The sequence below is a fragment of the Ursus americanus genome, chromosome 22, assembly GCF_024610735.1.
Source record: "Ursus americanus isolate L20-20 chromosome 22, mUrsAme1.1.p, whole genome shotgun sequence".
Lineage (NCBI taxonomy): Eukaryota > Metazoa > Chordata > Mammalia > Carnivora > Ursidae > Ursus > Ursus americanus.
The window spans coordinates 48,213,775-48,340,347 of record NC_142148.1 but is presented as its reverse complement, the minus strand read 5'-3'; the positions used below and the strand labels follow the sequence as shown (position 1 = coordinate 48,340,347).

Here is a 126,573-nt window from a genome sequence, read left to right as displayed (position 1 = left end):
CCTGCAGTGGCAGCACACGTTCGTGCCCGTCTTGTCGCGCCAGATGCTAGACTTCGTCATGGCACCGACGTCCTTCCTCATGGGCTGCCACCTCCACTACTTTGAAGAAGTCAGCAAGGTTAGGCCTTGGCCATTTGCTGTAGAATGTCAGATCCTTGTGACCCCTGTGGGGACTGGCGGAGAGGGGCTTCCAAAGGGCCCTGCAGGGAGGGCCACGTGCCCTGGCCACAGGGAGAGGGTGGGCACTCCTGTCCCTGGGGCTCGTGCTCTGGGCTCCACGCACGCGGGGTGCTGTTGCGCGTCTGCACCATCCTCCTGCAGTCCTCCGGGTGTTTTCGAGGCTGGGGGGTTCTGGGCGCCGGGACCCCGTGTCACGTGCCAGTTCCCTTAAATTCCCGGGGCTCCAGCGAGGAGAGTGTGGGTGTCGGCACTGATGGAGCCTGCTAACCGGCCTGGCCGTGGCTGCTTTCTAGTTTTGTGGCCTTGAGTGAGGTGCCAGCCCTTACTGAGCCTCAGCCTCCTTGGCTCTAAAGTGGGCATGTCCTCCTGGGCCGGGCTCTGTGTGGGGACCACCCCGCACCCGCCAGCACAGGGGAAGGGCTTGGCAGACCCCAGCAGCCAGTGTCCCGGTCCAGATCTTGTGTTTCTCTGGTTAAGCTTCTGTTGTTCAGTAATGCTGTGGACCATCCTACTGGAAGACGCCCCGTCTATGGATTTCCCTCCTCCTCCTCCTTCCTCTCTCCCCGCTTTTGTTTTTGAGGCAATCCGCTGGCTCCCAAGAAAGCCAGCTGGCCTCCCCAAGCTCCCAACCTCCCTGTACGCTCCGGCCTCCAGCCCCTCCGTCTCTCCGAGACCCCCGAATCCACCAACCTCCCCATCTTTCACGAAGCCCCCCAGGCCTTCTCATGTCCCCCAAACCTCCCCGTTTACCCGAGCCCTCAGCCTCCCCTCGTCCCCTGGCCTGCCGGAGCCCGCCGACCTCCCCACAAGTCCGTCCTCCACCCATCCCCGTTCTCCCAGAACCCGCCCCCTCGTCCCCCTTCCCTGGCCTCTCGTGTCCCCACGCCGGCCTCCCCACATCCCCGTCCTCCCGGAGACCGCCAGTCCGCCCCACATCTCCCGACCGGCCCGCGCCCCGGTCCTCCCCACAGCGCCGTCCTCCCCGGGCCCCTCCCTCGTCCTCCCCACTTCTCCGGCCTCCCCACATCCTCGGCCTCCCGAGCCCCGCGCGGGAGGGGCCCGTCTCCGCCTCATCCGCCCTGCGGACCGGCTCGTTGGCCCCGCTCGGCCCTGCCAACCCCCAGCTCCAGGAGCCGGCCCGCCCGCCCGCGTCCCGGCCCCCTCCCCAGGCCCGCACTCACTCGGACCGCGCGGGGCGCCGGGAGGCGAGGGCAGACCACTGCGAGGCGGCGCCGCGAACCGACGGGCGGCCCTCCCTCCCACGCCTCACGCCCCAGGCGCACAGCCGTCCCGGCCCGGCGGCGGCAGCGGTGGCAGCGGGCTTGCACCCTCGGGGCCGTGCTGCGTCCGTCGGCGCGGGCCGCGCGTGCGCGGCGACCGGCTGAGCCGGGCTTCACCGCCAAGGCGCGCGCCGGGCCGAGTCCCCGCCCCGATCTTTGCCCCACCGCTGGGAGGACCGGGCATGCGCCCCGCGGCCCGCGCATGCCCTGCACGCCACGGGGCTCCGCTCCCGAGACCGCGCCAGACAGTCGCGCCGGGAATTCAGGACGGCAAGGGACTGAGCGCGCATGTGGTGGCCGAGTCCGGGGAAGCCTCGGCGGGGGCCGGGAGGGGCGGCCCGCCGAGCTGAGGTCCCGGGGCTCCCACCGGCGGCACTCTGGGCCGGCGGGGCTGGACCGACCTCGGGGAAGCCCTCCCACCCGCTGCCCTGCCCCCCGCAGCCCGGACGCGGCCCCTTTGCAGGGCCGCCCTAGCCCGCCGCCCTGCAGCCCAGCCCCAGGGCCGGAACCCGCGCAGTCCAGCCCCGCAGTGGGCCGGGGCCTGGCCCGAGTCCTCGCGCGTGTCTTCGCCAGGCTTCCTGCCCACCCCGAGGAGTTAGGTGTCCCGGGCCCCTCTGCACACACGAGAGTGAGGCTCAGGGGTGTGTTCCGTGGCATCACAGCTAATGCTGGGCTGTACTTAGATTGGATCCTGGAAGACGGCCTGAAAGAGGCTGTGGGAGGTGGCTGGAGGTAGACAGATGTGGGGCCTGCGTGCTGGTCTCAGGGGTGGAGACAGAAGAGGAGGACCCGGGGGATCTGGGAGTCACCAGCCGAGGGCAGCTGAGCAGACCCAGGACGCCGAGTGGAAGGGGCAAAAATGCACTCGTCCAGGGGCTTCTTCAGGCATCCTTAGGAGCCTGGCGTTTGTTCTTTAGGCCGCAGGGAGCCTGGGGAGGGTTTCAAGCAGGAAGTAATATCTGATTTGTGTTCTTAAAAAAAAAAAAAATGACAACCTTGCGGTAGGAAATGAAACCAGAGGCAGGGCAACTTTCATCTTTATGGTGTCACTTTGATCCTCACCACAAGCCAGGAGGCAGGTTAGGGCCACACTCCTTTTCAAAGGTGAACTCCTGAAGCCCAAAAAGGTAACCCACCGTTCTGTCCTCAGAAGCTATCATTTGACTCTAGTTGTAACAGAAGCAGGTAAAATAAAACAATTTTGCGTAGCAAGAGTTTTACTATATATGTTTTTGTTGTTCTTTAATGAAATGTGTTATGGTTATTTGTAGAATTTTTTTAACTCCATCCAAGTTTGCAAGGAAGTGTGTCTCTGAATGTGAGCCCCAGGGCCTTGGTCCCCAGAGTTTGCTCCACCTGGAACTCTCCTCCCTCTGGAGCGTGTCACTCCCTCATGTCTTTGAGGCTTATGTGTCACCTCATCAGATGCCAACTGACCACTCTGTGTATAATAGGAACCCCCACCCCCCACCCCCTGACTCTGCTCTGTTGTTCTGCAAAGCAGCTGTTGTCCTCCACAGCCCTACACTGTGTGCTTGTTTATTTCTTGGTTGTGTGTCCCTCTCCCAGAACGTTAGATTCATTCAAGCAGGGACTTTGTTCACTTCTGGGTCCCTGGCACATAATGAGATATTGTGGAGTAACTGAGTACAGCTTTGGGTGATGGGAAGTAAGAAACTGTTATTTAAAGTGTAAGAAGGGAGTGGGAGTCAGGGAAGGGAGTGGAGGGACAAAGGGGATTATAGTGAGGGGATCTTTGCAGGGCGGTGGGGGCGCTTTGGTAGACTAAAAATGGCCACCAACTTGTTGACACTGCTCCCCACAGGAGATTGAATCCAGTCATTCACCCCTTGAATGCGGATGGCTCTTGTAACTTGCTTTGACCAGGAAAATGTGTCACAGGGGATGTGGTGTGACTTTTGAGCCGAAGCTGCAGGAGATGGTCTGGCTTTCTTGTCACCTGATTCTAAACAAGTCCAAGCAGGTCTGGTGAGGAGGCTGCGTAGAAGAGTGCAGATCCTCCCTGGCTGACAAGCTGCCACCTGCCAGACACGTGGGTGAGGCTGTGCTTGACCACCCAGCCCTAGCCAAGTAGTCAGCCAGCTGTGGCCACCAGAGACCCAGGCAGACCAGCACAACTGTGGAGATGCACTCAGCCCCAACCAGCCAACCAGAGAATCACGAGCAAATCAAATACTTGTGGTTTTAAGCCCTAGATGTTAGCGTGGTGACACAGCCATGGATAACTGACACATTTGATGACCTCAACCTTATCATGATGCATTCAAAACTGATGTTCTGGAGGCCGGCTTTGATTATTCCTCTGCCTAATAAAAGCAGAAAATCAGGAAAGGGCAAGACAAAAAGTGATGCAAACAGATACAAAGAGGACGAAAGGTAGACGGAGGAGATGAGCAGCAGGTTGTGCAGCCGAGACCCTCCTCATCCCCTGAGCATACTTTGTGGTGCCCAAGAGCTCAGGTTCAGGAGTCCATGGACAGTGAAGCTGACCCAGGCTCAAGTTCAACTGTTCCCCAGGGTCAGACACTGAGCAGGTGGCATAACGTCCTTGCTCATCTGTTAATAGAGGTTACAGAGAAGCTCCATAACCTTAGGTTGTTGTGGGGAGAAAATGAACTGTTCCTGTCAAACACTCGGCAGAGTGCTTGGCACAATATACCCTCCATAAGTATCATGGGGTAGCAATAGCATTCCTGTACAGGTTACTGTTCATCTTGATCATGGAGGGGCGATCATTCAAAGGACCGCCCAGAGTGCAGTGTTAGTAAAAGCTGATTTTCCTCAGCTCTGTGGGTCAGATGCTGTGTCCACAGTCTCCAAACCTCATAGCAGCCCTGCAGCACGGGCATGTTAACATCATCTTCATTCTATTGTTGTGAAAACCGTGACAAAGGAAAAATGCAAGCGATGGAACAGGTGGCAGGGCTGGAGCTCAAAGCTGCAGTCTGTCCCACTGCAAAGCATGCACTCCTCCCTCTCCGTGTGCAGCCTCTGCTATGCTCAGACCCCACATAAAAAAACAAAACACACAAGACCATGCGGCTTCTCCCCTTCCTGCACTGCGCCACACAGGCTGAGCGCTGACCTTTTGTGGGAAGCATTCGGAAGGGCTTCCTGTGTATTGGCAAAGCAGCTGCATCCTGGGAGCACTTCCTCCTTGAAAAGCACCCTCCCACCTCCCTAGTCTGATGAGGGCTTGTCCCTAGGAGGGACTTGCTCATAGTGGAAACAGAAGCACACTTTAAGACTGGGGGTGGGTGCACAGTAAAGAGGGTGGGCGGTAAGAAGCTGGTGTCACCAAGGACACACCGAAGCCCACATTATTGCCCACATCAAGGCGCTGACCAGCCTGCAGATCCACACAGAGACACTGGAATGAGAAAAAGTGGGATCCAGGAAACTGGTGCCCGGGGCACTCGAAGATCCAGTAAGATGGGCCACTGGGAGGTATGGGTGTGCCACCTGCCCTCCGGGGATGCTGGCCCTCAGGTGGTCAGAACCAGGAGACTGGTCAGGGAAGAGGGACACCCTGCAGAAGAACAGAGAGAGGAGTCCGACCAATCTGGTTCAACCCCCAGCTCCCCCATGTGACAGCCCAGTGGCCCTAAGGGGACTGCTCTACCTCTCTGAGTCTAAACTTCCTCATCAGTGAAATGGGGAGGGGGGAGGCTGCAAGAGCAGAAGGGAAGGGGCCAGGGGGCACCCCTAGGGAAGATGCTCAAAGGGGAAGCATAACAAAGGAGGGACAATTTGAGGGACCAGAAGCCAGATTCCCTCCTTCAACTCTGGCCAGCGTAAAAGCAAGATGGGCCACAACCACCATGTGCTCCTTGCCCAGGAGGGAACATTCTGGACTTTCAGAACTAGGCTGCTGATGGACGTTTTACAATATGTTTGAAATTTCACTTCCCACAGGAACTTAATGTAGGGATGTTGGAATGTGGGACTATTAACTCCTCTGGGTGGGGGGAAGGGTCATGCCCCCCAGTAGTGCCTGCAGTGGATGCAGCTCTTTTGAGGGGACATGTGAACGATTTGCCCCAGGTGTGGTTTCATCCTCAGCTGGAGCTAGGGGTGCCCCAGCCACTCCTGCTCACCTGCTCACACAGCTCTCCCCACTCCTTGCCCCGCCATGGCGTTCCAGGTCCCTGGGATACAGGGCACACTAGCTGGACCTCTTCCAGGCCCTGTCCAGAGGCTCAGCCCTAGGGGCTAAGCCGCCTATAGCAGTGACCCCAGGACCTCACCCGTGGGGCTCTCCAGGGATACTGCTCTCAGGTCTGGGCCACACACCCACTTCCCATTACTCACAACCCGCCCCCCCCCCCCCAACACACAGAGGGGAAACCCTTTCCCTGTACAGCACTCAGCAGGTCCCGGACGGGGACAAACTCCCATCTTCCTAACCGGAAATGCCCGTTTGGCCTGGAAAACTTGTAGCTAGGGCTCAAGTTAGCCTCCATCCAGAGCACCCACATACCTGCACCAGCCTCTAGAGAAGAAAAGATGTACATTTTCTGGGAAATTCTGCCCCAAACCATTGGTTCTCTCATTTCATTGTCACAACTCATCAGATAAGTGCTATTAAATGCATTTTCCAGATGGGTAAACTGAGGCCAGAAGGTGATGACTACCCAGCTCAAGTCTACCCAGCAAGTAAATGGCAGAGAAAGGATTCATACCCAGCTCGTGTGGCTCCAAAGTTGTGCTCTCAGTTACTGAGCTCCTCAGCCTCCCAAGGCAGGGCGGGGGAGGGGAGGACCAGTTCTGAGTCCAGAGGAGGCTCCCTCACCTTCTCTCCAGGGTGAACAGGCAGTGCATCCTGGTTTAGCAAAGACAATGCAGTTGCAGGGGCTCCCCTGGACCTGTTTCTATCGTGGGCTGGACAAAAGTCATTATCAGTATTAAATCCCCACGAAAGCAGTGTTCTCTCTGCAGATTTTGTGTCGTGCTCAGCACAGAAGGCTGCCCGCTTTCCGGTGTCTGCAAGGTGAGCAGACTGCCCTTGGAGATTTCCCACTTCTCCCATCTTCTCAGCTTTGTTTTTTCTCTCCCAGCTTCCACTTTCCTCTCCCCATTCTATCTCTTTCTCTCTCAAATAAACAAATAAAAGCTTAAAAAAAAAAAAAGGACTAGACTCACTCACTCATCGAACTTCGGGTCAGGCTGGCTAAGGCCCATCTCTCGAGGCTGCTTCCCCACCTGAAGCTCTAGGGTCCAGTCTCACAGTTTCCCGCTTGTGATGGCAAAGTGGCCCCATCCCGTGCCCTGTCTGCTGATAGAAGTGTAAAACCACTTGGGAAAATAATTTGGCAGTTTTTTAAAAAGTTATGTGTTTCCCATTCGATCTAGGTATTCCATTCCCAGAGAAATGAAAGCGTATGTCCATACAAAGATGTGAACATGAATGCTCATAGCAGCTTAATGTAGAAAAGCAAACTGGACAAAACTGAAATTTTCATCAACCGGTGAATGGATAAACAAATTTTAGTATATCCATATAATGGAATATTCCTCAACAATGGAAAGTAACAAACTATTGGTGCACACAACAAAGGTGAATCTGAAAAGTATTAGGGTGAGTAAAACAAACCATACTGGACATACTGTCCATCCTGTTTCCGTGTATATAAAATTCCAGGGGATGCAACATTAACCTAAAGTGACAGAAAGCAAGGGAAACAAGGGCAAAAATGAACTATTGGGACTTCATCAAGATGAAAAGCTTTTGCACAGCAAAGGAAACAGTCGACAAAACCAAGAGACAACCGACGGAGTGGGAGAAGAGATTTGCAAATGTCTTAATCAGATAAAGGGCTAATATCCAAAATCTATAAAGAACTTATCAAATTCAACACCCAAAGAATAAATAATCCAAGCAAGAAACGGGCAGAAGACGCGGATAGACATTCTCCAAAGAAAACATACAAATGGACAACAGACACATGAAAAAATGTTCCATATCACTTGGGAAATACAAATCAAAATCATAATGAGATACCACCTCATTAACAAGTCAGGAAATGACAGATGTTGGCAAGGATGAGGAGAAAGGGGAACCCTCTTGCCCTGTTGGCGGGAATGGAAACTGGTACCTAATTCTGGAGAAGAATTTGGAGGTTCCTCAAAAAGTTAAAAACAGAACTTCCCTATGACCCAGCAATTGCACTACTAGGTATTTATCCCAAAGATACAAATATAGTGACCCGAAGGGGCACCTGCATCCCAATGTTTATAGCAGCAATGTCCACACCAGCAAACTATGGAAAGAGCCCAGATGTCCATTGACAGATGAATGGATAAAGATGTGGTATATATGGAATGGAATATATATACGTGGTATGAATAATGGCATACTACTCAGCCATCAAAACAATGAAATCTTGCCATTTGCAATGATGTAGATGGAACTGGAGGGATTACGCTAAGCAAAATAAATTAATCAGAGAAAGACAATTATCATATGATCTCATGCATACGTGGAATTAAAGAAACAAAACAGAGGATCATGGGGGAAGAGAGGAAAAATACAACAAGATGAGAGAGAGGGAGACAGGCCATAAGAGGCTCTTAATCATAGGAAACAAACTGAGGGTTGCTGGAGGGGAGGTGGTGGGGGATGGGGTAACCGGGTGCTGGGCATTAAGGAGGGCACGTGATGTAATGAGCACTGTGTATTATATGAGACTGATGAATCACTGGCCTCTACCTCTGAAACAAATAATACATTATATGTTAATTAATTGGATTTAAATAAAAAAATAAACAGCACCCTTGCATAAAAATAAACCAACAAACACAGACAGACAGAAAGTAGACCAGTGATTACCTGGTGACGGGATGGTTGGGGGAGGGAAGGATTGTAAGGGCATCAGGGAATTTTTTGAGAATGATGACTATGTTCATTATCATGGGTATATACACGTGTCAAAACTCATCAAATTGGGTTTGTTTAAAAAAGTCTTCCCCTATGGACTCTGGGAAACAAACTGAGGGTTTCAGAGGGGAGGGGGTGGGGGATTGGGCTAGGCCGGTGCTGGGTATTAAGGAGGGCACGTATTGCATGGAGCACTGGGTGTTATACGCAAACAATGAATCATGGAACACTACATCAAAAACTAATGATGTACTGTATGGGGAATAACAAAACATAATAAAAACATTTAAAAAAAATTCCCATTATCCTGGCAAGAGAGAACCCATCCCTGATCCAGCAGATGCCAGCCAGGGAACAGTGGCTACCATGGATCGGACGCAGAGCCTGGGGCCTAGAGGGAACTGCTGCTTCAGAAGAACTGCATAAGGAGATGCACGAAGACTGGAAATCCTGGCTCCTAGGTCAGCATAGATGCTCATGGAACCAGGCTCAGGTGTGCCCTTTAAGGTACCCCTCCCATCTTCTCCCAACACACAAAACAAGCAGGAAAGGGAATCCAGAGATCATTGACAAGAATCCCAGAAAGATTCCAAACTTGGTAAACGGCCAACGGGGAGACTGAGGCTGGAAAGTCCTGCCTGCCCTGAGTCCATCTGCAAATTATCTTCCTCTGCCTTTGTCCCCTTCACATGCAGGATTTGATCTCCTTCCGTGTTTTTCCCCACTAGGTGCTGATGCAGTTCCAGAGATTGAACTACAATACGACAAGTTCCAAAACCAAACACAAAACTAAAAAAGCATCTCAATGGAAGAAGCAGGACACAGTCTTCCTGGCCTTAGAGCGGAGAAAGGCAACCCCAGTCCTGGGGCAGGAAGGAGTTCTGGGGCGTACAAGTCTTAAAGACTCCCACTTTCAGTGGTTGTTGCTATTCCTGGGAAAGTCCCTGCAACCTCTAAATCTCAGGAGTTCTGAGGGGCTGTCTCTGCTGTTTGCCCAAATTCATTGACTGAAATGGACCCGTGCTCTGAGTAAGGGGGATTTTGGGGTGCCCTCCAGTGGCTAGGGAGAAGGGTTGCCAATTCTCCTTCCTCCCACATACAGTAGCTGATGACTCTGGAAGATTTCCTAGGTCAGGAACGAATACGAGAGTCTGTGCAAGTTTTCCATTACTGCAGGAAGTAAAAGACCCAAACCACACACATGGGCTCTAAAACAAAACAAGGGCTTTAATCTCCTAACATGCAAATCTATCACGGTACTATTTAAAACAACTAAATGGTGCCCCCTACATAAGGAAATAGATGGGGGGAAGGGGTGTGGAGAAAATGGGCGCAAGGATGCAGCTGCTGAGGAATCCCTGCAGGGCCACTGGACACTTGCACAGCCCTGAGGTTGACTGCGGCCAGTTCTTCTCCTTCTTGAGTGCTGCTGACCAGCTAGGACCGGGGCTCCAGCTGGCAGGACAGGGTGTAGCTAAGGACAGAGGGACACCTGTGAGTTGCCCAGGAGCTTCCATTCAAGAGTCCCTGCCAGTGTTTGCCCACAGCTGGAGTCTGGCGCCCCGGCAACAAGGCCTGAGGCTGCCCAGGGAAGGAGGATCCCAGGAGTGGCCAGCAGAAAGAGTCCACCCCGAACCTCACCGACCCAGCTCCTGATGGGCCTCACCTCTCAGCCTCGCTGAGCGGCTCCATAGCCTGGAACCAGGCCCAAAAAGGATCCTCGGGCTCTAGGGTGTAATTCTCGGCAGCCACCTGGAGCAGCATGATGTCCGTCATGACTTGGTATTCCTGAGCAGACAGAGAAGCACAGGATGCATAGGGAGCCTGGGGTGGGGGGGGAGCTGCAGGGTCTGGTGACGGTTGAGGAGCGGGACCGGGGACCTATCCCAGGTCCTGGCACACATGGCCACCCTCCTGCCTAGAGATTCATCTGGTCTCCACCTGTTCTCAGAGGTGAATATCAGTAGCCCCTCCTCCGGGAAGTTCTCCTGGATGCCATGCTCTGTCCCCATCTCCTAACGGGATGAGACTTGCACTGCTTTCTTCTCAAGGGATCCCAGGAAATGTGAGGTGGAGGGGATGGAGCCAAGCAATGTTCTTCCCAGGGACATCTCTGAGGCCCACTCCCTACCCTTCCCTGCGGGAAGCGCCACATATGCTCACCTTATTTCTTTTCTGGTGGTTGATCTCATTCCCCTGGAAAGCAGACAAAGTCCATCAGAATGAGGCCCCTGGTTCTTAGGAGCACTTGATTCCCATCCCTTCTCATGCTGCACCATGGCCAGGACCCATGAGGGGGCCGTGCATACACAGATAGTGGGCCTGGGATCTAGGCCAGGCTCTGGGGTCCAGAGAAAGGAGGACATGGGGCAGATGGACTGGCTACAGGTCGGGACCCTGCAGCACCACCCTCTCGGAAGACAGTAGGGGAGGCCGAAGCCTCAGGCAGGAAGGGGCTGCTGCGGCTACTGAGGTGCTTGCTGACGTGGAGGGTCCTGACTTCATTCTCCCCCCACGGGCAAACTCACCGGGGGAGGCTGAGGTCCACTCAGACAGACCTCACGCAGCTTTGCCTTCAGGAAGCTCTGCTGCTTCACCAGTCTTCGGCACCGGGAGCCGTGGCCTAACTGCAGCCTCACCTCGCTCATCCCTGAGATGGGCAACAGCCCCCAGGCTCACAGGGTAGCCGTGAGGCTGTCATGACGGGAGGTTTGCCGAGTCCTGAGAGCTCAGGGCTCAGTACAGGGGCGCTCTGCTCCCAAACCTCCGGATTCTGGTCCCTCCCCCACAATCCTCAGGCTCACCCACCTCCAGATAGTCCTCCATGGCGGTATCCAACATCACCAGCTCGGTGAGGAAAGTGCCAAGGAAAGGCACGACACCCTGTGTCATGAGGGGGAGGGTTGGGATGAGTCCCTGCTCGCTGGTGTCCACAGGGACCCTCCACTGAAAACGCTCCAGCCTCCTAGCCCACCCCATGGGCTCACGTGGAGCAGCCTAGGACCCTTAGCAGCCTCCCCCCACGGGTTCCCTTTCCCCTCCCCCTCCCAGAACATCAGACTCCTCATCACCTTCAGGGCCTGCTTTTCAAAAATGCCAGGGAATGGAGCACTAGGCCGGTCCCTCTCCACCAGCAAAACCCATTCTCTATGGACCTTTCTGGACCCTCCTCCTGGTTCTTTTGAAATAAGAATTGTAGAAGCTGTGGCCCCAGGAGCCGCAGCTGGAGTGGGAAGGATGCCCCCCCTTCCTGATCTTTCCTTTTTGGGAGGCTTCCAGCCCTCAGGGAGGAGCCCTCCTCCTCCTCTGACTTTGGAGGCCCTGGGCCTCAGGCACATTCACCTTCTTCTGCATCCTCTTCTGGGCTCCCCGGAGGGCCATCACCAGGGTGGCAAATCTATTGGACGGTCGTTCCTGCAGGACCAAGGACAAGTTCCTTGAGACCATCATACCCTCAGGCCACTTGCCCCCACCATCTTGGACGTCAGAACCTAGACATCTGACCTAACTCATACTGATCCTGAGGCCCCATTATCCAGAAGCAGGCCGTGAGTGATTCCAGAACAATCTCACTCCAACATTCACTCCATGTGTGAACTTGACATTGCAGCCTGGCCTCCCCGAGCCTGTTTTCTCATCGGGAAACGTGACAACTCCACCTATCTCCCATGGTCTCCTGAGGACTCAGGGTCCTATTACTCTCATCATTGTTGTGGCCCTCAACCCAGCCCAACCCCATCACTGAGCACAGGTCTGTCCTCTGGGCTCTCCAGGTTTGTAGAGGCCCCCACCTGGACCAGCTGTCGACAGAGAGTGAGAGGGTGTGTAGGCTAGGGAGTCTGCTTGGACACCACCTGCTTGCCCCCTCGCCACCAACGGCATCCTCACCTAGGCTGTCGCCACATTCATGCCAAAGGCTTCCCCTCCCCAAGGAATGCTTCAGACCATTCCCGACTACATCCACTCAGGACCCTGTTCCCTCCCACCCCTCCTCTCTTTCCAGACCTGCACCTTCCATTCTACCTTGATGAGCAGGTTCCTGCCCTGTGCGGTGTCCTTGCTGCACAGCTTTTGAAAGATCCTCAATGGCTTCCTGAAGAGAGGCAAGGGAGGCAGGATCAATGGACGAATAATGTGGCAGGGTTGAGTGCGAGTGCCTTTTCTTTGAGAACCCCAGAGTGTCAACCTGCCTGGTTGAGGGTTTCTTCTGGGATCCTCTGAGCACTAAGGTCTTTGTAGGACATGGGAGGGAGCTCTCATGTGGCTCGTCCTGGGCCTCCCTTCCCATATTCATTGAGAAACGCTGTTTGGGTCAATTTGGGGTTCAAATGGGCAGAGAGCTTAGTGGCTGTCAAGGAAACACGTGAAGAGATTTAATGCAGCTCAGCCCCGTGTGGGACATTTGGCAAAACTGATTTCTAAAGTGGGAGGCATGGTGGCCTCCTCACCAGGGAGGCTGAGAGACCCACCCACCAGCCCAGGTCCTGTGGTCGGGGTTTGCCGCCTCCCAGAAGGTCCAAGCTGCCTGACGGTGAAGAGGACAAGCCTCTGGGAGCTCCCTCGTCCATCCTGGTCCCTCCATGGAGAGAGGCCTACTCACCTGGAAACCTTCCCCCACGTGTTCTCGAGGCGGTGAATGGAGACACTCTGCAGAGCCGAGAGGATGGCATGTAAGGAGGAGTAGTTCCTCAGGGTTTGACAGGCCTGGGGAGAGAAGAGAATGGGCTGTCACTTGGGGAGCCGGCACCTGATTGGCTCTCAAGCTTCAGTCCCCCTCAGGGGAAAGTGCTCCTGCTGGAGGAAGCCGCTGTCCAGGGACCTGCCGAAGGGCACACGTGAGGCCCAGAGGAGGAGGAGGATTTTACCTCACCCCAAGGAAGGAGCCAGGCAGAAACGGAGCATCCCAGCATGGGGCCATGCAAGGCGAGGTCAGCATGCCCCTGGACCAAAGAGCCTAGGGACTGCACAGTCCCTAGGGCAAAGACCAGGGCCTTCCACCCTGAGACCTGATCAAGGGAAGAGCAGTGCCCGAGACTCAGGAGAGCACCTCGGCTGGGCTTCCCGTTGCATACCTTGGCCACCTTGATCCAGTGCTCCACCACCATGGCCCTGTCCCGGGCTGTCATGCTTGGGTTGCCAAGGCAGGTGGTGATGACACACTTGGCCACACCGTTGAACTGGGCGACAGTGGCCCGGACTGTGGGTGCCAGGTGCTCATTGCCAGGCTTGTTGCGCTTGGACCAGACGGAGCCCAGGCACTGATGGGGCAGCAGCTTCTTGAACAGCTCCTAGAGAACAGGCGGACCTTGGTTCACCCAGCCATTTCCCATGCAAGACTCATGTCCTACGTGGGGGTCACAGGTCAGAGCTGGACCTCAGGGAGCTGAGAATCTGGCCTGAGCCTGGTTGGAGACCGTGGATTTCATTCCATTGTTTTCCCTGAGGGAACCCAGTACACAATGACCCAGGAGCAAACAGAGCAAGGGAAGGAAGGAGGGCATTGGCACCCTGATCATGCTCAGGAACTCCCAGCTCCAGGTGGCACTGCAAGGTGGTCCAACCCAAGGGGGCTTCTTCCCCTCCCCTCCAACTGGTCATCCCCCTGGTCCTTCCCCCCCTTTCAGATGCACATTCTCACACGGGAGCTGCAACCACACATTCTTCCGTCTGCCCTGTCCTCATGGACACATCAGATGCCTAATCAATGCTGAGGGTACTCATCCTCCAAGGCACATGAGTGGGTGACCCATGGACTTGACTGAACACAGGGAGCTGCCCTCCTCCACCCACGGGACCAGGGCCTGCCCATTGGTCTCTCCATTCTGGCTCATTTCTTCTCCCTAGTACCTCCGTATCAGTGCTTATCATGGTCTCTCGCTACAGTCCGCAGCTGGATAGGGAAAGCTTGGGGCTAAGCGCCTTGATGGGTTGACAGGGTTGGGAAGTGGTGGAGCTGAGATTTGGTCCCAGACCATAGGAGTCCACATCAGGGAAAGGCAGGTGTGGGGCAGGTGAGAGCAGAAGGAAGGCCTGCCCCTGGCCCACCCTGAGAGCCCAGCTGCTCACCGCATCCATATACGTGAGCTGCTCTGCCACCAGCCTGGGAGGGAAGTCCAGGAGGTCGGGCTTCTCCTCACCCAGCTGGTTCTTTGGGGTGACACAGCGGTGGCAGGAAGCCTCTGGGGCCGCGGTGGGCTCTGTGGCTGTTGCCTGAGTGAAACTTTCCAGCAAAAAGGGTGGTCCAGCTGACTGCTGCTCAGCACCCGGCACACATGCAGAAGATGGGAGCACGGGTTGCAGTTCTGGAACAGCTGACGGAGGGGAGGCTGGCTCTGACACCGCAGGTGACAGTTGACACAGAGCTGGGGTCGCCTCTAGCTCTATAGGAGGCCCTGTTCCTGGCTCTGCCGCTGGAAGGAGCCCTGGAGCTGGCACTGGGGCAGGAGACAGAGAAAGGTTCATCCACATCACTGACTTTCCGTATGCCTTTGCAAAACCAGGACAGACCCCATGGCCTTGAAAGGAATACCCAGCCCATGAACCCCATCCCAGTTAGCCTTCCCAGCTTGCCATCCCCCTTACCCTCCACCTCTGCCTCAGTGAGCGCCAGAAGTTCCCGCTGCATCAGGAGAAGGGGGACATGGTTTGTCAGGTCCCAGGCATGCCACTTCAGAACCATGGCCCCATGCACATAGGCCACCTTGATCTCGACACGGTCACGGCCCAGGGACTGATAGATAGCCTGCAAATTCTGGTCAGGCTAGGTACCCAAGAAGGGAGACAGGGTGCTGGGGAGAGTCATATGTGGAGCAGAGTCAGAGGCCTGGCCTTGCATTGCACATGCTACTCCCACAGCACCGTTCTTTCTGTATGGGTCCCAGAGGATGGCCCCAGCCCACTTCCAACCCCTCTCTAGCTGCCCTCGTAGTGGAAGGCCTGGTCCTCCAGAAAACCTGAATGAGTCTGGTTTTTCCACTTCTCCTCTCCTCTACCTGGCCATGGGCCTGGTCTACTCTATCCTCCATGCACACCAGTATCAAGGCTCAGGTTGGAGGCAGATTTGTGAGTGGTCGGCTCAGCACACCCTCGGTTCTTGGCCCTGGTTGGGGTGGTCAGCAGGGAGGGGCAGGCAGAGCAAGTTGGGACCGTCAAAGGGATGGGTGTTTCAGGCACCCACTGAGCCCAGACTGTGCTCTGCCGCCCAGAGGGCCCGGGACCCCCTCCACAGCCTTCTTTGACTCATTTGCTTCTTCACATGAAGCCCCCCAGATGAAGCCCACCCACTGGAAATCAAGAGATCGGTGAGATCCCTGGTTTGGCAAATCCCTCCCCAGCCACCACCCCTGTAGTCCCCCACCCTGCTCTGTGGAGGCAGCCAGCCCTGCTTCTGGACCCAAACCCCTGTCCCAGTTTTACTTGATCATTTCATCTGTCCTGTGATCCAGCTCTAGGTGGATCCTTTCAAAGCTAGAGGAGGCTACGAAGATGTCACATCTAACAACCATTGGACATGCATGCTTAGGGTGTGCAGAGTGCCTATCTGACCCTCTGAATAGAACTGAGACCCAGACACTGTATCTCCTCTCTCCATTCACATTCCTAGTGCTTAATATACATTCTTGAACGACTACTTCCCAGCCCGCACTTTCCAAATCCTGAGTGGCCCGTGGGCTGGTCTGCCTGCTCCCAGTGTGCCCCTGAGCTGCTCACACAAAGGACAACTACCAGAACCATCTAGATGGAATCTCAGAAGTCCTTTGCACATGGGGAAACTGCCTGCTTTGCATTTCCTTTCGTCAACCCAGAAGGGCCACCGGCCTGTGAGGGTTGCACTTGAGAGCTTCTTGACCGGAGAGAGAGAACTATTAAGCAAGAAGATGCCCAGCACGTCCAGGAGCCCTTTCTACAGAGCCAAGCACCAGAGTAGCCCGTGCCATGTTTCCTCCCATGATTTCCTACAGTAACTGTATGAGGTTCATCCTCTTAACCACCCCAGTTTTCAGAAGAGGAAAGGGAAGGTCAGAGAGGGTAGTGCCATTCCCGAGATGTACACCCAGTAGATGGGAGGCTCACCCTGTGCTGTGCATGGGGTGGGCACTCACCTATTGAACTGCTGGCCCAGGACCTGTGTGGCTGAAGTGAACATCTCGTACATGCAGAAGATCGTTGAGGTGTTTGAGATGCTCCCATCTGGGAAGGATGGCACCGGGGACTGTACGAAATGCTCCATTGTGCCTTCTCGGAGCCTCAGCATCGTCTGGGCCTCATCCAGGGACAGGGATGATTCCTTTTCCCACCAGGTAGAGAAGGGGGGTGTGGGGGGCAATGGAGTCAGCTTCAACACCACGAACCACCAGGATGATCAGGGTCTGGTGCTCAGACCAGAGAGTCCCATCCCTTCAGGAAGTTGTGCAAGAAAAGGGACTTGAGGGCCCACCCAGAAAAAGGCTCTAGGCTTGAAAGTACAATTGCCTTTAGGGGTGAAATGAGAAAGCATTGGTCACTTCAACACATCTTGTTAGCTGAGCCACCACAGCCTTTCTCTCTCTGAATAGGCTTTATTAAGAACTGTATGCCTTTGAGTCATCAGTCAACATCCCTACTGCAGACAGGAGAAAGCACAGGCTTAGCATCTCCAACGCTGCTCGAGATCATAGACGTTGGGCCTGAGAACTGTCCAGAGCATGGAATGCATGGCATTTCCCTAGGCTGCTGCGGCCTGGTCTGTTCCTCAGGTGGGGAGAAAGGTTCAGGGGAAATCCACCTTCCTCGGCAGGCCCCAGGGGAGCTGGTTGTTTCTAGTGTGGGTTCTGGCCTTGCCGTGATCATCTGTGGGTCCTGAGATTGGACATCAATCTGGACCTGTTCTCACCCCAGACCAGCATTGGATGTTGTTGTGGGCCGAGGCACCTGCTGCTTGTCAAGGGAGATGGAGTAGCTGAGCCTTTGGAGCAAGCAGCTCCTCAAAGATGGCCTGGATTGAACTCTGAAAAGACAGAGTCCACTACCTGGGCCAGGAGGCATCAGAGGCCTTGCACCCAATCCGTGCTTGAAAGGCTGATTCACGGCGGCAGACAACCTCCCATACGGAGGTCCAAAAAGACATATGAGGACACAGCTTGTGACCCGGGGGACATACAATGAGTCGATGTGTTCTGAGAGGTGATACGTTACAGAGGAACATATAGAATGGCTTCATCCCACCGTTCCTTTTATGTTCAATCACCCTGTGTGGGGTGAGGATTCATAAGGCCTTGGACACGTTCTCCAAGGACAGTGGAGCTGGGTTCTACACAGGATGGCTGGGGTGAGTCAAGAAAATACTCAAAACAGTAGCAAAATGCAAAGACACTCATGGCTGCGGGAAAAGTCACACAAAACAGAATGAAACAGAATAACCCACGCCCCAAACTGCAAAAAACACGAACACTATTCTCTACCATTCCCACCTATGGGAAGAGTGTCTTCCTACCTTCTCCCACAGCTGGTGGTGGAGGTGTGGATACTGGGATGACTTTGTGGTTGGGCCTGCGGGGCACTCATGTGGAAACACCATGGGAGGGCCCCAGGTTTGTCCCCACATTTGTGTGGGGGCCCTGGGCGTGTGGAACCCTCTTCCCATTCTCACCTCAGAGCGGCACTGATCCTGGGTGGCCTGGTGCACCTGCCACTTGTCTAGGGCGTTGTAGTTGAAGTCCCAGACCAGCTCTTCGATGACCTCCTGGGTGCAGCTCTGAAAATGCAGTGCCCCATAGACATGGGGTCAAGAGACATTAGTGTCCTCCCGGGACATTGCCACAAGGGGCCACCCGCATTAGAAATCCTGTTCTCCAGTTGAGGCAAAGAGGGGCAGCTGAAAAGACATCGAGCAAGGAGGTAGCCGGATGAAACTCTAGAGCTCGTGATTAACATCGAGGTAGTTGAGCTTGGTCCCCAGTGCTCAGCTTCTCATCCTGCCTGCTATGACCTGGGGCGTGAACATGAAAGATGGGCCAGGCTTCCAACACCTGGCAGCTTCCTTCTGCCCAGGAAGGGTGTGTCCCACATCCTCTGTCCCCTTCTCTACACATAGACAACCAGCCCCCCACCCCAACACACACACAGGGACACACATAATGAGGGGCAAGAGGTGTGGGCCTGCTGAGGTGACATCACAGTTGTTGCCTGCTCTCCAGTGGGCTGCCCTGAGCTGCCTCGTGTTACCTGTTGGTGTCTCCTGCCACATGTCCAGAGGGCTCGGAAAAGCGGGCTGAGCCGACGTCTACAATTATTTGCAAGTCTCTCTCTCTGGGCTTGCCTGGGCCCAGAGACCCTGAAGGGAGGAAGGCAGCAAGAGAACATCTTGCTCTCTCGAATGTCTCCACCCAAGTGAGCTGGAGAGCAGGTTGTCTTTTGAATCTGGGTGCCCGGTTACCAGAGTTCTAAGTTCAGTTGGGGCCTATCACAGAGGAAGTGAGGTCACTCTTTCAAGATTCTAATCCCTGGGACCATGTGTTCAGTCAGACCTATCCAGAGCCCCTTCTTGGCAGTTGACTCCTTAGCTTTCTCCCCCATGTCATCTCCTTAACTGGACACAATGAGCCAAAAAGGCCATAGCCACCACTCTCTGGAAATGGAACTAGGGTCCGAAGCTTCAGGAGGCAGAGCTGAATTCAGACCTTACGTTCTGTGTTTCTTTGCGCACTTGTGTGTCCTATGTCATTGCGTCTCTCACGTAGTCCCCACTTTCCCAGCCTGCAGTGTGGGGATCAGGCTAGAATCTACTTCCTTGGGACATCCTCTGGTGTCTGTGGATAAGAGTATTTATTACATGTGTGGGGTGGTCCGCTGTGTATCTGAGGCACAATTTTCAAGATGGAAGAATTACAAGAAGGGGTGGGACTTGGCATGGAGGGCTGCTCAGAAGAGGCCTGGGTTCCAGCCCTGTAATACTGCAACTGTCACTTTCCCTCTTGGCCTCATTTTAAGGTGGGCACCATGATGGCCTGGAAAAGCAAGAAGATGCAGGCATTGTCATCCTCTATAGTAAAACCATGCAATTGTTTCCCGTTATATGAAGAACGAGACCCCGTTACCTCGTTTGGGTCTATGAGGGGAGCGGCTTTCACCATGGCTCCCAGGGATCCTGACCTGTGGTATAGGCATCAGACTGTAACTGCTAAGTGGTCAGTGACTGGCTTTTGACCCACAGGACATATTCAACGTGATGAAGTACCATGCCTAGAGCTTCTCTACATGTCATGCAAAGAGTTTCTCACTCCCTAGTTACTTTCCATCATGTTCCACTACTCACTCCTTCCCTTTCCCTTCTTCTTCTCTCTCTGAAGCAGAACCAAGCACCGATGTTTTGAGCTGCCATCTACAGAGGCTCACAGGATAGAGAACGGAGGCAGTGCCAAGGCCAAAAGACACACAGGAACTCAGGTTCTGAGTCCAGATGGCATCCCGAGTCACGTGAGCCAACTCATGACAAAATCCTCTTCCAGTATGGCCCTGGTCACAGCCGCAGCCACTGACACACCTTGAGCCTGGGGAACCATGCTAATTTGGGCCCGCATTCTTCACCCACAAATACTGTTAGAAATTAAAGCGATGCACCTGCACGTGCAGGGTATCAGGGCAATGCAGTCCCGGGGCAACTCTAGATAAGTAACAGTCTCCCAGGCCTCAGCATCTGTCCCTGCCTTCCTCCCTCCCCTCTGCTCTCCTCCTAGTGTCCCTGCAGCCACCCTGGCTGCCTTTTTCACTCCTCTGGCCAAACTGGCTTCTGTTATTGAGTGTCTGCAGCACAAGTCACTTCTTCCTGAAACGCTGCTCCCTGACGTGTGCAGGTCTAGCTCCCTTTGGTCAATCTGTTCTCAGCAACCTCAGCCTCAGTGAGGCCTTTCATATCTTTCCATGCAGTGACTCCCCAGCCTTCCTCCGTAGCACACTTCATTCCTAGTACAGAGCGCTTGCTCTTTTCTTTTACGTGCGTTCTCTTTGGAGCTTTGGTCCATGTGTAGACTGGGAGCTCCTAAAGCAAAGGAGCCCTAGGTAATTTCAGCTCTGCGCACGGGCCCAGCAAGATACCTGGCATAGGGCAGTGCTCAGTGTGTAGTTACTGAATGAATAATTGAGAAGATCTTGGAGCCCACCTCCCCTCTTAAGCACCTAGACTGCAGAATGCTACTAAAACTTTCAAGCTGTTTCTGGGCAGGGGCGACAACCATAATGGCCTCTGCCTGACTCTTCCTGCTCCAGTTCCTCCAGCAGAACTCACCAGGTACCATGGACAAGGAAGCGCCCTGCATCCAGCTCTCCAGCTCTGGTGGCACAGCCCCACGCAGGCACACCAGCAAAAAAAGCCATGCCTTTTCTCGGGGGTCCTCAACGCAGTGCCTTTGCAGAGTCACAGAGCAAAGGAGCAGGATCTCTTGGCTCCCTGGGCAGAGTAAAGGACCTCAGAACCCTCCCTTTCCTCCTTTTCTGTCCACTCCCATGGTGTCCTCTTTACGATTCCAGCACCCGCAGCTCAGCCAGAAGAGTGCTTCTGCACCCACCCCTGTGTGTCTAAACGAGGAACTAAAGGTCTAATGCAGACTAGACGTGTCCCTGGGCCCCAGACACAGTGAACGCTCCTCAACATGACTAACCCACAGAAAAATGCAACCAAGAGCATCATGAGACATCACATCACATTGGCGGGAAGAGCGACCCTCCAAAAGTCGAGAGATAACAAATGCTGGTGAGGATGTGGAGCAAAGGGAATCCTTGGGCACCACTCGTGGGAATGCACATTGGTACTGTCACTATGCAGAACACTGTGGACGTCCCTCCAAAAATTAAAAAGAGAACTACCTGCACCTCCATGTTCAAGAAGCATTATTTTCAATAGCCAGGACACGGAAAACATCAGTGCCCTTTAGTGCTGAGTAGGGAAAGAAGTGGTACCTAGAGAATAGCATAGGAATCAGCCAGAAGAAAAGGACATCCCGCTAAGTGTGCTAACAGTACCGGACTTTGAAAGCGTGATGCCAAGTGAAATAAGGGAGACAGGGCAAAGACTTTCTGTAGAGAAGCATAGAGAGAGAGAGAGATTGATCCTGTCTAGAGAGAGAGACAGAGAGCTATTTTTCCCTTCTCTGTGGAATCTGAGACAAAGAAGAGAAAAGGGGGAAGACTAACTCAGAAAAAGAGATCAGATTGAAGTAACCAGAAGCAGAGGGCGGAGGGGGTGCGGGAATTGAGTGAATGGTGAAAAGGTACAAATTCCAGTTTCAGATCAATAAGGAATAGGGATTTACAGTACACCCCAGGACTACAGTTCATTACTGCTCTATGGTGTATTTGAGAGGTGTGAGAAGAGCAAGTTCTGAGAGTTCTCATCACAAAGAAAAACCTCTCTTTCTTTTCTTTTCTCTTCTCTTCTCTTCTCTTCTCTTTTTTCTTTTCTTTTCTTTTCTTTCTCTTCACTTTAACCACAGTCAGAGGGTCAAAGGTAACACGCTGTACATATTCACGGGGAGAAAGGAGTACATAGGGACCTTCATTCAGTCGTTCAACAAACACTGGATTTAGCATGAGGTAATCCCCGTTCTTGGCTGGGTTCTGCCCAGAACTCCTGTGTCCCACACACCTCTGGTGCTGATTTGCTGATGCCCTGGGTGAGGCACTTCCTTGCCTCGGTTTCCCCCTTACGGTGACCACACTGGCTGCCGACACTGTTAACAAGGATGCTGCGGGAAGGAGGAGGTGCCAGCCTCGGAGTGTGGGTTCCCGGGGGAGGGGGTGCAGGCCTTTCCCCTGTAATTTATTTCCAGCTCAGGTGCTTGTGAACTCCTCCCAATCCTCCTGCTGAAGTGTGTGCAATGTCTGTGGGTTGTCACACGCATTAATTATCTGCTGAAGGTTATAAAGTACCCCTCGCTTTGACAAGATCACCCTAAAGAAAAGGGCTTTATCAACGTCGCCATTAAATGCAATCGCAGAGAGTGGAGAAGATGGAAAGGAAAATCGCTCAAGCCAAAGAATAAATGACATTTCAGAAAACGCAGAACAAGTGGATATGAAGATCAATTGGAACTTAAAGTGACGACATGTCCAATGACATAGTCGCAGATTCTGGATTGCTTCGGGCAAGAAAGGGGGACGGTACACACGGAGCCAGACAAGAGGCCCTGAGGCAGGGTGCAAAAGGTTTGATCCTGGGCAGTGTCTTAACCCTTCTGTGCCTCCGTTTTCTCATTCATGAAATGGGACAATATTCACACTGAACCGGAAAGTGATAATAAGAGAATACAACTTCATACGCCTGGCATCTACCAGGTGCTCACAAATCACAGCTGTCATCACGGAGAGTCAACGGCGGAGGAAGCGAGAGGTGGGCACGGAATTCGCAGGTGCTCAGAACGCATTTCATTTCGTTGGACTAAAATGAAGCTTTGTTTTAAATGTCCCTGTCTCATTGTTTCCAGACTGTATGTCATCTCACCATGCAGCACATAGACCGTGCAATGCTGGTAAATATAACAGGCTCCCGCGGGGGGGGGGTGCTGATTTGTGGCGTGTGCCAGTCTCCATGGGGTGCATATTCCCACCGTGGCTGATTTCAAGCTCCCAGCCTGCCCTTACTGAACAGTCAGGAAGAGATGTCAGCGGCTCGTCACGTCATTTCCGTGGATTTCTGCTGTAAAGATACAACAGACGAGAGCGTAGATGATGGCAGTATGTAGTAAAGCCATCAGGAAATGATGAGTTTGGGATATTTATTACCTTTGTTCTTTTAAAGATTTTATTTATTCATTTGAGAGAGAGAGCAGGGGGAGGGGCAGAGGGAGAGGGAGAAGCAGACTCCCCTCTGAGTAGGGAGACCAATGCATGGATCCATCCCAGGACCCTCCTGGCTTGTGGTGAGGATCAAAGTGACGCCATAAAGATGAAAGTAGCCCTGCCCCTTCCTATCCATTTTTTTTTTTTTAAGAACACAAATCAGATATTACTTCCTGCTTGAAACCCTCCCCAGGCTGCCTGCGGCCTAAAGAACAAACGCCAGGTTCCTAAGGATGCCTGAAGAAGCCCCTGGACGAGTGCATTTTTGCCCCTTCCACTTGGTGTCCTGGGTCTGCTCAGCTGCCCTAGGCCTGGTGACTCCCAGATCCCGGGGGTCCTCCTCTTCTTTCTGCAGCCCAGGGACCAGCACGCAGGCCCCACATCTGTCTACCTCCAGCCACCTCCCACAGCCTCTTTCAGGCCGTCTTTCAGGATTCAATCTAAGTACAGCCCAGCATTAGCTGTGATGCCACGGAACACATCCCTGATGTGAGCCTCACTCTCCTGTGTGCAGAGGGTCCCGGGACACCTAACTCCTCGGGGTGGGCAGGAAGCCTGGCGAAGACACGCGCGAGGACTCGGGCCAGGCCCCGGCCCACTGGGGGGCGCGACCCTGTGGGTTCCGGCCCTGGGGCTGGGCTGTAGGGCGGCGGGCTAGGGAGGCCCTGCAAAGGGGCCGCGTCTGGGCTGTGGGGGGCAGGGCAGCGGGTGGGAGGGCTTCCCCGAGGTCGGTCCAGCCCCGCCGGCCCAGAGTGCCGCCAGTGGGACCTCCGGGACCTCAGCTCAGCGGGCCGCGCCTCCCGGCCTCCGCCGAGGCTTCCCCAGACCCGGCCACCACAGGCTCGCTCAGTCCATTGCCGTCCTGAATGCCCCGCGCGACTGTCCGGCGCGGTCTCGGGACCGGAGCCCCGTGTTGTGCAGGGCATGCGCGGGCCACCGGGCGCATGCCCGGTCCTCCGGAGGGGGGGGGTGGGGGCGGCGGAAGCTCGGCGCGGGGACGCGGCCGGGCGCGCGCCGGGGCGGTGAAGCGCTCCTCAGCCGGTCGCCGCGCATGCGCGGCCCTCGCCTACGCAGCACGGCCAGAGGGCGCAAGCCCGCCGCTGCTGCTGCTGCTACTGCCGCCGCCGCCGCCGCCGCCGCCGGGACCGCCGCCGCCGCCGCCGCCGGGAGCGCTGTGCGCCCGCGGCGTGAGGCGTTGGAGGGAGCGCCGCCCGTCGGTTCGCGGCGCCGCCTCGCAGTGGTCTGCCCTCGCCTCCCGGCGCCCCGCGCGGTACATGTGAGTGCGGGGAGGGGGCGGGGGCCGGGAAGCGGGCGGGTGGGCCGGCTCCTGGTGCTGGGGGTTGGCAGGGCCGCGGCCCGCGGGCGGAGGGCCGAGCGGGGCTAACCAGCCGGTCCGCGCCGCGGATGAGGCGGAGACGGACCCCTCCCGCGCGCCGCTTGGGAGGCCGAGGATGTGGGGAGGCCGGAGAAGTGGGGAGGACGAGGGAGGGGCCCGGGGAGGGCGGCACTCTGGGGAGGATCGGGGCGCGGGCGGGTCGGGAGATGTGGGACGGACTGGGGGTTTCCGGGAGGACGGGGATGTGGGGAGGCCGCCGGGGGGACAGGAGAGGCCAGGGAAGGGGGACGAGGGGGCGTGTTCTGGGAGAACGGCTATGGGTGGAGGACGGACTTGTGGGGAGGTCGGCGTGCTCCGGCAGGCCAGGGGACGAGGGGAGGCCGGGGGCTCGGGTAAACGGGGAGGTTTGGGGGACATGAGAAGGCCTGGGGGGGTTCGTGAAAGATGGGGAAGTTGGTGGATTCGGGGGTCTCGGAGAGACGGAGGGGCTCGAGGCCGGAGCGCACAGGGAGGCCGGGGGCTTGGGGAGGCCAGCCGGCCTCCTTGGGAGCTGGCCAATTGCCTCAAAGACAAAAGGGGGGAGAGAGAAAGGAGGAGGAAGAGGGAAATCCTTGGGGACCTGGAGGGGGGAGAAGAGCCCTGACCCGATATGGGGACTCACTGGCCCTGCGGCAGGGAAGGGCGAGCCTCGAACCCGGATCCGGGCCAGCTCTTTCCCCGCAGCTGGCGCTCAACTTGCTGTGGCCCTGTGGTTTTTGGGGCGAAAGCCCTGGAGAACTCGTTGATTCATTGTGCCTCCAAGTTTACCTCTTCCCAACCCAGCCCCTAGCTCTGCTTCTGGCTTAGGTGGAAGAAGGACTTGTTTCTTTCTCTCTCCTTTCCTTTCTTTTCTCAGGAGGAGGAGGAGGAGGGGTGTGTGTGTGTGTGTTACTTGGTTTTATTTAATTGCAGGATTTAGCTTAATGCAGTAAGGGTAAAAAAATTTTTTTAGTCATTTCAACAGTGTCTCATTCTTGCATGGTTAGCCTGCAGCTGGGTTTTTGGCAGTGAGACTAAGATAATAGTAATGTAGTAATTATGGGAACTGGTTGAAATACATTCAAGCTGAAGGCGGTGTAAGGATTTGGGGATCTGTACATAAGACGACCAACGCTGGGATTCTTAGGTAGAATGTCAACATTTTCGTGGTTGGAAAAATAGGCCATTACTATTTGAAATGAAATACCAGAGCCTCACTCTTAATATTTTATTTGTAAAACTCATAATGGAAGCAGTCTTCTCTTGGAAATGTGTGAACTCTGGTCAGTTGTCTCATCTCTTGAAAACCTGAAAGGTGGATGAAGTGATGGAAAGATACATTGCAAATTAGCATTCACCTTATTTTTGTTGAGATCCAATGTAGGTGATTTTTTCATGCCATTGTGCTTTGGAGATAATTTTTAACATCCTGCAATATTTAAACACATGAAACTTCTGAAGAAAGTTTGCGTTCCGGTGTCTTTATGAGTACATTGTTTTCTCTTTGTGGCTGTCCTTGGAGGTGAAACACTGAATGAGCCTACCACTCGTGTCTTGAATACATTTGTGTGCTAAATGTTGTCGAAGCAGCAAGATCCCATGTTACACATTCTTTAAGTAATATCTTTCCGGTGATTATCATATACTCTGATTTAATAATGAAAACTGGGGAAAGATTGTTTAAAACCCATTGCTGTCTTTTAAAGGGTCCCACAATCAACCTAAGACTTGAGTATATACACTGAATAAAAGGACCTACGCATTGTTCAGAGGTTATGATGCATCAAGAAGCAAGTCCTTGGATAAATAAAGACATTGAATCCAGAACTTAGTGTTTAAGGTTTGGGGCCAAGAGTCCTGGGGCAGAGCCCTACAGGAGAGAGGACTTCAGCCTCTTTTCAGGCCGGCGGTCCGCTGAAGGTGAGTCGTGATTAGGAGTGAAGCTCCATGAGTGCGATGGGGTGGAAGTGTCCGGTGAAACCAGAAGTTAGGAGCCACAGTGCAGATCATTAGAACATTTCTCACTAACATCGTTTCTCTAGCACTCCATGCCCATTGTTGGAAATTAGAGAACTTGACATCCCAATTCTTAAAATTGGGTTCTTCAGCAAGTCACATAACTTTTCTCGCTGGGAAGTTTGAGAAATTGTCTAAATAACAATTGTATTGTTAAAGCTATCCCCTTAAAAAAATGCTGATTAGTTCCCGCAGGAAAAATTATAGTGTCTTCTGTGTACTGTATATGTTCTATCGTGTAGTAAAGAGTCATTTTGAACATGACTCTTCTTTTTTGGATGTTAGTTTTGAGTTGCTACTTCTCTATCTCTAAAGATTTTATGGAAACCTTTTTTCCTGTATTTTTAAGTGTCTTAATTTTGAGAAAATACTTGTCTCAAGGGTAACACAGGAAAGATGAGAGTCAAAGTCTTAATATGTAAGTCTTTAACTTTTGAAAGTAAACATTTTCAGTTTAGACAGTTTTCGGCTAAAATCTTGTTTTAAATTTCAATATAATTAAAAATTCTATCGTTTGTGAAATGAGGGGTTTTTTTTGGCTTGTAAACCAGTAAAGTTTAGTTTCTGTAGTAGTTTATTTTGTCTTAAAGCTCGAGCTTAAGAACTTATTTCGTTACTGTATGTCCTTACTAAAATCCCTTAAATAATTAGCAAAATATTGCTGTGGGGGTCTTTGGGAATTTTTACTGATGCTTATAGAAATTATTTAAAATGCAAATTCTAAAAACTTGGGCAAAGTAAATGACCTTATTTGAGTGAATAGTAGTAAATTCCAGGAAGTTTGTGAGTGCAGTAAGCATTCAAATCTGAAGTCGCATCTCTGTCCTTAGAAGGATCCTCGGTGGAAGAGGATGAGCGCGGTTCCAGCTCCTGTTTGGGTGTACCTGTGTTTCAGTGCCTCAGCCAGCTGCCTTAAGTAGTTGTTTTTTTATGTCTCTTCTGAAAACCATGTTTCGTAGTGGATTATTTAAACCGTTGATGGCTTTTTCTCTCTGCTAATATTTGTGCAAGGTTTTTTTTTTTTTTCTCTCTTCCATTTCATGACTACCAAAAGGCAACCTAGTGTAGGAGAAATGAAATTGCTGTCTACCACTTTGTGGCATTAATTTCTAGGAATGGTGCCAAATCTTACCATTCAGAACTACATAAATGTGTTTCTGATTATAAAGTACCAGAAGAACCCCCTCTCTTCCTGTCTTAACAGTTGTATTGTTTTTTTTTGCTAGGCTCTATCATGGAAATAAAATTCAGATAGGCATATGTAATTCAAGTTTCAGGATAGGTGAGATTTTTAGCAAATGCCGTTAATTATGGTCTTATTTGCATAAATACTAATGAAATGGTTTTTAGAGGAAAATATGAAATAGATGTTTTTGGCTGGGTGGCACTATTGCCACTTTTTAGCAGTTGAAAGCCTCCGAGAAGGGAACAAGTAGCATCATCACAGAGTTTACTTATTTGTCAGGACATGAAGGTCTTTCCTTGCAAGCTTTGTATTGAATGAAACAAATTCTGCCTAGATCTTATTGATATACATTGGCATTTACTGTAAACTCATTTTTCAGAACAAGAAAAATGACCAAAGTCATACATGTGAATGTTATCCACTGATAGGGGAGGAGATGTAATGTTACTGCTACGTGTGGGGTATTGTGTATTGTTGGTAGGTGTCACTACCTTTTTACCGATGAATTAAATCTGGGAGATGACACGTGCCAGACCTGAAGTGATTGCTTTCATGCTTTTTCTGCTTTATTCCTCCTGAGAACCATTGATTGTGGTATTGCTATCCTCATTTTTGCAGAGGAGACACTGGAAGTTTGGAGTTCGAGGAGCTTGCCGTGGGCTTCTTGGCCCACAAGGGGTAGGTCCTTGTTGGCTGGGCCTGCTGAACTCTCTGTGCAGCTTCTAGGACCAGACAGGACTAGAGCAGCAGTAGTCTCACAGATCTGAACCCAGCCTTCCGAAGGGGGAGTGAGTAGCATGCAGGTGTAAGTACCGTGTCTGGGAGAGTTGAAATAATTATATTTTCTGTTTGAATCTGACGCTTTCATATCATGAAGCTGTGATCTGGCCAACATGGTGTAGGTAAACATTTTAATGAACATACCAAAATTGTTTAATTATTTTAAGTTAATTTAAAATCAGTTAAATACAAATATATAATGCATAGTGCAGTGATTGACGCTTCTTATTTGTTCAAGGTTGTGCTTTACACTACCTCTACATTGTTACAGAGTTTTTTCATTGGTGACTTTTTTTTGGGGGGGAGGGTGTCAGTGTTTATGAATATAGTTTTGTGGGAAGCAAGGTGTAATGTGAGGGAAAAGTAAATTGTAAATTTCTCATGCAGGTTTCATCCCCTTGTAGTAAATCCTAGAATTTATAATCTCTAACACATTGCTGCTCTATAAATGTTTCTGAAGTGAATGTGCTCATTCTCGCCGATTTAGAATTTTCCATAGTGCTTTTAAGACTTGACGTACTCTGTCCTCCTTTATTTAGGGCCAGTGGACCAAAACCAAGGCTCAGAAGAACCTAAAAAGTTGTATCTATGGGCTGTCTGTGCCTAGGATCTCCTTTCTGCCTCCATTTTCTATCTTAAAAGTCCTGCCATCTGGTGCTTTGGATTGTGCTGTGAATGGTAGGTGTTTGTTGGGTCTACTTGTGACCAAAGCACCATGTGTTTGTCTTTGATGGACTGAAGAAAGAGCTGAAGTGGTTTTATACATTCCATATTTGTAGTGCATTGTGTGTCTTTTTATAGAATTTAAGCAATACGAGGGCAGAAACTTTGTTTTACACACTATGGCATCCCCAGTGTCTGACACAATATTTATTGAATGAAAGAACCCAGGCTCATTCGTTGTTGGAGAACTGTTCCTGCATCAGTCAGCAGTCCACTGTTTTTTGTTTGCCTTGGTAAAGAACCTTACTTACAAACCAGGTAGGACTTGATACCAGGGAGAACTTGGATTGTCTGTTTCTATCTTTGTCTGCTTTATTTTAGATTACAAATATCATGAAACTTGAGCTGCGGGAAAAAGGCATTTCTCTGTCCCTTTATAGTTTTCAAATGTTTTTTTCTAGAAATTAATTTTGTAGGAATTGGTCATGTGTTCGTTAGGACTCATTCTATATTCTGAAGACCTAGGAAGTTGGGATTTATAAAAGATCCTTGATGACTGGTCTAGAAGCTCTAATGTATCTTCTACTAATCAGTTGGATTCATCATGTACTTTACAAGGGTTTTACATTATGCCCTGAAACCATTTTTAAAAATGCATCTTCCCAGGGGCGCCTGGGTGGCTCAGTTGTGAAGCATCTGCCTTCGGCTCAGGGCATGATCCCAAGGTCCTGGGATCGAGCCCCACATCGGGCTCCCTGCTCCGCTGGCAGCCTGCTTCTTCCTCTCCCACTTCCCCTGCTTGTGTTACCTCTCTCGCTGGCTGTCTCTCTCTGTCAAATAAATAAATAAAATCTTAAAAAAAAATCCATCTTCCTAGCACTGTAATGCCAGTTCCATGACACACCGGCCTTCCGATGATCTGCTTAGAGAGTCTTTTACGTTGTTGTTCAGAGTAAACGTTTTGAGCATCAGGTCCCTTACCTTCACTCAGGCAAGAAAAGTTAGTATTTGCGTAGAAAAAAGAGTTTGTTCTTCCTCAGCAAGTTCCCCTTGGTCTTGCTTATTGCGAAGGGAAACACGTGCGTGCGCACACCACAGTAAACCAGTAAACTGGTTGTTTGCAGTGGTTCTCAAAGTACAACTGCATCACCATCACTTGGCCGGGTTAGAAATGCCTGTGCTCGTGCCCCACCTCTGACCTCCTGAATCAGACTCGGGGGGTGGGGCCCGCAGTCTGTTTGAACATGCTGTCCAGGAGCTTTTGTTGCATGCTAATGTCTGTCAACCACTACTTGAGAGTGTTTTAAGAGAAATGCAAGTCGTAGCAGGCAAAAAATCAGTCGTAAATGGCAGAGGCATGTGTTTGGCTTCTGACCACTTAGATTTGCTAGTGAGATTGCCTTCACTTCAGGACTCTTTTTCAGTATGTTTTTCAGGTTTTCTAGAGTCTTGGGAAGACCTCACAACTAATTTTGTTTAGGGATTTTGAATGTTTTATGCTGAGGTCATTAAATTCTTTTGAATCTTGGTTTGGATTTTAAATAAATGATTTTGCATTGAAATAGCAATTTGTATGGCCCCTGGACTTGTGGTTTTTGGCAGATAGCAGGAAAGTGTGTATATGTGGGTGCTCAAGGCACGTGTTCCCTGGTGGTTTTGTTTTGGTGTTGAGAGATTGGCTTGCTTATACTAGAGTCAGGATGATTTCCAAGTCTTGGGGTGACTACTAAAACGGTATTGTGCGAATTGATTCTATGCCTAGCATTAAAGTCATATCTAAATTTAATATGTATTGTTTTGCCTTTGTCCTTTATTTTTTCCCTAAGATCAGAGCTAGATAAAAGTTAGTGTTCAAAGATGGAATTGGTGATATGCTTACTTTCTGCTATGTCTTATGCAGAGTTGGACGCACCTGAAGGCAAATAGAATATTGTGAGCTCAGGGACAGGGACTCTGTATTATCCTGTACGGATCTGTGGGTCCTTCACAGCTTCCTCCTCCTCCTATAGTGGGTTGGCCCTCAGTCATTGGTTTAATGATTGAAGAAGAGTCTGTGCTCCTGCTGAGGGGGCCTTGTGACCTTGAAGTACATGAAGTTGTTACTAAGGTAGAGAAGAGAATTAGGGACAGACGGGTGGACTTAGGTTACCATCATGTGGACGCGAAGTACAAAGGATGTTTCCACGTCCTCTTCTGGCCCCCGTCAGACTGAGTCAGTGGTGCAGCCCTGTGATGGAGAAAATAAAAGGAATGAGCTGGTGGGAAAAAGTGATCTGAAACAGTTTCTTTCTCCTTACATTGGTCAAGTGAAGTTAAAGTTCTAGTTTATAGTCAGTTATAGACTGTGACCCCACTAAATGTACATCAGAGCGCCTGGCCTGGAGCACCTCTCAGTGAGGGAGTCTCCTGTTGCTCCCCGCTGTGCTGGGAGGCTCCAGCCGCCCCCCAGTCTTCTCTCTAATGACTGCTTCAGCCCTGCTCTGGTCTTGTGTCAGTCGCCCCGCCCCGCCCCTTCTGGTGGTTTCTGCTGTGTTGCTGCCTTGTGGTTTTAAATAGCCTTTTCCTGGTTACAGTGAGGTTGCACATCTTTTTATACATTTACTGGCCATTCGGATTCACTGTTTTTCGAAGTGCCCATATTTTTCTATTAGGTTATTTTTAAATTGATTTGTAGACTATATATATTCAGAACACACATTCTTTGTTGGTTATGTATTTTGCTGCTGTCTCTTCCCACTTTGTCATATGCAGTTTCACTGACTCAGTGGTTTTTGTGTGTTTTTTTTTTTTTATGAATAGAAGTTCTTAAGTTTAATTAGTGCCATTTGTCAGTCTTTTCCTTTGTAAGCTTTTTGTGTCTTTCCCTGCCCTGAGGTCATGAACTAGTTCCTCATTTATTCTCTAAATGCTTTTATACTTGTGCTTTTAACCTTTAACTTTGTAATTCTCTCAGAATTGGTTTTGGTGCATAATCTGAAGAAGGAATCCAGCTTCATTAACCTGTGGACAGGCTAGTTGTCCGAACACCGTTCATTGAAAAGAGCATCTTTCCCCCAGCGCTCTGCAGTGCCCCTTTTCTTGGAAATGAAAGGTCCGTGTGTATGTGCATCTGTTTTGGACTTTCTTGAATTCCACTGGTACTGCCCAGTTTAAGTTGCTTCAATTATTTTAGTTTTATAACAGGTCTTATTGTGGAACTCTTCCCACTTGGTTCCTTTTTAAGCATACCTTGGCCCTCCTTGACCCTTTGCAGATCTGTATCTGTTTTAGAATCCCTTGCTGACTTGCAAGGAATTTCTTCCTGCTGTTGCTTGGAATGACGTCGAACGTGATCAGTGTGTGGAGAGTCGTTTCTTGGTTTGAGTTATTACAAATAAAGCCTTTGAATAATTTTGCTCAAGTCTTCATGTGACCATCGGCTTTTGTTTTTCCTGGAAATGGTTGGGTCTAGCACTGTAATGGCTGGATCCTGTGGTAGGCCTATGTTGGCTTTTTGAGAAAGTGTCAAACTCTGTCCTGGAATGGCTGAACCATTTCACATTCCTCCCAGCTTTGTGTGAGAGTTCCAGTCACGCTGGATCGTTGGGGCAACATTTGGTATGGTTAGTCTTTTAGCTTTTCAGCCATTCCGATAGGTGTGTAATGGTTTTTCTTTGTGGTTTTGCCACCTGTGTATCTTTTGGTGTTCAAATCTTTTGCCTATTAAATTTTTTTTCTTATTGGTGGGTTCTTTATATATTCTGGATACAAGTCTTTGTCAGATGTGTGCTGTGCTTTTCTCTCATGCTATGGTTTGTTTTTGCATTCTCTCTCTCTCTTTTAAAGATTTTATTTATTTATTCGAGGTAGGGAGAGAGAGCGGGATGGGGGGAGGGGCCGAGGGAGAGGGAGCAGCGGACTCCCCGCTGAGCAGGGAGCCTGCTGCCTTTGGGACTCAATCCCAGCACCCTGAGATCATGACCTGAGCCCAAGGCAGACACTTAACTGACTGAGTCTCCCAGGTACCCCTGGACTGTGGTTTTTCAGTGTCGTAGTTAAGAAGTTGTTGCCTAATCCTAGGTCACAAAGGTTTTCTCCTTTATTTCCCTCCATCCCCCTCTAGAAAAGTTTCAGGTTTACATTTAGGTCTGTGATTCATTTTTATTTATGGTGTAGGATATTATTTGTAGGATTCTTAACTTAGTTCTGATTATTTGTAGGACTCTATTGAGGCATAGAATGAAGATATAGCTCCTTCTGAGAGCTTTTTTTTTTTTTTTTTTTCTTTTTTGCTTCAACCAGTTTAAAGCAGGTTTAAGGCTTGAGGTATTTTGGACCGCCCAGTGCTGTGATTTTACTGGAGAGGTGACTCATCTCTGGTTTCTTTTATCTTGAGCTCTGTAGCCTTTAGGGCCCTGCTTCTGGAGGTAGTGTTTTTGGTTAAACACCCTAAGGGACCCAGCTTTTGATTCTTACTCCTCTTTCCCTGAATGGTTGTAAAAATGAAAGTTGAAAATTTTCAGAATTGGCAAATGACTGCAGGGCAGAGGTGGTTTCTGTGCTTGTTCATCTCTTTGGGTTCCTGATTTCACTTTAATTTTGGCCTGTTCTTTCCTTATTGTCTTGTCAGTTTCTGGTTGATTTTAAGATTTTAAAGTATTCTGTCCATCTTTTTTAGTCTTTTTCAGGGGAATGATTGGGCCAGATAACATAGCCTGTAGTTAAGGATACAGGGAAAAGTGTGTTTTATTTCACTGCAGTGTTTGGAGTCTAGACTTGGATCTGTGTCTCCTGTAGTCGTTGCTAGCTGTGTGTGGCTCTTTAAATTAAAATTAAATAAAATGAAAAGTTCTGTTTGACAGTCACACTAGCCCCAGTTTGGGTGCTCAGTATGCAGGTGTGGCTAGTGGCTACCACCTCGGACAGTGCAGAGATGGGACATTTTCATCGTCATGGAGCGTTCTCTTACACAGTGCTGGCCGGACTCTTGACTTTTTCCAAAGTCCGCCTAGAGCAGGAACAGCTAGACAGAGGATTGAGCCTCTTTGACAGGCGTATCATGGAGCCTGTCTCTAAGGTGGTGTGGGTTCTCAGACCGGTATAGGTGGGATCATGGGAGGCTGTGGTGCACTGAGTAGAAAACCACTAAGTACTGATATTTAATTTACAAATACCTGCCTAGTGCTTCCTTAGGGTGTCTGTTTCTTTCTTTTTTCTTTAATTTACAAAAAGTAGCAGTAATTTAAAAATTATCAAAATTAAATAGCGAGTCAAAAATTAAATTTTACCCTTAGCTAAAGTCTCAGGTATTAGTAATCAAAGATGTCTAGGTATCATAGTTTGTGTAGAGACGCAGGTCTTTTTAGTAGAAAGAGCATCTTAACTAGGAAACAGGAGGTTGAGGTACAAATACTGGTGCGTTGCCTTTAGTCACGTGACTTCTGATACTGTCTATATAAACTCTAGTATCTGTGATCTTTGAAGCTCTGCGTGCAGTTACTATGTGGGATGGTGTACACATGTAAAGTGCCAGGACAGTTGACCCCTGAACAGTGCGGGCCGCTGGACCCTTCCCCATAGTTGAGAATCGGCAGTTAGCACATATTTTGTATGTGTATCATATACTGTATTATAAAAAGGTAAGTTAGAGAAAAGAGGATGTTGAGAAAATTATGAGAAACTACATTTACTATGCGGCATGTATCAAAAAAAATCTGTGTATACGTGGACCCAGTTGTTGAGGCGTCAACAGTATTAAATACCTGTCTTGTGCCTGGTGTAGTGTCAGCCCCCGGGGGCACAGACAGGAGGGGAGTGAGGCAGTCAGCGTGCAGTGTGATGCCTACAGTGATAGTGCCAGAGCAGAGTGCTCTGAGGACCTGGAGGGCATGTCCCCGTCACGGTCACGCTCAGAGGTCAGCAAACTTTCTCTGTTAAAGGTCAGATAGTAAACATTTCAGGCTTTGTAGGCCACATAGGGCCTGTCACATAGCTGCCTTTTTTTTTTTTAAAACAACCTTTAAAAGGGTAAAAACCTTGATTAGCCCAGAACCATACAGAAACTGGCTGTGGACCAGATGCCGTGACCTCTTCAGGTCTGGCTGTCTGCAGGGATCTGTAGAAAGAGAGTGGAAGGTGGGAAGCAGGCAGGGCCTCGTGGAGGACATGCCCGCTCTAACGGTGCAGAGGCGGGAGAGGCTGGGGTCTGTGAGACTGGATGTTTTTACTCGTGTTTAGGAGTACAGAAAGGGTTGGGTCGAGAAGGAGGTAGGGTTGATACTATTGACAAGATCAGAGCAGCGTGTGGTTGATTCTGACGGGAGCAGATTCCTATGACAAGCGGGTGGTTAACTAGTACAAGGGTCGGTCAAGGAGGTGTTGCAGTCATGCGCTTCAGAAGGGAGAGGAGCCAAGCCTTTGTCATTAAGGGAATGGCTGCCCGGTGTCTGTCGCCCAGCTAGTAAAGTGATGGGCAAAGTTCAGATGGTCCAATCTAACAGCCTGTGTCCTTTTAATTCTACAATTACGTTGTACACACAAGTGAAGAAGGCCTTAATTAAGGGCGTGACTGAGGAACTGGAGAGAGGGTGATTTGAAGCCTGTTTCTCAGCCAGTCTCCAGGCTCTGACCTGGGAAATGAAGAGCCAGGGCTGAGAGAGGGGGTGTCCAGAGCAATTCCAGGATGGCTCCCAGATTTCTCCCTTGGTGAAAAGTCCATGAAGATCTTTTTGTTTTTAAGTGCTTACTGATCAGACTGTTTGTTGCTTAAGGAGGAAATGCTGTCTCCTAGGTCCATGAACCCCAGAAGCGGTACGCAGAATTGTGTGTATGCACATGAGCTGTTTTCCTGGGGTAGGATGCTTGGGCTTTCATCCCATTATCAAAAGTGAGCCCAGCCCAAGGCGGGGGCACTCCTTGTTATTGGACTGTGGATGTCTGACACTCTGCCCGGGTGTGAGGCTGTAAGGGAAAGCTAAGCATCCAAATCACAGGACTGTTACTTTAAGTGTCATACATCCCAGACCGCTACATAAAACACAGGCACATGAAGCTGTCACCTGAGCCCAACTGTACCAACCGAGGTCTACCAGCCAGCAGTGCAGATGTCTCCCCTGGCCTCCGAGAGACAAAACAAGGCCCGGTTTTTGTACATAGAAGGCCAGCCAGGAGAGTTTGGGACTCTCGTTGGCATGGATGTTTCAACATGCTGTTGTACATGAGATGAAGCTAAAGTTTATAAACTATTAGGAATATCTTAACAGTCCCATGGCTCTGAGAGATGGACCAGTGTCACTTTTAGTTGGCTGTGTTCGTTCCAAAAAGGAGTGTAGTTTTTCTGTCCGCTCAGAAGTGCGTTGATAGTTAATAGTTGTAAGACAGTACCTAACTCGTCCTGTTACAGTTAGCTCTTCCGTGAACAGATGCAGGAGGAACTGGGCAGCTGGTGGTTTATGTTCGCACCAGGCAGATGAATGTGGTGTCCTGGAGTCTAAACTGGATTGGTTCGTGTTTGACATTAGCGTTATATGTAATTTAGGAATTACAGACTCTAGATTATAGCAGTCCGTGCAGAGATTTGCTGTTTTTGGTGATATATGGCTGCCCTATAGAAGTTGAGGCTTAGAGGGGAGCGTTTGGAAATGGGTTTATGTCTGAGAAAGTTTCCCTTTTCCTGTTGACAGGACTGTGACCTCCATTAAGGGCCAAGTGTCATGAATGGCAAAGATCTAAGAAATGATGGAATTCAGTGGTGGTGTAGACGTTAGAAGTGAAAACCCCTAGGCTGTTTAAAATATCACCCTTAAGATTTCAGGCTGGGGATAATTGTGATTCCAGTGTAGGTAAAAAGTTTGGCGTCTCCTTGGCTGTGTCATGGCAAAAAAAAGCTTTGCTTTCTGCTTTGGGAAAAATACATTAGTTGTGTCCTAAGGAATTGACTTGATAAAAGAGGTAGCAGGAGTAACTTAGTTTAAATGCAAGTTGTCTACATATGAATTAATTTTTGTCGGGTGACGGTTGATGATTTGGTTGGTGAAGAGTTGATGTTTGATTTTCGTCTTTGAGTCTGCCCTTTCAACTATTTCATTGGAAATTCTAAACTTTTCCACTGGGTGTTTGCCTCCTTTATTTTTATTGTTTTAGGTAGTCTAGGGTTTTAGAGGTTGATCTAAATTTAGGGATCAACTGGTCCGGGGCTCCCACTGTAGAGATGAAGAAATAACAGGGTAAGGCTCCTTGGGTAAATGGCTCCTTGATACTGACAGAGGAGAACTCTCAAGATTCTCTCAGCTGTCTTGACCTTTAGCTCACGGGTGATCTTTTTAGTAGATGAGAAGGGTATGAAGACAGCTTCTAAAACTCAGGTTTCCTATTAACTGTCAGGAGATTGAAAAAAATGGATGTAATTGAAAAATGGGTGAGAAATGGACACCGTTGAATCCGTTGTTCACACTGTATCCAAGTAACTTGTGGTTTGCATTCAGTCATTTATTTCTACATTGTCTTGGATATTTGAGGAATGACAAAACAAATCTCACACGTGTATATAGTCTAAGTTTTAGAAGACTAATAATGCCAGTTGTTCTCACTTCTCTACCAGATTTAGAGCATTGTCCTGAGTCACTCTTGACTCTTGAGCATCTTGTCCTGATGGGGATTCATTAAAAAGAAGACAGTCCTGGGGTGCCTAGCTGGCCCAGTGGGTGGAGCATGTGGTTCTTAATCTTGGGGTTGTGAGTTTGAGCCCCACGTTGTGTGTAGAGATTATATAAGTGAGTAAGTAAGTAAGTAACTTAAAAAAAAAAAAAAGACGGTCACTGCCTCAGGAAGCTTTTGGGTACGTCAGTGGTCCTGAAAGTAGTGTATGTAAGAATCACCAAGGAGAGTATATGAGAGATGCAGGCAGGGGGGCCTGGTGCCTTAGTCAGTTAAGCGTCCTACTCTTGTTTTGGGCTTAGGTCATGATCTCAGGGTCATAAGATCCAGCCCTGTGTCAGGGTCTGTGCTCAGTGTGGAGTCTCCTTTCCTGCCCCACCGCCTCGTGATCTGGCTTTTTCTTTCTCAAAAAAAAAATTTTTTTTAATGCAAATGCCTGGTGTTATCCCACAGAGATGTTGGATGATCATTGCTGATGTGGACGCCTGTCACCTGCATTTTATTTATTTTTTATTTTATTTTAGTTTATTTGTTTTTTAAAGATTTTATTTATTTATTCGACAGAGACAGAGACAGCCAGCGAGAGAGGGAACACAAGCAGGGGGAGTGGGAGAGGAAGTAGCAGACTCCCAGCAGAGGAGCCTGATGTGGGGCTTGATCCCATAATGCTGGGATCACGCCCTGAGCAGAAGGCAGACGCTTAACCGCTGTGCCACCCAGGCGCCCCTGTCACCTGCATTTTAAACTAGCATCTCCTCGTGCTGAAAGAACACTGCTGTAGTGTTGCTGTAAGGACGTTGTAAATCATCAGGACCTAGAGTTTGGGAGGCCCCCAAGACTACCTGCAGGTTCCGTGGTTCACTAGAAGGACTTAGAGAACTGCGAGAAGCCATTATCCTCATGGTTATGGTTTATTACAGGGCAAGGATGCGGACAGAAGTCAGTGAAGGAAAGGCACACCGGGCGAAGTCCAGGGAAGACCAAGCATGAGCTTCTAGTTGTCCTCTCGCAGTGCAGGTGTGCTGACTTCTCCCAGCACCGATGCTGCCAACCAGGGAAGCTCACCTGAGCCTTGGTGTCCAGGATATGTATTGGGGGTTGTCCCATAGGCACTGCCTACATGGCTGAGTTTAGTCTCCAGTCCCTCTGGAGATCAAACTGGTGTCGTGTGTGGCGCAAGGCTCCACCAGAAATCAAATTGTTAGCATGGACTGTCTGGTGTGGCCGAAGGCCCCCAGCTAAACAAAGACCGCCTTATCAGGCAGGGGATTCCAAAGGCTCAGAGGTGACTTCCCAGGAGCTGGGCAATGGCCAAATCTTCCCTGGGGCAAGCTTAATCCTTTCCTGCATACAGCCTAGAAAGTAAATTGTTATTCCTGTCATTACTAGGGAGTTCAAGAAATTACTGCTTTTGGGGCGCCTGGGTAGCGCAGTCCTTAAGCGTCTGCCTCCGGCTCAGGGTGTGATCCCGGCGTTCCGGGATCGAGTCCCACATCGGGCTCCTCCGCTGGGAGCCTGCTTCTTCCTCTCCCACTCGCCTGCTGTGTTCTCTCTGTCACATAAATAAATAAAATCTTCCAAAAAAAAAGAAAAGAAATTACTGCTCGTAGGTAGAAGATACATTGCAACCACATGTAGTGTAATTTGCCACAAAACTAAAATACCAGAATTTCTGCACCCAAGTGAAGATGTCTCCAGAAGTGTGTCATACTTGACACCTGTCGTAATGTTTTCATCAAGAATTTGAGTAAAGAACAGGAGTTAATGCTGGGAGACCGTTCATTTTTAGAATCAGGATTTGAAAATACTTCGACAGGTTGTAATGAAGTGCTAAAATCAACAAGGTAAAATTTATAAGGAATAAAGGTAAAATGACAGACTTAAGTTAAAAAGAAAAAAACAGCTGAGAAGTTAAAGATATGTGGTATGTGCCTTAGCTGTACCTGTGGTCAGAAGATCTGGGGAAGATGACTGAAACGGATCGGCAGGCTTCTTTGTGAAGGGGCAGATGGTAGATATTTTAGGTTTTGCAGACTAAGAGGCAAAATGAAGGATATTATGTAAGTACTTACATAACAGGAGAGAACACTAATATCTATAAAATTTTTATTGACAGAATTTCAAATAATAGTTGAGTATGTATATATATTTTAATACAGGTCTAATAAGAATGGAATTTTTTTTCGGGGGAGGGTTGGATAACATGTTTTGTAATTGGAGCTCACAGGTAGTGTTCCGTATCATCACAACCAATGACAAATGTTCAGTCTCGGGGCTGATCTGCACGGAAGGTTACAGATGTCATCTCTGACAGTGTCTGCATACTCGTAGGTGCTCTTGCACACTGATACCAGTTCGGGAGCATATCATTTCAGTTTAGTGTATTCATCGTTTGGCAGACATCGATAGAATTCCACTAGATTCTTTTTGATGTTTGCCTTTCCGCACGTCATTACAGCGCAGATTCCTCTCTCCGATGGATGGTCTGATGGAAGTGCCTCAGTTGCTCGGTGAAGTGGGTTTGAGATACGTGAATTTTCATTGTACTTGCATTGAGGTTTGAGAAATGCCGCTGGAACTGTAGTTTGAGCTCAAAACACATCTGCTACACGTTTGTGTGGGGACATAAATCCACTTCTCTCTTTAACTTTTAATTTTTTTCATTTTTAATTAGCCGCTATGCCCAGCGTGGGGCGTGAACTCCACCCTGAGGTCAGGAGTTGCACGCTCCTCCGAGTGAGTCAGCAGGCGCTGCTCTAACTTGTGGCGGCGGGGGAGCCGTGTGGCCGCGTCGGACGTTGCTTGTGAGTAAGATGCTTGCAGCCACTGAAATGCCTTCACTGCCCGAAGTCCCTCATATGAGCGCTGCTGTGCCTTGTCAATTTAGGCTGAGCTCATGAAGAAATGTTAACATGTAGGAGCAAAAGCTAATTTCCGAAGCAATTCAGTGTTTGGTAATAGTGATGAGTAAAGGGGGGGGGTCTTTTTCAAGTAGATTTCAGTCTTGGCTCTGCGGTTGAAAAGTCACAACAGAGCCTTGCACAAACCATTGAACTGCAGTGTGGTAGGACAAGTCAGGCTATTTCATGAGGTTGCCGTTGGTACTACTGGCTCAGTAACACATGATGGGTTCGAATACTTTCCAGAAAGCTCCTGCTCATGAATGATAGACTGAATAACCATAGTTTAAATGCTTTAAGCAACTTATATTTTCATCATTGTAAATTTTCCAGCTAACCCTTTTTCTGCTCTGCAGATATTTTTACTGTCATCAGTTATAATGTGTCTTAGCAGATTCTACTCCAGGTTGTATTAAATCAGGGTTTTCTTAATATCTTTAAAAGTGTTCTCACCAGCAGTTCCACACTGACTGCCCTCAGAGGCCCCTTCTTCAGTCCCATTGACCCCTTGAACAAACAGCCTAGCAGTGTGGGGAACACCTGTTGGCTCAGTCCTTCGCCTCGTTCCTTCACTGACTCTCTGTTGTCATCCATGTAAGATGAGGGACCATTTAGGGTTTGGAGCAGAGAAGCGATGCCGTCTGATCTAGGCTTGGAATCGGTCTGCCGTGGTGAGCGTGTATGCTAGGGTGGCAGGGCTGGGAGCGGGGAGGCCTGTTCCGGAGTGCTGTAGTCATTTCGGTGAGGGATGGTGGCTCCGGTCACGATGGTGTTGGTGAGCATGATGGCGAGGGGACAGCGTCTGGGCCTCTTTTGTGGGAAGAACCAACATTACTTGCTGACAAGACCGGATGGGGAATGTGGGAGGAAGACAGGCGGCAGGGATGACGTCCGTTGTTTCTCGCCTCAGCAGCTGGAAGGCGGACGTTGTCGTGAACGGAGAAGGCTGTGTGTAGGAAGGTTTGTGGAGGGGGCGGGCCAGTCAGCACCTGGGCTTGGAGGTGTCGGACGTTTCACTGAGTTCTCTTCGGTGATGCTCCACTTCCCCAAGGAGCCTACAAGCAGGCCCGGCAGAGAGTACACCTGCCAGGGTTTGGTCAGGAAAACCCGGGCCATTCTCGACAATTAGTCGTACGGGGAATTAGAATCCATCCCTACCTCTGGGAGGGCTGGCAGAGTTGAAGAGAATGATGTTTCTCTTCATTTTGCCCACGTTGCCTCTTATTAGCGTTCACTGCCCGCCGCCCTGAGCTGTAGCAGGAAGGGGTTTTGGGAGAAGTAGCTCTGCCGTCTCGGTGATGCGCAGGAGCAGGCCGCGGTGGGGCTGCGGTGCAGAGTGAACAGCGGTCAGTCCAGCGCAAGGCCAGGCAGTCGGGCTGAGCCGGAGGGACAAGTTTTAGCTTTGTTAGCATAGAAGCAGCATTTGAATGAGCTTGCCTGGGAGGTAAGCATAGCTGAGAGGAGAAAGGACAGAGCCCTGGGCGACTCTGGAAGGAGGGAGCCATCGGTGGGGTAAGAAGAAAATCACGAGAACATGAGTGGGAGATCAGCTCTTGTCAGTTGTCGAAAGGACGAGCCCTGGGCTCTAATGATTGGATTGAGCAGTGCAGAGGTCGTTGGTAGTCTTAGAGGGAGAAGTTCGTGGAGTGGTGGGGGCCAGAGCCAGTGGGTTTAAGAGAGAAAAGGAAAAGAAGAATTTGCGATATCGAGTATGTTGTGTGTATGCTTGTTTGTGGAATTATTTGTACAGTAGTTGTTTTAAAGTCCCTCTGGGCTGATTGTCATATTTGTTCCCTTCTTGATATTGGCTTGTGTTGATTTTCTCCTCCCACGGGAATTGACGCTTTTCTGGTTCTTCCTATGCTGAATAAGTTTGGGGTGTGCCCTCCCCATTTAGGATATCATGCAAGGAGACTTTCCATTGTATTGAAATCTGCTGATTTTGGTCGTGGTTTAAATCCAGTCTTGCTTCCTAATCCCCCTGCTCCAGTTTACTTTTCAGAGTGGTCAGAGAGCTTCTGCAGTTACTCTTTCCAGCCTTCCTAGTTGCTCTTTCTAGGAGAGGCAGGAGGGAATGTGCTTCGTCTTCCTTACCTAGATCTGGGACCCTTCGCTTTGCAAACTGCTTCCATTTGTCCAGGTAGTGATCTCCAGTTCCACCGAGGCCAGTGATGCCCGCACGACTGTGTCTCTTGATCACTTACCACTCCCAGGTCTTGCAGGAGATTTCCTGCTAAGTACTGCACGCATTTGGTTCATGGGTCCTTCCTTTGGTGCCTCTCTCAGGTAGACAGAATGACCCTTAGGTATACCTTAGTAGCCCATTCGTTCATATGTGTACAATTGAAGTGTTGTCTTGTCTTGAATATGTTAACTGTGCCTATTAATTAATTTGAGTAGAATAGTGTTTCTTTCGTATTTTTAATGAGCCTTTGCGCAGTGGAATTTTCTATGGATATTATTTACAGTGTAGAACAGAATGGTGGTTAAGAGGATGGGTGTTGGATAGGTCTTGCTTTGAACCTCAGATTCGATTCTTATTCCTTGCATGTTGACCAGGTTCCTTAAGCTCTAAATCTGTTTTCTTATCTGTTAAGTGGAGATTATCATAACTCTTTGACAAATGTGACAGAACATAGTTCTTAGTACATGGCTAGTTAGAGAAGAATCAGCCTGAGGTTCAGCAAATACAGTTCCCAGTGATGTAGTTATTTCTGTTGTGGGGATTTAAAAGCTAATCTTATTCCCTGATGAGTTTGACCAGCGTATCTAAGAAGTGCAAGCAGTTGGTATTCACCGTGTACTCTGCATGTAGAACGGGCGATTTATTGTTGTTGTTGTTGTTCCTAATACCGGTTTTTCAGCAATTAGTAATATTGCCTCTTCATTTCCCTAATGTATTCACATCATCAGTAGCTTACTACCGGTTGGACCGCAGACCCTGTTCCATGCGCTGGCACACAGATGAATGGGATGCAGTGACCTATGACCTATGAGCTGCTCCACTGTCTAGTATTAGAATGTGTTTGACTAGAAAATTATTTTGAAGCGTAAAGAAGCTTTTGTTTGCCCAGATAACTTTCATAATCATGTTTGCGTTCTTTATACATTTTTGGTTTTTCAGAAAGTTTCTTCTGACCTGTGTTCTTCAGAGTACAGGTTACTACGGCTTGCCTGAGTGCAGAAACCTTTGGTACACTGAGCTTAGAGGAAGGGACACCTGTGTGAAGTGGTTATATATTTTGGACATTAGAGACCTTCACAGATAATTTAAATGGTTAGAATGTTGTGCATTGAGAAACAGTGGTTTTGGGCTTTATTTGGCAGTTAGCATCAAGCGGACCATTTCCTGCCAGGGGCTCAGCCTGCATGGTTAATTCAAGCCAGAGATCTTCTAATATGGCAGTGTGTCATGTTGACTGTTACTCAGCTTCAGAAAGAATCTTTCTGTCATGTTTGCTTTGGAAAGCCCAAATCATGTCCATTGTTTTAACAGTAATAAGATCTGGGTAACTTGGGAAGCCAGAATAGCATTGTGATTCTAAGGTAAGCTGGTGTTTGAATGCCTGATCTCTCTCTCCCTTGTCTGCTGTGTGACCTTGGAAAATGTCTTAAGTTTTTTTGGACTTTGTTTTCTCACATGCAAAATGGAACAAGAGTAGTAATCAGTTAGGGCTGTGAGGATTCCAGAGCTGGTGCTTGTAAAGCACTTGGGAGAGATTGCTATGACACCACACCCTCCGCAGATGGCAGGTTGTCACTGTTGTCCGGGTGAGTGAGAGGTGGGTGTCAGGGACTGTCCAGGTTGGACTGTGCACTGAAACGAGACCATTAGAAGCAAAGTGATCGTGTGGAGTATGTTACCTGTTCAGGAAGCATAGATTCAGAGTGTGTTGTGACTGGTGGGAAATTCTCATTTGCATGTTAGGGGGAAGAGAGTTCAGAGTAGCCTGAGGACCCCGTGTACGTATAAATGTCCCCACTTACGCCAGAAACGTAGAGATTGTCCATCTTACAAATACCTTCAAGGAGCTGGCAATTTATTTCATTGTATAATGAGCCAAGTTTAATTTTTCTTTGGAGCAAAAGAATTTAAGCATTTTAATTATAGGATTGGGGAAATACCTAGTTTTCTGCCCTAGTTGAACTAGTTCAAATTGTTATGCTTGTATTTTAGTAGTTCCATGCTGGACGTGGCCCTAAGCTGCCCGCAGTTCCAATGGCAGACATCCAGCAGGTCCAGTGTTGATAAATGCGGTGTTGCTATCTGCTTGAATTCTCCTTAAAATAGAAACTAAAGTGAGGAGCAATTATAAGGCCCTCAAAGCCAGTGTATACGCTCATTTATTCATCATTAGTTCATTCACGCATCAAGTGCATGTGTTCTGATCGTGTGTTTTAGGTGTTCGGTCCAGTGCGCGCTGTTGGTTATAGAGTGGCGAACAGAAACCAGACGTGGGGAGTAACTGGGCTGTCTTGTGTTTGCGGTTAGTAAGGAGAATAAAGCCAGTTCCAGCGGACTCGCAAGATTTCCCTGAATGACATTTTCAGGTTTATACTCCTAACAGACAAGAGGCAATAAACAAACAAACAACGACAGTAGAAAAAGAGGGCTTTTAAAGAGCAAATGGTACTCACCTGCTGCAGGCACTGGGGCTTTTTGACCTTCACTTTGGTTTTATTTAATAGTGCTTTAAATATTTGTCTGGGATGGCGGTGCTGAGGCTGCGGAACTTAGGCTGTCGTTGTCCCCAGAATCTTGCTGCTTGGGTGGAGGAAGACACTGACAGGCCAGATTTAACATCCGCTCTAGTTTGTTGCACGGGAAGCTCCACCACCGGAGAGTCCTGCGTCTCTCTCGTCTATTGCCTTGTGTCCTGGGGCCGTGCATGGCATTTGTCAGCGACTCCACAGATACTGGTGTCATGTGAAGGCGTGCTGAGGGGGACAGGAGAGAGGTGTCTCACCTGGGGGAAGGGCACGGCTCCCACCGCACATGTGTCCAGGTCATCCCGGGGAAGAAGGTCCAGGTGGAGGAGGTGTCGAGGAGGGCACAGGTTGTTCTGTACACCGAAAATGGCTTAATGTTGCTGCTTTGTAGGATTCACGGGAGATAGCATGACAGTCAGACTGGGCTTGATCATTCAGGGACCGACAGGTCATATCAAGGAGTTGGGATTTCCTCTTCTTCAAAAGGAGTAATTCTAAAGTACTAGAAACCAGGTGTCCTGATACCCAAGCCGGCACTCTTTTCATATTACACAATGCGTACAATGTCAAGCAAGTGTCATCAGGTCTTGGGTTCCATATCCATTAGTGATAGCCGGAGTATTAAAGTTCTGTAAGCCCCTGGTGAACTTTTCATCTTTTGGGGAGAGTGAGGATATAGGAGAAATATTTGTTTTCTCAGGTGTGAAAAAAAGTTGAAACTCTTTAAATTTAAAGGCAAGCAAGGTCCATATGTCTTTGAATTCTAGTTCTCCGGAGGATAGCAGGTATATGTAGTAGATAGTACCCTAATAAATGCAAAAAAATACAAAAACCCTTTACTTTTGTGTATACTCTTGTAGCAGGCGTTGTACTGGACTCTGCAGGGTGATAACTGGATGAGAAATGATCCTCTCCAAAAGGTCTTTGCAGCCGAGGGAGGGAGACAGAGAAGTCAGTCAGTGATGATGGTACAGTGGGTAAGTCCTGTGATAGAGGTGCGCCCAGGGCATTATGATGGGTACTTATCTTTCTTCAGTCCCCCACTTTTTTTTCTTTTTTAAAGATTTTATTTATTTATTCGACAGAGATAGAGACAGCCAGCGAGAGAGGGAACACAAGCAGGGGGAGTGGGAGAGGAAGAAGCAGGCTCCCAGCGGAGGAGCCTGATGTGGGGCTCGATCCCATAACGCCGGGATCACGCCCTGAGCTGAAGGCAGACACTTAACCACTGTGCCACCCAGGTGCCCCATCAGTCCCCCACATTCTTAACCCTTTTTATACCTATTGTAATTTACCCCCTACCCCAGACCTATTTTCCCCATACCATCCAGTAGCCTCTTAGTAATTTTTCTTCATGGTCATACAGACTCATCTCTTCTTCACATTTGATTTCTGGGAGACAGTTTCCTGGAGATCTCTGTTCTGTTCTTTTCCGAGCTGCTTGCTCCTTCGGTCTTTTATTGTGTTGTCCCTGGATGTTCCTTTGTTCTCATCGTTTGGCTTTTGTCCACAGTTGGATTTTATGTTTGTGGCAACTCTTGTCTTTGTCTTTCTTCACTGACTTCTTCCTTTTGGTGGCGTTAATTACTTTAAAAAGATAGTACAGTGTTTTTGGACAAGTTGAAGACAGCCTTCAGCATTCCCTCCTCTTGAGCAACACTGCTCCGGCTTGGACTTGTTTCCCTCTCTCCTGGTGCACAGCCACCATTCTGGAATCTCCCTTCATCGTCGTCCTGGGGATTCCCTTATCCCTTCTAATGGAAGCTCACGCCTTGCTCATTTTTTGTTGATGCTCGTGTTTTGGTGGAAGACTTTCTCCAGGGGCTTTCTGACATAGGATGCTTAGGAGGCAAACCTTTTGGGACCATGCATGATTGAAACTTGATTGATGGTTTCGCTGGGTACAGAGTTCTGTATTGGAATTCATTTTTGTTCATAAATTCAAAGATTGCTCCATTGCCTTCTTGTTTTCATGTTACTGTTTTAGAATTCAGAAGCTATTCTCATTTTCCTTCGTATGTAACTTTTCCCCCCTCCCATCTTTAGAAGCTTGTAGGAGTTTTACAATTTGTCCAAGTCTTTTGAAATATCGTGATGGTGTACCTTGTGTGGTCGGTTTTCATCCACTGTGCTGCATATTCAGCGGGTCCCTTCATTCTGGTACCTGGGAGTTTTCAGTTCTGGGAATACTCTTTGGCATTACTGTGCTGAGGTTTTCGCCCTTGCTTTTCCTTATTTTGTTTTTCTGGAAGTCTTATTATCCAGAACTTGGCTGTCCTGGGCAAAGGTTGTAATTATCTTAATACCTTTTTCTTCTTCTTCTTCTTCCTTCCTTTGCTCCTCCTTTTCTGCCTTTTTTTTGGGGGGGGTCTTTTTATTCTCTATTCAGGGAGATGACTTCAGTTTGACTTAACCTTTTCTTTAGTTTATTATTTCTGATTTCAGAAAGGTTCTTTAGATTTCCAAGGGCTCTTTTTCTATTTTTCTAGAAGAACATCCTGTTTTTCTTTCTTGATTGCAGTGTTGTCTTACCTCTATATTATTGATAGTTTGTATAGTCTCTGTTTCTTTTAGGTTGTTTCCTTCCTTCTCCTGTCTGACGTGGTGGGGCCCTTTGACTTTTACATCAGGGTATTCTGGGTGGGCCATGTGTTGGGGGTCCCCAGGGTTAGTATCTTTAGATCTGTCTTTTGGAGCTGATCAGATTCCCCAGAAATATTCTCCAGTCTCTTTCCGGCACAATTCTGACTTCAGAATCTGGAAGCCAGCGGTGTGCGTGTGTGGTCTGTTGTAGGAGAGCTGGAGAATTCACTGTTCACTGTATATACGGTCATTAAGTCCAGCTCTGTTCAGTGCAGCTGGGCAGGGTGACTTCAGTCCATAGACGCCTCTACTTTTCCGGGGAATGCCCCCTCCCATCTTCTTTCAGAGTGAGGGGGCATCACGTTGTGCCTGGCTTGAGGTTGAGGTTCGGGTTTCAGCTTCCATGGCCTTCCCCGGCTCCTCTGTATTTGGGGCTATGCCTTTTTTACCCCCGTTCTGTCTACACTGCTGCTGCCACTTCTGGTCTTCTAGGACACTGCTGTGCAAGTGGAAGTGGTTCCCGTGTGTTCCACTGCTGAATTAGGACCTGGCTTTCTTGGGCCTGCTGCCTCATTTACTCTACTTCAGTCTGTTATAGTTTCTGTCTCCTCCAGGTTTCTTCTTTTTACTTTTTTGTTTGGGTCTCAATCTTCCATGTTAGAAGATTTCCTCAGTACTTCAAAAATCTTGGCTTTTTTCTCCTTTCAGTTCTCCCTGTGCTGTTTCAAACATTTTTTAAAAAGATTTTATTTATTTACTTATTTGAGGGAGTGAGTGTTTGCACAGGAGAGAGAGCAGAGAGCACAAACGGGGAGGGGCAGAGGGAGAGGGAGTAGCAGACTCCCTGTTGAGCAGGGAGCCTGACCTGGGGCTCCATCCCTGGACCCTGGGATCATGACCTGAGCTGAAGGCAGATGCTTAACAGACTGAGCCACCCAGGCGCCCCTGTTTAGAACATTTTTAAAAAATATCTCTTTAGTATAGTTTTGATGGAAGGCAGTGGAACAGATGTCTATACTCTGTCATTGTATCATGCACTTATTAGCCAACCACACCCTGTTAATTTATGATTTTTGATATGTTTGAATAGTTTCCAGTTGCTTGACATGTATTTCTTTTCTTTTTTTTTTTTTTTTAAGATTTTATTTATTTATTTGACAGAGAGAGATACCAGTGAGAGAGGAGACACAGGCAGGGGGAGTGGGAGAGGAAGAAGCAGGCTCCCAGCGTAGGAGCCTGATGTGGGGCTCGATCCCAGGACTCTGGGATCACGCCCTGAGCCGAAGGCACACGCTTAACGACTGAGCCACCCAGGCACTCCTTCCTGTGTGTTTCTTAAGTAGAAATAGGTTTGAAGACAGGGACATGGTGCCCTCTTCTCACCCCTCATCCCAGGCGTTGCCCAGTAGGCTTGTGTGGGAGGTGATGGAACTGGCTGAGGGGTGAGTTCAGTAGAGCTTCAAGAAGTGAAAGGAAGGGGGTTTTAATGCGCATGTTGTCTCTCCTTGTCAGGTTCTCTGAGGACTATGGAAAGAGGAAAGAGAAACCGGGAGCATTTCCTTTAAACCCACGTTTGATTTCTTCACAGAGGTATCGTGGCCTTCAGAACTGTGAGTATAATTCTCTTGCTACATTTGTGTTTTGGTTTTTCCTTTTGTTTTGATTTTTCTTTCATCTGTCTTAAGGTTTCTTTGACATATACTAGAAACAAATAAAAGCTAGTTGATTTTGCAGAGTAGGTGAGGGAAGAAGTATCAGTTGTTTAGTGCCTTTTATGTGTGGAGAGAGGCAGGCAGGATGACAGTCCTGTCCCTGATAGTTGTGACAGTAGCAGCATGTGCCCTAGAAGAGTGGCCCAACAGGGTCAGCACTGGGCCATCCAGCTCCTAGGTGAGTCTCTGGCAGTAATCCCCTGAATGAGGCTACCCTTCGCCCCTGTTTCACATTTGCATAACTGAAACAGAGGTTAAAGGTTACTAAGTTAGTAAAAAGCAAAGCTGGGATTCAGACTCAGTCTGGCTTTGGAGCCTGTGCTTTTTACTCGTGTTTTATTCTTATGGGCTCTGGATTCAGATGTTGGCTTGGCTGCTTACTTACTAACTCTTCTCTAACTACCAAAACCTAGCTTTCTCTCCATGCGAACTCTTCATTGACTACTTTTTTTTTTTTTTTAAGATCTTATTTATTTATTTGACAGAGATAGAGACAGCCAGGGAGAGAGGGAACACAAGCAGGGGGACTGGGAGAGGAAGAAGCAGGCTCATAGCGGAGGAGCCTGACGTGGGGCTCGATCCCATAACGCCGGGATCACGCCCTGAGCCGAAGGCAGACGCTTAACCGCTGTGCCACCCAGGCGCCCCTCTTCACTGACTACTTAAACCTAGCTCTTTCCTCTGACAAAGGGTGCTGGTGATGGGACCGCTCTCCCATAGTTGTGGTGAAGATGCCATAAGAAATGTGAAATGTGCTCAGCATTCACAAATGTTAGCAATGGCTATTCGGTGGCAGTTCCCCCACTTTAATGAGAGGAAAACTAAGCTCCAGAGATTGGGTTATTTGTGATTTGTTAATTTGTAACCTTGGCACTTGTGCTGCACTCCACAGTTGGGAGGTTATAGAATTGAGATTCTATTCCAGTTTGTCTTATTTCCAAAGACTGCTCTTTCTGGTAGGCCTAGTGGTAAATCGAGGACAGATCGTTGATAGAAGATTCATCAATCTGTCTTGTGGTATTAGCATTGGTAAGATTTTAGCAATACATTGCTTTGGTGTAAAAGCCCCATAAACTTAGACTTCATGGATTCAGAATTCAGAATCATTATAATTACGTTGAATTTGACTTTGGCAAGTGTGTTTGTCTTAGATGTCCAAGGGGCAGGACCCTGGATTGTTTTTCCATTTCCTTCTGGGGGTCAGTTCACTTTCCTCCTTTGTTCTCCTTTCTCCCCCAAACCCACTTTTGTTTCTGCCAGGATTAGGTATTAGGGAAGGGAAGGGAAATTGTGTCACGAAGTTTCAGTTTCCAAGTAAGGCCTGGAAGTCTTGCTCCTTTTTTCTGATTCCTTCTACCCTTTCTTGGCTATGAGAGGCACCTGTTCTGTGTGCTGTGCCAGGTGTGACTCTGCTGTCTTTTGGAGAAGGCCATGCCCAGCTGTTTACATCCCTTGTCTCCTCCCCACCCTCCCTGCACATTTCAATGTTTCTTCCTGTAACAGTGGGCTATATTTATTGGGTACAAGTCTGTTTCTGCATCTTTAAGAGCAAAGATTTTGTTATTTCGTTTCTGCATGTTTTCTGCTTGACCCATGGGTAGTTTTCACTAAATGCTGGATGAAGTAGTGTTTAATGCTTGCCACAAAATAAGTTCTCTTTTCTTAGTGGATCCAAACAAGAGGGAGAATATCAAGTATAACTTTTCATCAGCATTAGCTATTAAAAATCGTTCGTCATGGTAGAGCCCAAGACAGTTTCATATTTAGCAGAAGTTACACAAAATTTTTCTTCTTAATGGGATGTGCAGTGGAACGAAGGCCTGACAGGGAACTGAGAGCCCGTTCTTGGCTCACTGGAACTTTGAACACCGAGATATAATCTGCTGCTTCTAGTTTGGCCCTCCCCTCCCCTCCCCCCCGTTTGAAAATATGTAAACCCAGGAAAAATACCTTATAACCAGTGTTTCTATAATTGTTTCCCCCAATTCTGGACAACTGGTGAGGCCACACGAGTAAGCCTGGCTTTGTACAGCATCGACTTAATGGTGTTCCTCTGAGATCCGGGGCCCTTGATGTACCTGAGTGCCCTGGTCCACTTGAGCCCCTGCAGGATGGATCAGGTTCTTGGTTCTTGATTTGTTTTGGGGTGTTGCATTCTTAAGGCAGAACTTGGGATGGAGGTGTTTTACAATCAGAATTCTAGGAAAGCAAAGCAAAGTTTTGGAGGAGTTGAATTGCTGAAATATGTATGGAGATTATTTTCAGGGTTAATGGGGTGTGGGGAGGCAGTAGACAGAAAAGAAGGTTGCCCGGAGACCCATCTGAAACCCCCCATTTGGTGAATAAAGATAGGTTATTTAGCGTCAGGGCAGCTGAGAACAATCGACATAGATTGAACTGTGAGGTTCTGGGGCTGTTTGTCCAAACAAAGAGTCGCTAGGGTAAGGCGGTGCTGGCTGTCGGCTCCGGAGGCCAGCTGTCCCTCCCTCAGTGTTGAGCCCTGAGATTCGGCTGAGGTTTGAAAGGCTAGTGTGTTGGGAATAGACACTGGTGGTGGGGGTTGGAGGGTGGGGGAGAGTAGAGGACAACCAGGAGATTGTCGGCACGCTGTTCAGGGAACCAGGTGAGCGGCAGCGGAGGCTGGGATTGGAGCAGGAAAACTGGAGGTGGTGAGAAGCAGTTGGGCCTTGGATGTATTTCAAAGGTAGAACCAGTAGGATTTGCTGACAGATTGGATAAGGCATGTGAGGACAAAGGGGAGGAGTTGAGTTGACTAGAAGGCTCTTGGCCTGGGCAACTAGATGGGGGGAAGGCTGTGGGTGGAACTTGGTTTAGAGGGGCAGATGGGGAGCTCACTGTAGGCGTTTTAAGTTTGTGATTCTGTTAGGGATCCAAGTAGAGATGTCATGTAGGCAGTTGTAAATAGGCATTTGGTGGTTGGAAGAGAAGTCTGAGCTGGAAGTGGCCATGAAAACGCAGTGACGGTCTGTGGTCACCGAGGGAGTGAGCACAGAGAAGACAAGCAAGCCTGAGCCTCGGATCACTCTGCCATCGAGTGCTCAAGGACGAACATGAGCAGTGTTTGGCACAGAGCAGGTGTGAAGAAGACCACAAGCACTGGCACCATGGGAAGAAGGGAAGAAGTGTCCAGGAGGAGGATGTGATCAACTCTCTGAAGTGTCAGGAAAGGTCATGATGAGGACTGAGGTTTGGCCTTCGGGTTTGGCGACTTGGAGGACACTCTGGCAAGTGCTCGGCGCAGTGTGGGGGCGTGGTCAGAATGAAAGCCCGCCTGGACGGTGGTGTGAAGGGGGAGAGGGTAGTGAGACAGATTGCATCTGGGTGACTTAGGTCCAGGGTGTACGGTCATCCTCACACTTACTCACCATCTGGGTGCTGAGCAACGCAGCCGGGTCCCTGAGGTCCGTGGTGGTGTCTTCATGTCACGGGCGGGGAAAGGTCAGGTTCAGAGCTTACAGTAGCTTTCTCAAGAGTACGGAGCCGGCAGGCTGACGCCAGGTCTCAGGCCATGCACGCTGTCCTCAGCTGCCCTGCGTCCTGAGGGCGGAGAGACACTGTTGAAGGGGAAAGGGGGTAGCGTGGTTGTAAAATTGTAGGAAAACACTTATGTCCTGCTGGAAGTGCTTCTGTTAGAGATTCTGTTTCTTTTTCTTACTTAGAAATTTCACTTCTATCAGAGGGTGGTACGTGCATGTGTTCAAAAGTAAAACAGTGTTGAATGGTTCATGCAGAACCCAGCGGGCTCCTGTCCTGCCTTCACCATCCGCCTCCCAGAGCTGCCTGGAATCCTGCTTATCTGTTTCTTGTAGCATTTCTGTCCACGGTTCCCAGCAATATCTATGTAGAGGCAGGGCCATCGATGCGTCACTTTTAGAAAAAGTTACATTTTGAACTCCCATCTTTCCCCACATAGTTGTAGCACAATTTTTGTTTAGAACCATAATTTGGCGAATTGTTTTGACTTTGTTAATGTTGCTCACTATTGAGCTGGTGAATGTAGCATGATTATATTCCCTTTTAGTTCAACTTTTTGTTTTCCTGTTTTCTTGAGCTTAACAGTTGCCACTTTTTTTTTTTCTGTTTGCTTGATATTCTTAAGAGTTCTCACTCTCCCTGACAGTAAGGCCTCTTAATAAAATTTGCCATCTGCTCATGTGTATTCCTTCTGTCTTCACCCCCAGGGACATCTGTTTTCTTGCATGCTGGACAGGTTACTCTCCCATGGTAGCAGGGTTGAGGTGCGTAGGGCAGATCCTGCAGGAGCAGGCGAGACCAGGTAGAGAATCCTGATGGGGAAGACAGTGATGGGGAGCTCAGAGGGAGGGGGACGGTGTCCTCCTGAGAGAGCAGGTCCGGGCATGGTGAGTGGGGCTCGCGGTAGTTGGGGAAAGGCATTCCAGGTGGAGAAGGTGAGAAAAAGCAGAGCGGGACGAGATCGGTTACTTTTTGTTAACCTACAAAGCCTGTATTGTGGCGCCTCGCTAGGTGGTACATGTTAACTTAGTTACTGACTCTTCCTTTAAGACCTTTAAATAGATTTCCATGGAAAATGTGAAATTCAGATCGTTAAACATCTGTCATAAATTTTTTATTTTTTGAAAGATTTTATTTTTTAAGTAATCTGTACACCCAATGTGGGGCTCAAACTTACAACCCCGAGGTCAAGAGTCGTACACTCTACTGACTGAGCCAGCCAGGGTCCCCCGTCATAAATTTTAATATTTTCTTAAAACCTGAGCATAGAATATATCATGACACTTAAATCCAAGAGATCATCTTAAACTGTTGATTCCATGTATTTGTTCATGGAAAAATCTTTATGGATATCCCGTCACTGAGGCGGCCTAGCCAGTCATCGTGCAGTGGTGCGAGTTGTAGATTGGTGGTTGAGTCTCTTCCTATAGCAGCACACACCGCATTCTAGCTCTCTCAACAGATGGGCCTCGGTTGGGCTCCCAGGGCCTGATCGCTTCCCTGGGAATTAATCTCCGTGGGCCTCTGCCACTCCTCTGGGATCGTGGCCATCCGGTCTGACAGCTTAAGTTGCTAATTGACTTGTGGGGAAGACAGATTAAAAATACATTTATATGTGAGCGTGTGAATTTATTTTATAATTGTATTTATGTAAATAATCTGGACATCTATACGTTTACAGTAAAAGGTGTTAAATGCTTTCCAGAAGAGTGATGAAGTTTTATGAGTGCCCAGCATGAGGGAACAGCTCGTGGTGCCTGGCACACAGTAGCCCCTCAGTGAGAATGAATGCTGAGCTCCAGTCTGTCCCCCGCTTGCCCTGATGCCAGCGATGTTGTGAGACACTGCCTCCTCTGCACGGGCCTCGCCCTCAGCTCGGCTCTGAAGGGCTCCAGCCTCAGCACTGCCGGCTGGTGCCTCTTCATGCCACCCCCCCCCCCCCGTTATGCTTTTGTTTCTCCTTTTCTGCTTGGAACATTCATTCTTTTTAAAGGGGAAACTTTGAGGGTTCTGCCCTAGGGCATGGCTGTGTGTGTGTGTGTGTGTCTGCCTGTCTCCCTCTCTCTCATTTGGACCACAGGGCTGGGCTTTGGCATCTTTGTGCATCAGCTCTGCACACACAGGCTTAGCTGGTAACTCATTCAACTTTCTTTATTTGCTTGTCTCACTTCCTTGGTTGTCAGTTCTCGTGGGCCAGGTTCTAACGTTACTGCTTTTTGAATCCATGTGATCTGACATGTTATCAGCACTCAGTGATTGTTGAGTGAAAATAATCCCGAATTGTTGAAATCTGGGGCATTTTTCTAAAGGAGGTGCTGTTTCATGCCGGTGGAGACGGTGGGGAGAGTCTTCCATACTGTAGGAATTCTGGGGGCAAAGGCACTGGGAAATGAACTTGTGTGTGGAGTGTTTAGGCAAACATGGGCTTTCCTGCTGATTATAGTTGGAGGCTGCGTTAAGGTTCGTGGAGAGAGGTGAGTAGGGAAGGCTTGCTCCTCCGCCCACTGTCTCTAAGGGGTGAGGGCGGGGCTCTTGTAAGCCTTTACCCTGCCCCTAAAGATCTGTGCTCCCCAGGTGTGGTTCCAGCCTTTTTGTCTTATCCCTGTCCACCCACTTGACACTGTTCTCTCTTTTCCTGGGAGGCTCACCCACCATTTGGCTTTGCACACCTTGTCTACCTCTGTCCCCCGCTGCCTGGTCACCAGTGCCTTTCCCCTGTACCTGGGGACACCCTGGAAACCACCAAGCCATTCTAGCTTAGATTCCTAGTGCGTGCTCCTTTCCTTGTCAATCCGAATTGTTGGTAAGCGTCAGTGGAATGTGCTTGCGCCCCCAGCATGTGGTAGGTGTGCAGAAGAGGGGAGTTCGTGTTAAGTAGGCCTTTCTGGTGCTGCAAAGAGGCGGGCTGGGCTAGGGGACTGAACACATGGTGCAGGGTGGAGCACCGGAGTAGGGCAGTGCTTGGACAGAGACGGGAGCACAGCCTGGCCAGCGTGTTCTCCGTGAAGGGCTCACCTTTGCTTCTGAGGTCTTAACCGAGAGAGTACAGTGAGCCCCCTTTCAGCCCTAGTTTGGATATTATTAACATCAACTTCCTCATGCACAGAAATAATATGGTGGGTATTATAATTTGTCTCTCAGATTGTTTCACTTTCCTCATTGTGTTTGGAGAAGAAGCCGCTGGTTTCCCTGTGTTCTTTTCATGTGCAGTTTTAGAGCTTTTCGTTTCACGTAGGACCTTTCGTTTCACGTAGCGCGCGCCAGGAAATGTGTGCACCAGCTGATGCTTTATCGCAGGCTTCCGTCCATCTGTCATGGCCCCCGCCCCCAGTCTCCTGGTTGAGCAGTAATTATATGAACCCGTAGAGTGTGTCGTCCCCCCGATCACCCTCCTCCCGGCACCACTGTCCCCATCTGTCCCGGCGCCCGCTCCTGCTCGCCCTTCTCACCAGCCGGCACACTCTGGGGTCTACTTGTTTGCGCTGTTTGCTGTCCTGCAGTGAAATGCACCGCCCCCCACCAGGCAAGGAACTGCTCATTCCAGATTAATGCTGCACCCCCAGGGCCTCACACTACTAGACTCCTGTAGTGAGCCGATGAGTAGATTGATGGATTTAGTCACCTTGTCTGCTTGCAGAGACAGAGGTTCACATCACTAGAGGCAGATGAGAAGGGTCATGGAGGTTTTTGTGAAAATTAAAAAAACTTCTTTGTAGTGCCTGAATGGTTAGTGACACTGAGTTTTTAAAGCAGGTTTCACAAATCTTTCCTTTCAAATTCATCTGTAATTGTTCAAACTATTAGGAATTTATTGTAAATCTAACAGTTTTCTGTATTTCATAACTTTATCTGTTTTCAGTTAAAGAGAAAAATCCATTTTGAAACAATTATCACTGAGTGGTTTTGTTTTGCCTTTGAGTAATATTTGTATAAATGGTAGTGTGATTGTAGCTCCCAGAGCGGAGGTTTATATGCCCGTCTACATTATCTTCTTTACCTTCTTCAGATGATACATGTCGGCATTTCTATACCTTTCTCCTGAAAAGTTGTAGAAAATGAGTCCTATTCTAAATGTTGTATAGGAGTTTGATGTTGAAAACCAAGCAGTGGTGGTAAGTTTTTCCTTTGAGCGTGAAGACCAGCGTGCCGTTGGCTTCTTTCCTGTGCTCTGATGCTCCGGTGTGTGTGTGTGTCCGTGTCGCCCTCTGCGCACAGTCTGCGGCGGAGTCTTTGGTCAGGGGGCGGTGCCTTGCCAGTGACAGCAGCTTCCGCAGCTGACAGGCTTCGGGTTCCCTTCTGTTTCACCTGGGGCCCTGTCACATCTGTGCATCGATTTGGGCGAACTGGCCTGTGAACAATAGTGTGACTTCTGGTCAACCTGTCCAGGTAGCGAGGTCTGTGAGCTCCCTCAGTTGTGTGCGGTACGTCTCAGTTTGGAGGGCTTCGTGCTGTTCCAACGCTGTTGTAAGGGGCAGCGCTTGGCTTATGTGTGGCAGTGGTTCACCTTGTTCGTTTATCTCGTGGCCTTAATATAAATTCACTTATTGGTTCTGGTGGTTTACTGGAGCAAGTAGAAAATCCAAAGAAATCTATGCTCGTGTAATCTGAAAATAACCTTTTCTGTCCAATCTTTATGTCTTTTATTTCTCTGTCTTGCCCTCTCGCCTTGACCGGCACCTTCATTACAGTGTTCTTGTCATGTGCTGGCCTCAGGGAGCAAGTTCTCAGTGTCGAGTAGGGTTTAGTCCTCGTTTTGTCTTTGTTTTGGTAGAGGTCCTCCGCTGAATGTAAAAATTTTCCTTTTAACTCCTGGTTTTCTGAGAGGTGTTGTGTTTTTGTTTTTGTTTTTAAATCGTGAGAGGGTGTTGCATTTTGTCAAGTGCTTTTTCGGTGTGTATTGAATTGCTTGTAGAAATTTTCTGTTTTATAAAATAATGGGTGAATTACGTTTCGATTGTTGAATCAGCCTTGCATTTCTGAGGTAAATCCCACTTGATCATGTTGTATTATCCTTTTATATATTGTTAGATCGATAGGCAATATTTTGTTTAGGAAATCTGTATCTATTTGCGTGGGGGTATCAATCTGTCATTTTTTTTCTTGTGACCTTTTTGTGGTGCTCTCATTTCAAGTACCGCCATTCTCATAGAACAAGCTGGGAGGTGTCCCCTTACGTTTCCGTTTGCATGACCAGTGTATGTAAAGTTAGGGACACTAATCTCTCGTGGCAGTACTGGGAGTCTTAGTCCCATTTGGTGGCGAGGTACTAGTCACAAAGGGCTGTAAAGCAGCAACAGGAATGTGTTATGTCTTGTGTAGTTGTATTCCAGGGATGGGGATGCACACACGCATGTATGCGTGTGCTCATGTAGAAAGCCGTGGAGCTCTGCGCTCGGGATTTGTGCATCTCACACGTTAGGCTCCAGTCCAGACTAGCAGAATTGGACCGTGTGTGCAGCCCCCACGCAGCGATGCAGCTCTGGAGGTCTGGCATTGTGCTCAGTTTGGAAAGGGAAGATCAGACGCATCAACACGGTATCTTAAGCCAGGTTCCTAAAGCCCAGGGAAAAGAGTATATATAAAATCTGAGATACGAGATTTTAAATGCTTAAAAATACCCTAATATTACACGTGTAATAAAGTGGTACAGCATTAAAGGAATTTGTTAGAAAAAAATGCAGACAAAAACTTATAACAGAAAAGGAAACCATTTCCTAGAACCAGGGAGCAAGGAGAAGAATTGAGGCTTGAATGTTGAGGAAGGGGGCCGAGAGCCGCTGGGCAGGGATTCAGGGGATGAAGGGCGGCTCCTGCAGAGTCGGACTGGAGCGGGTGCCAGAGAGGCCCAGTGCTTCCTTCTGTGTGGCTCTGCTGCTGGGAACATCTGATGAGCTTCCGTCAGTGGCTGATGCTGCAGGTGGAAACATTTCAGACCGGAGCTGTGTTTACACCCCCATCGCTTATACTGTAATGTCTCTGTGCGGTGCTGTGAGAGGTGTCAGGATGTTGACGGAAGAAAGAGCTCTGCAGCAGTCACTTCCACAGGGAGGGTTCCCCTGATTTTCGGACACCTTGCTTTTCAGACTGTAGGTGGTTTCAGTGACCTGCAGATTTTATTTGGATTGCAGCTTGAGACTTTTTCACACAGTCTTGTTTAATGTTATGTAATGAGTTTAGGGGACGTGAATATAAACTTTCCTTATATTTATGTTGGCCAGAAAAATGTTGTATTGAAAGATATACGTAGTCTGTCTTATATTAAAAGCAAACAAACAAAAACCAAGGAAAAAACTTAGGACCTTGTTAAGCAGGATGAGGCCGTATGTTGTATTTCCCCCAAGGTCTGTTTTGTTAACCATTTCAAATTTTTTTAAGAGAAACAAAATACTTCCAGAATATCATATACTAACTTTACTTTTCTACTGTGAAAATCTTACCTATTGTAAAGTTGACAGAATCATTGAGAAGATAATATCAGACTGTCGGGTATTCTGTTTGTTTTAACTTTTATGTAAGATCATGATGGAATGGTGTACTGCTGGTATATTTTCAGTTTAGAAAAATGCATATTGTCTTTTTATAGGGCAAGGTTTAGCGGAAAATTCTTGGAACACTTGTGCTTCATTTGGTCATTGGGTTTAATTACAGATTTCAAACATACCAGATAGTATTATAGTGGGAATGATAGTCTGTTGTTTTCTTTTTTTGACAAGGATTCATAAAGCTTTGAAGTGTGGCAGGAAAGATGCTTTTTAGGGCTATGATGGGACTTTTGAAGTATTAATTAAATGGGGGGGGCCTTTTAGGCTTTCCATTTTGAAAACAATCTTAGCATTTCCCTTTCATCGGCCTAGAGAATTCAGGTTATCCCTCCTAAGCACTGCTGCCGCGGATTGGTTGCTGACATCGTCTCTAATATATCTTGGTAATAAGCACTCTACCTTCATTATCTCCTCTAGGATGGTGGGTGTTACTGCTTGTGCTCTGCAGACAAGGAGCCTCTAATAATTTAAGAGTCACTTGTTGGGAGCGGGGGAGGCAGGTATAGTCTTTAACATTAGTAACACGCACTGCTTCTCAGTCGGGATCTTGCTCAGAAGTCACGGCCTATGGAACCGTCACTGAGACTTGTCTCTTCGGTAGAATTCACAGCCTTCTTCAGTTATAGGCTCAGGGACTAGATTGGGCTCATTCTTTTAAAGGTTTATTTGTGTGATTTAGGTGAAGTTTTAGGTGTCCTATAATCTCTAGGGTGTCTTGCCCATAGAAAGTAAATGGATGACTCAAGGCAGAGATGCTTTAATAGTCTTGATAATCCAAGGGATGTGCCTGCCTAACCACTGAAAGTCGTCAAAGCCATAATAGTTGAAATGCTATTGTAGTACATTATTTTCCCCATCGTAGGTTGTTAACAGCGTTACTATGGAAATTGCATTCTTTTTTTTTTTTAAGATTTTATTTATTTATTTGACAGAGATAGAGACAGCCAGCGAGAGAGGGAACACAAGCAGGGGGAGCGGGAGAGGAAGAAGCAGGCTCATAGCAGAGGAGCCTGATGTGGGGCTCGATCCCATAATGCCGGGATCACGCCCTGAGCCGAAGGCAGACGCTTAACGCTGTGCCACGCAGGCGCCCCTGGAAATTGCATTCTTGCACTCAAAATTGGGGATTAAGTGAAGTTAGCCACACTTTCTTTCTCTTTGGCTCCCAGAATCCTGTGAGGAGTCTTTTACCTGATCTTAGCAGGAGATGGAAACGTTCTTTTATAAGGAGACTGGTCCAAGAGAAAAGGCAGACTAACGTTCTGGGGTCTCTAGCCAAGCAGCTGATTCTCTGCTCAGCGCAGAGATCATCAGGTCGCCCGCATGTACAGGGCTCCTCGACAACCAGGTGTTTAAAGACAGCGTCTGCAGCACAGCAAGAAGAAACAAGTGGGACAACACCAAACTAAAAATTTCCGTGCAGCAAAGGAAACCATCAACCAAAGGGCAAGAAAAGGGCAGCCTGAAGAATGGGAGAAAATATTTGTAAATCATATATCTAATAAAGGACTAATATTTAAAATATATAAGCAACTCATACAACTCGATACCAAAAAAAAAAGTGTTGAAAAAAATGGGCAGAGGATCTGAGTAGACATTTCTCCAAAGAGGACATCCGGATGGCCAACAGATACGTGAAAATATGCCCAGCATCATTCATCGTCAGGGAAATGCGAATCAAAATGACCGTGAGGTATCACCTCACACCTGTCAGAATGGCTGTGATCACGAAGACGAGAATAACAAGTGTTGCTGAGGATGTGGAGAGAAAGGAGCCCTCATGCACTGCTGGTGGGAATACAAACTGGTGCAGCCACTGTGGAGACAGTATGGAAGTTCCTCAAGAAATTAAAAGTAGAATTAACCATATGATCCAGCTGTTTCACTATGAGGTATTTATCCAAAGAAAGTGAAAATACTAATTTGAACAGATATATGTGTACTACAGGATTATTTCCAATAGCCAAGACATGGAAGCAACCCAAGTGTCCATTAATGAGTGAATAGGTGGAGAAGATTGTGTGTGCGTTCGTACACACACATATAAATACATACCGTGTAGTATTATTCCGCCATTAAAATGAAATCTTGCCATTTGCAAGAACATGGGATGGATTGTGAGGACATTATGCTACATGAAATAAGACTAATCTTTCAGAGAAAGACAAATACCTTGTGATCTCAGTAACGAGTGGAACCAAAAAAACCAAAACAAACGAACAAATAAAACTAGATACAGAGAAAAGAACGGTGGTTGCTCAAGGGGGGCTTGGAGGGGTGGGCGAAATGGGTGAGGGGGTCAAGAGGTACAGAATTCCAGTTATCAATAAGTTGTGGGGCTATAACGTACAGCATGCTCCCTGTAGTTGATAATATTGTAGTGTATACCTGAAAGATGCCGAGAGAGTAAATCTTAAAAACTCTCATCACAAGAAAAAAGTTCTTTTTTTGGGTGACTTTTTATGGTGACAAGTGGTAACTAGACTTGTTATGGTGATCATTTCATATTGTATACAAATGTCAAATCATTACATGTACACCTAATACTAATTTGTTGTATGCCAATTATATTTCGATAAAAAAAATAAAGACAGCCTTTGCTTTCAAAATGTGAAGCCAAAACAGAGAGAGAAAACAGTTTTGAGTAACAAAGAGGAAACCACAAGCAGAAAGAAGCTAAAAGAAGATAAAAAATTTAAATGTCAGTAGAACTGCATCCATGAAAGACCAACAGAATCCTTTTTTTTTTTCTTTTTAGGATTTATTTATTTATTTTTGGGGGGTTGGCAAAGGGAGAGGTGGAGAGAGTCCCAAGCAGACTCTGCTGCTGGGCGCAGAGCCTGACGCAGGGCTCGCTCCGACAGCCCTGAGATCACGACCTGAGCCAAAACCAAGAGTCAGATGCTTTAACCAGCTGCGTCACCCAGGCACCCCTAGAATTCTTTCAAAAAGTGCATTCAAAGAAGAGGAAAATTGAAAGCACCAAAGTAGACATAAACTCAGTAAGAGCAGTGGGAAATAATGTGGAAGATATCTCTCAGAACATGTGTAGGAAAGAAAAATGAGGGAGAAAAGAAAGCAAGTAGGATGAGTTGAGAAGGTCCAACATCCAAATAATAAGAGTTGTAGAAAGAGACAAAAGGATTAAATCATCAAAGATCTGATACAAGGACATTTTCTGGAAGCAAAGGGTAAGGGTTTCCAGATTGCAGGTTCCTGGATACTGAAGCCCCGTGGCTACCCCTTGGGCCTCTCCTCCTCCGCCCTTCCCGTGGCAAGACAGCCTCCTTGCGGCCTTGCGGCACCTGTGCAGCTGTGACGTTCTAACTGTGGAAGGGGTGAGGTCTCTTCCTTTACAACTCTTCCTACTCTTGCCATTTTTTAGTAATATTTATTACAGTTGTAATTAGTCACATGTGTGTATCTCCCTTGACTAGGCTGAGAGCTCTGCAGGGTAGGGTCATATATATATATCCACACATCTGTTCCAGTGCCTAGCCTAGTACTTGGTAAAGTAAGTATTTTCAACTTAACTAATCTAAGGGTGGTGTGGCACATTCATTTGCCCCTGGGGGACAGGCATGGCTGGATGACTACATGAAGCATTGTGGCCATGGAAAAGCGGGCAGTAGCAATAGCATATCCAGCTGACCCTTGGCCCAGGACAGGGGTGTGTGGTAACAACATGATGGGCGAATACCTGTTGCCACTCCACTGTGTGTTGCCACGCAGGAGTGAGACCCGCCAGTGACAGTGTTTTCAAGAGAGGATGGGAATCCAGCAGCAGCAGGGCTTGGCAAGCAAGAGCCCAGTCTTGAGGTAGACTGCCTGGCTGTGAGGCTCATGTAGGAGGCATGTGGCCTTGGGCGGGTCACTTCTCTCTGTTCCCACATGTGGAAGGTGGGGAAAAAGAAGGTCTTTTGCTTTGTTTTGTTTTTAAGATTTTATTTATTTTGTCAGAGAGAGAGAGAACCCAAGCAGGGGGAGGGACAGGCAGAGGGAGAAGCAGGCTCCTTGCCGATGTGGGACTTGATCCCAGAACCCTGGATCATGACCTGAGCCGAAGGCAGACACTTAACTTACTGAGCCACCCAGGCGCCCCCCAAAATAAGGTTATTATGAGGATTAAATTATTTCATTTTTAAGTTTTTAGAACAGTCCTGGCATGGTAATGTTGCATCAACAATTACCTACAGAAACCTCTGGAAGCCCTGAGTCTAGATGCAAACCTTCCTGTCTCAGGAGCAGCTTTTACCATGATGAGGTCCAGGTCAGTGTTTGTATAGTAGGGAAATTGCTCTTTTATTAGGCACAGCAGTTTAACTCCACATTGGGAGTCTTTGTCATTATGCTGTTTTGCTTTTGCAAAATGCTCGCCAAAGAAAGAACCTATGGAAATATTTTCCCAAAGGTAAATTTACGTCTCTTTCTTAGGAGTACAAAGACTCTGTTATAGCTGTGAAATTATAGGGTTTTTTTGAAAGACTTCAAAGTGCCCCAGTCAGAATATCAGATGCCTCCCCCTTCACCCCCCAGCCTGAGAGCAGATGGGGTCCACCAAGCCTTATTCCGTTTCCCAGAGTTAGCTTCCAGAAGTCCAGCTCCCTGCTCCCCACTCCTTGACTCCAAGCAGGAAGCATCTCTATTCGCATGAGTTCAGGCATGTGGGGCTGTATTGTTCCCAGTAACAAATACCAAACCGAAGTAACTCTTCTGTTTCTTGCTCATCCTCATTCCTCTGACAGTTTCTGCCCCTCTTGTGTTCTATATCTCCATGGAATGGTATCACTTTTCCACTCAGTTACCTGAGCAAGAAAAATGGTTGCTGACTTTCCTTTAATTGTATGTGGGCAATCTAGTCACTCCCTGTCCTCTTGATTTTTTTATAGCTCTCAAATCTTTCCACTTCTTGGGCCATAGTTAGTGCTGTCAGGATTATAACAGAAGCTTTCAGATTGGTCTGTATGGGCTTAATTGCTGCCCAGGTGCAAATCCTAAGACCGTTCAGGCTCCCCACCTGCCTCTGGAGCTGGGCCTTGTCTAGCTTCTCTGCTGTTTGAATTAAAGCCGTGTTGACCTTTGCATTGACTCCCTGGATCACTAACATACACCTGCAGCCATGTCTTTTGTTGGGTGTAACTTTAGACGTACCCATTCTCAAGATCCCGGCTTGGAACTCATATTCTAGGAACTCGACCATGCCCCATGTCTGGGCGGTACCTGTTTTCCCGGCATCACCCCTAACACCATGTTCTTCATGTACTTGTCTGTGCTGGTCTTTCTTATAAGGGCCATAGGGGCAGGGGCTATTTCCTGTGTCCTGCTCTGTCCTGATGACCAGTCTGTCTCTTTCCTAGTATCAGTCTGTCCTGATACCCTGATGCCCAGGAAAGCACCTTATAGTCTACTATAATACGTTTTGGTTGGGGCGAGGGGATGAATGAGTAGGTGGGAAGTAAATAAATACAGTAAAGAAAATTAGAACGTTTCTTTGTTTTGATACAGGTACCTAATGTTGTGGCTCCCAGACAAAACTTGCATAGGGATCTCATGGTAGTTTTGTTGAAGTACAGATTCTTTTTTTTTTTTTTTTTTAAGATTTTATTTATTGGAGAGAGTAAGCGCACAAGCGAGAGCACAAGTAGAGGGGAGAGGCAGAAGCAGCCCGCCGAGCAGGGCACCTGACTCCAGGCTCGATCCCAGGACCCCGGGACCATGACCTGAGCCAAAGGCAGATGTTTCACCAACTGAGCCCCCCCCGAGGCGTCTCTAAAGCACAGACTCTTCTTAAGTAGGTTTGTGGTAGGGCTCTTACAGCCTCTTGATGATAGGATGCCTGTGCTGCTAGTCCGTGGACCGTCCTCGGATTGGCGGGTGTCTAGTGCGGAAGGGAAAGACAGACTGTGAGCCAGCACAGGGAGTCGCAGGGTGTGGGGCAAGTCGTGCAGCCGCTCACTGTCTGCGCCCCCAGATGAGGCTACTCCTGGGAGCTGCCGTGTGGGGTGGGGTTGCAGATCAGACCCTCAGACCGAGCACATCAGTTCCTGCTGCCTGGTGGACAAGTGTTCATGACCAAATGAATCATTGGCATTGGCTTCCTCGTTGTGTATGTAGCACATTCTAGATCACATTGTCTTTGTATATGTTTTTATATTCAATCCGTGTGATAGTCCTGTGAAGTCACTGCTGTCCTGCTGTCAGCACACTGGTGTTCACAACTAGGTTAAATGTCCTGTTGGCATGTTAACCGCATGTTCGTGGAGCTGGATTTGAAGCCAGCCCAGACCTCTGTCTCAGCACCGTGATACCGTAGCCCCTCCTAACTTAATTTTTCACACTAAGTTCTGGAGTTAGTTTTAAGAGACTGAAATGTTAAGATGATGATCCAAGCCCATTAAAAACATTAATTTTTTCTTTGTGAACCACTGGACAGGACTATTTTAATGAACGAATGAATTCAAATACCCAAATGTTCAAGGGGAGTTCCATGGAGAATTTGGAACTTTTTCTCTGCACGACTTCTGGCAAATTCTAGTTGTCCTGCCTCTCTGTTCTTCTTGAGCTCATCAGGCTCTGTTTGGGTTACCGTCCCTGTGCTGCTGTCCAGAAACTGCCCCCTGGCAGAGAGCCAGGTCTCACTCCATCTGTCCCCTCCTTCAGAGGTCATGGTGAGGTGCTGCGTGTGTCGGGGTAAAAGCAGCTGCTTCCCATGTTCTGTGCAGTTTTCTAGCTGCTTATTGAGGAGGGTGGTCCATCCAGACCCTGCTCCTCCCTCATTTTTATGTCTTCGTTTTTCTCTCCTGTGTTGGGAGGGTTAATGTGTACTTGTTAGGATTTGTATCGGGATTACATTAAGTGAGTAATGTATATAAAAAACTGCTTAGGTGGCTAGCACATTGGCAATATTAAGTAAAAGGCTTTTTGTTTTTTATCTTGTAATACTAGACTCAATTTTGCCTTTTTTTTTTTTTTTAAGTAAACACTACCCCCGATGTGGGCCTTGAACTCACAACCCTGAGTTCGAGTCTCATGCTCTACAGATTGAGCCAGCCAGGCGCCCCAGGTTTTTTCTTATTTAGTAGAGGCTGAGTATATACTGTGTTCGAGTACAGTGAGATTTTAGTCATGTATTCAGTGAACATCTGCAAAACCTGACCTGACCTGTTTCCAGTTGGTATATCTGTTGTGTGGCTTTCATGTGCCATGCACAGGGCCAGCAGAAGTCCCTGCCTCCTCTGCAGGTGGGTCCCCATGTCTGCATTCTCCCTTTTCAGCAAAATGCCATGAGTTCCTTGCGTGTCCTGCCTGCACCTCCTTTCTTTATAAGCTCTGTGGAACTCCCTCTCAGCAGGCATTTCCTCCCCCCATCACTGCACTGGGGTGCAGAGAGAGGTTCTTCCTTTGACCAGGTCGTGCGTTTGGCACCTCCTTCCTTGACTTGGTCTCTCAGCCTCTCGGTTTACCTCCTAGCCCACTGGGTGCAGCTTCTTCGTTTCCTCTGGTAACAAGGAGCTTTCCCTGTCTGTCTCTAAACATCACAGAGGGCTAGGCGCTGTTGTCACACCTCTTTCAAGTTGGAAAGTGCTTTCAGGGGAACAGACATGACGCTTCAGCATCTGTAACCCTCCCAGGGCTCAGGGATCCAGTACAGGGCGCATTGCCTAGCAGGGCTCATCACAGGGGATCCAGGAGCCAAGCTTGAACCATTACTAAGAACAGGAGGTAGCAAGGAAGTGGGGGAAGCATGAGAGCCCTGTTAGGGAAGACTGCTCTGGAGTACGGCTGTGGAACATGGCGAGGAGAACGTGGGTGCTTGAAGCCGGTGTAGGCCAAGTGCTCACGCCTGTAGAGAAGAGGTTCCGGAGGAGCACCCTGCCCCCGGCTACAAGCGTGATTTTTCTGCTCTTCGAAGGCCTCGTATTGAGATAGTTTCTTTGTAAGGAAAGTGTTTGGATGCAGTATGCACAATGATAGATACAAGCTCAGAAATGTTGCAGTGCTGGAGGAATTAGTTAATGTACGTTTTCTGCATGGATTTTGAACGCCTGCATTAACTCTGTTTTATTTTACATTTTTAAACATATAATTCAATTATAAAGTAATATTATAGAAAAATACTTTAGCTGTGTTTCTTTTCTCTGGGAGATTTGCAATTAGTAACAAAGATGTGCTCGAGAATGTGTATCATTGATTGATGTGCTCAGTAGAAGTAATTAGGAACCAGGCATGGACCTCCTCAGCCTGGCTTTAAGGGGACAGCCCTTACTGCTGTGATTTCCAGGAAACCTGGGGGTCCTGTCGTGTGACACAGACACACCAATCCAGGCTTCCACCGGCCGTCCACCCATTCCATCTGGCCATACTTCCTCTATTTCTTTTCATCACGTTAGCTACCATTGATTGAGTGATAAGGAAAAAGATGTCTTCCTGCCTTCTTCTTCCCATTGCCAGTCAGTCGCGGGGAAGCTGCAGTAGGAAGCCCCGTTCCAGGATGTGCCAGATTTCTCTGGCCTTTCCTGCCATAGGTGTGACAAGATGTGCCGCACCCATCAGGGTACACTCTTTTATTCCTAGTGTGGGGACTACAGTAGTTGTGTGTGTGCACACGCATGTGTGCATACTGATGAAAGTGGGCTGCTTCCCCCAGGTCGAGGGTTTCAGGGGCAGAGAACATTGTTAGGTGGGGGTGAAAGGGCTCCCTAGTGTTTAGATGTATGGTGTACCTTAACTGAAAGGACTTCAGAGCCCCAGTGTCACACTGTCACCACCTGGCCATGGAGGAGACTTATGTCCTTGGAACATGCAGCGTCTTTCATCTTAGACTTTTATGTCGCTGTAACCAGGCAAGCACCACCCACCTCTAGCAGTTGAGGTGGAAATGAAATTAAACGAGATGACCTATGTCTTCCTTGCATGTAGAGTCACCCAGGAAGTAGTAATTTTGTTTGTAATGAGTGTTGGCAGTGGCAGACATTTGCCTCCGTTGATTGGACTGTTGGTCTTAGAGCTGGGGTCCAAGTTTGAGGTTTTTTTTTTTTTTTTTTTTTTTAAAGATTTTTTTATTTTTATTTATTCGACAGAGATAGAGACAGCCAGCGAGAGAGGGAACACAAGCAGGGGGAGTGGGAGAGAAAGAAGCAGGCTCATAGCGGAAGAGCCTGATGTGGGGCTCGATCCCGTAGCGCCGGGATCACGCCCTGAGCCAAAGGCAGACGCTCAACCGCTGTGCCACCCAGGCGCCCCCCAAGTTTGAGTTTTAGGGGATCCATGAACTTTTCAATCATATACAAAATTTTGTGTGTTTTAATGTATATGCATTTTCTCTTGAAAATGTTCATATTTTTCAACAGATTCTCAAAGATCTCTGTCATATGTATGTCAGTACGTGTGTAAAGAACTCCTTTCATAGAAGATGGTAAATGAATGGTAATTTGGTATTTGCAAGCATCATTCATTTTACCTGTTTTGCACAATAACATGTTCATGTACAATTAGAAGAGAGGCCTAGGCAGAAACGTAAAAATCAAGAACAGTTGCCGTTTATGAAATGTGCCCACGTGAATCGTTTCTTTGTTAGGTTGATAATTGTGGCTCAGGCAGTTGATTTTAGCCAGTGCATTTGGCATGGCATGTTGCTTTTGGTCATTTGTCTTCTGGGAAAAATTTTTGTTCTCATTTTGTAAATAAATGTGTGTGTGTGTGTGTGTGTGTGTGTGTGTGTGTACTGTAAAATGCATACATCTTGTGTATCCTGGTATAGGTTTAACTACTACCTTCCATATCAGTGTTTACAACGTCACCAGCCCCAGCAGCCTCCCTCATGGTTCCTTTCAATCAATATCCCTGGGAAGGTGACCAACATTTTGATTTCTGTCACCATGACTCTGTTTTGCCTATTTATCATAATGTCCGTGAAATTCATCCAAGTTGTTGCATGTAGCACTTCCTCATTTTTCATTGCTATATAGTATTCCATTTAAGAATATACCACAGTTTGTTTTATTATTGATGGATGGTTGGGTTGTTTCCAGTTTTGAGCTATGTGAATGGCGCAGCTATGAATACTGCATGCGTCGTCGTCGTCTTTTTTTTTTTTTTTTAAAGATTTTATTTATTTTTGACAGAGACAGCGAGAGAGGGAACACAAGCAGGGGGAGTGGGAGAGGAAGAAGCAGGCTCTTAGCGAAGGAGCCCGATGTGGGGCTCGAACGCAGAACGCTGGGATCATGCCCTGAGCCGAAGGCAGATGCTTAACCGCTGCGCTACCCAGGCGCCCCCTGCATGCGTCTTCTGGTGGCCCTGCGCCTGGGTGTCTCTTCGGCATGTACCTAAGAGTGAAGTGGCTGCTTGTAGTGTGTGTCCCGGTGCTCTCCAGCTGTAGCAGAGATCGTTTCCGACATGCCTGTATCAGATTATAGCCCAGCTACCAGCATAGAAAAGCTCTATTTTCTCCACATCTTTGCCACGCTTATTAGCATTGTTGGTGTTTAAGATTTTGGAGCCATAGAAAAACTATACTTAAAAAAAATAAATTTTAAAAATGGAGATAAATTTCACATAACAGAATTTCACATGTGACGTGAAATTCTCCATGTGGTTTTAAGTATACACACAGGGTTGTGCGACCATCGCCGCTGTCCGGCTCCGTCACCCCAAAAAGAGACCCAATACCCATAGCCAGGCACTCCTCATCTCCCTCCCTCCAGCCTCTGGCAAGCACGTACCTGCTTTCTGTCCCCTTGGATTTGCCTCTTCTGGGATTGTCATATAAATGGATCCTACAACATACGGCCTTTTGTCTGGCTTCTTTGACTTATCCCAATGACGTCAAGGTTTATCCATGGTGTAGTGGTACCAGGACTTTGTCCTTGTTATGGCTGAATGCTCTTCTGCTCTGTTGTATGGATAGGCCAGTTTGTTTCAGCATTCATATCACTAAATGTTATTGTTCTGTTAGAATAGAGAAGATGGAAATTATTAAGCAGCACCTTTACATTTGTGTCTTGATCTGACCTCTGGCTGATTGGCTGCAGTTTATCGAAGTTTGCTTGGAGCACATGGATGGCGTCTGGGAGGCAGCCTCAGTTCCCTGCGGGTGCTCCTAGAAACAGTGCAGTGTGCGTGACATGTTCCTCTATTGGGTGACTTCGGCTAGTGGCCTCTTGGAGGCCCTTCTTCTTTAGTTAGGCCACTTCTGGGCCATTTTCCTCATCATGGTTTCTCCAGACCACCTTTTTATCCATTTCGGTTCCTTTTGTTACTGTAGCGTTAATTGGATCTTAGCTCAGCACAGTGGCTTTGTTACAATATTTAAATATCTAGCTACCTAACACAGAAGAAGATGCTAACACAACAGTCACGAGAAACTGGGGGAACCTTCATTATGGCTGGTTTTCTAGTTCGCTTAAGGCCTGAGAGAAAAAGTCTCTTGGATCAGGTTGGTCCGTCTTGGATAACAAAGTGGACTTTTTTTCCCCCTCGTATCCGTCAGTTATTTCCCCTTTTCTAAATTATTGACCCAGTATACCTGTTGTACAGTTCCGCCTTGGCTATCCAGTGAATGGTCGAGAATGACTATAACATCTAAGCCTGTGAGCCGATGAACTTTTGCTGGTGAGGTGAGCCCTTAGAGCTTGGGCTGGTGTCGTGTTCCGTGGGCCGTAGCTACCGGTAACATGGTCCCGTGCTCTCGGCTGGGAGCTCCTAGCCAGCATAGAGACCCTCCTACAGACCGGGGAACTACAGGTTTTCAGACCCTCCGACCGTTACTAAATACAAGGAACTGCAGAGTTCATTTGATCAGGTATGCTGGGGGCGATCACCTGATTCCACAAAGAATAGTTGGGTGGTTATGTTTTGAGAGGATATACATCTATTGCATGTGATACCTGGCTTTTAACAGTCAGTCTGTAATTAAATTGGTCTCGGTGGGGCATACAGATACCCTGAGAGAATTTAAATAGAGCCATACTAGTGTCGGTGTAGTTCTCTGAGGAAGGCTGCTGGCCCAGACTGTTGATCCTCGGGGTCACGTGTTCTCCCGATTCCTCAGAGTCCCTGAGCTCCGTTGGGGCTCAGGGAAATACCAGTATTGTTGGTTAGTTAGTGGCGCCTGGAGCCTAGTTTAGGTGTCTTGGGGTTAATAATATTCTGGTATCGGAGGTGAAAGGAAATGTGATTCTTAGATTTGGGGTGAAGTACAGTACCATTTGTGTTCCTAGCTTCAGTTCTAAGGTCCTTGTTAGAAAGTTGTAGGGGTAGAGAATCAAATAGACAGTTGGACAGATTGTCCGCTAATGTGCTTGTTTTGGAAAGACAGGGAAAGGGAAAGATAGTAGGAGGGCAGAGAGGACTGGAACGGTCACTGAACTGGTTAGTAGACTGAGCCAACATAAGATAAAGATGTCTAGTATCTGTGAGTTTTGGTAGGGTCAGTTGGGTTATCTGATTGAAGTCCTTCTGGCTTCATTAAATCGAACTGGACAACTGTTTCATGATACCGGAAATAGTAGAAACATAAGACCTGCTTGTTGTGTGTAGGGCCTCCGGGATTCTCCTTTTACCTTCACAGGTGTTAGTACAGGCTTCAGGCTTTAAATGGGAGGACATATGCCTGTTAGAGCCATCAGTGCAGCCACCCGAGCTCACAGAGGTGGCTTCCGTAACATAGCAATCAGAAGTTTAGAAATCCAGGGGCACCTGGGTGGCTCAGATGGTTGAATGTCCAGCCCTTGGTTTCCGCTAAGTTCATGGTCTCATGGGTCATGGGATTGAGCCCGGCAATGAGTCCTGCATCCCTCCTCTTGTTGGGCTCTGCACTCAGCAGGGAGTCTGTGTGAGATCCTCTCTCTCCCTCTGCCCTCTCCCCACCCTGCTCACATGTTTCCCTCCCTCCCCTTCCCTCCCTCTCTCAAATAAATAAATACATCTTTAAAAAAATTTAGGAAATCCAGCACAGGGTATGCCTTAATTATTTTTAATATTCTAAATTGACAAAGCAGTTGTATAGTTTTGGTTTTTGTCAAGTACAAAAAATGAGAAGGGTTTAGCAATGTTAGAAATGTCCAATGTAGAAAGTTACTATAATATTCAGAAAGGAAAAGATCAGTTTTCCATCTGGATCCCAAGATAGAATCTCTTTCATATTTGTTTTAGGTGTGCTAATTGGATCCATGGAAAAGATTATTTCTGATTGTTTCTAGGTTTTCCTCCTTTTATAGATGACAGTGTTGGCCAGTGGCCACCTCTCTGTTTCTGAGTTTAAATATATACAAGTGGGGGCACCTGGGTGGCTCAGTTGGTCTGCCTTCGGCTCAGGTCATGGTCTCCGGGTTTTGGGATAGAGCCTCACATCAGGGTCTGCTTCTGTCTCTCCCCTGTGCCCCTACCCCCTCCTCCTCCCCCTGCTGTGCTCTCTCTCTCTTTCTGTCAAATAAATAAAATTTTTATTTTTTTTAATGATTTGTTTATTTTATTATGTTAGTCACCATACAGTACATCCCCGGTTTCCGATGTAAGGCTCGATGATTCATTAGTTGCGTATAACACCCAGTGCACCATGTAATACGTGCCCTCCTTACTACCCATCACCGGTCTATTCCATTCCCCCACCCCCCTCCCCTCTGAGGCCCTCAGTTTGTTTCTCATATCCATAGTCTCTCATGTTTCATTCCCCCTTCTGATTACCCCCCCCTTCCTTTATCCCTTTCTTCCCCTACTGATCATCCTAGTTCTTATGTTCCATAGATGAGAGAAATCATATGATAGTTGTCTTTCTCTGCTTGACTTATTTCACTTAGCATTATCTCCTCCAGTGCCGTCCATGTTGCAGCAAATGTTGAGAATTCGTTCTTTCTGATAGCTGAGTAATATTCCATTGTATATATGGACCACAACTTCTTAATCCAGTCATCGGTTGAAGGGCATCTCGGCTCCTTCCACGATTTAGCTATTGTGGACATTGCTGCTATGAACATTGGGGTGCATATGGCCCTTCTCTTCACTACGTCTGTATCTTTGGTGTAAACACCCAGTAGTGCAATGGCTGGATCATAGGGTAGCTCAATTTTTAACTTTTTAAGGGACCTCCACACTGTTTTCCAGAGTGGCTGTACCAACTTGCATTCCCACCAACAATGTAGGAGGGATCCCCTTTCTCCACATCCTCTCCAACAATTGTTGTCTCTTGCCTTGTCAATTTTTGCCATTCTAACTGGCGTAAGGTGGTATCTCAGTGTGGTTTTGATTTGAATTTCCCTGATGGCTAATGATTTTGAACATTTTTTCATGTGTCTGTTAGCCATTTGTATGTCTTCATTGGAAAAGTGTCTGTTCATATCTTCTGCCCATTTTTTGATTTGTTTATTTGTTTCTCGTGTATTGAGTTTGAGAAGTTCTTTGTAGATCTTGGATACCAGTCCTTTATCTGTAGTGTCACTTGTAAATATATTCTCCCATTCTGTGGGCTGCCTCTTAGTTTTTTTGACTGTTTCCTTGGCTGTGCAGAAGCTTTTTATCTTGATGAAGTCCCATAAGTTCATTTTATCTTTTGTTTCTCTTGCCTTTGGGGATGTGTCATGAAAAAGGTTGCTTTGGCCGATGTCGTAGAGGTTGCTGCCTGTGCTCCCCTCTAGAATTTTGATGGATTCCTGTCTCACATCGAGGTCTTTCATCCATTTGGAGTTTATTTTTGTGTATGGTGTGAGAGAGTGGTCAAGTTTCATTCTTTTGCATGTAGCTGTCCAATTTTCCCAGCACCATTTATTGAAGAGACTGTCTTTTTCCCACCGGATGTTTTTTCTTGCTTTATCAAAGATTAGTTGCCCAAAGAGCCGAGGGTCCATTTCTGGGTTCTCTGTTCTGTTCCATTGGTCTATGTGTCTGTTTTTGTGCCAGTACCATGCTGTCTTTGTGATCACAGCTTTGTAGTACAGCTCGAAATCCGGCATTGTGATGCCCCCAGCTTTGTTTTTCCTTTTCAACAGTTCCTTGGAGATTTGGGGCCTTTTCTGTTTCTATACAAATTTAAGGACTATTTGTTCCAGTTCTTTGAAAAATGTCCTCGGTATTTTGATCGGGATAGCAGTGAAAGTGTAGATTGTTCTGGGTAGCATGGACATTTTAACTATGTTAATTCTTCTGATCCATGAGCATGGAATATTTTTCCATCTTTTTCTGTCTTCCTCAATGTCTTTCAAGAGTAATTTATAGTTTCTAGAATATAGGCCCTTTACGTCTCTGGTTAAGTTAATTTGAAGGTAACGTATGGTTTTTGGTGCTATTGTAAATGGGATGGATTCCCTCATTTCTCTTTCTTCGGTCTCGTTATTCGTGTATAGAAATGCAACTGATTTCTGAGCATTGATTTTGTATCCCGCCACATTACTGAATTGCTCTATAACTTCTAATAGTTTGGGAGTGGCTTCTTTTGGGTTTTCCATATAGAGTATCATGTCATCTGCGAAGAGAGACATTTTGACTTCTTCTTTGCCGATTTGGATACCTTTGATCCCTTTTTGTCGTCTGATTGCTGTTGCAAGGACTTCTAGTACTATGTTGAATAATAGTGGCGAGAGTGGGCATCTTTGTCGTGTTCCTGATCTTAAGGGAAAGGCTTCCAGCTTTTCCCCATTGAGAATGATATTTGCTGTAGGCTTTTCATAGATGGCTTTTATGAGATTGAGAAGTGTACCCTCTATTCCTACACTCGGAAGGGTTTTAATCAGGAAAGGATGCTGTATTTTGTCAAATGCTTTTTCGGCATCAATTGAGAGGATCATATGGTTCCTGAGTCTTTTCTTGTTGATATGATGTATCACGCTGATTGATTTGCGAATATTGAACCACGCTTGCATCCCAGGTATGAATCCCACTTGATCATGATGGAGAATCCTTTTAATGTACTGTTGGATTCTATTAGTAAGTATCTTGTTGAGGATTTTGGCGTCCATATTCATTAGGGAAATCGGTCTGTCATTCTCCGTTTTGAGGGGGTCTTTGCCTGGTTTGGGGATCAAGGTAATATTGGCCTCATAGAATGAGTTTGGTAGCTTTCCTTCTGTTTCTATTTTTTGAAATAGCTTTAGGAGAATAGGTATTATTTCTTCTTTGAATGGTTGGTAGAATTCCCCAGGAAAACCATCCGGGCCTGGAGTTTTGTTATTTGGAAGGTTGTTTATCACTGACTCAATTTCTTCATAATTAATTGGCCTGTTTAAGAAATCAATTTCTTCCTGTTTCAATCTTGGTAGTTAATAGGTTTCCAGGAAGGATTCCATCTCTTCCAGATTACTTAGTTTATTGGCATATAGCTGTTGATAAAAATTTCTAATAATCCTTCCAATTTCAATGGTGTTGGTCGTGACCTCTCCTTTTTTCATTCGTAATTTTAATAATTTGGGTTCTTTCTCTTTTCTTTTGGATAAGTCTTGCCAGTGGTCTGTCAATTTTATTGATTCTCTCAAAGAACCAGCTTCTAGTCCTGTTGATCTGCTCTCCTGTACTTCTGGTTTCTGATTGATTGATTTCTGCTCTAATTTTGGTCAACTGCTTCCTCGTGAGTGGATTAGGCCTGTCCCTCTGTTGCTGTTCCAGCTTCTTGAGGTGAGAATATAAAAGCTGCATTTTAGATTTTTCTATTCTTTTGAGTGAGGCTTGGATGGCTGTGTATTTGCCCCTTAGGACTGCCTTTGCAGTATCCCATAGGTTTTGGACCGTTGTGTTTTCATTCTCGTTCGTCTCCATAAATTGTTTAAGTTGATTTTTGATTTCCTAGTTTATCGAGTCATTCCTGAGCAGGACGGTTCTTAGTCTCCAAGTGTTTGAGTTTCTTCCAAATTTTTCCTCTGGTTGAGTTCCAATTTCAGAGCGTTGTGGTCTGAGAATATGCAGGGGATAATTTCAATCTTTTGGTATCGGTTGAGACCTGTTTTGTGTCCCAGAACATGGTGTATTCTTGAGAATGTTCCATGGGCATTAGAATAGAATGAGTATTCTTTGGTTCTGGGGTGTAGTGTTCTATATATATCTATGAGGTCCAACTCGTCGAGTATGGCATTGAAAGCCTTTGATTCTTTGCTTATTTTTTGCCAGGGTGTTCTGTCTATTTCTGATAGTGGAGTGTTGAGGTCCCCTACTATTAATGTATTTTTATCTGTATGTCTCTTTATTCTGGTTAAGAGTTGGCTTGTGTATCTTGCTGCTCCCCTGTTGGGGGCATATATATTTATAATTGTCATATCCATTTGTTGAATACTTCCTTTAAGAATAATATAGTGCCCTTCTTTTTTTTTTTTTTTTAAGGTTTATTTATTTATTTATTTGACAGAGATAGAGACAGCCAGTGAGAGAGGGAACACAAGCAGGGGGAGTGGGAGAGGAAGAAGCAGGCTCACAGCAGAGGAGCCTGATGTGGGCTCCGATCCCACAACGCCGGGATCACGCCCTGAACCGAAGGCAGACTCTTAACCACTGTGCCACCCAGGCGCCCCAATATAGTGCCCTTCTGCATCTCTAACTATAGTCTCTAGTTTAAAATCCAATCTATCTGATATGAGAATTGCTACCCCAGCTTTCTTTTGAGGTCCATTTGCGTGAACTCCATCCCCTTACTCTCAGTCTGAATGCATCTTTGGGTTCGAAATGAGTCTCTTGTAGACAGCAAATGGATGGGTCATTTCTTTTTATCCAGTCTGCAACCCTGTGGCGTCTTATGGGAGTATTTAAACCATTTACATTGGCACTAAGAACTGAGAGATAGAATTTTAATGATGCCATGTTGCCAGTAAAGTCTTTGTTTGTATTGGTTGTGACTTTCTGTTCTGTATCACTCTTGGGGCCTTTTTACCTTTATAGAACCCCCCTTCATATCTCCTGTAGGGCTGGTTTCGTGGTTACGAAATTGGTTAATGACTGGCGATTCTGAAATGTCTTTATTTCTCCATCAATTCTGAATGACAGCCTTGCTGGATAAAGGATTCTTGGCTGCATGTTTTTCTCTGAAAGAGCTTTTAAAATGCCCCCCCCAACCCTTTCTCTCATTCCAGGTCTGTGTAGACAGGTCTGACGTGATTCTGATGCCTTTGCCTTGGTAGGTGAGAAATTTCTTTGCTCTGGCCGCTTTCAATACTGTATCCTTGGATCTAATATTTGCGATTTGCACTATGACGTGACGTGGCGTAGGTTTGTCGTGGTTGAGCTTGAGAGGGGTCCTCTCTGTCTCTTGGACACGAATGTTTGTTTCCCTTGCTAGATTAGGGGAGTTTTCAGCTACAATTTGTTCAAATATCTCTTCTAGACCTCTGTTTTTCTCCACCCCCTCGGGGATGCCGATGATTCTGACATTGGATCATTTCATTGAGTCAGTAATCTCCCATAACCTACATTCGTAAATAAATAAAATCTTTAAAACATAAATACATAAACAAACACAAGTAGGTTATGATGACTTAACTGCTATGACTTAACTACACTTGTCACATTAACTTTAGATTTAAAACATGTTCATCTTAACAACACTTTGTTAATGTGGGTTTTACAAATAACATATGTTTAAATTGGCTGAATTAAGTAAGACTGTATGTAACTCAGCACAGTTGTATTCTTTATATTTTGCCATTCCTCATTTCCTTAGGAATTTTTTTAAGTCTCCAAAAATTATTCACCAATTACTTTCAAGGTCTCGGTGTTAGCAGTCTTAGAAATTAATTTATAGTTGATATTAAAGTCTAATGTTGAATATTTTCATCAGATATATAGCATTAAAATTTTTATAGTGATATCTCAAGTAAAGAAAATGATTTACATAGTTTGCCATATTATCCGAAATCCAAAAAACAGTCTGTGTAATGAAGATATTAGTTGAATTGTTATGCCGGCAGTCCATGCTTTGCATGGTTCCAGTATGTACGAATATCAGTTTCTGTGGCTTAAATAATACCCGTCCTCAACAGAATGGTTCCGTTTTAGTTAACACAGGTATCACCTGTGGGCAATTGCATCAAGTACAGACTTGGTCTGCAGATCACTATAGAAACAACAGATGTGAAGTGTGACCAGCGGCCGGTCACGGTAGCTCTTTCCCAGTCTGCTGCTGACTGGCCACCCTGTGTCTGTTACTCAGTTTATACACAGACAGCAAATGTGTAGTCGTGGTGCCTTCTTGTTTGCCAGGGATAAACCCCTGTGACATTTTACAAAAATGGATCATCACAGGAGGGAATTGGACAACAAAGATGAGTTGCAGCGTTGAAGCAGGAAATGGTCACACTGGAAGTGAAATCGAACGGGCCGAGGTCCTGTGAAGCTGGTGACCGTGGAGCGGGAGCAGCCGAGCCCTCGGCTTGCATGAAGCCGCCCCAGGAACCAGCGGACTTAGTTGCGTTACTCTGGCCAGTGGACCCAGCAGTTATTTCAGCTCTTAAAGCCGGCGTGTGGAGTTTGGGCAGGCTCTGCGTGCTACAGCTGGAGGTGACGCGGACGCAGAAATCCCAGCAGTGCGGCGGGAAGTAACGGAGAGTGTAAGTGTGTGGTGTGCGGTGCGGCAGAAGCTTCCTGCGCCGTGCGGATCACCGTGCAGCGTTCTGACTGAGACGGTCACAGAAGCACATAGCTGACTGTAGGAATGTTGACTTTGCTGTGGAGCCAGACTTTCTAGTTGTGTGGTCAGAGGAGCTTTGCAAATAAAGGTGAACTTATTGACAAGTGAGGAAGAGAGTTGTGACAAAAAATAGGATGTTCCGGAGGAGGAGACGTGGCAAGAAAGTTCGTAGCAGAGGCGGTTTCGGAGGTGGCTTTTGACACTGAATGTACGAGGCTACGATGATGGAGGCTGACCCAAAACTTAGAAAGGAGCATGACAGTTTGCCAAGGCATTGGAAAGATACTTACTCCGTGTCTTTAGTCATAGAGCGAGGGGAAGAAGAAGGCAAGTGCTGTTCAAACCACTTTTGTCAAGTCATCGTAGGCCCCACGCTCCTGTGCAAAGCGAGAACCACCTGTGCTTCCTTTAGTTGGGATCCATGCGATATTAGTTATCTTTGCTGATAACAAGTCATCCCAACACTTAGTGGCTTAAAATGACAAGAATTATTTTGTTCCAATCTGTTGTCTGGACAGGGCTCCAGAGGGACAGCTGTTTCCATGTGGCGGGAGCTCAGGAGGCACAGCGGGCAGCCAGAGGGCCCACTCGGAGGCTGGCTCTGCCACGGGCCTCGGAACTCGATGCTGCCTGTCAGCAGGCAGCTCAGCTCAGGCTTTGGTTCTTGGAGCTCAGTTCTCGGGCTTCTTGCGCTTCTGGGTAGCATGTGGTTGGGTTTCATGAGCGAGCAGCCCAAGAGAACCAAGGGAACCTAGTTTGCCTCTTAATACCTGGCGCGGGATGTTTCTTAGGTGAGTCAGGAGCCCCCCCAGATGTGAGGGGAAGGAACGTGGCCTCCACCTGTGGAAGAGAGAGGCAGAGTCACACTGGAGCAGGAGGCACTTTCACAGCGACTTTTGGAAAATACAGGCCGTCACGTATTGATATAACATTAAATATTTAAGTAACGTTAGCTCTTTGTTAAGTAAAATCAATATAGGAAATTTAGTGTATTCAGATTAGACTCTTGATGAGAAGAGAAACCCGAATCTTGTATGAAAGAACAACATTTGGGAGAGGAAGGTTTTTACAGCAGTCTAGTTTGTTTAAGGATTTACTGTAACTAGGGTCATCACCAACTTCTTAAAAACTCTCCAAACTTGTTTATGTCTGAAGTTTTTAAAATTGAGCTGTATCAGTTTGCATTCTTTGCTCCTTCTCTCATGTTCTGGCAGACATCTCAAGTTTTATTAAAGGGCTGGCATATTTCAAGGAGAATCAGTTTGCTGTCTTGGTGGGATCTTGGTGTGTTATAGTGAGTATCATCTAGGGAACTCTGGGAGTATTTTGCTTCCTCTCTTGCATCTGTGCTATTTTATGGAGTATTTATATCAGACTGTGGGGTGAGGCCCAGCTTGAACTCCAAGGTTTGTCAGCACCTTGTTTCCTCACACCCTGACTTGGGACTGCCCTACTTCTTTCAAGAGCAGAAAAGGTGTCTATCTCCTGTGTTCAAGGGAGAGCCGAGGCTCCGATAGTCAGCAGCGAGATTAGCATTCCGTTTTAGGAAGCCCTGCCCTGCACCCCCCTCCCCCACCCTCCCCGCAGTGCTGCCTGGGGCAGTGTGCTGAGTGTCAGAGCTCTGATGCCTGAGCAGGTCTCAACTATGGAATGAGAAGTCCCAAGCGAGGCTTTTTGCTACACTTCCCCATTATCAGCATCCCCCAGCAGAGTGGTACATCTGTTATAACTGGTGAACCTACATGGACACATCAGTTATCGCCGAAGTCCACGGTTTACTGTAGGGTCACTCTTGTGGTGTACGTTCTGCGGGTTTGCACAGATATATAATGACATGTATCCTCATTATACTGTCCTACATAATCTTTTTGCTGCCCGAAAAGTCCTTTTTGCTCCACTTTTTCATCCTTGCCCCCCCCAAACTCTGCATCCACTGAAATTTTTACTGTCTCTGTGGGTTTGCCATTCCTAGAATGTCATGTATTTGGAATCATATAGTGCGATCGGCTTCTCTCACTTAGTAATACGCATTGAAGGTTCCTCCAAGTCTTTTCATGGTTTGGTAGCTCATTGCTTTTTAGCACTAAATATTCCACTGCCTGGATAGACCACAGTGTTTTTTATCCTTTCACCTGCTGTAGGGTGTCTTGGTGGCTCCCGTGCTCTGACAGTGTGACGAAGACTGCCGCAAACAGAGACCTCTGTCTGAGTGTTTAACCACCCTTGCCTTCCTCTGACGGATCCCACTTGGTCATGATACATTATGAAATATTGCGTGATGACATTTGCTGATTTTTTTTTTTTTTTAAGATTTTTGCACCTGTGTTTATAAGAAAGATTGATTCGTACCCTTTCTCATGTTGTCCTTGACTGGTTTTGTATCAGTGTTTTGCTGGTTTCATAAGATAAGTTGGGAAATGTTCCCTATTTGTTCAGTGGAAGAATTTCTGTAAGATTAATATTATTCTTCCTGAAATTATTGGAAGAATTCAGATATTCCTTTGTGGGAAGAATTTTAATTGCAGATTGACCATTTTTAACGGAATAGGTCTATTTAAATAGGCTTTATATTTATGGTTTTGGTTTCGTACAGCAGCAGTTTCTAATGGCTTGGGCTTAAGTTGTACTTTGCAAAGAATTGTGTATGCCCCATCTCAGGGTACCTGGGTGGCTCCGTCGGTTAGGTGTCCGCCTTCGGCTTTGGTCCTGATCCCAGGGTCCTGAGATCAAGCCCCAAGCTAGGCTTCCTGCTCACTGGGGAGCCGCCTCCTCCTTCTCCCTCTCCCTCTGCCCCTCTGCCAGCTTTTGTGCTCTCTCTTTCTCTGTTAAATAAATAAATAAAATCTTTTAAAAAAGAATTGTGTATGCATCTCAACTTTTATGTTCATTGACATAGTCATGATATTCTCTTAATAATATCTGATATTCTATCATTACTTCCTATTATTAACATTCTGTTATCTGTTCTGCTTCATTCTTGCTGTCATTAGTTTTCGCCTTATCTTTTTTTTCCTTGATTAGTCTTGCTAGAGGTCTATCAGTTGCATTATTCTTGTTAAAAAAAAAAACCAAACCTTGATTTTGTTCAACTTCCAAATTGTACTGCGAAATATGGATATTTAGATGATTAATTTCCAATCTTCATTTCTAATACATGCATTTAAGAGTATTGATCTTAGGGACGCCAGGCTGACTCAGTAGGTGGAACGTGCAACACTTGATCTCAGGGTTGTAAGTTCAAGCCCCAGGCTGGGTGTAGAGATGACTTAAAAATGAAGTCTTTAAAAAAAATAATAAAAGCGTAGATTTTATTCTAATCACAGCTCTGTCTGCATGTAGTATTGATCTTTCTTTTTAATTGTATTGTTGAATTGAGAATACTTTGAGTTTCTTTTTGGCTAATGGGTTACTTGAAATATGTTGCTTAATTTCCAAACGGTGATTTTTTTCCAGACAGTTGGTGATTTTTTAATTATTTTGTTGTTGTCCAGCTTTAATGCTAGAGACAGAATATACTTTTAATAATTTTAGTCCTTTGATATTTATTGAATCTTGCTCTTTCACCCGCCACGTGGTCAATTTTAGTGACTGCCTCCTGTGCGTAGTTAGTGGGTACTTCTCTTGCGGAGGTGAATTGCGCTTGGGTGTAGTGCTTTCTGTTGGTTAGATTGAGTTTGTCTGTCATGCTGTTCCCGTTTTGTCTGCTGGGCCCAGGTGGACTCCTAGTCTCTTCTGCCTGTCTTCAGCTTCACTGAGTTTCTAATGGCTCCCTTTGGGCTTGGTTTCAGGATTGGTAACTATCTTAAAGGGACAACTAGCGGAGTGTGTGGCTCAGTTCTCCACCCTGTCCTGCTCACCAGAGTCCTAGGGTCCCCATGCTCATAACTTGGTCTCTCACTGCCAAAAGCTCAGCCGGTTTCTCTCTCATTGGTGGCTTTTTCTTGGATCTTCAGGCTCTTGAAGGCCCAGAATTGGCAAATGCCCTTTGGGAAGAGGCAGCTGTTGTTCAGTGTCTCTTCATGTCTCCACCTATGTCCCCTGCTGTCCTGGTTGCCTCACAACATCTTGGACTCCAAACGTTGGTCTGGTTTTTTTGGTTTTTTTTTTTAAAGATTTTTATTTATTCGACAGAGATAGAGACAGCCAGCGAGAGAGGGAACACAAGCAGGGGGAGTGGGAGAGGAAGAAGCAGGCTCATAGCAGAAGGGCCTGATGTCAGGCTCGATCCCACAACGCCGGGATCACGCCCTGAGCCGAAGGCAGACGCTTAGCTGCTGTGCCACCCAGGCGCCCCGTTGGTCTGGTTTTTAACCTGACTTTTCTCAGTGGGAGTGTTCATGTTCGCCAAGCTATTGCCCCACATTCAAATGGAAGTCTTCCTATCACACCGACAGACCAGACAGTGGTTGGTTTGTGCTTTCTGGTTTCGTTTTATTTTCAGTTGTGACTTGTCTGACTCTCCTCCTGCTGAGGGACTGGATAAGTGGGAGGACTTGGTTTTAACTCTGGGGTTTTTGTCACCAGTGCCTAGTATGTGTCATGACCACTCATTGCATTTTTATTGTATGAAGAAAGAACTTGCATCTCATGTATAGGTTTTCAGAAGTAGTCAGCAAAATTAACATATTTGGCTTTCCTGTGAGGTTTTCCCACAGATTTAAAGGCTATGATTTTAAAAGGGTGGACGGTGAGGTGACATTGTTCATAGATAACATGGTGAATTTTTGACAGAGCTAAAATAGGACTCCTGGTCTTTTAATTTGTTAAGAAAATTTAACAAATATTTGTTATGCTATCGTGAATTCGGTAGTGCTCCGGGTGCAGGAGAGTACAGCGATTATCTTGGTCAGTCAGGTCTCTGCTCTCCCGATGCTCACCTTCTGCATATGACATGACCACAGGGGAAGAACATAGAGCAGTGTTGTTAATATAAGGATCAGTATATCATGTTTTAATAGATTTTAACCACATTTTAATAGATTTCAAATATGGTACACTGACAGCTTTTTTCCCCCCTTCTAGAGTATGACAGATACATAGCATCTAGCAAAATAATGGCAGCTGCTTACCTTGACCCAAACTTGAATCACACACCAAATTCGAGTACCAAAACTCACCTGGGTACCGGAGTGGAACGTTCCCCTGGGGCAATGGAGCGAGTGTTGAAGGTCTTTCATTATTTTGAAAACAGCAGTGAGCCAGCTACTTGGGCCAGTATGATCAGGCATGGAGATGCTACCGATGTCAGGGTAAGTGCATTTTCCTGGGAGAGACCCTTCATGGACATTAAAGTTACATGGGCCTAGGTTAATGGCACACACCAAAAAAGATAAAAATTTTTATTGCCATATTACAGTGATGTTAACTTTTTCTTTATATTATTTATTCACTTAATATGTGACTGACAGAATTTTAATTGTAAAATATCTTAGGAAAATAATAACTGAATCATGTTATTCATATAATGCTATTGATGTTTTTCTCTCCTTTTTTTTTTTTTTAAACTTCTTAGGACATAAGAGAACAAAGCAATTAAAACAACCTCTAATACTTAGGAAATAAATTATTTTCTATAAAGTGAATTTTGAAGGTATCTGCATGACTCCAGATAGGATAGGTTCTTCAAAAACTGATTGGTTCCACACACCAGACATTTGTCAAGGTTCTGGGGATATAAAGGGTCCCTGCTCATACAGCTTACTGTCTACTGTGGTGGGGAGGAGACACCCATGGCCTTAGTTGCAGTGCAGAGTGTGCTTCCCAAGGCAATCCTGGTGGCGAGGTTGCCTGTGTGAGTAATGTTGAGTGTAGGTGGTAGCCTGTGGGCGGTCAGTGAGCATCGTGGCCAAGAGAGGTGAGAGGCGCTTCGTGGGCCAAGATTGCTGAGAGTGGGGGATGAGAGGGTAGCGGTGTGGTTTCAGAAAACTGAGTTCAGGACGCCAGTTTTCAGCAGGTGTTTACTTTGGCCAGGTGTTACAGAGAAACTGCTCCTTCCTTCCCTCTGCCTACTCCGTGTTCATCTCTAAGGAGGACAGTGTCCAATGCCAGGATGAACAGATACATCTTTTTTCCCCCCTTTCTTTTTATACTAATGAAGCTATTTAATCTGCTGCTCTTAAACTTATATGCCTTAAGTACTTTTAAGCAAATTAAAGGGATTGACAGAATTTAGATTGAAGGGCACAGTATTACATTGAAGTTCTATGTAATTTCCATTACCTCTATAATATTGCAGTACTCACTGTTCAGATGGATTATTCAAAGGTGAATAATTCATTCAGGGTTTAAATATGTACTAACATCTACTTGCGGTATAATTGAAATATAGTAGTCTCTTGTTTTAAAAAGCTTCAACTTTTTATGAAGCTTGATGGCTTTTTCTAGCTTTCCCATAGATTTATTTTATATTTAATTTTATAAACAGAGTCACTTGGTAGAAAGGCCAGCAGCCAGTGTTCTACCTTAATGTTAACTGGAAGATTCATATTGGAGAGAAACCTTGCAAATGTAGAGCTTACGGGAAGGCTCTTAGTATATGTTCTAGTCTTTGTGAATTTCAGTTACAGTGAATGAGGAAGTCTCTTAAAGCACTGCATTAGCCTTAATAAACTTCCGAGTATTTGTACAGGAGGGGAGCCCTTTCAGAGATGTGAATTTGACAAGACATTTAGCAAACATTCAAGATTGATTATAACTGAAAATGCACCGTGGAAAGGCTCCGCGACAAAGGTGTTTTGGTATCAAATTTACTATACACAAGAGGATCCATATCAAGGAGAAAACCAATGATCCCTGGGCACATGTCAAGCCTTTAGCCAATGTTACAAACTTACCAGATGAAAACATTTATATTGTGAAGAAGAACTTAAACCAGATTCACATTCCTAAGTTATGAGAACATATTTGTCGGACTTTTATGAAGATCAGTATGAGCAAATCCATGTGCCTGAGAACCAGGTGGTTTTACTTCATAGTAATTGATAAATGTTTGAAATTAAATAAGTCCCATCAGTTGATGATTTTCACCTTGAGGCAAAGAACTCTGAGTTGGCATTGGTTCACCACAGCTTTTCCTGTGATGGAAGGTGGGCGTTATTCATCACTCACATTCATTTAATGCTATAACATTTGAAAATGCAGTAGTTTAATTCTAAAGTAATGGATTTGCACAACTGAACAGAAGAGTACTGAAGCACATGTCCATGCAGTCTTTCTCCCCAAGAAGCACCACACAAGGAACACTACAGATAAAGGAACCAGCATATATCGTTAGGGGTACAGTGGAAGGAACGTGGCAGCATTTGAGGCCCAGTGACCTCCGGCAGAAATGGGGTGGGGGGCTGAGTTCAGAGTGGAAGCATAGGCACTTGGTAGAAAGCAACAGACCATTTAATAATGGTAGCAAAGAGGAAGCCAGGCCGCCCAGTTTCTGAAAAGAGATCGCTTACTGTTATCCAAAGTAACCGAATATTAGAAAACAACCCAAAGGAGCTGAATAATTCGATTCAGACCCCACCCTGCTGCACTGCCTGCTCCGGTCGCCGTGTGCAGCAGGTGGACACTCGGGCGTAGCCAGTCTCAGCCGATGTCTTGTAAGTGTAAAAATACAAGGTTTTGAAGACTTAGTGTGAAAAAAGAAGGTAAAATATCTCATTAATAACCTGTTTTGATTGCCTGTTGAAAAGATCATGTTCTTGACATATAGTAGGTGAAATAAAATGTTATTAAAATGGAATTCACCCATTTCTATTTATTTATTTATTTTTAGAAATTTTAAAGGAACATGTACAGCTTGCATTTTCATTTCTGCTAGACAGTTGTGCTCAGTAGAAAGTAATTTGCTTGACTCAAGAACCAGCACCTTTGGAGATGTTGAGAAAATATCTGGATTCTTGTTGTAATTCATTATAGAGGTTTTATTTCTCATGCTGCAGTTAGTAATTTTACTCCTTTTACAGATATGTGCTACTTTAATTAATTTAAATGTTTGGTTGTTGAAAGGATTCCTAGGACTCCACCATTTATAGGCAAAGCGTACAAAGCAGTGTCTCAGGTGCAGGCCTCATGGCCTCGGACACTCGGAGGCCATCCCTGGCCCACGTGGCCACCTGTGTAGGAGGAGGCCCAGCACCTTCTTCGGGTGGGGGGGGGGGGTCTGTGAGATGGGCACGTAAGCACGTTCTGTCTACGTCATCTGCCTCAACCTGACTGGTGTGGCTGCCCAGATGCGACCAAAATCAGGTGCGAGTCATAACGCCGGTCATGATTCCTGCCAAGTGCTGGCAGACTGGTGCATCCTGCCCCTAAATAAGCAGCAGCCCACGGAGGCAGACATCACCTACCTCGGCCATAGCGTTGGCCCCGGGTCAGTAGCAGGCCCCAGGCAGCTCCGGAGCTCAGATTGGGGTTAACTCATGCTGGACTATATTGAATTAGAATGGTCATCTAGAAACATTGTAGTGGTACTTCAGAATAATAAGGGTGTATAGAAAATTCCAGATTCTACCAGAGGAATCCCCTACTTGGGAAACAGAATGACATTTACTTTTCATCAGCAATGCTGGATGCAGGACAACACTGGAACAGCATCTTCTCAGGGCTCAGGAAAGTAAGTTGTACCGCAGAAGTCTTCCAGACAGACTACCAATCATGAAGACTGGGAATGAAGATGTCTTTAGAGAAATAAGGGTGTAGACCGTTAATCCCACAGGCTGTCTTTAAGAAAACAGGAGACATAATAGAACAGATCCGTGAACCCAGAAAGAAGTGCTGTAGGGATGCAGGCGGCCACAGGTCACCACCGTGCTGTGGTCTCCGTGCAGCCCCCGTGCACCTCTCCTCCATCTTCTTGGTCTCTTCAAGCTGTGACCACCGTTTAATCCAGCTCTGCCTTTTCCACACCTGCCCTCATTCTGACTGGTCTCCCTCTGAACTTGGGACCTGTGTGCCGCCCAGCTGCATCTGCCCCTCTCCTCCGTCTCTACGCTTCTGACTCTGAAAGGACTGTGTGTCAGTCTGAGGGCTTCCCTTCTTTCAGACACTTAGAATCATCTGTTCCTCCTCCTTTGCTTACGTCCTACACCCAGTACGTTAGACGGTCCTGCCACACGGTCACCAGATGCACCTAGAATCCTCCCACTTCATCTGACCCCTACTGCGACACCTTCTTCGAGCCACATGGTCTCCTGACATCCCGCTGTCCCCCTGGAACCCCTGAGTCTGTTCACAGCCCAGCAACCAGGTGACCCTATGAAAACGATAGCCAGAGCGTGTCACTCCTCAACTCAGAACCTTCCTGTGGCTTCCTGTCTCATGTAGGGTGAACGTTCAGGTCCTTCAGAAGCCCCTGACTCTCCTCTCCCTGTCACGCCCCATGACCTTCTCTCCTCCAGCTCGCTCCCTTTGACTTTCAGCTTCCTGCGCTGTTTCTCTAACATGCCAGTCTTGTAATCAGTCATTTGCTCAAAACCTCCAGCAACTCCCCATTTCTCTCAGAGGAAAGCCAGATTCCTTCAGCAGCCTACGAGGACCTACAGGATCTGGCTCTTTGTGGCCTGTTCTTATTTCCAGTGACTGCCCTCGTTCCCTCGGCCTCCCAGCCCCGGAGAGCTCCCTCTCTGCCACCTTTTCTATTGCCCGTCACCCCATTTGGATGATGATTGGTCCTTGCTGAGATTGTCTTGTTTCTTGATTGGTTTGCTCTTTTATTCTCTGCTTTCTTCCCTAGACCGTAAGCTCTGTGACAGCAGGGGCCTTTCTGCCTCCTGGTATTGTCCCCGGCATCTTCAGCAGGGCCTAGCAGGCACACAGACTGGTGCTTGACAGAGCCCCATTGGAGTAACTACACGAATCCTAGATGAAATGGAGTACTTCTGACAGAAATGTAAATTAGGAACATTGGTTGCAGAAGTAGAAAGTAGTAGACTGATGACCGTAAAAGAAATTGAATTGATAATCAGAGATTACACCTATTGAAAACCATACCTGTCCTTACTGATAACTTCTGTCAGACCTTCATTCCTACCTTGTTACTATTTTCCTTAAATCACAGGGTCTAGAATAATCCATTTTCTACCCAGACACCAAATCTGGGCAAATACCATATAATGCTGCTAAAGATTAAGTTGCAATTGAGTTGTTGGACAATATTCTTGTCACCTTCAAAGTTATCTTCAAGTTTATTAACAGGCCCAGTGCCCTTTCCTGACTACGTAGTACACTGCGAGGTTTCAGTGCTCGTCGTGAGCCTCTAGAGGAAGGTGATGTAATTACCTGAACCTGCAAGAGGAAGTGAACACAAGAAATTCAGTCCTGTAGTTTGCTAAAAGGTGAATGGAGTTGGTTGGATTAGGACTAACTATTGTAACCAAGCTGGTAGTAGGAAGAATAACAGTAGAGAGAAGCATTCTGACCAATTTAAAATCGGCTTGCTGACCAGAGTGGGCAGACACGTGAACAGTGTGGGATTCTCTGAGTTTGTGGGAGTTAGGAGCTCTGTGAACAGTGCTGTGCTAAGAATGGCTAGTGGCTGTAGGGGAAGGCAGCCAGCGGGCAGTTTTCCCTGAGTTCAGCCCAGAGGGCTGCCTGGGGAACTCCGTGTGTGGTAGTCCCGTGGTCTCCAGTGTTCACTGCTAGGTGGTGTCACAGATGCCTTATGTGTGTCTCAGACGTAAACTTCTTCTGTCTGATAGAGGATCGGGTGAATGCGCATTTAAAAGCTCGAACACTGATTATGGTTTTTCAGATAACTTTGGTGCAGGAAAGGACTACAGAGATTTTAGTTAAATTATTCCTTTAATGGAGGGAGAGTATCGTCCAGGAAGAAACTAGAAAGAAAATCCTTAAGGAAAAAAACAGACTCAAAAGCAGTGTTAAGAAGAATATGGGACAGTAAGAGCATGAGAAAGAATTCTCTTATCACTAGATGCTTAGAGGTGGCGATTGTGGTAGGGAGAAGAATGGCCCTTAAAGACGTCCACATCCTAATCTAGAACCTGTGTATATGTGACCTTCCATGGCAGAAGGGACTTTGAAGATGTTACCGAGATGAAGAGGACCTTGAGATGGGGGAGATGAGGAGCCGCAGACCTTTTCTGGCTGTGGTCCGAGGGAGGGGACTGCGGATGAAGGGTTGGCTGCAGTGCAGACGCACAGAGGGGCCTCTAGCAGCTGGAGAAAGCCAGCCGAGATCTTCCAGAAAGCAGCACATCCCTTCCAACACCTGGATTTTAGCCCAGTGAGACCCATTTCAGATTTGGGATCTTCCAGAACGGAGAAGTATACGTTTGTGTTCTTTTAAGCCCCTCCGTGTGTGGTTATTGGTTACAGCAGCAGTAGGGAGCAGATAGACACAGGCGTGCTTTGTCTTGGCCGAGTTGGGGCCGACTTCTGCGTGAGTGCTGAGCCGACAGAAGGGCTGCACTCATGTTGGAGAGCAGGGTGTGGATCTCCACGCCTTCTTTGTGGTACAGAAAGACCTGCACAGGAGGAGCCGAGGACAGTAACAGCTGTCAGTTTCCTTACTGTGAGGAGCATCTGAAAGAGAGACGCAGAAAAATAACGGCTGGATGTTGTAACAAACAGATCAGTAGTGATGAGTGCACTTGTAACTCCTGGGGGGAAGTAGAGACACGAGCACTGTTCACAACACAGTGTGTGGTTTTAGATCTCTCTCAGAATAAAGACATCTTGCAAATCACTGTGAGAAGACAGCTAGACACAGCAAGTATCTCTTGTTATCTTGTTGCCACCTTCCCCACAGACTGTTCATGCTCACCTCTCTCCTTCTAGATTAAGGCTTTGGAGGCTAAGGGTGCTGTCTTACCACCAGATGTAGGCTAGATGCAAATGACCAAAAGAGTGAGTGAACATTCAAGAGTGGATGAACATGAAGGAATGGTTTGCAGGATTTCTTTCTACCAGTGGAAAGGTCATTATTTCTTTCTAGAGCATAGTCTGAAAGATAAGTGACCAAGTGGAACCAAGCAGAATCATAAAAAGAACTTTTAGAAATGAAAGTACAGTGTCATCTCACTAGTATATAATGAGGGAAATGTAAATTATAATAATGAAATGCCCCCCCTTCTATGGTCCGTCACATCGATAAACACTTTAAGATTAATTTTACCCAGCATTGGCATGAGGTGAAGGACAGTCTCTAACATTGTGTGCCAAGTATAATTGGTATAGTTTCCCTGGTGGCCATACTTCCAAAATGTCACATTTTAAAGTAGCTTTTGACCCAGTGCGTCTGTTTCTAAGCAGTGCTGCTGCATGTGTACGATGCCAGCTAGAAGCTCGTTCATAGCAGAATTGCGTGCATCTCCACTTCCCTTTCTCCACTAGAGCAAGGAAGCTGACAAGAAAATAACTGTCCACCCGTAGTAGAATGGCTCTGAGGCTACGTGCTATGTTCCTGATAAGATGGAAGCCTCGTGTACACACTGGCTAGTGTCTTTTCATCCTCAAGAAGAATTCTTTTCCTGCGAATATCTCATGTGAAAATTAATCAGGAAAATTATATATTTCCAAATTCTGGGATATGATACAGATGAGTAAAGGGATAGTTCAGAGTAGCAAAGTGTAGGTTTATATACTGTAGGGTAGGATTGTCCTGGGACATCAAACCAGGATGAGAAATTTAAATGTAATTCAGCTGCCATTAGTGGCAAATTATAAAGCCTTGTCCTGTTATCTCCCTAGAGATCTTTTTCTGAATGTACGTCTTCCAGAAATAATACATGCATACTTTTCCATATGGTAGTAATGTTGGGTTTGGGGTTTTGTGTTTTTTTTTTTGAGTGTGCATTCCTTACTAAATATCTAGTCCTCAAAGTTATTTTTCAGTTATGCAGAACCAACTATTTGGTTCTCAAAATTATTTAAGTTACTGAGTGTATGTACTGAGCTTCAAATATAGAAGTCCTGTGTATTCATAATCTTGGCCACCATTCAAACTGAGTCAGCAGTGAGATATTCAGGAGTTCTAGAGAAACAGGACAGAACACAGTATGGAAGCATAAAGAAAAAGCAAAACGTGAAATAAAGGGAAATGTCTGTGTGTTTATTGCTTTTAATTTTTTAGTGGAAAGTGAAAGTTGCTACCTTGTTTAATGAGGAGGTCCTGCAGGATGGGAACTCTTTGTTCAACAGAACCCAACCTGAGGTCACACTGGGTGTCTTCAGGTGGCGTGATCAAGTGAATGGACTAAAACTCTATCTATCCCATAAAACTCCAGATTGGGAGCCTGTCTTTCCCCTGGGCTCCGCAGCTCTGGACTAAGCGTCCGTACACTTGCCTCTCTGCAGGTAGGCATCTGTGTGCCCATTCCTTGAGAGGTCATGAAGATAACCTTTGCTAGGGGTCATCAGGGAGGGCATCCAGAAAGGGTGGGATTTCCCTCAGACTGTGGATGGTACATCAACAGTAAGAAACCGTTTGTCCCCGAAGGATAGACCTGCTGAGACAGAGGGTTGGGGACAGATGTGAACATCAACTTCGGCCCTAACAGCAGAGAGGCAGCTCTGGAGTCTGTGCTAGCAGGGAGCTGCTGTGGAGTAAAGAGATGTGCTAAAACCCGAGCTTTAGTGAGGGCCACCGGTGTCGGTGTGCTCTCGGTAGTGAATTGGTAGAGCTGGGACAGGAAGACAAAGCGCTTTCGTGGGAATTCGAAAGCGGTGCCAGTGCCTGTCCTGTGCAGCTCAGGGATTTGTGTTGTTGGCAAGGAGAAGCTGCAGAAGTTGCCGCTGAAAGAATTACTCGAAATGGCTGTCTCTTCCCCCTAGGCAGATCCCCTGCCCCAGAGCACAAGAGGTGAAGACTAGGGGGCGGGCTGGGTTTCGGCTCCCGCTGCCCCGTGGCTGGGTGCCCTTGGGTAGACACAACCTGCAGCGTCTTTCGTGGTGGCCTGACAGAAATTCTGGGCCTTGAATCAAAAGCCAGGAAGGACATTTATGCTTACTTCAGTTTCACCCAGACATCTGTAGGCTGCACACATCCTTCCTGTCCCACAGAGAGCTCATCTGCCTTTGACTCCTCCAGCCTGTCCTTTGTCCGTGCTTTCTCCCCGATGATGTCACTCTCCCGTGCTTGATACACAACCTTCTCCTGGGATCCAGTAGTCTGAAGGGGAGGCTGACCACGGGCAGGTGATGATGCCTTTAGTGTGGACACACTGGGTCCTTGACAAGTTTTGCATATATAGGACACGTTACTTATCTTTTCTCATGAGTAGGGATAGGAACATTCTTATTATCAACAGCATCATGCCCTAATATAGACATATTTAGTATACGTAGGAACTTTTTAAGATGTGCCTTATATTACAAGTAATATGATGCTTTCAGTTAATTGCTAATTTAAAAAAACAGTGATTTTCTTTAGCAGTCATTTGCATGTTAATAGCAGCCTCATTAAAAATTATGAATGGCCTGAAGTGTTGAGAAGAGTGCAGTGGTTATCATGAGCACACCTTCACTTAAGGGAGCGGATGGTCTCTGCTGTATTCCCATGTGAGTCTTCCATATGTGCTGCCCATTTACATCCCTGTACGCACGAGACCTCCACAACCGTGAGAGCACAGGTCAAGACTCGGGGTTACGGCTTCCTTGCCCTCGTCCCAGGATAAGCTTCATCTTTGCGAGGCAGCCTTCCCTGCCGCCTTCAACTCTGAACTCATGGGCACGTGTGTCAGGAGCATTAGGTTTGGGGACTATTTTAGATTGCTGCATTGTAAGCGACAGAGAGCTCATAGTAGATTGGGTAGGCCTAGCTTCCAGTAACTTCTCCTACATCATCGATACTATCAGAAGCGTGGCCTTCATTGTATGTTTCTAACTGTGTTTCTTAAGAAATGACATGAAGTTGTAGCCTGGTCTAAACCAGTATGCTGTCCTGGGTTCAGAAAGTGGGACCCCCTCCTTAGGTCTAGTTCTCAGCACGTGACCTCCAGGGGGCGGCCGGAATGCTTGGTCAGGTTTTGGGGGTGCCGCAGAGGTAGAGCTGCAGAAATGCATGTTACGTTTCCGTGCCTCGGTTATCACTAATGAAAAGGGAAGAGCCTCTTGTGTTTTATTCAGAACTCTTCCTTGTTCATAAAAATACTATTTGAGAAAAAAGATTCCTGAGAAAAATGAAGTAATTTATTTAACTTGATACTCTTTTTACCAAAGATTTCTGCTAACTAACTAAAAGAAATGCACATTGCATTAATTTTTAGCATACAGTTGTTTTTTTTCTGTTTGTTTATAACAGTCATTTTTGTGGGGGGTATGTTTTAGGGCATCATTCAGAAGATAGTGGACAGTCACAAAGTAAAGCACGTGGCCTGCTATGGATTTCGCCTCAGTCACCTGCGGTCAGAGGAGGTTCACTGGCTCCATTTGGATATAGGTGTCTCCAATGTGAGGGAGAAGTATGAACTTGCACACCCACCAGAGGAGTGGAAGTAAGATTACATACCTACTTTGGCGTGACTCACACTTGATTTGTTTGCATATTAAATCACACACAAGAGGATGAACGTCTTTGCTTAATTTTCTTACTGATTGTAATTACGACTCCTGTGTAAATACAATTGGCTGGTAATGATTAACCAGTGATCTCTTCTAGACTTCTGTTCCGTCTGTCTTTGTGGCACCACCGACTCTGGACTGCCTGAGCTTCTCAGGGGTTCTGTGGTGATGGCCTTTGGCTAGTCACACTTCTCTTGTCAGGACTCCTTTGTTTCAGCCTCGGCTCGAAGAGCTCAATTCCTCATTCTTTTCCTATCTGGCCTGTTAGCATTCTTTTGTGCAGCAGGACTTCCTGAGCCCTGAGGAGACCACATCTAATTATCTCATGAACGGGCAGCATGGCTCGCGAGCCGAGCCCGGTACGCTCCGGCTCGCCTGAGAGGACTGGGTGTGTACTTGACATTCACGTGCTACAATTAAATGAGGTAGTGACTCGTCCTGACCTTAGTGAGACTGCTGTGACTGAAAGTGAATTAAAAGGATTCTCTACAATTGTCCTTTCTCTGGTTCTCTCCAAAAAATAATAATTTTTTCCACTGTTAAGCAGAGCAACACGTTAGCCGGAAACCATATGTGTAAAACACTAGAGTGTGAGAGGAGGTGAGCCCCGTGCGCAGGCACCCTCGTTTTTGTAGACACAGTCACAGAGACAAAGGTGGTTGTGGATTGGGGACGGTACTCAGTGTTGGTCACTTTCAGTTCAGCACCCAAATCGATTAGAAGACACATTCGAAAAGAAAAACAAACATGTGAAGGTTAATAAATCTCTAGTCAAATGCGATCTTGTCCTAGTTACAGTTTACCAGAGAAATATGCTTGTATTTTCAGCTTTATCAAACAGCTGGAACTGACAAGCTAACAGGATATTCCGTGATAATATAGTTTGGTTGGGTTACATCAATGGCTAGCAGAGATTTGACCTCCAGCTCTTTTGCCAGTCAATCAAATAAGTGTTTAAAAGCCAGGAATACCTAGAAGTTAGTTAAAAATACCTGCAGGTATTTTTATTCCATACAATTCTATTACCTTCTTAATTTATATGGACAAGTCAGAGGCACAGTGCATTATGACAGTAGCCCTAGTGCTCAGTAAGATGCGGAGTGTAGACCGCTGCATATACAAGCTCTGTTTCTGTTCTTTTAAGCCAACTTATTTTGCTTGATATCAAGTAAAGGTGAGTGGGCACTACTCTTTTTCATGGAGCCTGAACCCTCAAAAGTAAGGCAAGCATAGACTGGGCGAGGTAGAACTTTGCCACACGCAGTGCTGAACCTGACGCTGACGGAGGTGGTGAAGATGCCGCCACTGCTGTATCGTCACCGAGGCGTGGCTGGAGCCAGGCGCCAGGCCAGCTGTGCACTCTTTGTACATTTGCAGCCTGTAAAATATGTATGTCACATAGCTCTCCCCAGTCTTATAAGGTGAAGACGGAGGAAACAAGCAACAAACTTGATTTAAGTTCCAATTACGGACAGAGCTCGGGACACAGCTTTGACTTGAATGTAGCTGACTTCACAGTGCAGGCTTTTTCAATGAACGTGCCCATCTCAGGAGGACTGCTGCGGTTTTAGCTCCAAGAAGTGGTCTGACAGTGCGCTGTCTGCACCAGTGAAGGTGTGTGGACAAGAGGCTGGAGGCACAGGTGGGCCCTGTAGGTGCTTCTGGGAGGGTTAGGCTTTATACTGCCTGTCCATGCATGCCAAAGGAGGCGGAACGTAAAGTGTCAGTAAGAAACAGGAGACTATTCTAAAAAGAACCAAGTAGATTTGAAAAAAGGCCAAACACAAGTTCTAGAAACCACTGGATGGATAAAACAGCAAATTAGATATAGCTGAAAAATTAGTAAACAGAAGTGTGGATCTGAGAAAATTTTCCCAAAAGATAGCCCACAGAGATAAACATGTGGTAGGTATGAAAGCACGTTATGTAGCATGAAGAATGAGAATGTCAACCCATTTCTGGGCAGGGCTCTCAAAGAGAATAGAAAGAATGAGGAAAAAGAAATACTCCAAAGAGATAATGGCAATAGCTGAGAATTTTCTAGAAGTGGCAAATACCAGAAGTCCTCAGGTATAGGACTAACGTAAGATCCCAAACAGGGTTAATGAAATAAATCTACACTTTGGTGGATTATAGTCAAATAGTGTACAAAAGAAAAAGAGATGATGCTAAAAGCAACCAGGGAAAAATTCACAATTCTCCACATTTCTCTCCAAGTGGTGAGAAAAAGTAACTGGCGACCTGTATTTGTTCGTCAGATTCAGTTGCCATTCAAGAGCAGGGTGACAGAGGTACTTTCCTCAGAGAGTTTGCCACCCTACAAACATATTTCAGGAGAAAGAAAAGTGATTTCCGAAGGAGGTTTTCAGATACAAGAAGGAGTACTAGGGAAAAAATTGGGTGGTTCAAAGTAAGCATTGGCTCTAAAAACAAATAATGATAAGAACTGATTTTTTTATATTAAAAAAGTAGAACCCAAATACTGGATGCATGTCAGAAGAGAGGCTGTCAGAATTGAAGCTATCAACCACGTTTTAAAATTATGTATTAAAAAATAAAAAATAAAAAAATTGTATATTAAGACAGCCATGAAACATTAGAAGTAGATTTTATAAGCTAAGTAATATGTGGGTGAGTAAGTTTTAGAGACACACAGCAAGGAGAGAAGGAAGGGACTGGAAAGCAGGACAAAGAGGAGTCACAGACTAGACTTTGGAAATAAGCTCAAGCAGACTAACAGTAACTGGTCAGAGATTGTTAGTGTGTGATTAAAAAATAGAGTCCAGCTATCTGCTCTTTATGACAGGTATCTAAAACAGTGATGATGAAGACATTTTTATGTGACTTACAGGAAGAAATATTTTACCTTAAGATGCGGTACACATATACATGTACGTGTCTCAGAACTATGTACATATAGGTCTACATATGTACTTCACAAAACCATACCCAGCCTCACTAGAACACTGAATTCTAAGGTTTTCATCCAGAGGCATTCTATTCTGTTTAATTTTATTTAGATAGATGGATGGTGCGCAGGTGGATGAATGGATGGGTGGGTGGGTGGATGGATGGATGGGTGGATGGATAGAAAGATGGATAGATGGATGGAAAGATGGATGGATGGGTGGGTGGATGGTGGGTGGATGGGTAGATGGATAGAAAGATGGATGGGTGGTGGGTGGATGGGTGGTTAGAGAAGGGGATGGATGGATAGAAGGATGGATGGATAGAAAGATGGATGGATGGGTGTTTGGAGAGATGGATGGATGGGTGTTGGGTAGATGGATGGATAGAAAGTTGGGTGGATGGGTGGATAGATGGATAGAAAGATGGGTGGATGGATAGATACAAAGAGATGGATGGATAGATAGATGGATAGAAAGATGGATGGATGGATAGAGATGATGGATGGTGGATGGATGGGTAGAAAGATGGATGGATGGATAGATACAGGGATGGATGGATGGATGGATGGATGGATGGATGGATGGATGGATGGATAGAAGGATAGATGGCTGGCTGGCTGGAGAGATGGGTGGATGGATAGATAGGAGAGGGATGGATGGATGAATAGACAGAAGAATTTTCCTACCTACTCACCAGGGGGATGAGGGGATTGGTATTGCTTTATTAAAACCCTGTTTTAAAAGTTTCAAGACAGAAAAACATTCTTAGGGATATGGAGAACAACCACATAGTAATAAAAGGCTCATTTCACAAGAATTTATGAAGAGTAGAAATAGATGGAACAATTAAACTTGTAAGTTTCTAAAAACATTTCTCAAAATACATAAAGCAAAAATAGTAATAAAAGATTAAAACTTAGCTCTCCTAATAATTAAAAAGAAAACAAACAATAGTAAACAATTTTTAAATTATGATTTTCACTATCCTTTTTAACATGGAAATACAGAGGCCTGCACATGGCAATGTGTTAATCAGTTTGAAAACACATTCCTAAATAGTTCATAGTTCCAAGTAAAACTCCCAGTTTGCTGAGGATCTGGCTTGCTGCCTTTTTCTATACCTCCCATGGGCTCTTCCCCTTCGCACTGCAGTCCACCTTCCTTTAGGAGCTGATGCTGTCAGTCATTTCTTACCTAACAATGTTCTGTGCTTCACCTCTTGCGTGCCCAACCCTCCTACTTTACTGACGATTCACTGTCTTCTGCTTAGCATTTAAATTTGGGGGCTGCTCCAGTGAACTTTTTTCCTCGTTCTTGTCTCTATAGACCAGCCTTTGGCATCGAAATCACACTTTCATTCAATAGACCTACAGGAAACCAATAAACCAATTTTTGCCTAACCAGACAAAAATCCTAAAAGCTGGTAGCTTGGGGGAGCAGTAATAGAAGGAGTGAAAAGCAGTTATACAAGGATTTTTTAAGGTAGAGCTCATAGGACTTGCTGAAAAGTCTTTAAAAGTATACACATCCAGGGAAATATGTAAATCATTTCTGCAGAGGCTTCCAGTAGTTCCTCATCATCCGTGGAGCCAACTCGAGAGTCCTGATCATCTCTCAGCCCCATCTCCTTTTGCTCTCACTCCCCTTCCTGCACTCCGGCGGCTTGCACTCTGACATTTCAGTGTTCCCTTTTCAAAAGTACTGGGTCAGGATCTTCTCTGCCGCCAGCTTTCTTGCCTGGTGAATGGGACAGACTTTTATCTTGGAGAACTTTCCACCTGCTCCACCCTAGCCACATGGCTCTCTTCCTGGTTCTTGAACAAGCCAAGTGTGTATTGCTCCTTGGAGTCTTTGTACCTGCTGGGACTCTGGTGAATGTGCTCCCCTGCCGTTTCCAGCATGGCTTAGACCTCCCATCATTTAGGGCGAGTGCTCTGCTCTCCCCTCTTCCTGTGGTCTTCTCCAACCGTTCTGTCTGTAGGGCCCACTGCCGATCCACTGGATGACTTTTCTCCCACAGGGCCTTGGTCTTACTGTCTGATCTGTGCCTCGTTTCTAGCTAGTTGTGCCTGGTAAGTAGTAGGCACCCAGTAAAAACTTTTTTTTTTTTTAAAGATTTTATTTATTTATTTGACAGAGATAGAGACAGCCAGCGAGAGAGGGAACACAAGCAGGGGGAGTGGGAGAGGAAGAAGCAGGCTCATAGCGGAAGAGCCTGATGTGGGGCTTGATCCCGTAATGCCGGGATCACGCCCTGAGCCGAAGGCAGACACTTTAACCGCTGTGCCACCCAGGCGCCCCCCAGTAAAAACTTTTTAAGTGAGAAGTGAATTAGTGGTGGTGAGAGTGTCAAGTAAGAGGAAACACAGTATGGTGGAATAGTAACGTGTATTCATTACTAGTGTGTGTCCGTTGCAGTGTTTTCACACTAACACATGTTGCTTACTATGTGGAGGGCGTTGTGCGAAGCACTTGGCTTACTTTACCAAAATTAATTCTTACTATGATAGTTTTATCAAGTGGGTGGGTACTCACCTTTTTCCACTTTACTTGTGAGAAACCTGCTGTTCTGAGAGGTTTATTAACAGCTTCCTTGACATCCTACAGCTTCCACTGGTGGAGGGTAGAGAGTGGAGTCCATGTACTCACCTATTTCTTGTCTACTCCTGTGTAAGACAGGTCGGACAAGAAATGAACGATTGATAGTGTTTTCTCCTCGCTAGCAGGCATCTTTTCAGTTCATGGGTGGCTTTGTGAGGGCAGCCGCACGCCTGGCTTTAGTTTTGAGAAGTAAGGTCTTAGTCAAAGGACTCACCAGAATAATTGGATGTCAATCTCCATTCTCGGGAGGTTTTTGAACATAGATTTTTTTTCTTTTTGGACTCTCTGCTATAGGCTCTGTTGATATGGTCCAGTAATCCTGAGATAGAAGCGTGCTCTCCTGAGTCCTCAGCTCTTCAAACACCTCTGTGAGCTAGCTTGCAGCACACAGTGGGTTGTAACTGAAGCAGGCAGTGTGACCTCACAGAGGCATCATGACTCACCACTGGGGAAATGAAAGGGCTGATTTGATAAATGGCTCTCCTTGTGGGAAGAACAACAAAGTTAGATCCTACCTCAAGTAATACACAGACACCCACTTGAGATGGATCAAGTGAGACAAAGTTTCATGGAAAATAGAGTTGACTGTGTCTCTGGTCCTGCAGTAGGAAGATTTAATACCCCCAAAGTGTTCACTATAAAAGGAAAGAAAGCAGATTTGACTTTATTAAGATAAAGAACTTCTGTATATCAAAAGGTATATTTTTAAGAGTGCAAAAAGCAAGTTGCAAGTGAGAGGTGATATTTGCCACATATGTAATGAACAAAAGACGGTGTCAAGAGTTCTTCCGGTTGATATGAAAATTGCAGACAATTCACTAAATGGGCCAGAAACACGACGGTATCGTCATAAAGAGAACACAAGTCTGGCCAGTAGTCATAGGCAGCCACTGTCGGCTTCATTCGCCCATTAGGGAGATGGGAATCTGGGCCGCACGATCCGTCTGCCACTCTCCGCGTGGCCAAAAGTAAGTTGTTGACAGTGGAGAGGCGGTGGCTCCAGCAGGCTCTTGCCTGCACTGCTGGTGAGAAGGTAAATGGGTACAGCCATCTGGTGAACAGCTTGAAAATCGGGCGTTGCCCACTCTATGCACTTCCACTGCAGATTTTGTCCTTGAGAGACTCTTAGGTGTCTGTTCCGGGCTAGAGTTGCAAGAACGTCATGCAAGTAAAAATGAACGAACAGTAGGGATGTGCAGCAGTATGGACGAATCTTAGCTACGTAACTTCGTGGCAGAATTGAGTCTTCCAGGAAAGTGTTGTGAGTACACTAAGTACCACTGAACTGTACACTTTATAAAAAGGCTAATGTTTTGTTATGTGAATTTTACCTTAATTAAAAAAAAAAGTAAGTCCCAGAAGATGACATACAGCATGATAAGCTTTTGTAAAGTGAAGAAAAAAAAACCTAAAAGAATATTGTTGGGAACACATCAGTTAAGTAAGACAATGTGGCTCATGTAAGTAAAGGACCAGAGGGAAGTCATCCAGAGCCTCTCTGGGAGGAGCAGCTTGCCCCCCAGTCTCCATAAGGGAGACACCCCAGGACGTCACAATACCGTCCTAATCGATACTGCAGCAAACAGTGTCCTGCAGTTTTGAGAGATTTCCACCAGACAGATTTCAACTTTGAAGTTTAGCACTTAGATCTTTCTAATGAACCAAATTTTGGTAATTAAATTTGGGTATCTGGAGTCACCTGTGTAGAGTGGTCTGTTTGGCTTAGTCAGGTATAAATAGACTGTCTGAGCTTTGGGGGAAATGGTCCAGTCCTTTTGATTGTCGAATCCAGGGCTTCGAGGGCCAGGTCTGAGACATGGCTCGTGTGGCCCTTGAGAAAGTGTTGTGGGGCTTTGCCGAGCAAGTGCAGAGTACCCTCCTCATTGTTACCAAGACACGGTCCTACTTAGCACTGCTCTGTCCCTGCCGTGTAGCAGCCCCTCGCTCTGCAAGGACACCACTGGTTTCAGACCTTGGCAGGAGAAAAAGTCTTTTATAGAGAGGAAAGGTGCCATTTTTCAAAGATGACAAGTGAAAATGAATAATGATAGTTTAGGAAGCTTTCATTTATGCTTCATGGTTTCCTGTGTTACCTTGAAATGACACTGCCTCTGCTCATGCCTTCATTTAAAAGTAAGTCTTTCATTGTAATCCTGCATTGCTGAGATTTAAAGCAGAAAGACAACAAAGAGAGGAACGCTCTGACAGGTTTGGAAGTGATGCCTTTAAAATGAGGACGGACTTTCAGTTTGCTGGTGTTAAACATGTACTGGATGCTTCTGCACCAGATACGAGCAGCAGGGAGATAGGTCAGTGTCCGTCCGTTTCCGGTGGGTCTGCGGCCACAGATTGGCTCCAGAGAGGCTGGCTGGAGAGCGGTTCTGGTGGGTGTTACGGGTGTTGTTACCACGGTTATGGAACAATCAGTCTGCGAATTTCTTTTGATTCTCAATATGTATCAAAAGTTGGAAGAATAGTTGACAGAAGCCTTGCATACTCTTCACCTCGCTCCCCTAAAATGTTGAAACTTTCATAAACATAGTATGTAATTGAAACCAGGAACTTAACATGGATACAGTGCTATTAACTGATCTACAGATGTTACTCAGATTTCCACAGGTGTCCCACTTACCATCCCTTTCCTGGTCTAGGATACTATGTGGCTGTTCACGGTCTCCTTACGTCTTCTCTAATCTGGGACAGTTTCTCAGTCTGTCTATGTCCTTCATGAACTTGACACTTCTGAAGAATAGTGGCTGGTTATTTGTACCGTGTCTGCCAATTGGGGTTGGTCTGGGGTTTTTTTCATGGTTATATTGACGTTGTGTGTTGTTGGCAAGAGTACGACAGCCAGGCTGTTGAAGCCGTCACAGCACAGCTTATCGGGAAGTCTGTGATGATGAGGCCACTCCTTTTTACAGGTGATTTGCACTTGGATCATTTGGTTTAAGGTGCTGGCCAGGTTTCTCCACTGTGAAGTTACTGTTTTCTCTTTTGTAATTAGAAGTACGTGCTGGGGGGATATATTGAGACTATGCAGATATCCTGTTTCTCATTGATTTTCACCCATTAATCTCAGTACTATTGATGATTCTTTCTTACAGCTATTACTGCTGCAATTTTTCCTAACGATGAATTTCTATCTCCATCCTTCTTTGAGGATTTTTAAATGGAAGTCTGTTGTAAGAAAGAGTTGTCCAGTACCACGTTATTTGCAGGACCCATCAAGAAACAACAATATCTGTGTTGTTTCTGGAGATTGTGGTTTGTTTATTTCCTACACACAGACTGGCTAGCTGACCCTTCTCAGTATCAAGGTTAACAGATTCTTTGTCCAAACACTTCCTACTCCACCTCGCCATTAGTTGATTAGCTTATGGATATCTTGGTGCTCATTGTTGGTGGTAAGATTGAGGAGGTTAGTGTCAGTGGTCTTAATAGGAAGTTATTTCTTAGAAGAAGCAAAAGGATGATTTATTTGGGGCCTGTTATATTTAGCTGCTATGCAGAAATCCATGGAATGGCAGACAGCAGAATAGTGGAAATGTGTCTCAGGATGCAGCCAGGCTCTTAGAATGGTAACGGAAGGGTAAGGAGAATGGTAAGTTTCATGGACGAGAGGGGAGTGGGGATGTCAGCACTCGTGGGCGAGTAGGCTGTGGGGGTTGGGTGCTGTGGTTTAAGGACTGAACCAGGGTGATGGAATGCGATTAGATCAGGCAACCTTGGGCAGTTCAGCAGGGCTGTGGGGGGACAGACAAGCCAGACTGTACCGATTGAAGCAGGGACCAGAATCCTTCCCACGATCTGAAGAGCTAGCCTGCCAGCACAAGCGTAAGGTCAGTTCTCTTCCTCTGTTTTTGAGCCACAGGGGCCTTCTCTTAGTTTCATTCTGCTCCGCGGCATTTGTGCATGTACTTGCTGCAGAGGAATCCCTGTCTGCCTCTTCCTAACTGTGGGACCTTGGGCCACTCACCTAAAGCCCTGAAGCGTTTTTCCCATCAGTGAAAACAGGGTGAGATACTAACCTGGTTCATTACTTCTCAGCCAGGGTACTGTGCTCGCCTCCGGGCCTCCTGCTTCTTCCTCTGGGCCCTGTTGTCTGTCCTACACACTGTCACCTGCCTGGTCTGAGAAACGTACATCGTGTGACGACCCTGCTGTGCTCCCAGTGCTCCGAGCTCCGTAGTCAGGACGTGCAGGGCCCTCTGTGATCTGCCACTTCCCGATCCTACCTCTCCCTGCAGCCCTCCTACTCAGTGCTTGCGCTCTGGGCTCGAGCTGCCTTTGCCTTCCCACACATCCGCTAGCCTCAGGGCTGTCACCCATTCTCTTCCAACAGGTCAGAACTCTTGTCCCTGCACATGACTGAACGACTCCTTTCCTCCCCTCAGATCTTCATTCAGATGTCACTGAATCAGAGTGTCCTCTGCCAGCTACCCTGTGTGGAATAATGCTTCCTCACTTGTTATTCACCCTTAACTCGCTTATTTGTCTTTGTCACGCTTACAGCCACCCCACGGATGTTTGTGTATCTGCTGTCTGACTTTCACCACAAATTGTATATAAACTTTTAGAGAGCCGGCACTTTGCCTGCTCTGTTTACTGGGTCTTCCCAACCCCGGGAGCTGTGCCTAGGATGGGGTTGGTGCTGGAGTCAGTATTTGTGGAGTGACTACTAGGGTGATAAGTAATCCGTGGAGCCCGCGATTATTGTGTGCCGGTGCGTGTGCTCGGTGTTCTGCGCTCCCGACAACCTTGCCAAGACACCAAGGTGCAGAGAGGCGATGGCAGACCGTGGATGGGCCACGGAGCCAGAGTCCCAGCCCAGGCGGTCCCGGTGCAGAGCCCACATCCTTCCTGCTTCTGTCAGGCCCATGGCTGACTACAAGGAGGCTGTGGGTCACGTCCTCATAACCATCACTGTCAGGCCCTGAGTAGTCATGATGTGTCCGTTGAGGCCATCGTCAGCATCATCAGGGTGCTGGCTGGTCACAGCAGGGATGTGCAGCCAGGCTGCCCAGTGTTTGATCCAGAGTCTGTTTCCTTATCATTAAATGAGATGACATTCCTAGTGAAAGCCTCCTGTGTCCTGTCTGACCCTGAGCGTGCAGCCTCAGGACCGACCGCTACTGCTTGCAGAGCACCGTCTCCTGGCCTGCCAAGCGTGGCTCGGGACCGACCGCTGCTGCTTGCAGAGCACCGTCTCCTGGCTTGCCAGGCGTGGCTCGGGACCAACCGCTGCTGCTTGCAGAGCACCGTCTCCTGGCCTGTCAGGCGTGGCTCGGGACCGACCGCTGCTGCTTGCAGAGCACCGATTCCTGGCCTGCCAAGCGTGGCTCACTGCACTCTGTTCTCTGACAGCTGCGTGGCTTAGGAGAGAGTGCATGTGAAGTGCCTGGTAAGTCCTCGGTTCAAAATGAACTCTGGTGTGCTTCCACAAATGACCGCCCCATGCAGAATATCTGCAGTAAATTGTTGACCTCGCTCTGAGTAGATGTAGAAGGGAAACTCATTGTTCGGCAGTTGTGTATTTTAATGAAGATGGACACTTAAGACTCTTAGCAGAACTTGTGTGTACCTTGCATTTTTTCCACCCTTAACTGAACCAAAAGAATTGTATTTACTACTTTGTTTGCATGTTTTCCTTGTGAGACTATTACATTTTTTTTTTTTTAAGATTTATTTATTTATTTATTCAACAGAGATAGAGACAGCCAGCGAGAGAGGGAACACAAGCAGGGGGAGTGGGAGAGGAAGAAGCAGGCTCATAGTGGAGGAGCCTGATGTGGGGCTCGATCCCATAACACTGGGATCACGCCCTGAGCCGAAGGCAGACGCTTAACCGCTGTGCCACCCAGGCGCCCCTGTTACATTTTTTTACGTCAGTAATAAAACTTTAGAAAAAATAGATCTTCTTATAACGTTTGGGTAGGCAGATATTTTATAAACAAAACATTAAAAGAATTTCCTAAAAAGGAAACGAATAAATAGGGCTGCATAAAAATTATGAACTTTCTTCCTCAAAAGATAACATTAAAATAAAAAGATTTTTAAAATAAGTTTTGCAAGATACCACCAAGAGAGTGAAAGACAGGTCTTGGAGTGGCAGAAGATAGGAGTCTAACAATGGCCTCGTGCCCTGAATATGTAAGGCATGCCTACAGGTCAGATGGGGGTTGGGGAGGGGGAATGACAACTCTTTAGAAAAAACAGGTGTTTCACAAAAGGAGATTTCCAAAATGGCCAGTCATCAAATGAGGGTGTTCCCAGTCCTCTCTACACTTACTGCCGTAAATATCAGTGACCACGGTGAAAGAGAAATGCCAGGTGGAGGTGGGGGTGGAGAGGATCCAGAACACCCCAGGCTGATGGGACTTTGAATTGGTGTGGCTTCTTCAGCTCCCGGATAGTTGACGTCTGCTAACGCAGGTGTGTGTGTATGTGTGTGTGTGTGTGTGTGTGTGTGTGTGTGTGTGTGTGATAAGTTCATGAAATTGAAGAGACTTGTTCTTGTTCTTTTGCGCATAGTCCTGCAAGAAATACTACTGATGAGTTGGGCTACATTACTGGACTGAATAATGATCCCTCTAATCCTGCTTTTAATTTCTCATGCGGAGTGTTGTGATTTTGTGTATGATTCTTTAAGATTTTGTTTTTGTAAAATTCCTACATGTGGAGGGGAAATTCTATATCTGAGCAAATCATTCCAAAAATATCCTCACGTGTCGGTAAGAAACTTGAAACCCAGAGGTAGGTGGGAAGAAAGCTCTTGCTGAATACTCATCAACCAATGAACATGGCAAAGAGGAGCCCCAGGCTGGTGTTGTCCCAAGGGCCAGAGGGAGCTCTGTGGAGGCTCTGCAGATGGTTGTACTTTCCCTGCAAACACACATGGCATGAACGTGTGATTGAGGTTTTTATGACGTAAGAGGAAAAAGTTGGCTGGGGAGGGGAATAAGGGGAAAGCAAGGGATGACGCTGGTACAGCACCCTGGTGGTGGCCACTGTGGTGAGTGAAAAGGGAGGGGAAGTACAAACAAGAAAGCAGGTGCAAGTGCGGAAGAAGATGGCAGAGAGAGACCAGAGGCCGGGCAACGATTAGCAGCCCTGAGCTACAACCGGGGCTGGCTCTGCCCCCCCAGGGGCATTGTCCGGAGACATTTTTGGTCGTCACAACTGGAGAGAGGGCAATGCTGCTGGCCTCTAGTGGGTAGTAGCCAGTGATTATCCTACAGGCATAGGACAGGGCCTGCACTCGCCCACGACAGGGAACATCAGGCCTCAAATGTTAGTTGTGCTGCTGTGGAGAAGCTCTGACAGAGGAAACAGAACCCGCGGTGCAGCGGAGAAGACAGCCGACCTGTGGTGTGGGCTGGAGCCACTGGCCACCTGCATCTTGGTACCGGTGCCCTGGGAGACAGAGCCTGGCTCTTTTGTGGGTGTGTGCATGTGATGGGGACTAGCTGTTGAGTCTGGGCACACGCACAGAAGGTGAGGCCCCTGAATGGCAGAGACCTGTGGTCCGTGGGGAGAAGGGGAGGAGCCCTGTGCACACACGTGACCGGTGCATGCGCAGTATGAAGAGCTTTCCGAGGAGGGGCAAGACTTCTAGATAGCGATGAACCCTTTCACTTCTGAGACTGTCATTAAGGAAAAATCAACCAACAATGAAAGTCCCAGTGTAATCCACAGCAATCTGGAGGTGTTCACGTATTTTGTATTTTAGTGAATAAAAAGGTTGGACTTAAGAAAATATTAGTGTAATATTCTCACTCCCTGACTGTGTCTTCTCTGTCTCATTTCCTGGCCTCTGTTTTCTTTGACCCCAGATTCCAAGAATTGACCAAGTTCTGGGCTTGAGCCTCTTCGTTGTAAGTCCACACTTGCTTCCTTCGGGCTCGGAGCCAGCAGCCATGTGGCGTGAGACTCTCACTCAAGCTTTTTGTCTGGACCTTGCTTCTTGTTTGCACACTTGCCTTTTAAAATGCCCCCTGGTGACCTTGTCTGACTTTCTAGTGGTGTCTTGATGATGACGAGGCCAGAGCTGAGCTTATTTTCTTCCCTAACATCAGCTTCTCCTCATGACTTAACCACTTGTTTAACGGGGCTCGTGTCCTTGTGTGCGTATTAATTTCAGCCCTCCCGTGCTTCTCGTCTCCAGCTCCTCCAGTGAGCCATCCCTGGACAAGCCATGCAGGGGGCTTTCGCACTCCTGCTCCCTCCTTTTCCTTTGGCCGTGGTTAGCAGCATGCTCCCTGGAGCCCCGCACCTGCTGTGTCATCCCTTTCTAGCCTATACTGTATATGTCATGCTGACAAAACATTGTTTTATCATAATAGTCCAGGACTTAAAAATCTACCCTAGTCTGTCCGTTAACGTTGCCCTGTTGCGTTCCTGTTGTACCCACGGAAGGTACTTCTAACCATTTAATTTGAGTTCAAGTGATTACGGTCATATAATTGAGGATAGAGGTCATATTCTTTATAGAGTAAAGGACTAGATCATAGTATTTCAGGCTTTGTTGATCACACGGACTCTGTTACAGCTATTTAGCTCTGTCTTTGTAGTGAGAAAGGAGACATGGACAGCACATAACGAAGAAGCGTGGCTGCGTTCCCGGGGAACTTTATTTAGGAAAGTCACTTGGCAGGCTGGATTTGGATGACAGGCCATACTTTGCAGGCCCTGATCTGTAGCAATGTTTTAAGCTCTTGGACGCCAGTGCTTACTGTAAGACTAGATATGATTGACAAAGCTTGTAAATTTTGCACGTGAGATAATGCTAAACTGATGTGGTTTTACCTTTATTGGGTAAACTGTTAATTTATTATATGGAAAGTTTTGTCTGCATCCATTATTGACATTGCACCGCTGGCAAGAGGGTGCTCTAAATTCTGCATTCCATTTAGTCCTCACTCCAATCTAAATTCAGTTCTGAAGTAGCTTGGGCCAAGTAGGTAACTGCAGACTTCTCATGACCGAACTTCTTTTTTTTTTTTTTTTTTTTTTTAATGATTTTTTATTATATTATGTTAGTCACCATACAGTACATCCCCGGTTTCCGATGTAAGGCTCGATGATTCATTAGTTGTGTATAACACCCAGTGCACCATGCAATACGTGCCCTCCTTACTACCCATCACCGGTCTATCCCATTCCCCCACCCCCCTCCCCTCTGAAGTCCTCAGTTTGTTTCTCATAGTCCATAGTCTCTCATGTTTCATTCCCCCTTCTGATTACCCCCCCTTTCTTTATCCCTTTCTTCCCCTACCGATCATCCTAGTTCTTATGTTCCATAGATGAGAGAAATCATATGATAGTTGTCTTTCTCTGCTTGACTTATTTCACTTAGCATTATCTCCTCCAGTGCTGTCCATGTTGTAGCAAATGTTGAGAACTCGTTCTTTCTGATAGCTGAGTAATATTCCATTGTATATATGGACCACAACTTCTTAATCCAGTCATCTGTTGAAGGGCATCTCGGCTCCTTCCACGATTTAGCTATTGTGGACATTGCTGCTATGAACATTGGGGTGCATATGGCCCTTCTCTTCACTACGTCTGTATCTTTGGGGTAAATACCCAGTAGTGCAATGGCTGGATCATAGGGTAGCTCAATTTTTAACTTTTTAAGGGACCTCCACACTGTTTTCCAGAGTGGCTGTACCAACTTGCATTCCCACCAACAATGTAGGAGGGATCCCCTTTCTCCACATCCTCTCCAACAATTGTTGTTTCTTGCCTTGTCTATTTTTGCCATTCCAACTGGCGTAAGGTGGTATCTCAGTGTGGTTTTGATTTGAATTTCCCTGATGGCTAATGATTTTGAACATTTTTTCATGTGTCTGTTAGCCATTTGTATTCATGACCGAACTTCTGAGACATCTTTGTGCCGTGAAGGCAAAAAACATTTTATTTACACCTTCTCATTATTCTTCATCAAATCTAATTTGAAAGCATATATGTGAAATTTAAACTGTAAGGGTTGTGCATGTGAAAATACGAAGTAGAGATTCTTGAAGGGGCATGGGTTTTAACATTTGCATTCTATTGCCCTCTTGTGGTCAATGATGTATTGTTCTTTTTTGGGGGGGGGCGGGATTTTTTTGTCTGTTCTTTTTTTTTTAATTAATAATATTTTTTTATTCTATTATGTTAGTCACCATACAGTACATCCCTAGTTTTTGATGTAAAGTTCCATGACTCATTACTTGAGTATAACACCCAGTGCACCATGCAATACGTGCCCTCCTTAATACCCATCACCAGTCTATCCCATTCCCCCACCCCCCTCCCCTCTGAAGCCCTCCGTTTGTTTCCCAGAGTCCATAGTCTCTTGTGGTTCATATCGCCTTCTGTTTACCCCCCCCCTTTCTTCTTCCCTTTCTTCTCCTACCGATCTTCCTGCTTCTTATGTTCCATAAATGAGTGAAACCATATGATAATTGTCTTTCTCTTTATTGTTCTTTTCAGGATGGCAAAATGTGACTTGTTTCCTAGTGATTTCGTTTTCAATTTTAAAGTGTTCAGAGACTATTTAATATTTAGGCCTAAAGGCCATTAAGGTTTAAAATGTGCATTCAGCAAGCTCATGTTCTCAGTGAGGGAGGTAAGATGTGTGTGTATGCACCAGAGAACAGTGCATGATGGAAGAAGGTCAGATGTCCATGGGTGTGGTGTCGAAATAAATGCTGACAAGGGGCCCCGAGCGCAGAGAGGCTCGTGGCAGGGGCTAACTGTGCAAGTGTCCTTGGCCTGGATGGTTCGGTAGGTTGCAGAAAGTGGAAACAGATGGTAAGTGAGGGGAGACAAGGTTCAGTGGTGCTCAGGGCAGCCTCAGTTTACTGCTGCCCCCAGCAGGCAGGCTAGCAGTGAGTGGTAGGGGCAGTTCTGGTCTCAGGTGGGGCAGTTCTGGTCTCGGGGTCACTCCGCTGGAAACTTGTCTTCTTACCAGTGTTTTTCTTACCTGTTGTGACCATTTGTAGGTCATGAAGTCAACGTATCAAAAGCCAGTCTTTTGGGGCGCTTGGGTGGCTCAGATGGTTAAGCGTCTGCCTTCGGCTCAGGTCATGATCTCCAGGTCCTGGGATCAAGCCCCACACTGGGCTCCCAGCTCAGCGAGGAGTCTGCTTCTCCCTCTCTCTCTCCCCCTGCTTGTGCTCTGTCTCTCTCTTGAGATTGAATAAATACAATCTTTAAAAAAAAGGCCAGTATTGTTTTAAAATAATGGAATAGAATAGAATAGGATGGACTGAAACATTTCAGAGTACACTGCATATTCTAAGGATTAGTATTTCTTTGTAAACCTTCTAAAACAACATTTATTATCCAAATGCATATATGTTTCCGTAAAATGTCTTACTTAGGTTATGGGTCTGAAAAGTTCAAAGCACTGCTCTAAAGGTTATTTGTCGATTGTGTTGTTTTGTTGGTGTTGGTTTTGTTTTAAAAAATAACTTTATGTTTTAAAAAGTGAATGTTCATTAGACAAATAGAGTCCCAAGCCAATCACTCAAAATACTGCCATTAAGCAACCACTGTTGATGTTTGTAGAGTATCATTCCAGGTGTTCCTGCATGTGTCTATTTGACTGCTGGCCTGGCTAGCTAGAGAAGCAAATAAGAGCCTGGCAGAGCGGAGATGGGTAAGGCAGGATATAAACAGAGAGCAGCCTGGCAGACAGACAGGAAGGCTTACAGAGGAGCTGATGGACGTAAACTAACTCATCTAACACAAAGCCTTACTTATAATAAAGTGTTAAATATCTCATGTAATTTATTGGATACCATACTAGAAGTGAAAAAGAGAATGGTTATATGGGTACAAAACGGTAGTAAGTGTATCAGGTGTTTATCCTTGCGATCCCAGGGCTGACTGAGAGCTGTACCACTACCACCGCCAAGCGCCACAAGAGAGTGTCATACTACATATCCCTAGCCCAGGAAAAGATCAAAATTCAAAGTACAGTTTCTACTGACTATGCGTGACTTTCGCACTGTCATAACGTTGAAAACTTCTGAGTTGAACTGTCCTAAGTTGAGGACCATCTGTATTCGAATTCCATATTATGAATATATTATTTATATGTGTACACATATATTATCTCTTTCATATTTATTATTTTACCCAGTTTTATTCTTATATATATATATATATTCATATATATATTTTATCCAATTAGAGTTATCCAAATAATTACCTGTTTATTGCACTTTTATCTCTTCCTAAATCTCTGATCCAGAATTATTTTCCTTCTGCCTAAAGAATAACTTTTAGTATTTCCCTTAGGTCAGATCTCCTGGTAAAAGTTTTTCTCATTTCTGTATCTGAAAATTTCTCTATTTTGCTTTTGGTTTGGAAGTGCAGTTTTTCTGGATATTGAATTCTACCCAGGCATCTGTTCTCTCTTTGCGCATTGAATATTTGTTGCATTGTCTTTGAGAAGTCATGTGAGGTCACGTGGTTGCTCCTTTGGAGGAAATGTCTCTTTTTTCCTCTGGAAGCTTGTAAGATTTTCTGATTGTTCTTGGTTTTCAGCACTTTTACTGTAAGGTACTCTGTATTTACCCTGCTTGTTTGTGATTCTTGAGTGTGTGGATTGACATCTTTTACCAATTTTGGCAAAATTCTCGGGCATTCTCTCCTCAAATATCATTTCTGCCCTCTTTTGCTAATCTTCTTTCCTTGTGCCTCTGCAGCCAAGTATAGGAGCAGCTCTTCATTGTGTTCTTTCTCTTGCCTTCCTTTCTGAGTAGGCCGTCCTTTCGTCTCACCGTGCTTCACTCTGGGTGTTTCCTTTGGTTTTTTCATCCTGTTTTCAGCCATGTCCATTCTGTTGTCAATCCATACCCACTGAGTTTTTCATTTTGGTTATTTTATTCTTCAATTCCATTTCCATTTCTTTTTGAAACTTTCTTTATCCTGATCTCCTATGTCTTTAAAGTATTGTCTGGTTTTTATTGTGGTGTTGTTAATGTTGACTTCTTTTCTCATATTTCTGATTTTTAATGAATATGCTACATATCATATTAACCAGACAGTTTGTACAAATCATTTGGGTTTTACTGTGACCTTATTTTCCTACAGAGAACATTTCTCTTTGCTTCTTAGGAGGAGGATAACATGATATACCTTTGATTTTGGATTTGGATTACCTCATTGTCTACATTTGTCCAAACTCATCACATGGTCCACTTAATATTTGTGCATTTCCTGATTTATAAATTTTATGTAAAGTACCATAAAGAAATTTTGAACTCTAAGGAAGTGATATGCATGTTGAAATGTTTAGGGGTGAAATGTACTGATGTTTGCAGATTTCTTTGCAATGCATCAAAAATAAAATGGGTTGAAAGAAGGATAAATAGGGGTGGGTTGATAGGTATGTGGTAAGCAAATCTAGCAAATGCTAATGGTAGAATCTAGGCGGCAGTACATGGTATTCACTTTAAAGTATTTCTACTTTATTATATGTGTGAAAATATTTGTAATACAATTTGGAACAACATTAGAGTGGGACACCATTGTAGTTTGTCATACTCTTCTTTGTCTTTATTGATCTTTCTTGAGATACATGTCAGAATATTTGTTACATTGATATGTTACCTTCTTGTTATAACACAGACTCCTCTATTCTGCAATTTGATGTGACATCGATGGAAATGTATATATTGCATGAATCCTTGTTACACTAAAGTCTGCCTGTCATTGGATCCTGTAGCATAAACATTAAGGACAGTATGAAATCTCTGAATCTTGAGATTTCAAGACCTAGAATCATCGCTAACTTACTTTGTAACCTTGGGAAAATATCTCATGTGTTCTGAGCCTCAGCTTAATTTTTCATCTATGGAATGAAAACACTTCTGTAGTATTGAGTTCCTCTCCTTTGTGTTTACCCCTCAGTCAGAAATATTCCTTAGAGCTAATACTCAAAAGGCAAATACATTTCTCCTTTACCGTTTTGTTTATATGTTTGGAATCTTACATTAAATCAGAAGTCTTACATGCATATGTGTAAAGAGAGTCTGTAATGTTCAAAAGTTCATGGGGTGCTGTGTGGCTCAGTCGGCTAAAGTCTGACTCTTGGTTTTGGCTCAGGCAGTGATCTCAGCATCATGGTATTGAGCCCCGTGTCAGGCTCTGTGCTCAGTGCTGGAGTCTGCTTGCTCTCTCCCTCATCCTCTGCCCTTCCCCTGCTGGGCACATGCTCTCTCTCTCTCTCTCTCAAATAAATGTGAGAAATCGGAAAAAAGAAAGTTCACATCAATGTGCACAGTGCTACAGCTGGCCAGAGGCTCTCTTTCATGTGTTTTCTGCGAGCGGCATTCACTAGCATACCAGTGAGTACAGACACCTGAGTACAGTCTTGACTCATTGGTATGCTGGTGAATGTGGGCTCCCAGAAAGGGATGGTAAGGTGAAAGGGAGGGGCGAAAAAGAAGGAAGGAAGAGAAAGACAAAGGGGAAGAAAAAAGAACGGCTCCAGTTATTAGCCAACTTCTGTGGTGTAAATAATCCTTCCGTCACCAGCACGACATCCCTGCACATGGAGTTAGCGGAGGTGTGACAGTTGGCTGCAGCTGGCTGCAGTAGTCTGTCTGCTGTCTTATACTCAATTTCTAATTCATTGGGTTGTATAACTGTTATGGTTTATGTAGCCACTTAAAGTATCTGTGTAGGTGTGCATGTTGGCTATTTTTGTGAAAAAAATATTCAGAATACAGAAGTTATTTGTAAATTGCATGACATTTTCTGGCCCAATTGAAAATGCCTTTTTTCTTCAGCAAGTTTGGTGTGCACAAAAATATCTGGCTCCGTATGTTTCAGAGGAAAGTCTGAACTTGGTGGTGGTGATTAGAAATGTCTGTTATGTGTCTGTTACAGTGATCTGAGCAGGTGTGGAGTTAAAGAGAGTCTTCTCTTTTTATTTTAGGCATTTTTGTTGCCTTCCTGTGACATCGCTGTAACAAGGAAGGTAGTTCCAGTGTACAGAAAGTGGATCCTCCAGGACAAACCTGTGTTCATGGAAGAACCAGATAAAAAAGAAGCTGCCCTACAAGATGCTGAAAAATTAGGATTTTCAGAGACTGACAGCAAAGAGGTAATACGTTGTCGCTTGTTTCAGTTGGGAGTACCCGTATTTTAGCAAAGTCTACCCGATCGGGCGAGGGTGCCAGTCAGTGGGGCACAGGCCAGCGGGGCTCTTTTATCGTAGTTGCTGCTATCCAGTTGCTGGGTTCCGTGAGGACCTGCTTCAGTGAGGCTGCTTCTGGGCTGTCTTCAGGATCATTGGTCACCTCCTTCCCCTCAGGCTAGGTCCGGCTGTGCATGGCAGCTTCGTCATTCACTGTGGCGGCAGAGTTGTTTTATGAACCATCGTATGTTCACACGTCTGCGTATGAGACTAAAAATGTCACTGCCGTATTGGTATTGACATGTTTAAACAAATAGCATTTGAGAAACTAAATTTAGAATGTTTTGGCAGTCTTGTCTTGTGCAGTGGCCTGCCCAGAGCAGCCGAAAGGACTAACCCAATAATGAGTGCTATCTCCTCTCTTAAGAAGCCTCACTTCAGGGCTGGGTGCTGTCCTTAGAGTGAGTGCTGCTGGAATGGAACTTTTCGTCCTGGTTAGGTAAAGCTAGAGGCTGGATAAACCTAAAACGACACAGTGGGATCTCTTCCTGAAACAAAATATCTGTCATATTTCTATTTCTGGCATGCTGTTTTGAAACTAGTCTGAGAAATTATTTTTTTTAAGATTTTTATTTATTTATGTGACAGAGAGACAGCCAGCGAGAGAGGGAACATAGCAGGGGAGTGGGAGAGGAAGAAGCAGGCTCCCAGCGAAGGAGCCCGATGTGGGACTCGATCCCGGAACACCGGGATCACGCCCTGAGCCGAAGGCAGACGCTTAAGCACTGTGCTACCCAGGCGCCCCTGAGAAATTATTTCTAAAAGTGGGTGTTGTAGCAATTAACAACAAACATTTAAGACTATTTGTAATCAAAGGCATATCACTTTTAAATATCTGTATTAATTCCATAATTTTTGATTTTTTAATATTGGTGAAATCATTTTAATAACTGGTCATGAGGTCAAAACGAATAGATAAGCAAATGGAATTTATCACACATTTTAAAGATCTGTTTTAGAGACTCATTCAGTCACTGGACCTGTGTTTATTTCTTCAGCACATACTAAACACTAGGCACTGTTTGAGGTGCTGGAGGTGGTGAACAAAATGGAAAAAAGACTCGCCCTTCTAAAACCTCTATTCTCATGAATTTTAGTAAGTGTAAGGAATTAAATATGTGAACATGTACTTCTTCCCCCTCCGTGAACTGGTTTTTATCTTCTAAAGACCTCATCTGACGGTTCTCGTCATAAGCGATCTTCCAGTTGGGGACGAACATACTCCTTCACGAGTGCAGTGAGCAGAGGATGTGTGACGCAAGAAGAAAATAAGAACGGGAAAGCCGGGGCCCAGGCTATGCTGCAGGTACGTGGCTGGCCGGAAACATAAAGACCTCCGCTTGGAGTCCATTGAACATTTTGTTTATTGTGATAGCATCATTAAAGTACGGGGATGTTTGTATCTACCTGTCAGTAAACAGCCCTTAAGTTCTCATTCTGAGTTTTCTTCCTGACCGCTCATCTTCAGTTTGTAAAGATTCTTTTCTAGTCGAAGGAGACCTATGAGCCGGTTGCAGGTTTTTGAGAGGGATTATTACGCAGTGAATGTGAAATGACTGAGATCCAAATCTTAAAAAGCATGTCCTGAACACATATGGGGAGTTAGTCCGTCATCTGGACTCTAATTTGCAAGACAAGCATGGTGATTCTATAATCCCATAAAGAATATTCTTCTTAAAAATTGCCTGTTTGATGATAAATGCTCTACTTTTTAAATCTTTATCTGTATGAATATTTAAATAGAACCAGTGCCATTTGGGAACATTGGAAAGAACAACTTTGGCTGATCACTTAATCTTCCCAGACCTCAGGATTTTACCTCAAAAATGGGGATTGGGAGATTGATTACCTCTTGGCCCCCATCTACGTGGAAGGTTGTTAGGTCTCTAAGTGAAAACACAGAATGCCTCTTTTTCCCCTGCTCCCTGGCGCCCACCCTCTACCCCATATCCACCTGAGCTAGCATAGGCATAGCTTGCCTGTTGCCCAATTTTCAATGACATGCTTTTGTCATCCATCTCTCAGTAGGATTCCTTGTCATGGTATCCTTTTTGCTTTCAGGTTCATTAGCAGTTTAATACTCTGTAACTATTGAATCTTCTCATTTTTCAGTGAAAATCAGCAAATAATTGGAAATCAACTTGAAACAAAATGAAGATGATTTTACTTGAGTAGCTTCAGAGAACTCTGGTGCCAGTTGTTAGGAAAATCTGTGCCCTCACCAGAGAAGTGCATGCCGGAGTCCCTAGCCTGTGTCCCTTGGTATTCCTTGTCCTCCAAGTGGATTGCCATATGCCGTCCTCAGCCATCCCACTGCCAGTATCTCCCTAGGTTCAGGAGAGTATTAATTTGCTTTCTGAAAGGATGAGTTACATCGACTTGGCCAAACCAAGAAAAAATACTTTCCACTTGATTGTAGCACAACAGTGTTCAAAAATGTTTAGTTTGGATTCTTATAGCTGTGTTTGTTCTCTTTGTATCCAGTATCTTTGGCCCTTTCCTTGGTTCATTAGGAAAAAGTGGCCAAGTACAGGTTGAATAAGCTAGTACTCTTCTCCAGTTGCTGTTGAGAGGTACAATTTGGACGTATTAATTTTTTTTTAATTTTTACCTTAACCAGTACTGACATGGTAGTGAGAAAGATTCATGGAGTTGGCATTTTGATCTTTTTTAAAAAAGAAAATGAGCGGAGAATATAATATATGAAGACTCCTCACTTTTACTTGGGAGTATGCAAAGTTTCCAATTCACATCAAGAAACCAAATACCTTGAGTGAAAGATCTGTCTTGCAGCAGATCGTCTATGCCATACGTCTTCCAAACACATGGCCGCGAGGGGCAGCTGGGTGGCTCAGTCGGTTAAGCCTCCGACTCTTGATCTCTCAGCTCAGGTCTTGATCTCAGTCAGGGTAGTAAAAAAATAAAATGGCCACTAAAATTATACTACCACTGCTAGAGTTGGTTAGTCAAAAAGTTCTTTGTTTTCCTTTTTCCCACTTGAAAGCTAGGAAAGTCTTCACAATTGCTGTTATCATCTGTTACCAATTATTACAGTGCTTATTTAGTAATTCTTTCTAGAAAAGTAGGCCCTGACACCTTTTTAATCTTGCACAAGATAATCTTAGAGGCTGTCAATATTTAAATTCACCCACTTGACTTTTGAGCATGTTTATTTTAATTTCTTCAGTCCGTTTGTGCATCTATTTTAAGATGTTGTGTTGATAGATTTCATTCCCAGGTGAGCCAGAGAATTCTGTTTGTTCCCAGATCCTTTGAATTTGTACTGCTGAACACAAGGGAGACTTAAGAAGGCATAGGATCTAGGTAGATGGTACCCATCCACCTTCATCACCAGACTGACAACTCAGTCTCCTAAACTGAAGGGTCACTGGTGTCGTCTGTGTCAGTAGTAACACAGTGGTAACTTTACTGTAGTGCCCCTAAGCAGTCACTAACGACTACGTAACAGGCCACATCTGTGCGTCTCACCATTTTCTACTGAAACATCCCTGACAGGAATGGACAGTGAACTTGTACCCCAAAGGTCTGAGGTAGAGTGTAGAGCTGTTGGCTGGTCATCTAAGTTTTTTTAAATCTGTTTTTATCTCAAGAATTCACATAGGTTTTATATCCTACTGCCTAATATCGTTCTCCTAGTCAAGGTGTATGCACCTGGAAGCTCTGTACTGTTGACCATGTGGCCGTGCCGGTTTCCTGCCTCCCTACAGCTACTAGAGATCTGCGCCCGTGTTGGGTGGTGCTGGCCGTGCTTCCTACCTGCAAAGTTCATGTGCTGGGAGATTCCACAGCAATCAGATGGTTTTTCCCAGCCACTGTCTGACCACTGCTCCTCTTCCTCTCCCCGTCCCCAACCCCAAAATTTCTCACCCAGAAGCAGTGATCCTATCTTACTGTTTTCCCCTTTTCTTTTGAGGTAATGTAAAAAGAAGTCTTCAGAAAGTTTTCTGATTCATAAATTTTCTATAGTTGCACTATTAATTTGTATTAATAATTTTTTTCTAGGAAAGGTCTTTCAAGTGTGTCAGGTGATTCTAAGAGAAGCATTTTAAAGAATCTTGAGTATGTGTTGGTACCACTTGCCTTAGTTGAAATGACTCCAAGGTGATTGTTTAGTAGAGGGAAATTAATATCATTATCTTTAAGAAAAATTTGTTCAGATTTATGTGTTTAGTTACATTTATATGTTTACTGTAAAATTTGTTGATTTCAAGGTATTTTTGACCAATGCAGCAAACGTCTTTTTGTTGGAACCATGTCCTGAAGTTCCCATGCTCTTAAGAGAACAAGCTGATGCCTGTAAAGCTGTTTTGATTATTCGTAGGCGCATGATAATGGAGCTTACAATGAATAAAAAGACATGGTAAGTTTATTTCAAATTCATTAATTCTGTAAAACATGTTTCTGTTTTTCAACATAATAATTAGAACGTCAAAGCCTCCACTTACTGATGGCTTTACAAAGTGAACAGTAAGATGATAATCAATCTTCTGTAACAGTTTCTGTGAATTATGAAGAAGGTAAGTATCCAGCACTTTGATAGTTTATTTTTATTATTGGCTTTAAAAATGTTACTGAATGAAAAGTAGTCATATTACTTAATAGTAGATTTTTCCATTTTAAATTGTCATCAGACTGCTTTGTGGAAAAGCAATGCAACTGGTGTTTTCTATCCTTCTTCATAAGCCCAGGAGCGGTTGTTAATTGCTCTGAAATGCTGTTAACTGATTTTTATTGCTTCCAATTTGAAGCTTTGAATTCACTTTGGTAAACCAATTATCTGAAATGACAGACTGTCAGAATGACCGAATAATAGTACCGTCAAACATATAGTGGCGTCATGAAAATGTGCTTATGCGAAATGTTTTCGTTTTTCTCCTTTGTTTTTGTTTGGTGTCTCTGTATTTATAATACCCCGAAAGTACACAGTGCTGTGGGTTTTTCCCACGCCCCCGTCCCATGATGAGCGCATCACTCCAGCTTAGGAGGTGCTTTCAGACGTTGTCAGCAACAGAGACCTCAGAGCCACTCTGTAACCCTCTTTCTTCATGCCCCTCAGTTCTAGTTGTAAAATGCCTCTCCAGCCCGTCCTTTACGTGTTCCTCCCACCCATCGCTGCCCTGGGGCGGCCTGGCTGGGTCAGCCCTGCTGTCAGTGGGCTTTGGCCTCTGTGCTCAGTGCTCAGGGCTGCTGCAAACCAGCTCTGGTGGCCACTTCCCTCCTGGAAGTCCTCAGTGGGGCCCCGTTACCACACCTGTGTTCTGGATGCTTTTTCTTTTCTTTTTTTTTTTTTTTAGTTTTAGTTTTATATATTTATTTAACACAGATAGAGACAGCCAGCGAGAGAGGGAACACAAGCAGGGGGAGTGGGAGAGGAAGAAGCAGGCTCACAATGGAGGAGCCCGATGCGGGGCTCGATCCCATAATGCTGGGATCACGCCCTGAGCTGAAGGCAGACGCCTAACCGCTGTGCCACCCAGGTGTCCCCCGGATGCTTTTTCTGGATGTCCTTGAGTCAGCACTAAAGGGAAAGCTCTGTGTGCACCTGGTGGAAAGCATAGAAATGAGGCAGGACTGACCTGGCAGGGGCCCCTAGGGCTGTGGAGTCCAGCCTTTTCCTTTCTCCCATGAAGGGAGGGTGGGCCCAAAGGAATCCCATCAGGTAGCAAGTTCACTGGTACAGAAACCACAGGAATCAAAATGATTATTTTAGGATGTAAATTCCAGGGGCGCCTGGGCGGATCAGTCGTTGGGCATCTGCCTTCGGCTCAGGGCGTGATCCCGGTGTTCAGGGGTCAAGCCCCGCATCAGGCTCCTCTGATGGGAGCCTGCTTCTTCCTCTCCCACTCCCCCTGCTTGTGTTCCCTCTCTCGCTGGCTGTCTCTCTCTCTGTCAAATAAATAAATAAAATCTTTAAAAAAAAAAAAAAGAAGTAGAATAGTTGTTGTACCGAGAGTTTTGTCTTCTCCCAAGTTACAGCCGGGACTAGCTGCAGACACCAGGGGATTTTGAACCAGTAGTTTTGTTCATGATAATAGCTGATTTCTCCGTAGCTCAGATCCTGATTACAGTTGATCAAATAAATTTTGAGACGCTAAAAGAAAATCAAGATCAAGTGCTTTTTATTTTAAAGTTCATTTTATTCCTAGTAATTTAAAATATTTTGTTAAAACTCATTCTTCTTCCAAATGAGGGTGATTCAGTTCTCTTGTTGGCTCGTTGGTTTTAGACACTCATGGTGGCGTGGATCCGAGCAAACCTGTGTGTGTACATTTCTCAAGAGCTCTGGGATGACTTCCTTGGTGTGCTGTCCTCCCTCACGGAATGGGAAGAACTCATAAACGAGTGGGCCAACGTCATGGACTCCTAGACAGCAGTGCTGGCGAGAACTGTTACGGAGTTGAGATGACAAACCTACCTCTAGACAAACTAAGTGAACAAAAGGAAAAGAAGCAGCGAGACAAAGGTACTTCTACTCTTACAGAGAAATACCAGATGTCTGAGATGGAGGCGGAGTGTGTCTATACATATAGGCAATTAATGCATGGAATTTTGGAATAAACCATACAGGCCGTGTCTTTTTAATGGTGGTGTCGGATGGTGTTTCATAGCACTCTGTCCTCGTAGTAAGGATGATGAATTTATGAAGGGGCTGTGGAGGAAGAAAGAAGATGAAGGGGAGTAGCAGTAGTAGCAACAGGAATAATAATAATGGCTCGTGCTTGTATGTATTCTCTCTCTTCGCCCTCTTGGTAACTTCTGAGTTACTATCCAGGTATCACAGACAGAAACTGAAGTACAGAGAGTCCATGGTGATGGGCTCACTCAAGGTACCTAGCTGAGAAGTGGGAAAGCCAGAAATTGAAGCTGGGAAAGTCCAGCTCCGGGCACCACACTAGAAAGACGTATTCCAGTGCCTGCTTAGGCAAGGTAGAAAAATTCTGAGTGTTTCAGATGGGAGTCATTTTGGCTTTTTTTGTTTCTAGATAAAAGTTGTTTTGAGACCTCGAGTCAGATCAAGGTGGAAAACATCCATGGTGGTTTCTACTGGGGACAACAGTTTGTCTTCATTACTGTTTGAAGGCTGTGACACAGTCTTGGGATTAATTCCCTTGTACTCCAATTTATTGTGTAAAGATTTTGAGGCAGTTCATAGAAGTACCTATAATACAATAGATAAAATGGGTAAGGACACTGGGGCAAATTTAAAGGGAGCGGAGTTGCCGGAGTGGTTAAGATGCCAGAATGCATGCCAGAGAGCCCCCTATTCTTGCTAGGGAGGGAGAAGGGGAGCAAGCTTAGATGTGACTCTGATCTTCACAGGGTTACAGCAGAGGATCACAGATTCCAAATGGGGAACATCGACAGCTTAGGTGATACATAGCTTTTCTTGGTCCTAAAACTTGGGAGGAGTTTCTTCTCCCAAGATGCATAAAGTATACATTGCTTGCTTTGGGTAGACTATAGCCTCAACAATAGCCTTATTATAGACTGTATCAGCTTTTCCTGTGTGACAGATCACCCCAAAACATAGTGACTTAAAGGAACAGCCAGTTGTTTAAATCATGATTTTATGAGTTGGCAGTTTGGGTTGGACACAGTTGGGAGTTCTGCTGGATTCCCTCCTGTGTTTGTAGTCAGCTAGGCTGTCAAATAATCAGCCAGGCAGCTCTAGGGTTGGCCAGCTGTCAGCTGGGGCAGTGATGGGGGGACTTGGCCACATACCTTTTATTGCCCAGCAGGCCAGCTCAGGCTTTTTTGGTGAGGTTTTAGGTTTCCAGGAGCAGCAACAGGGCAAGCCCAGATTTTCCAACGCATTTCAAATCTCTGCTTGCTCATTTTGCTAGCAAAGCAAGTCATGTGATGAAGCCCAGGGTCATTGTGGGAGAGGCCCACAGAGGATGTGGATGTGGGGAGGTGTGAACCAATTATGGTGATTACTTAACCATATAAACATGTCATTAATGGGACTGATTCTTATAATATCTTCGCTGCAGTCTGTGAGTGGCTGTATTTATTTATAGGAAGGTAAACAATCTGAAAAACAGTTTATGGAATGATACAGAATGAATTCAATTATGTAATTAATGCCTTTGGCAAATATTTCTGATTGATCTATCATCTTGCTTATGAGGAGATAATGCTAAGTGAAATAAGTCAAGCAGAGAAAGACAATTATCATATGATTTCTTTCATCTATGGAACATAAGAACTAGGATGATCAGTAGGGGAAGAAAGGGATAAAGAAAGGGGGGTGATCAGAAGGGGGAATGAAGCATGAGAGACTATGGACTCTGAGAAACAAACTGAGGGCTACAGAGGGGAGGGGAGTGGGGGAATGGGATGGGCTGGTGATGGGTAGTAAGGAGGGCACGTATTGCATGGTGCACTGGGTGTTATGCGCAACTAATGAATCATCGAACTTTGCATCAAACACCAGGGATGTGCTGTATGGTGACTAACATAATATATTTTTTAAAAAAATTTTTTAAATTAAAAATAAAAATAAATTCAAATGTTCATTATAAAAATACTTGCCTTCTAAGCACTGGATTTGTGGAAACAAAATATACTCTCAGGAACCTGGGTGTGAAAACCACCCATAGGTGGCAGCCACCAGCACATTACCTGTGCAGAAATCTCTGTCTTGGTCTCTTATCTCCTGTATTTCTCTTGGATCCTTGACCACTCATTTGAAATACTTGACCAGAGCTCTAGGAGAGGAAAGCAGAGAAGTGATACCTAATTTTGCAACAAGAGAAGCTGCCGATTATATACAGTTGGATTTATGAAATCTGCTGAGTAACACAGGCTATGCAATGAATGATAAGGAAGTCAGCCTTTAGATTATTTTTCTTGTCTTATCCTTTATCAGGCTGTGTTCTATTCTCCGAAAGGAGCCACCGTGGGGAGATCCTGTTCTCTCAGCTGGCGGAGCCACCCGGATGTGGCCGAACCAGTGCTATCAAGGAGCGCCACCACATCTGGGGCACGGGGAGCTGAGAAAGCAAGAAATATTGTTCGCCAGGATACAACTGGTGAACGTTTATTTAAGTGCTTCTGTGAGGTCCAGTTGCTATCTAAGATGGATTTATAGGAATAAAATGTTTTAAAAGCTTTAAAATTCGACTCAGAACATAAATACATGGCCTTTTATTAAGTAGGATGTTTCCGTATCTTTTAATTGTCTCTTCTGTTCTCTTCAAATCTGTTTTTGATACTTATTTCTGAATCATTCATTGTGAAAAAGAACTTGAGCTGTCACTACTGAGTGAGATATATGTGCAAAAGAGAGAAAATAGATATTTTGTTAGAAGCCTAAAACAAATAGATTCTCAGTAATCGCACAGCTGCATCATGTTGTTGAGCAGCGTGAATCTTAGTGTGGCGCTGTTCCAACACAGAAAAAGAGAATAATGCACATAGTTTGCAGGACTGGAGGGGGATATTGAAGTGCCTTGCTTCTGTTGGGAAGTGGAGCTTTACATGCCTGGGGCTGTTGTCCTTCTACCCTGTTCCCTCAGTGAAAAACAATGGAATGAAATCCACGGTCTCCACCCAGGCTCAGGCCAGATTCTCAGCTCCCTGAGGTCCAGCTCTGACCTGTGACCCCTACGTAGGACATAAGTCTTGCATGGGAAATGGCTGGGTGAACCAAGGTCCGCCTGTTCTCTAGGAGCTGTTCAAGAAGCTGCTGCCCCATTAGTGCCTGGGCTCCATCTGGTCCAAGCGCAACAAGCCTGGCAGTGAGCACCTGGCACCCACAGTCCGGGCCACTGTCGCCCAGTTCAACGGTGTGGCCAAGTATGTCATCACCACCTGCCTTGGCAACCCAAGCATGACAGCCCGGGATAGGGCCAAGGTGGTGGAGCACTGGATCAAGGTGGCCAAGGTATGCAACGGGAAGCCCAGCCGAGGTGCTCTCCTGAGTCTCGGGCACTGCTCTTCCCTTGATCAGGTCTCAGGGTGGAAGGCCCTGGTCTTTGCCCTAGGACTGTGCAGTCCCTAGGCTCTTTGGTCCAGGGGCATGCTGACCTCCCCTTGCGTGGCCCTATGCTGGGATGCTCCGTTTCTGCCTGGCTCCTTCCTTGGAGTGAGGTAAAATCCTCCTCCTCCTCTGGGCCTCACGTGTGCCCTTCGGCAGGTCCCTGGACAGCGGCTTCCTCCAGCAGGAGCGCCTTCCCCTGAGGGGGACTGAAGCTTGAGAGCCAATCAGGTGCTGGCTCCCCACATGACAGCCGATTCTCTTCCCTCCCCAGGCCTGTCAAGCCCTGAGGAACTACTCGTCCTTACATGCCATCCTCTCGGCTCTGCAGAGTGTCTCCATTCACCGCCTCGAGAACACGTGGGGGAAGGTTTCCAGGTGAGTAGGCCTCTCTCCATGGAGGGACCAGGATGGATGAGGGAGCTCCCAGAGGCTTGTCCTCTTCCCCCTCAGGCAGCTTGGACCTTCTGGGAGGCGGCAAACCCCGACCACAAGACCTGGGCTGGTGGGTGCGTCTCTCAGCCTTCCTGGTGAAGAGGCCACCATGCCTCCCGCTTTAGAAATCAGTTTTGCCAAATGTCCCACACGGGGCTGAGCTGCATTAAATCTCTTCACGTGTTTCCTTGACAGCCACTAAGCTCTCTGCCCATTTGAACCCCAAATTGACCCAAACAGCGTTTCTCAATGAATATGGGAAGGGAGGCCCAGGACGAGCCACATGAGAGCTCCCTCCCATGTCCTACAAAGACCTTAGTGCTCAGAGGATCCCAGAAGAAACCCTCAACCAGGCAGGTTGACACTTTGGGGTTCTCAAAGAAAAGGCACTCTCACTCAACCCTGCCACATTATTCGTCCATTGATCCTGCCTCCCTTGCCTCTGTTCAAGAAGCCATTGAGGATCTTTCAAAAGCTGTGCAGCAAGGACACCGCACAGGGCAGGAACCTGCTCATCAAGGTAGCCTGGAAGGTGGAGGTCTGGAAAGAGAGGAGGGGTGGGAGGGAACAGG

The 126,573-nt window shown here is 46.4% G+C and overlaps 1 protein-coding gene and 1 long non-coding RNA gene across 2 annotated transcripts in view; both read left to right on the top strand.

Moving 5' to 3' along the window:
- Positions 1-24,991: 24,991 nt before the first annotated feature.
- LOC148108086 (focal adhesion kinase 1-like) lies at positions 24,992-98,227 on the top strand. The gene is made up of 5 exons (XM_087853788.1): positions 24,992-26,443; positions 40,477-40,606; positions 49,508-49,605; positions 84,364-84,590; positions 94,621-98,227. Exons 4-5 carry the CDS (start codon positions 84,396-84,398, stop codon positions 94,789-94,791), a joined length of 366 nt encoding a protein of 121 aa, XP_087709914.1. The 5' UTR covers positions 24,992-26,443; positions 40,477-40,606; positions 49,508-49,605; positions 84,364-84,395; the 3' UTR covers positions 94,792-98,227.
- A 27,542-nt stretch (positions 98,228-125,769) lies between these two features.
- LOC123779678 (uncharacterized) overlaps positions 125,770-126,573 on the top strand; it is a 1,788-nt gene continuing 984 nt past the window's right edge. The window contains exons 1-2 of the long non-coding RNA XR_015720982.1: positions 125,770-125,944; positions 126,453-126,521. This is a non-coding gene — a long non-coding RNA (uncharacterized LOC123779678). The remainder of the gene's footprint in view (positions 125,945-126,452; positions 126,522-126,573) is intronic.

Excerpts from the sequence above, each read along its gene's own strand:
- LOC148108086 (XM_087853788.1), top strand. The coding sequence starts at position 84,396 with ATGGCAGCTGCTTACCTTGACCCAAACTTGAATCACACACCAAATTCG. Across the intron at positions 84,591-94,620 it reads GAGATGCTACCGATGTCAGG|GGCATCATTCAGAAGATAGT; the intron begins GTAAGTGCATTT and ends GGTATGTTTTAG.